A 128,707-nucleotide genomic window follows, 5' to 3' on the forward strand; every position below is an offset into this window, starting at 1 on the left:
TTAAGAACACAAATTTAAAACAATTATATATTATTTAAATTTTTTACAATTATATAATAAGCCATTAAATCTGGTCCATTAGAAAAAAAAAACACTCCGTTCGAAGAAAACAAAGTGTTGTTCAAGTAACACTAAATGCACCGAAGTATTTAATAACACTAGAGATCCTAGATACATATTAAGTTTAATCACCGTCCGAAGGTATAACGGAAAATTATTAGATGACAGTGGACTTAGTGAAAACAAAATTTTAATCTTTGGAATACCTCGAAGTATAGAAAATAGAAATATGTTTCAAAAGTACGATTATGGCAGTGGGATATTTAAATTTTTAATTAGTACTTACTAATTACCATCGGTTTTACATGGAATTCAACGAAATATTTTATTTATTTAACATTGCTTATATAACATTTTAGTTTTATATTACCGATCTTTTATTGACTTATTATAATATAAACGATAGCACTCGTTTGATATTTAATTATAATTTTAGTTTTTATTACTAATTATTGAATTTATTTATTATTATTTTTTTTTTTTTTCCATTTGTCCTAAATCGTGAAATGCCATCATGGTCTATACATCACGATACGTATCGTAAACAGGTGCTCTCCTGCAGTCACTGTATGCGCACAAAGTTTGAGTTGTGCATTTTCCGGTTGATTAATTCGCGAAATCGTATAGGTATACCAAGTAGGTAAGTATATATAATATTATATTAGAACGCGCGTGTTTCACTGGTAACCGACAGACCGAAGAGCAGACCGCTCTCGACCTCGGACGACGAGCTGAGTGATTTGCGGGTAGACGATAAAGGAATCAAACCTAAGGTCATAAATCATTTCGTGATAACAGTGGTCGTAATATACTTATATATAACGTGCACCACCGCCATGTGTATAATATATCCGACGTGGCAACTTATTGCTGGGCACATTCGACGTCCGTTTACGAGTGGTGGATGGCCAGGTCGGGGAAAAGGTGTGCCGTTGGCGTAATTAGAGTGGACAAGTGAGTAAAGTAAGTAGAGGGTGTGAAAGGGGAGGAAAATTGGAAAGGCGGAGAACAAGCGAGCAAATAAAAATATAACGATACATGTTTTTATTATATAATATAACATGTGGGTAGACGTACATATACACAGTGAATATTATATTATTTTATACGCAAGTTGTTAAGGGAATGGGGCGAGTTGGGGGTGGTTTGGATAGACGACAATCTAAACACGTTGGGTTAATTTATTGATTTCGTAAAGACTGATTATGACACATAATCCGTGTCTTGTAAGTTGTATAAGAGTAAATGCGTAGGATTTTATGGTCCCAATCTTTCGCCTCTCGCAGGAATTTTAAGATTTTGTTTACCCGATTAAAACAATTTAATAAACGGCTAAATTGTACGTATAATACATATAGTATATTAATGAACAAATATAATTATATTCGATGTAGGATTAATACTATCCGACAATAATCAATATATATAATTATAAATTATTATTTTATATATATTATTTATATATAATTCTGTTCAAAAAATATAAAAATATGTAATGGCATTAACACGATTTATTTATGATAATTGGTCAAGATCTAGAAATAATTTCTTATAATTCTAAAATAATTTCCGAACGAAAATACAGTTAGAGTAATGAATTTGTTATCTGTATTTGTTTTTTATTTTTTTTTACAAACAAATAAACAATTATTTGTCACGTAAATTTATTTCTATATTTTAAAATTGTACGTTAAATTGTTTATGTGAATTACATCATCCGTGCCGAACTTTATCAAGTTCAGTTATTTTTTCTAATGAATAATATTATTAATGCAATTAATAAATTATAACCAACTGTAGTACGAGGTCGGATTATAAATTAACGCGAGATATACCAGTCGATTATTTTCATTTATCATTGTTTTGTATTGATGATATATTATAATTTATAAGTATTAAGTATCGACAAAAATTATAAAAAAAAAAAAAAAAAACTATTTTTATTTGTTTACCAAAAATATCCATAAAGACTTTTTTTTACATTGCGAACTTTTATTTTTAAACTTGTGTCATAAAATATCCATTCAAACGTATGACAGTTACTGTAAAGTTGACTTTTTAACTACGACCATGATGTCGTCCGCACACTCGTGTGTATAATATAGCTCTTAGCACGAAAGACTGAATATTTTTGCTACAAAGCACCATTATTGTTGTGTGGTGGACGATAGTTGAAACACTAAAATATATTTTAAGAGTGGGAGGATGATGATATACAACGATAAAGTTGAATTGTTGAACAAATATTATACATTTTGCTTTTATGCGGTTTCCGGCGACAATAATATTATCACCGAGTAAAAGCAAAATACTCGTTTTCTTGTATTATTTATCAAATAAACAGGTACACTCAATCATGAAATATGAACTTCACAACGTGATTCACCCATTTTAGGACATACCTACGTAATTTTTTTATTGCTAAACGCATTTAAAAACATTTGTTATATGAGAATTTATACATAAATTATATTATTTGAATTTTAACGAGAATGGACGATAATTTGGATCCTCGCGCGATGTTGTGTCACAGTACATTACATCTTAGTTCTCAAGCACATCATAATATTATAACCGTTGAAAAATGTGTCTGTTGATATTTTTGTGAATAGTACGGCCATTGTCGATTCAATAAAATTATTATTTAATGATATAATAGATTTTGGCCAACACACATGCATAACGTTCAACCGTTATCGTTGTTTTAATGATACAATTTATATACAACAAATATCTCTAAATTCCTCCATAAATCTGTAGAAGACTAGGAATAGATAAAAAAAAATATTAAAAACCCATTTTATGAAATTAATATTGATAATTTATTGTAATAACACATCAAACATCTAAAATATCATATAATTTGAATTATTATATAAAAAAAAGAACATTTTTTTTTTTAATGTTAATATATTAAGTGAACAGTTATCAGTCAATGATACAGATGCAGGTGCTTATAATAATATATTATATAAAAATAAGATAATTAAAGGTGGACGAGTCGGTGACCACTCTGCGATATACAGATAGGTGTCGAGTGTACATCATCATTGATTGGGTCACTGTAATAGATGCGTTAAATTTGCAGAATTCAATGATCATTGAATACGAAAAACGATTCTGAGCGGAGACTGCCAAAACAATTATTTTAATGATAATATAAAAAATGTTAACAAATGTTTGAATTCTATAAATATATATAAAAGCAATCAACAACTATATACATATAGTTATTGATTGCTTTAAAAAGTACTGGGAATCTTTTTTTACTCCCTGCCCCCTTCCCCATTAAATACGAACTAGATTTAATAATCTATCAGAAATCTTCCCGAAGTTGAAAATCAAAGCATTTTTTCTACTAAAAATGTGTCTTCTGACATAAAAATAAAATTAAAAAGCACAAATCATTGTAAAATCAATACATTCCAAGCCCCGCTCAGAATTACCATCGATTATTCACTCGAGTTTTCGACGTATGTTTGTTATTTTGGCAATTTATTATTGATATGATTTAATAAATAATAACATTCACAAATTTCAAATAATTTTTTTTTTATCATGAGGATATTAGCAGTTGAAACAAAAGTATAAAACTAATTATACATTTTATACGTATGATTGGCGCGAATATACCTATACCATTTGATTATATGGTTACACACAACCGAATAGGTTTTACTGTTTAAGTTTGCAACTTTTGAAATAAGTCGTTGAACTCGAAACTAAGAAAAGATAACCAAATTAATAACTATACTATGAGTTTTTCTAATGCAGTTAAAAGTTTGAAGCCATTGACGTAGTTACAATATGAAATTAATTGGTTTATGAAACAATTATCCAATGTCAATAAAGGTCAATAAATAACGTACTTCTGTGGAAAGCGGAGTTCATTCATTTAATTAAAATTAATTATCCTCATTTAGGCAATATATTATTAATATATATATAATATACACGCCACCAAAATTATACAACCCTAATGTTCATTTTAAATATGATGAGGGACGTGTGGCCAGCAAGCTGAACCTACAGTGGCCCCTCAGAACATCATTGGCGTCTGCGAAGCTGAGCGGCGTGTCTGTAAAAAACTCCAAAACAAAAATCAATTAATAAATTGCGTTTCAATAAATAAAAAGTAAAAAAACGTAGTTCCAATCAATATTGTGAATAAAATTCACACGGATGAAACTCGATCCAAAATGTTTATCATCAACCACCAAAATCGCATCAGCTTAAACTATGCACTCCCCGATTGATTGACAAGTTTCACAAACTATATAAACTACAAATGATACTCAAATTCTGATGACGAGGCAATAGATATAGCCGCAATTGGATAAAGTATGCTTAGCCTGCGTAAATTCTATTTCAACCCCAATTTCTCCCACCCTTCTCCATAGAAATATATAATATTACATCGTACCTGTTAGAAAAATCAGGTTTAAATGATAAGAACGATTAATTCTAAAAACGTTTACACAATATATGGTTGATATTATTATTTGACATTATTTTAAGCAATGTAAATTTCTGTGAATTTTGTGAATATAAATTCTAAAATTAATTTACTTTAGTGTTATAATGTTATCGTTTGAAACTTCATAGGATAAATATTTTAACAAATAAACACTGTTTATTAACATTTTCACAGGTATAATCAAAAATAAGACAAATGTCTTGGAACTATTTTCTTAAAATAGAAATAGTGGTCACTTAGACATTTTTTTAAGTGATAATTTTGCGTATTGGGATGAGGCTTTATGAATACTCTTAAAAAACACATGAATAGAATTATAATTCTTGTATATATTACTGTTAAACATTTCAATAACAATACACCTATAAAATTAAGTTATTAATTTACTTATACAGGCTAATTTAGGTCTAATAAAAAATTTACCCAACCTATAATTATTTTTTATGAATGTATTATTATATTATATTATGCTATACCTGATAAATTCGGTAATAACTAATCATTTTTTAATTTTTAATTCCTTGAACGGGATATTGCTGTTTCTTCAAATATACATAACACATTTTGAATGTGCGTACAGTATACGTATAAAATGGTCCTAAATAGTATTTATTTTGAAATACGATATAAATTACGAAATTAAATTAAAAAGGAACCTTATACAACACTATTATAAAAGATTATATTTCAGTCCAGTCATAAACAAAACTCAAGTTCTTCCTATGTCATAAGACTTTGTGCTGAGAAATGAAATACAACAGAAGACTCAGAAACGTACAAATGTAAAAATCGTGAACTCTGTTTACAACTTATGAAGGGAAACAGTGTTTTCAAATTTTAAACGCATCGAATATTACTGCAAAATAACAGTCTTCGTTTTACAAACAACACAGAACTTAGAATACATAGTATATACGACACCGATGGCCGTCTTATAATTTGCAAACCAATTAAGCGACAGTGAAGCACAAAGGGACAAGCGTCTTATGAGAATGAAATATTTTGTACGTTATTATAGTCTGTTGTACCCATATAATATCATTAAATCTGTGTTTTGTACAACAAAGTGGTCTTCTTACAAAATATTTGGCATTTGTAAATGCGCAATAGTAAAATATATAATAACTATTAATATGAATATTGCAATGTTACTACATTGAATTAGAAATAATACATAATCATTTTGATACTCCTCAATGTTGGTATACTTAATAATAATTTTTACTAAAAAGTTAAATAATTCATTATTCGTAATTTATACAGCATTGTTAACTGGTTAAAAGTTTATTTTCGTATTTTTAAAAAAAACATGTTATGTTGAAGAAAATACATTTTATGAGATTGCAAAAACCTAGATACCTAGGTACAAATTAAATGTATTTAGTTTGAACGATATTTCAACAAATTATTATCCGAAAAAAAATAACGTTGAAAGTAAAAGAACACTACTACCAAAGTGTTAATTAAATTGTCAAAAACATCAATATAGGTAGACTCGTGTATACGAAAACTATAAAAGTTTATAAAAACGGTCGTCCCCATAGCTTTCTCCAAGACTTTCTGAGTTTGGGTTAATTTTTTTTTTTTACTTGAGTTTTGAAAATCGCAAAACATTTTATAAGTCTTCCATTTGAATAAGTTTTATTTCGCTCTCCGGGCAAAGTTTTAAGGTCGGTTTTGTATTGCCAGGGCGAGTTAAACAAAAATGAAGACAGCAAAAAATTCTAAATACAGGCTTGATCATAAAATAATCAGTATATGGGAAAACGAGAACGACTTATTGATAATAACTCCGAATACTGACATTAGGTGAGCGATAATTCTATCTCGATCTCGAAAGAGGAGTACCTATAAAAGATTATTATATATAGCTTGTGTATAACTATAAAAAAAAATAATAATACTATAAGTAGAAATATGTCTTGCGCGATTAAATTCAATAGCGTTCGAATTAATCAAAAGATAATAGTATGGTATAGTATCTACATTCTACGATATAAAACAAAATCTACATAAGGTATAGTTATCCTGATATACGGCTATTCTGACCTATGGGCAATAAAGTTGTCAATTTGAAATACTTATCATAATTTATTATTAAATCAAAAGCATTTTAATAAGTGGGGTTCATGCCCTATATATTTAAAGTTAAAAAGCTATTTTTCCTAGCATTTCACGCTTTAATTTATAGATGTTTAAATCATCATAAAGACAATGGTCGAGTACCTACCTATTATTGTATCGATTTAAGAATATTTTAGTATAAATTAACCTACCTAACACTTTTCGTTTTAATTAAATAAACAATAATAATTGCATCAGTTACTCTATTAGTGCACAAAAGAGTATCAATAGATACTATGTTTGTGTCAGTGACACAAATATAATATATAATGCAATAATATGCCAAACCTATACTTTTGGATCATCGTAATTATTTTGTTTTAAATACTATACACATTTGTTATTACCTACGTGTTTATCCTACTTAACAATCGGTTTTATTAAAATACCTTAAGTTTTTAGAACATAATTTTCAAGGATTTTCGGCTCTTACACTCTGATTTATTAAAAGGTACTCTAAAAGACAGCTAACAATAATAGTAATATATTGTGCATCTTTTATTCTATCAGCCTGAAATTCGATCGCGGTACAGCGAATTAAATCATTAAATACACCACTTCAATTTAACCACTTCGATATCGTGCGGGGCACGTATACCACCCATCTATTATGCATTATTACGGTTTTACAGTGTTGTTTTCATTTCCAATTCGATTGTGACAGCCACGTGTGTGCCTATATTATTCTTTAATTATATTCATAATCCTCAATATATCCCTGACTGAAAGACGTGGGTGGCCGACATCCAAATAACATTATTGTGAAAACATACGAATCATATTGAACAGAATAGACTGCGAGTGGTGTGACTTAAGTTATCATTGTCGTCTAACCACATTAAATTCTATTCTTGGCGGTCGTTAACGAGTCAACTATCGAATAAACTATTTCAATTACCTACCTATCGATATCGCTATGATACATTAAACTTTGGTTTTGCGTTATATTTACTACGTAATAGTAGGTACTTATAGGGCATTGGACATCACACCGACTATGATTTACTAATCATAAATAATTAATACAATTTGATAAATATAGACGATTAAACGAACAAACACTGTAAAACCGTTTATTAAAATATACATTTTTATTGTAACAGTTAATAGTAAATATTTAAGTGCTATTGTAAAATATACTTATTGTTCTATCTGATAAAATAAATAGACACCTACCTATAACAGTGGTTAGGTATTTGAGTAAATTAATTTCCGATAATTATAATTTTTGTTATTGGTAAATATTTAATACACATTTTTATTTAATAATAATAATTTTGGTAACCATAATTTTTGGTTAAAATTTAACATATTATATTATGTTAATGTGTAATTCATGATGTTAAAATAACAACTTGTAATTCCATATAATTATTAGTTATATTATAAATACAAATAAATATCTAATATTATAAATACTGTATATTGTCAACTATCAATGTTAAATAAATTAGATAGAATTTATTATCCAGTAGAATTACGGGTGAATATTTCGACAAAAATATATAATAAGTGCAACAAGTTAAATTCCATTTTTTTTTTCACTCTTAACAGGTACATTTCAAAAAGATTCTTATTTATAGAACATAGATTGACCAAAATAATATTCACAACACCGTGTAATTTAAATATATTTTACAACCTGTATATCTAGATACTATGTATATTATGTCTATACTGTCTACACGATTACACGAGTCACACTAACTTAGTATTACACTGAAAGTAATCTTTTTAATGCTATTACTTATGTCTTATCAAATTTAACTCATACGAATATCCTGTATCATTTAAATTGTATTAAAAATCAAAATTGTTTTCTATACTCTATAATCTACAAGATAGGACAGGTATTATTGTACACTTTTAGTATGTTTTACAATGTTATGACATATGAAAGCCTTAACTAAAGTGATTGAACTACACATCTCAAGTATATATAATTTGTTTATATTTCGTAAAACTTTAGGTATAGCCGCGCTATATACCTTTCTTAAAGTTATTCTAAAATTGTATTTAATAATACATTTTAAACTATGGCCAACTCTAGGTAAGCTACCCGTGTATGCCTGGGTGTAATATTAAAACTCACTCAATAACCTATTCTAGCAAATGTAGTTACAATTGAGTAAATTGTGCGCTAAATTAATTTCAACCACTTAATAACTAATTCCATAGAACTGTAAAATATTATCAAAATGAAGTGCGTTGCATTTCATAACGATATTTAAAAAATGAATTTAGGTACTATAAAAGTCCATAATTTTTATATTTCTTTGAGTAGATGCTATAATAATATAGGCGTAAAATGTTAAAGTAACAATAAACATAAATTTTGTGTTTACGTACCATACAGGTACTATGAAAATTAACGCTTAGTACTAGACAGTGCAGGAGATATCAATATACGAATAATTATCAATTAAACACATAAATGTAAATGGATAGTTAAGCACAAATGTGCACAGTAGCTACATTGTTATTAATACCTACCTACTTAATATCGAATAGAATAATTATATATTTTTATTTCCTTTTAATCCATATACGTTTTTCAAATAATCATACATACGTCCTGTGTTTATTATTTTTTATGTTGTGATTTAACCTATAATTATTTAAATATATTACCCATTTAATTTGGTGTTTATAAAATAGCATATAGCTTTCATTTGAGTGATATACAATAATGCAAGTTTAATATATTTTATTACGCGAGTAAGCTACCTATTTATTGTGTACTTATTAATAGTTCTCATTTGGATATTCAATAATATAATTTACAATTCAACTCCAATAAGTTCGATAACGTCTGTACAGTCTTTATAATATACATTATAATACGTGTACGGTACACATTCTGTTATTATTATTACCAAATATTGTCATTCTAAACATTTTTTCATCAAACATTTTTATAAACCTTTATTCATTTAAAAAAACTTATACAATTTCAGACCAAAAATTCAACAACAGGTATTTTATAATTGATTACATATATTACAAAATATCATTGTATAATAATAAGGGAATTATTATCAGTATTATATTATTATAATCAACCATTGGTCTTAAATAAACATTACGTAATCGAAAACAAATACTTTTCATCAAACACTTTTAGGCAAATTGATTTCACAAACTTTTAAGTATTTACAGCGTCTCTTATTATAATATATGTTACTTATACCAGTTATACCATTGACAAAATTAATTCTATTTATACATTTTTTTTCTTTTTATAAAAACCTAATTTATATAACAATAATGGATAAATACGACTTTTTACAGCGTAGGTAGGTACGTGTATTATGTTATATAATATTAAAAGCACTCAATTAAATGTAAATGTGACATATTATGTCTAATAAACTATGCACCAATTCGAATTGCACACTACAATTAACAAGCTTCATTCATAATAATATTATTGAAAAAAATACACATACACATATACTACACACATTTAACAAGTGTCTTTAATACCTAATATTGTGAAACATTCAATAATATATATATTACTAGAAGTCAGTTAATGTCACCATATAATATCAATTATCAACAAACGTTAGTCAAAATAATAATAATAATATAGTATATTGTTAAAACCACAGTGTATTCATAGCCCGATTGAAAGATTACCTACAGTTTTATAAAAAATAATGACTATGTGATAGACAATAGGTTAATAGAAAACATATCCAAAAAATGCATTTTTAAAAGATTTGTTCCTATTTATGAAATAATTTCAAAAATGAGCAACGAGTACCGATACAGAACAGGTAAGTATATTTTACATATTTACATTATAATTTTAATATATTTTCACATTAAATATGGATAAATTAACAAAATACTCATAACTAACTGATGTGTCGCGTAAGTGCATTAGTAATACGGTACATACATCAAAAGTGATACGGTTTTGCTTACACTAAGAACTTAAAAGTATATCATACGCGTAATATAAATTATAAATATTTTCAATATTCTACATTAAAATAATTAAACTAACAATGATTTTATTCTATCAAGACTTCAGATTTTTCTCTTGTATATAGTAATTATATATTATACGTATTTGTGTGTGTTATTAGGGTAAAATTATAAAGTGTAATACCTAATACTATTTTTATGTGTTTTATTTAAATTTAGCAATACCATGATAACAATTTTCATCTACCGTTGTAATTTTATGGCTGTTTCGATAACGATAAGTTTTCTGAAAACTTATTATTAGTAAGGACAATAATACCAATAGACTGCTCAAACGACACATATTCTGAAGCGTTTGTTTGTTTTCACTTCAAAACACAAAAAATATACACACACGAGGCAGTACAATATTTATTATAACACGACGATAAAAGTTAACAAAACAATAAATTCTAAAAGCTTGGCATAACTTTGTCAATATTGTATTATACTATGAGGCGTATAGTATACCGTCTACCTATTATTATTATGTGCAATTCCGGCCCACTACTTTTCCGGGCGAAAACGTGCGTTGAATACGGTAATTTCTGTAATCAACCCATCTCCGTATAAAGCACGCGGATTAAAAATAAATAAATAGATAAATACCAACGGTATAATTATCGACAACCATCCCCCGCAGGTTTAAAATAAAACGCTCGGTACGGTGATTTAATTCGACTCCGCGATGATCTCAACGAGCGTGCCTAATGTGTTTCCGCCTCTGAACGAATGCCTACATAATATTATAATGGCAGCACTAATATATTATACATATTTAATACATGCACACGGCTAGCAGCTGTAATATATCTATATAGTAGGCACCTATATACTCGACGACGGCGTGGGGTACCATATCGGACCGACTTGTGAACGGCAATTATTAAATGCCTATTCAAGCACAACATTAACATAACATTATATTATTCGAGCGCTCGTTTGATATCTTTCTATAACAATAATTTTACGATCCTGCCGTTAAGGACCGAACCAGCAGGATAATAAGTAATAACGCTTACCTATACACTCCACCCCGCCTACAGGTATGTATATACAATCGTTTAAACGCCATAGTGCAGTTATTTATCATTTTACGTGAAATTTATAAGATACTCAATTTGTTCAGTTGTTCGTAAAATTGAAATACCCATTTCTGTGAAATACCATAATAGACGGATCATTATTTCCATAATATAAAAATATTTATCTATAATTTGCATACACCCGATTATCCAAGACGATCAATATTTTCCATTAAAAACACAATAATATTGATTAAGACAAAACTATCGTTCTATTGTTTGTACATTTATAATTGACTCATTATAATACCTACCTACATAATTATAACTGACCACCAATGAACCTATCTATTTTTATGATCATATGCAATTAATGTTAATTTAGTTTATTAATAAATGTTACGATAATATTTAACTTAAACGGTTTTTTTTGCATATTACAGTACGAATAATGAACGGTTTCAATTTTACTCTAAAAATTCCTCTTTTATACCCTATTATACACTTCAATTATTTTAAGTATGTGCATACACCATTCCTTATGCTAAATTACATAATACTTATACCTATATGAGACTTATAAATTCGATCACAGTTTTCTAAAAATAATATTTTTATACATCCCTAAAAAAGTGATTTGTATTTTTTACGTAAAATACTTTACATGGCTAGAAATTACATTTTGTAAAACAAGTAAAAAAATAAAAAATTAGATTAAATATTTTTCATTATTGTTAAGTTCTTTAATTATGTATAACGTAACTTGGCGATTACAATTTTTACTTTATGCTATATATGTTTGAAAAAGCAATTGTAAAATCAAATATAAAATTACTATAGTGTAGTACTCCTACCTATACCTACCTACCTTTTTGTAGTTTTTAATTGTTTACACAAATATACAGATGATACCACCTATTTGACAATAAGATAGCTTATCTAAAATTAAAACATGAAAACGACCTTATAAATAGTGTGACCAATTTTTATAAAGTAATATATTCAAATAACAATTTGTCAGACTTTTTTTTCATTTAGTACGGCCTAATACATACGACATAGTGGATAAACCAAATTACATACAAACTAATTTGAATAATATTATCATATCGGTGAAGCGATTCGTCGAATCTGTATTACACTATTACACGAATGTCAATGTCGAATAATATCAAAATATTGCCAACAGTCTAACGCACCTTCAATGGTTCTATTTGAACCATATCGATCAAACGCAAATCGTGTGCAGGTAATGGCGGGGCGAGTGGATAGGATGGACTTTAAACTTGTTAAAACGCAAGAACGACAGATTGATTGACGGGATGGGCGGCAGCGAGTGTTTTTGAAAATAAACGATTATCTATCAATCGGTGGCGTTACGTTTCTAACTTAGGAATATTATCCTCTGCGTATATACAATGAACAACAACAAAGTAAATTTAAACTTTTTCGGCCACAGTTCTATTAAAAGTTTCATCCTCTTTTTTCCTTTCTATTTTTTCAAATCAGTTTATATTTAATTTTCGAGGAGGCGAGAGAAAACCCATTCGACTGCATCAGCTATACGCTGCTATTATACGCTCACGCATTATTGACGGTATACCTATATATACGTATATATATATTATTATACTTTATTCGTAAACTAATGTTTTTTCGGTGACAGTGAATTACCGTACACGTAAATTCTAAAACCTTTTAAATATAGTATTATCATCTTATTAATCCACGATCTCCGAATTGTTAACTATTTAATTTATATTGTAAGTTGACACGTCTAAGACCGATACTACAAAAAAATAATAACACACGTCGTACTATAATACAGTCGCCTATAAGAAAATAAATAAATATGATTTACACCGCATAAACTAATATAATACATATATATATACATATGTACGTATACTACACGACGTGTACATAGGACATAATAGTTTTCACTCGAACTGTATACTTCTATAATGTACGCGATGTACCTTTGGCAATAACGTATTCATATATACGACCGTATTCGAGACGTTTTGGGAATATTAGAGTTTAGTGTTTATCTATATAATATATTATTATTATTGCGCATATGTACGAGACCTGCAAGCTTTCGCTATACGTTTTGATGAACGACGAATATTATTATTAAATTCCGTTGTCGGGTACGAGGAAGCACCCGAGTCGACATTACGCATCATATATAATATAATATAATACGTACGTCTGTATATTATGTGTGTGTGTATAGACGTACGGGCGGCGCGTTCTGGAAAACAACCACCGCAGTATATAAACTGTAAGAGCGCTGAAATCACGGGATTTGCACGTCAAAAGTTTCAAAATTAATCCGTATAACTATAACCTACACGCTGCCGCCGCCGCCGCCACACGTGTTTATGCGCTCGCGATACCGTGCGAGGCGCGTGTGTATTGAATAAATCATTTATTGTATAAATATAATATGAGTATAGTAGTGGAGTGCTACACCTACCCCTACCGCCATAGGTACAATATCGAACACGCGCGTACAATAATAATAATTAGGTATTATTAGTGTTATTATAATGCATAAAATACGACTAAAACTACTGTGTAATGTACGCCCGTTGAACTTTCATTACGTCTCACCGCACGTATAGGTACATTACCAGTTATTATAATACACTTCGTGATATTATTATTATTATTATAACATCAACTGCGTCACACAATTCATTACCCCGTGATCGGAGCGCGTGCAATGAGCCCTGCGCTGTACGCGTTAAGTGCCTACCTACCTACCTACGACGAGGATATTGTCATCGGATTCGTAATACTCCGATAAATTCGTCTTTACGCGTCCCGCGTTTTCTCGGCGGTATTATAAATTGCCTAAAAAAATGATTGAATATAAATGCGCGGGGTCTTAAAAACTCCTAATGCGGTACGTTCCTAAACGTATATATACTCAACGTGACTTCATAGAATAATATAACTCGTAAACCGTTCTGTCGCGGTACATTTTAGCTTACATTTAATTTGTTTCCATAAATGCATTAAAATAATATGCAGTAAATAATGTATAAAAATGATGGGATGGTATGCGTAAAAGATAAAAAAAAAAAACAATATAACTGCACCTAACGTATACGTGTAATAATTTAATTTATTATACTTTTATCTATATATGTTATTATTAAACTATAAACGCAAATGATGTAAGAAATAAAAAAATTTACGCACATTGGTGAATTACAAAAAGATAAATAAATAGAAATGATATTATAATAATGAAATAGTGGAAAGAAAGGAGAAAGATAATAAAGATAAAATAGTAATAAAAAAATAAATAACAATAATAACAATAATATGGATGCAACGTTAAAAACATTTTTATGGATCTACAAATATCAGAATATTATTTTCATGATGTTGTTTCAACGCAGAAAAATGAACTAGGAATATAATACTTCTGTACACACTAAAATGTTTCTTTAATAGTGTTACCATACATTTCACGTACATATAAATAAATAATTTCGAGAAAATATACACATTTTCAATAGTTTTCATACAAACAAAATCATAATTTTAAAACCCAAAGAAATAAATAGAAGTAAAAATCCAAATAAATGTTACGAAACTCAATATAATGGAAACCTACCAAACAACATTTAATAGTAGGTAAATATTGTAAAATAGACCATATAAATAAATCAAAAAGCAAATATTTTAATAAACTATCATAAATATTACAAACAATGACGTGCATAATGTACATCAACCTTAATATGCTTCTATAGAGAAGTGCAATAACACCATATAGATGTATTGTATATTTTTTAAAACCTTTGGAGGTCGTACGATACATTTCAATTACATTTTTGTTCTTAAATTAAATACGATAAGACTGAACACGTGACAACCGTTATTTTACATTCATATATTATATCTCAACCATAAATAATAATATCAAATTAACACTAAAATACACAATGTAAAAACTTTCTCTCAGTAAGCTTACATATTGGTAAGAAAACAATAATATAAACATAAAAAGTAGAATATAAGGTTTTTTTTATGTGATCTATAATATTACCGTTTATTTTTTATTCAATTCTTAAAATATATTTATTTTAATCGAAACTATAAAGTAACGCAAGTTTAAACTATGGTTTCAATCTTAATTATATTTACTTTCTGATTTTTCATTTACAATTTAAAACTAAAGATTAATCATAAACATGACGTTTATTTTTAAATTCACAATATCTTATTTTTGAACATTATTCTATGTCAGTATCTATACCGTTTATTAAGCCAATATAAATATATGTTTAAAAATAACTACAGTTTAACACAAATTAACAGGTTATATCGAAATTGAAAAAATAAAAATGTATTATTTGTCGCAACTGTTACGAGTGTAACTCATTAAACATAATAATTAAATTCGTCTTAACTCTATTTATGTGGATAACTTTTTTATTTGAATGCCGTTTAATCTCTTAGTTTTACTGCCACAGACTATATTAAATACAAAAGTACACCTAACACATGACATAGGCTAAATAACAACAACACATGAAAATAAATTAGCTCTACAATAAGATGTACCTAAAATGTATCTACTTGACATGGACAAGATTACAAGTCGTGTAATAATGTTTTAAGAAACATTTATTATTTTATTTTAAACAATAAATCTTATTTATAATATGTAAGTACCAATCTCATATAATACACCAAATACTAACAAAACGCATGCTTATATCATGATATTAGTTCGCGACAATTTGCACGTTTACCAATAACCATATACGGGCATAATACGGCATAAATTATTTTTTAAATTTAAGCAAATTAATCAAAATTAAATTTCAGACACACTCGACCGGAATGCACTTCAAACCCAATATATTATTTTATGTTAATTAATCTGGTATATACATCATAATATACATTATACACGTTGTGTACATTTTTAAAATAATACTTGTTTGTCGTCCGAATCTCGCTGTAATTTATACATTTTCAAACTGATTGCATTAAAAGTATACCGTCAGGTACCAAACAAAGTGCAAACGCGCAAAGGTAAACATGCAAATTTGTCGTATAAATATTAATTGTTATCAAAAACAGTTTAAAAAAGTTTTTGCCCTTACATTACACACCAAACCATTGTACTCTCATCGATCGAAAAACAAACAATTGTGGTCAAACTTTTCGACCCTTGGGAATTTTTTCTCCTCGCCAATTGCTGTGAACTTTTAGATTAATCACATAACATAATGTATAGAACATAACAAAATCATATTTTAAATTTGTATTTATTTATTTTTTAATAAATTTAAATCAAACAACATCACTTGAACGCGACCTGTACAATGTCAAATAGGTAATTTCAGCGTATTCGAAACACATACATCCAGAAGCATGTCACCAATAAAAGCCGAGTAAAACTGTACCTCTACACAATATAAAGTGTATATAAGATGACACATTCGTGATTATTCATCCACGAACATTCTCCGCTTTGGCTTCTCTACTTCTAAGGTTTTGCTGAGAGTCAATTTAACGTATACGTATATACTAAAAGCAATATATGTTTCTAGCATCAATTCTGACGAGGTCTGCAGGAAACGTTTAATTACGTGCGCAATCCTATAAAAACAAGTGAATTGGGACATTTTTTTTGTCTATTTTTATACAAATATATTATATATACTTTCTATAAGTATATATATATATATATATTACTATCATCAATATTATTATTACAAAAATATATAAATATATATATATATATAATTTAGTATAATAAACCTCACGGAGCGTATGATTTATTTAGTCACAGAGAACTTGATAAACTGCGTCAATTTTCTAACTTTTAGACACATTGGTGGTTTATCGGATCAAACTAATGAGTATTCCGCATGTTATTTTTTGTGTCAAAATCATAATTATTTGTCCGCTTATCATGATTATAGACTTTCATAGAACATTTATTTTACCCCAGTTGTGATAAACATTGATGAGAATATATCTAAAACAAATTTAAAAAAAACAAACATTTATAATCATTTATCGTCACTTGAATGATAATCAGTGGCACCGAACTTTGAACCTATACGATTTAAAAATATTACATTTTGAATCTCTTCTACAATAAATAATAGTTTAAATAACAAGACTATTGAAATTAGTTTAATGTAATGAACAGTAGTAATAATACTTGTTTTCTATTCACCGTGTGTATCATTTATCGTTTTACACGGGCTCTTCACAAACCCGTAATAAGTTTGTTTAAAAATTAAGTTGTTACAGTCTATCCTATACAATTATTGGTACTTTTATAAGATTGATTAATAATGTGGGCCTTTTTGATTCACAATAACCATTATTATAATAAGTTCCAAGTATCCAATAAATTATTGAAAGTAATTTCATTTTAAAGCTAAGGCAGAGTTCGGCTCCACTGAAAATTATTATTTTACTAATAATATAATACACGATATAAAACATTTTCTAGTTATATAATAAAAACTAAACAATGCATGCCGGATGTATTATATGAGTTGGTTATACAATTGATTGAGTTTATAAGTAATAGTTAATATTTCAATAAATGGCGTATTTCAACATCCATTTTATTATTTTTATCAAATAAGTACTTTTATGAAAAAAAAACACTAATTACCTACACCTTATTTAATAGCTGATTCTTTTCATGTCTAAGATACAATACATTTAAATAGGTTCAATAACAGTGTACTATGATGTATTCTTATAACTTAACTAAAATAATTATAAGTAAATCAATAGTATTAGATTCAATTTATGCTTAATACAAAAATAAAAGAATACATTTATATATATTTATTACGCATTTTTACAAGATAAGACATAATATTAATCCTGGTATATAAATCCTATTTTATATTGTCGATACGTACATTAACCATAATACATGTGACAAAACACAAACATGTGTTTGGTGAAATTTTTTTAAATGTTTTAATTTAATGACTAGAATATATTTTTAGTGTACAACATGACTTAGGTGACAATTTTATTTTACATCACAAATAAAATTACAGAAGTGTAGTGAAATAAAAACATAACTTGTTTTGTAGTTATTTCCTCATAAATCACGACGATCAGTGTCTCCATTTTTATATCATTGTAATATTGACATCGTTTTTCAGTAAACTTAAGATATAATATAATATAAGTAAATTCTGAATAGTAAAAATACCTTCCTATTTTTTGTTTATCAGTGTAATAAAACAAATTCCCTTCGACATTAAAAATATAGCTTTTTTTGACCAAAAATAAAACATAGGGTTCCATTAAACTTAAAAACTTAAATTATTAAATTTAAACCTGTTATTTTTAGTATACATTTTTTTTTCATTTATATTTATGAAAATAAAATATTTAAAACTGACTATTTAGATAAAATTTACATTTTTTTTTCTCTTTTGTTCGCTTTAATATAAAATACTGTTACACAACTTGTTTTTGTATTTAATTTTTGAAAAAAACAATTTGAACATAGAATAATAATAATAATATTTAGTTCTAAAGAATAGTTCTTATATTATATTAATTAAGTCTTACATTATTAATTGAATTTCTATAGATCATAAATTAATTTTTCTACATATTATCATATAAGTAAAATGTTAATAGCAGAAATAAACAATAAATTCCATTTATACTTCAGTACGACTTACAGAAATCGTTTTATTAATAATTACATACTTCCTTACATTATTTTGATTTATTTGAGAAAAAGAAAATCCTCGTCAAATCAAAAATTGAAAATCATTACACCTAAATATTCGTTTTATTTTTTCAAGTTAAATTAATTAAAATATTGTACCTACCTACCTATTTTACCAGTTTTAGTTAAAAATATTATAAATTTATTTTAGTTGTAATTATAGTAACAGAAGAAACTCTAAATAGACTCTATATAGATCATAATTTCAATTAAAAATAGACTATTTAATATATGTTTTTTTTTTTTTTTGGTTACATGAGCAAAATTAGTCTTAGGTTATAACATTGTCTTTTGATTAAATAGACAATTTAAATATTTTTTAGATGCTGTCTATTTTTAAGATTAAAGCAGATATCGTTTTTATTCATAAAATACATTTTAATATAAGCATGTGTAGATTTGTTTTCTAAAATTATATTTCATTTATTAGTTTTGTTTTTTTATTTATTTATTAAAAAAAATTCATAAATTATATTTTTAATAAATTTGATCATAACATAGCTTATAATAATGAACCTACTACAAGAAATTGTTATTACTTCTTTTACATGGTATGTATTATTTCTTAAAATAATCTTAGACTATATTATTAATATTATAATCTATAATACTATCTATATTAATATTTAATACTAATAATATACATAATGTTTTTTCGATAATAATCATTATTAACACGGAAATATCTTATAATTAAAAGAAGCATCGTCTATTTAAGTTATAGTTAAGTTTATTTTCTACAAAACAATTATTTATTTAAACTCCTTCTTTTATTTTGAATTTGTACATTTTTATCATCAACACAAAAAGTATGTACGGTTTTTATTAAGTAAATCAGATTATAATATTATATAATATATATAATATATACGTGTACCTATATAAATATTATGTGGCCCATAGTAAATACAATAGTAAAACATTGATAACGAAGGATCATTTTCATATTTTTAGACATTTAATTTAGGCAAATAAAATAAATTTAAAAAAAATTGTTTGAATTTGATATACGAAAAAAGGTGATAAGTGTCAAAAAACTGATAATATATTATTAATATTATTCATTTTAACAGTACATATAACAAATAATATACTTAAAATGTAAGCTAATTTATTATCGTTAGGGCAAAAATCTATATATTTATAATTCACTATTTTTAATTTCACTAAATATTTAACACTTTTTACTATCACCTACTATACTATACCTTAATGTAATTTTATAATTAATAATTGTTGTTGTGTTTAACCATTTAAGGATATTAACTATATCATAATATCATACATATCTATAACACGGAACTACATCTTTACTAGTACAAGAGTGATTTTTATAAACGTTAACTCTAAACTTATAAATGTATAAAAGTATTACTTAGCTATCTGCAGTGATATTTTGTAAGATTGTTGTAAGATTGATATAAGATCGACCTATCCTTCTATAGAAAAAACCAAAATAATTATTATTATACTTGTATGAGTATACTCTGACCTTAATATTCAACTCATATCACGTTAATTTTTTTTTTATGTAATGTTTACATTTAAAATATATTTAAGTTGTATTAATTATACCACATCATCGAGTTTGTTCAGTATTTTTCATAAAAAATATCCATTTTGTAATTAAATAATAAAAATAATTTTTTTTTAAATTCAAGTTCAAATCGAGCACAACTTCATGATCTTATCAGATAACTAATTATAACCCTACTATTTTGAAAAATAATAAAATCAATTTTAATGTGTTGATTCTGTCATCCATAATTGTATAAAATGTATCCTACCAAATACTAGAAAATATTATTATCTTAAACAATTTAAATCGCATTAAAAATGGCATGTATTCAAATAAAAATACTAGTAAATTAAATAAACAATAAAATAAATTAACTAGTTTAAATTTATGAATTATAATTAATAAATGATTCGATTTCTATTTTTATATTTTTTCTATGTCATAGCAAATTTAAAAATCTTATGATAGAATTAACTTCAAACTCAAATCTATAAAGTTAAATCGCCGAGAGTCAAAAAGTAAAACGACAATACAGTACAATTATATTAGAACTTTTAGTATAAAATCCATGATAACCAAAACAATTGAATATAATTAAAAATATATAAATTATTTGAAAATTACACATTAGATACCTCTTTGGGCTACCTATACTTTCTATAAAAATTATGTAAGAAAAAATAAATTAAAAACATAAAATATCATAAAAATCTTAAAATTAAAGCTTATATTATGAAAAACTTTATAATAAACTATTTTATTATATTTCATATTTCTGCGTACTATTAAAATTAATTTTATAGAAGATTTTTTAATTAAATAATAATTATAATTGGCAGATTGTCAAAAATAACTTGCCAAGTTAATTAATATCATACATCATTATATTTTACAAGTTACGTATAAAACACATAATAATTAAATACACATAGTTATAGTACAGGGTATCGTATCCCTAGCAAAAAGCTACCTACATAAATAAAGGCCTTTTCAAATAACTATACTTGACAAAGTTTTCTCATTATACCACGTCTATTTTCCGGGTTAGCGATGTTTTTGTATTTGTTTAATGTTTGATATTTTAACTAATATGGCAATAATAAGCTTTATAAATATATCTTTTATCAAACAGTCTGGTATTAAAGACAAAAACACGTCATATTAATATTTTGTTTAACATACACATTTTATGACAATTAAATAAATTGCAAAAACAATTCTATCTGCTTTGATTTAATTTAAGACAGATAAATTACAAATACGAGTACTTATATATATAATCGGTCACTCATAATAATTGTGAAAATTATTTTCATCATTAATCAATTATACTTATATACACAATGTAAACAATATACATAAAAGAAGTCATATACCTATTTATTTTAACATATTATAATTAGATTAATATCTATTTTCTATGAGTTTTACCTTATTAACTTTTCTATATTATGCAACAATACAAAGTATCTAATATATTGTTATTTTTTATTGTATACGAATAATTAATTACATAAAAAAATACAAATAATAATATTAATAATTACTAGTGTTACCCACGTATTATAGTATTACCTTATGTTAACAGTTTTATTGACAGGCTATACATCGTTTATAGGTATATAATGTACTTACAATTATCTCGGTATACATAAATAGAGTAAGTATAAATTCTTCTCATACATCACAACTTTTAAAATGTTATCAAGTAACTACCTATTATGCAAAATTATTAAGTTATCTTAAACACGCTACAGTTTAAAAGGTATAATAATAATTACAGAGTAATAAATAGTTGAGAATAACTTATATAGGTACGAATTAAAAAACTATCCTTATTCATTATTAAGCAATACGAATAATATCTGACAAGACAAGTAATAACCTTCCTATACCACAAAACTTTAACTAGAAATAAATGTACACCTAAATTATTTATGAAATAATACATTGTAGTGCGTTGTATATAATTTGTATATTATTTACACACAAGCTTAAATTTAAATTATATTATTTTACTTTTTTTTACTATTATTATTATTATTATTTCTATCGATTTCATTTTTTTTCGGCAACATACCAAGTAATTTTCAGAAAAATTATCATTAAGTATAATACAATTTATCATATGCAACAAAACATAAACTAAACAACTATTTAACAAATATAATATAGCACATCGAGACGATCATTTACCAGTGAAATTATTTAAGCGGAAAAATACGAGTACATCGATAAGTTTGCTTTTTTAGAATCGATTTCAATAATGATTATTTTATGTATTTTTTTTTCTTTCTTAAAATGCAATTACTCGGCTAAGTAGGCGTAATGTGGTCGTCATTCGACGGTCACAAGACAAACGGCGGTCCATTAAAAGGAAAGCGACAATTATTATTTAATAATGACTGCGGCTGCTTAATTTATGGTTATTGTTTTACAGAGTCTTATCTCAGGTCACACGCGGTGAATAAAATAATAATTTTTGGTGGTTTTTAGATTCGATTTGGTTTAAGCAATACATGCGTGGTAATGCCATCATTTCAGGTGTTTAATTTATTAGACAAGATATGGTGAAACGCAACTGTCATGTGGTACACACGTTTAAAGTGCACAAAGATAAGAATACTAACACTACCAATACAGGCACAGATATATCAACTCGTGAATAAGTAACTCAAAACAATATTATTTTTTGTTAATACTTATTATTGGTATTAATTTTAAATCTTTTAACACGAATTTTATTTATTTTAACCGTTTATCCTCAATTATGTAAAAAATGATAAAATTATTAAATCCTTATTATTGCACCTATTAAAAATCATACAACATGAAATTGTAAATAAATATTACTTTACACTGTAGACTATTATTATACGACCGAGCTAAACTATAGTTATCCTTTAATCTTAAATATTACTATTTAAATCATATAAATATGTGCCATTAGTTTTTTAAAATTTTAAAGTCCTGTCAATTATATTTTACTATACCTACTCATTTTTTCTTTTATTAGCAATTATTAACTATCAATGGGAGAAGTAAAAGCCATCTATAAATTATTATTATTACTTAATTTTTGTTCCTGTTTTCCTATTTATTAGTGTTTAAATTGTTTTGAAAATATATATATATAATAAAACTTAAGTGTACCTTGTACATACTGCCAACAAATTGCACCAGATCGACATTGTTAAATATTTTGATAAAGTGTTACATAATTCATACTAATTCGTATAATGAAATATATATTTTCGTTAATTGACTTGATCCAGACAATATAAATATATTAGTACCCAATCAATACACATGGAACGTTAACCGATAAATATTATATTAAAAAAAAAAGTGAACGGTTATACTAAAGGTAAATGAATAACTAAAATAAGTTTATTTCTGTTAAAAGTCACTATAAACGCTTTGCTTACGTCATGATGACACACCGAAGAGGTGTTGAATAAATGTAAAAATATATTTCTACCCAAGATTTATCTTCCTTGAATGTTTCTTAATTTCGTTTAATTTAAATTCTCTCCAGATACGAGTATCTGTCAGGGTCACTATGTATGTGACGTTTTGGCGTAATAAAATACAGTTAATGTTAGAAAATACCTACCAGCATCTCATTACAACTACATGCAGCACTGACGAACAGTAAGCAGAGCATCGCATGTTAATATATATATTTTTTTTTTGTAATCCGTAAAAAGTTCAACAAAAAGTATTCGAAATCGTTACCCAAGTAATACTCATCCACTGCTAAACGCCAATATACAAGTGAGCAAAACCTCTTTAGCTACGTAATTCAAAGTTTTAAATCAAATTTGACCAACAACTAACGTTATATTGCTAAAATAGTTATATCAAAACCTCACAAATGACTCATAATAAAGTGTTAAAAAAACATAAATATAGTTTAATGTGGATAAAATAATGTAATTTATAGTATAGATTTATGAATGTAGACCAAAAATTATCGTCTGATAATATATTTTGATAAAACTGACTGCTTATTATTTTGCTGATATCAGGTTTATTTGTAACAACAAAAATCACAATATAGACGGATAGATACGACAGAGTTCACACAAATTAATAATCTCGGGTATATTTTTAATTAAGTCACAACCCATAACCCGAAAGACGACAGGAATTTTTAGAATTGAAAAATACCTAACCCCTAGAATTTTATCGTATACCTATATGAAACAAAATATCCATAAATAAAATAAGCTATAATAGGCTAAACATAAAAAAAATAATTTTAAAATAATAGTTTCAATGTCTTTGGGCTATTATAATTACCAGAATACGTTTCACCATCAAAATTAGTGTCAAAAAAATTTTAAAACTAACAAAAATAATAATAAAACATAACGCACCCTCTCTCATAGGTGTTCATAATTTACTGATATTATTTAAAAAAAAAACTACTCTGACTGAGCCAAATGAGTGAAGTAAATGTTTAACTCGTTACTTACAACATTTATCATCGTGTGTGATATTAAAATGAGCAACTACGCTGAATTAAATAAAAATTATTGAAATTTAATGAAAAAATTACTGAATAATAATATCTATTGCTAGATGTATTTCTAAAAACATGGTTTTCATTGAGTATCTTAACGCATGTAACTAATAAAAGCACTGGTGACTGTATATAGAAAGGAGTTTCTCTAAACTAAAACTAATTAAAACATTTATGTCGTCAATTATGTACAGAACTGTTCGACATACAGTTAAATATAATATATTCCACTATATCTATGGACAACGATCGATGAGAGTATGTTAATGCATCGACTGATTTCTCAACAGTTAAAAGACGCGTTTTTTTTTAAAAAAATAAAAGCGAAAGAATGTCTTAAAAAGTCTAAACACAAACTAAAAGAAAATTTAAAACTGCAACTTACATTTGCAGAGTAATTTAACATTTTAACATTCCGTGGGATGATTTAAATATACTGTTGAACACGATTAATGAGTAACGACGCAGTAAAAAGGTCGTACCAACCAACGATAATAATATACTATACGAATTGTAATAATTTGGATAACGCGTTAATCCTTAATGGAAAAACCCGATGAGACTGTGTTGTATGTATGGAAATGGAAGTAAAATCGCTTAAACAAATACAGTCTCATGACTGTCTTTATAAACACATCAAGTACGTATAACTTTTAACGTATCCTCAATACTAGGAAAGTACTATTTCAGAAACGAAATCCATAAACAACACACTAAAATTAATCCACGAATCCGACGTGTTTGAGCTTTTGTAAAAAGTAAAATTCTCAAATTCTATAAAATGTCAACTGTTTCCCTACATAAATATTACTTATATTAAATTATTATTATTATTGTTTAATATATTATGCCCAATCAAAACTTGAAACGTAATTATAACAACAGTGTAATTAATTTTCTTACAATATTACATCGTGTACGCGATTATACTTTAGATGATGTGTTTAGGTACGTATTATATTATTGTTTTGTTTTTTGTTTACGTGAAAAATAACCTCTTGTCGTAACATTATTGTAATATTATATTTTAAAAGACGTAAAATCTAAAAATTTGAAATATTGGCAGTCACATTTACACGTCACTCTATACACCTAGCAAGCACGCCAGTAACTCGGTTTCGTACAAGAAAAAACATACATTTTCTGAAAAATAAGCAACATACTATTAAAAATAGCGTTCACTTTAATAAGTTATAATGTAAGGGAAATATTCCAAATATTCTATTTGTGTCAGTCAAAAGTTTCAAAAACCAATTAACAATAAAACGACAACCTTAACATAATACCGGGTGGTCGTCACACGTCACGGTTTTAGCTTAAACTAATAAAATGATTCCATTGTAATATACCTACGACCTACCAACCAACGTTACACGCACGTTGCATGTACATTGGTCGTAAGCGGCAAATAAGTTACACAAATTAATCTTGGTGGAGTTTTAAGGTAATCGAATTGAACAAATAGCACGGATGTCGGTTGGCTAACCACTATTGGACCGTCTCCGGTTGTCTAAAACTAACCAAAACGACCCGTGCGAAGTCGACGTACCTACATAAACTGCGAGGCGAATTTCTCGGTAAATATACGCTATGCACATTGTACTGTGGTAAAAACTACCGATTATAACCTTAACTATCGTACGAGAATATTATTACGAAACTTTATATCAGTTATGACTTATGACACCCAAGCAAACTATAAATATTGTAATTTTTGTGGTGTATATAACAAAATATTGTACTTTATAATTACCTATACATAACATTTTTATACATACCACTAACTCCAATACTATCTAATTAAACACGAATTACACTTCTTCAAAAGAATTATTACAAACAATGAAACAACTACCATACAGCTGTAAACAAGAAGCATAATTTAGTACCTATAATACATTTTTATTTTATTTCACGTAATAATTCAATTTTAAACATAGATAGTACCTACCTATGCATACTTATTAAGTTCAAATATCTTATAATATTGTACGATTTTAAACATTCTCTTAAAATACTATATAGACACAAAATTATCAATCAATGAATACACACACACATATATATATAATAAACAATGAAGCATATAAGTTGGCATAATACAATTTTAGCATTGATTGCATAAAATACTTTAATCGATAACAGTACCACAAATTGAATAAATTTAAAGATTAAATTATCAAATAGGTAGATACTCAGGTGGGTACCTAGTTAATAGACACACTATAGTCATTATTAGGTATGTCTAAAATGTGTAACAGAATTATACCGAGACAATAAACAAAACCTATTAGTTTAATATGAAATAATACAATTAGTAAATAGTGCTAGTAATTAATAATGTCTTGCTTTCTTCAAGAAATTTGAATTGTTATAAAAAAAAATTACCAACATCAACAGACATGTTAATCACATTATACAAACAGTACCACTGGTGAGTTTACAAATATTAAGCCCATTCTATTTTTAGAGTCAATATTATTATTAAAATCAAAGGCGGAAACAGACATGATTAAGTAGGTATAAGTATTATTACTAATAGTATCTATATTTCAAAAAACTATTTAAGATCATCACTTCATTCATTTTTAGTGGTTCCTAGTTTCTTATTTAAATAATATTTTTCTCTTTCCCGCTTATTATTATACAAACATCGGATGTAATATGTTTCGAGATCCATAGAAAATATCCAACGCGCAATATTGTATTGTCTTAATTTATTTTAAAGATAAATATATAACATACAACAAAAACCTAGTATTATAATAATACTTATAAACATAATAACAACAATAACCTAACTCTTACAAGAGTTTACAGTTAAAATTCTTAACTATCAGAACATTTTAATTGAGCAAAATATTTAAATTAGTTAAATGCATTATTAATTAACAGTATATTGACTACAATTATTGATGTAGTAGAATCTTACCATTAAAATTATATTTGCCCATTTTTTCAATATTGATGATAATTTATTCATGAACTACATTTCCTAAATATAATGACATATTTTTTTACCAATTTACTAAACTATTAATTTACTATAATTTAATTAAAACTCAAATAGCTTGTCGTAATAATGTGCACCCAACAACAACGGTGTACAATATAATATAGTTAAGACTTATAACCACATTGGTTTAACTTTTTATTTTTCGTATACATACTACAAACTACCTACAAATGAATATTTTAGCATTAATCATTGTTCGCGTATAGTATTATGTGAGTTTGCAGGTACTTAATACGACAATAAACCTTACGTATATCTGATTAAATGCAAAACACGAATGTTGGTGAAATAGGTATTATACTATTACATTACGTACACATAATATTATTATAATCGTTCACATACCAGTATTAATAAATATATTATATATTAATGTATTTAAAGACTGTCATGCATAAACGCAATGCTAAGTGTAGATTAAACCCAATCGAGCAGATAATTTACTATATCAATATCACAATATTGTAAACAAATTAATGACAGGACGATGTCGCATACAATTAGTAACAATAACTATATTACAATAATTATTATGAACACTAAATTTACCGACAGGCGACAAAAGATTTTTATGAAAACCACAATTAGGTAAATACCTATTAATACTTTTCGATAGGCAAAAAAGACGAATTTAAATTAGTTGCATAACACGCAAATATAAATCGACTATAAAGTAACAATAATGTCAAACAATTCATGTGATTAAGTAAAATGTTTCCCGGATTAGGGAGGAAAACAAATTATTTTTACTTTATTGCTTTTTATTCACTCGATTTGGTAAAATTGTTAAAAATTGTTGATTCGGTGATAGTTTTTCAATATTTCATAAAGCTAGACAAACATGGTTCACCCGAATATAAAATATATAAAACGATACAAGCAACAAAACAGCGATTAGTTATATTTATAAAAGTACTCAACATCTTTTTTTTATAATTTTTTATTCACCAAATAAATATACTGTTTGACAGACAAATTTTCAGAGCAAATAACACTAAAATTCCAAAAAGTTACATTATTTTTTAAACAAAATTAATTAACCAAATTAAAACCTAGAACAAAACATATAAATACATCTTAGTACTACACATCAACATACCTACATATACATAAATAAATACAATAAATTTCCAAAAAGTGAGTAAAGGATGACTCGATTAAAATTGTATGCGATCTAATCATGACTTTAAACAATTTAAACTGATACAACCAGGCAGCTACGTTAACAATAATTCCCACATTGAAAATCATTAGCACAATAACATTATTGCAGTATTATTGAGGAAATTAACATCATATTATATTTTGATGGAACCGTTCTTCTGGTTTATGGTAAATTCTATATTCACCTGCTACATTATTGCCGTGTTTGGCTTAGGAAAACATTAATTTGCATTCGAATGGAAAGCAAGTAACTTGTTTCATCGGGTGTTATATAACAAAACATAGATTTTCATTTACGAAATGCATATTATATACCTACATAAATGAAGGGGAGTATGACTAATAAATATTGAATAACCCAGCCTATAAATCGCAAAATTACGAATCATTTGAAATCTAAATATTACATTATATTTATTTTAATTAATTAAAAAGACATTCTTTTAGTTATTCATTATTATTGAAATATTGCTGTCGATTTAAAAATGCAAAATTATTGATGCGTATAATATAAAATTTAACTATATAATCTTTATAAAAATTAAACAGATATAGATGATAAAGAAATTCAGTTTATTAAAAATCCATATATTTCGTTCTTATATTAATATCGTTAAGAAAATCTTAAAAGTTATAAATCTAAAAACATAATTATGAAAAGGATGAAATATACAGCGTATTACTGATTGAATATTTTTGTAGACAAAAATAAATTTGTTATTTCTTAATATATTTAGGTATATAGACTTTTTTATGATAATATTAAGTCACTCAATAGTATAAGAATATAAAAAAAAATAAAATATATTGATCACTGAATAATAATTTCAACATAAAAATTGTTTTAATACAAAAATGTGGTTGAATTTCAGAATAACAAAACTAATGAAAATAATAATGCGTTTTATTAATAAGTACGTTTATGTACACTATAGGTTAATTATCAATAATTGACAACATTTCTAAAAGTTGTAAGGAATTAATAAATATAAAACTATATTAAAACTTTGATGGTTTAAATAAAACGCAGTCTAATGTAATATTTACAAAGGAATTCGTTGAAGGAAAAATGCACATGACCCAATGTATTATTGTTATGATTCAGTATGTGATATTATATATTTGTAGGTACCTACTAAATAAATTTAAATAAAACGATAAAAAATAATAAGAACTTGTTTTTGCTGTATAATATGTTTTGAGAATACCTGGCCATTGAATAGACAGTCTACGGAACTAAGAAAATTCTGATATTTATATAAATATTTTATAACATGCACTATCCATGTGGAATAGTTTACAAGCCAATACTGAAATTCCGAAGAATGATATATAATATATATGAATAAATGTAGCTTTGTTATATGTTTTAATAATTTAACTATGTTTATAGAATAATTATACACGCGTAAATAATAGCAAAGTACTTACGACTTATATTTTTCAATTACAAAAATAAAGTTAAAATCATAAAAAGAGAACTCTTAATTTTGAATTATTATATATATATATATTTTTAATAAACAATCTATACAAAAATGTATAATAAGCTTTTATACTAAGAATAGTTATAGACATGAAAGGGGTTGGATAAGGAGATGCCCATTATAGTGACACTTAACTTGATTAGTTTTTTTTATTATCATTTCTTTTAAATTTGTTTTGTTATTATTATTACTTTGAACCTATTTAAATATAGAATTAAATATTATTATACTTATAACAAGTATCGCTACCTTTTTAACCTGCACCAAAAATTTTCAAAATTTCACGGTAGTGCTATGATAGAAATATGGTAGAAATTTGGTTTTAGACTGATACTATTATTTTTACATAAAAGAAAGTTAAGTATACGGACATTAAGTCTTTTAATTCAAATATGATTTTTCGTTTCAGTCATTTATATAGGTTAAACTTGGTTCTATTTGACGTAGAAATCGGGACATTATTTAATGTAAGAGCTGGACAAACACCTTGTTTGAATGTAAACGTTAAGTGAATTGATTTTCTTTGATTTATTGTAATTTACCATTTGATATACAACTCGGATATGAGATAGAAATACATTTTTTGGTTAGATAAAGCAATTAAAGAATTTTCACTAATTGACATGACGAATTTTTCGTCGATGTAATGTGCTACAATAGTTTGCTACATAGTGGGCTAGTCGGCAGAAAATATGTTGAAAAGCATAAAAAATATGGAAGATAAGAGACTATTTTGTGAGACACCATTTTTCATTTTATAAGTTACTGAAGTTGAAGAAAATGAACTCTTAAGTGTCGGTCAGTTATATAAAGTTTGATTAAGAGGAATAAAGGTAAAGGAAGACATTTTTTATGTTTGTTAAGTTGAAAAAGTAATCCTTCGTGCCAAATCCAGTCGAAGGCTTGAGGGACTTAAGTGCAGTAAAGTTTCTTTCAAATGACATAAAAATAGCTACGACAATTATTCTACTTATGATGTATTTCTTATTTAAATATCCAATTTTATCAACATTTTAACTTCACACTTCTGGAAAAATAATGTGCGTAAGTATTTTTAACTGAAAAAATAACATCAACATTTGAACTTCATATAAAAAAATAAATAATTTTTAATATCGAAATTACAAAATAAAAATCAAAAAAACTAGAAGAGAAGAACCTTGTATTAAATTTACAAACTTTATGAAGAAAAATCGTTATTTTATGAATACCTAATTAATCTAAATTTCGGTTTCAAACGATTTAAAAAAAAAAAAATTGTCGTACTTTCAATATTTTTTTTAAAAAAAAAAACCTTAGAAATTAAAATAGAAAATATTATGTGTTTTTAACTGAAAAAATAACATCAATACTTGAACTTCATGTAAAGAAAATAATATTTTTAATAAAAAAAATTACAAGATAAAAATCTAAAGAAAAAACCTTTTGTGTACTTGACAGCTGGCAGGTAATGTATGTGTGTATAAACGTAAGGTAAAACAACAACTACGTAAGGTGTGTATGTGTTCAAACACTTAGCAGAATAGTCAAAGACATCAAGTTGGTATACACGAAATATGCTCACAAGAAATTATAAGCTCTTAAGTTAATCAGTATAATTATTGTGTTCATTACGCGCCGAGTGGCATCAAGCACAAATGCACAATGCGTCAATAGAAATACATTATACATATAAAGACTTGTAAATAGCGTTTAGACTTCACGAAAAATGTAAAATTATTATATTTTATTACTTATTATTAAATACTGGAAGATATATTTTCCTCCTAATTTCGATCGGTATAGTCGGTTAGAGTTATTAGATTAAGCACCTACCTCGTATATTTTAAAATAGACCAAAGTAATGTATCCAATAATATGACGAACTTCAATAACAAGTTATATACATTTTTTTCCATCTAGACATCTAAAGATAAAATCCTAACGATGATAGATTATAATTTATTGGCGTGTAGGTAATAGGTATACTTAATTTCTAATTCTGTGTTTTCTATACTCAAATAATTTTCTTAACTTATATGCTTATATTTTTAAGCTACCAATTGCATATTATATTATTATCAATAACTCATGTGCATTTATACGATTTTGATAAGTTTTCACTCGATTAATATTTACAATACTACACATTATTTTATTTTAACGTAATAAATAAAATAAATAATAATAATAATACCTAACTATTAAAAAACTATACATATATGATTTAGTTTAAAATTAAATATTAGTTTATTTAATAAAAATATAATATGACCATATACCTACTTATATTTTTGTAGGAAATAAGTTTTTATAAATAACTATAAAACTATTTTTATAATGATTTTCCAATACATTTATGATTTAAGATCAATTCTTTACTTTGTAATATTACCTATTTAACAAAATAATACAAACTCATACTTTGATTTTTTTTATTTTTGGTACAGTAATATTAACGGGTATTCTAAATTAAAATTCTTCTTATCGTTAACAGTGTTTGAAGAACATTTAAAAATAAATAACTATTATCACTAGTATAATGTAGTCGAATGTCGATTATATGTCACTAAGTTTAACATGTTAACTTCATACAAGTATTATAACAATAACTTAACTATGATTATACTATGTATGTATCACTCAATCTAATATAATCTATACTCGAAATATTTTTTAAATAAAATAAATTCTTAAACTGCAAGTGTATCAATTTTAAAAAGCATTTTATAAAAATATTTATAACTATGTACTTATTTATTATTAACATTATTAGTATTTATTATTATTAAAATTATATGACTTATTGTAGTATAGTCCATTGTCAGTCATGTTTCTAAGTATAAATGGAACTAATTATTATTATTTTTTTATAATACAACAATATATACCTGTAATCCACACTAAGTAATAGACCTGATTTAGGTAGGTACACTAAATTAAAACAAAATCAGTAAGTATGCCAACACTAACGAAGAGGTGATTAATAAATTATAAAAAAAATAAAAATGCATAAATTAAGTATTGATTGGATATAGCTCACTTAAAATTGACTACTGCCAATATTACATACTAATTAGTGATGGGGCCCAGTATACTCATATAATATGTATGTATGAAATTAAAATAAATAAAAAAATAAATTAGTAATTACAATGATAACAATTAGTACTGATATCAAGATGAAACTAGATTATAATATATTAGTAGATTATGTAATAAATACATGGAATATTCAATATATGATACATGTGTGTGTTTTTAATAGTATAGAAATCAGCAATGCTTAAGTTTAACATAGATACGATACAAATCAAAGAAACACACTAATAATTATAATTTTATCACAAATCAATTAAAAAAATACATCAAATTATTAACAAATAACAATATTTTACCTATTAATTTAGTTTTAAGTAAGAAAAAATGTTAATTAAATTAAATTATTAACGTACCTAAAGCCAAAATTGCAGTCAATGGTACATTAAAAACCAAATGGTAAATTAATTTCCCTATTTCGGATTTTTAAAATATAATATTAGCAAATAGTTTAATAACCTTAATGCACTTAAATGTACACAACTTAAATAATAATGGCATTTATTTTTATTTTAAACTAAATATTACATGGTTTGTTATCCACACGATGAATGTAACATGACTAAGAAAAATAACAGAAAAAAATAGACACTTAGACTAATATGCATAGACACAACAAGGGAAACTTTACGAACACACACATTACAGTATTACTTAGGTATGCTGTTATTATTTTTAAATATAAAATATATTATATTCTATGAACTCGTTTACCTCTATCTTGGTTATGTAAGTTTTAGGTGTACCTAATATGTTTTAAACCAATACAAACTTAAAGAAGTTAAATTAAATAAATTTACATTACATTTAATAAAACATTAATGCAATTAATTTTTGTGTTAAAATTCATATCAACATCAAATACCTACACACTTTACAACTGAATGCAATTTATAAATACTATTTATTTTAATGATACTTTACACATCTATTTATTATATACTGAATGCAATAAGTGTTATTAAAACCTCAAATTGATTTTTTTTCTATATTAGACTAAAAAAATATTACGAATTCATCATATAATAGAGTATAAAACTATAATGATAATAAAGATTAAAAACTAAAACCAAGTTGTCATTAATTCATCATTACATTTATAACAATGCGACGAATACCAAACATATAGCTGTTTCTGTATATTTTAATTATTAACATTTAATCGAAACAGATAATCAAATTCAAAGATAAACTTAAAATCCTAAATTCGAAATAATAAAATTACTATTATAATTGTACATAGTTATCAAAACCATGATTTGTTTTGAATTTTCAAACATGAGTTCGGTAGATCAGTGAAAGTCATATAATTTATTGCTTTCGTTATAGATAAATTATATGATTTACTTTTTTCATTAATATTCAATATTCATATGTTATTTTAACATTCAATTTATACTACTCAAATACAAAATATCTAATGTTTATTACCACTACATCATAGGTACTTGTATGTACTGTTTACAAAGGTATGGGAGTGAATGAAGCCATAATCAAATGCATTATTTATGGATTCAATGTTTTGAGTTTGCGTTCTTTTGTTTTCCATCTTAAAATATACTCAGATATTTATTTTTCTTGTATCAATCAATTTTAAATTACATAAAATATAATTTTTAAATTATATTACAATTAAAATACATTTAAAGAATATTAACTTAAATTTATTCATTTAAAATTTGTTTATTATTTGTATTGAATTAATTTCCAATCGCGTACAAATATATTATCTTTATTCATACCTATAATGACTATATTGAGTGTTTAATGACTATTAATTTTTACCAACAATAAAAAGTTATATTAAATACTACCACATTGTATCTATTACATATACGATCTGTGACAAAGTCCTTGAAATAATAAATATATTACTGCAATCACTCATAATTGAATTAATCACTAACCGAATATTAAAAACAGTCCTAACAAATACATATTACACAAACATGACAAATAAGTCTTTTTATCCAAAATATTACACTTTTCTAACGAATAGATGAAAAATTTTATTAATGCACGTGAAAAAAACTCTGTAAGTTCTATTTATTAATTCAAATAAAAAATTACTGTTTTTCTGCCTCGATATTTTCGATATTTTTTTTTTAATAATTTAATAATACTCTATAGTATGGACTTTAACCATATTAACCTACCATTTTAATACGCTTTATACCTACTGATTTTACAATACCAAATAATGCATAGTTTTTAATAAATCATTCATTATTGAAAAAAGTTATCTTTTAATTAACTATAAATAACGTGAAAAAAACCTTACCACTTTTAAAACTATAACCTAAACCTTTATTATATTTCAAAGATAAATATTTTTAAACAAAACGCCATTTTTATAGAAAAATATAAATAACGTTGTTATTCAATTCAGTTACATAATATTGCTCGACGTAAAATATATGTATTTACTTTTAAACCTTAAACTCAACATACTTAACATAATTACTGATAGACAAACATACAATTAAACAGAACTTACAACAAAATAAATTAATCACCTAAATACAAGTTGCCCAATATAATTTTCAGAATAACCAATATTAATATTCACAATAAAATTGATTTCATTATGACCTAATATATCTATTGTAAATATTACCTATGCCTAAATATTAAATTAACAATATTATTCGTAATCTACGTTACCTAGACATAAAACCACAAATAAATCGTATTTCACATTTTATTGATAACAATTCAGAACCCAGATTTATAAATGTACGGATAAAAATATAATAAAAACATCAAAATTACAATTAATCAAATGTTATTAAATATCTATGTGTATACTATACATATAGAAAACTCGCTTAAGCTAATAAAATCAGACCAAATAATTCCTATCGACCATACGACTCGATTAGGTAAAGAGTAGCAGCGTTTTTCGTATTAATTAATGTCACGGTAAGTGAAAATAACCTAATAATAGATATAAATATTTTGACAAATAAATATCTTAAATCGTATCATAAGTCGATACCTAACCTAACCTAATCGACTCGGTATAATACTTATCGTGATAAACCGTCGAGTAACACCAATCTCAAGATAATATGATACATTTCTAAAATAATTAAAAAAACTGAGGAAAAAACCATATTAAAATATTAAATTTACTAAATACCTACGTTATGGTCAGTCAATATTTTCATTCACCAGCTAGTGTTATACCCTTTTTATATATTTTTTTGTGTTTAGTGGTACTTATATGGTTAGTGAAAAATACACTTTGCGCCAATAAATTATGAAGTACCTATACTGAGCCTAAATAGGATGATATATACTTATGACATATACTTAACTACCTAAGTGTATAGAGGATAAGCTAAACAAGTTAAAGTTATATTGCAAACTACAGGATTAAAAAAAATAATACATAAAACACAAACCGATACGTCAATTTAATACATTAATTTATTATAAACTAAATAAAACGCCTAATAATACTTCCATTTTTTGTTAATAATACTAATATGATTTAGATGACAGTTGAAAAACGTTTGATTTGATATATACAACCCATTTCTCTATCGGACAAAGGACAGAATAAATGTTCTGAATTAAAAACCAAAAAGTGCCTTCGCTAATATTACTCTTGAAGCTATTATAATATACTCGAAATTTTGTTTTCATTACCTCATTGTCAAAAAAGAAAAATTATCTGTGGATTGAAAAAAAATGTAATTTCAAAGCTTATTATTTTATAATGTAATACTCTGAATTGAAATCACACTCACAGATAAAATTGATCCATATGTAATCAATGTTAATGTTTCAGTTATTAACATTTTATTTAACTATCAAGATCATTTGACAAATTCGTTATATTAAGACCATTGAAAACCAAAATTAAAAATAATATAATATTCGCCTTACTTGAAATGTACATATTCGATATACGTCACCAATTCGCCATATTAATAATTTTTCAATAATGGTTGTAAATTTTTTAATTATATTATAAGAAAACTGTCACATGAAGTGATATAACAATACAACACGGGAAACCTAAATACAGACAAAGCCAAGGGTTGGTAAAACAAATCGATACGTAAAAAAACATGCGAGAACTTGGATATCTCAAAATAAGTCTTGATTTATTATCTGGTTTAATTCAATTTCAAAACAATAGATCACTTTATTCGCGTATATTTTATACCACTATCCCAAAACAATAAAAATAATTGTTATTTTTTAAATATAGTATGTATTTTTCTAATATTTTTTGTAAGTGCCTATTAATACATATTAAAGTATGTTTGGTTATAAAGTTGCAAGAGTTGGATTATCGACCGTAGAGGTTCCTCACAATGGACCTTCTAATTTTAATCAATTTTAATTTATATCCAGTTAATTTTCAAACAACCAAATAAACTTGAACTAGCAAGTAACTAATGCACAAAATCTAATTTAATTTAATATCATTAAATGTTATAATATGTAGATGTTTCTACTCGAAATTATGTTAAGTATTTTATACAACTAAACTTAAATAATGAAGACGAGTATTTTATACCAAGACACTCGTTAAGTACAACATTGGGTAATCAAACGAAAAGAGTCAAATAAATATCTTAAAATACACGAAAAAAAAATAAAAATTCGATTCAAATATTTGAGCACCTCCTGTGCAATAGAAATAACAGTCAGGACGTCTACTTCTGGTGTTGAGAAAGCTAGAAGATCTCTAGACAATTTATTAACAGTAATTAATGCAGTTGATGATGTACAAACTACTTATGTAGTATACAGTAAATAACATACTAAACACAAGTATATAGGAGGGACACAAATATTTCCATGCCAAGAGAAATTTGTTCCTTTGGAAAACTGTAATGCAACTAAGGATATTACATTTAAGAAGTTAGCAAAATGGTATAATTTCAACGCATTAATATAAAAATAATTATGTGCATATCTGTCAAATGAGAAATTATGCAACTCTAAATTCCCGATTCCGTAGTATATAACCTGACAAAATAAATAACCAACAATAATAAAGGCAAATTAATAATTTTAATAATAAATGTAGTTTAAAATTCAAGTTACATTGTTAACAATGTGAATAATATAAATCACCCTTCTCCTATTAATACCTGTGTGGTCGACTGAATAATTATTATTTACTTAAAATAATCATAACAACTTTTGTATAGCCACTTCTATCCCGACAGAACAATATATAAAGGCCCGTTGAAGTATCTCACCAAAAATGAACATTTACAAATATCTCAGATTGTGCTTCATCTATGGGAATAGCCCCAGACACTTTGAAGACAGGTCGACAAATCTTAAATATAATTTGTGGGTTGGTCATAATACGCTCAAAAATCTTAAACTATTTTAACTTTTAAAGGTCTATAAATCGTACAATTCTTTTTTTAAGTTTAATAAATAAATATGAATATTTACTATAAGATAGATTATTACTTACATATAAACCTGAATTATTTGAAAACTCATATTATTATAAATTATTATCTACCTAACATATGCATAAAAATCAATCTCTAAATTTTGAAATGTTTACACTTTTAATTATATCTATTGGTGATAAAAAACATTAAAAATAATTTAATGAATAGTTCGAGTACCTCTACATAAATGTATAATATTATACAATTATTATTACCTATTAATTATTATAATTAAAATATTTCAAAATAAGATTACCATAAATTATAATAATGGAATAAATTCATAGAATTCATGAACTTAATTGTAGCTGCAATATATTTGTATTATTAAAACTACCTAATAGAAACTTTAAAATAAATTAAGAACAGATTTATAGTCATATAAATTCGAAATAGAACCTAATATTATGCTAGAAAAATTTAAAAAGATATTATAATATATCCACTAACCTTGGTATTCATGTTAAATACAATAACTTGTTACCTAAATAACTTATATCATTAAATTATTTTTTATTTTTTTATTAAAAATAATAAACTTTAAGCCACATAAAGGTAAATTGAATGTAAAAATAATGTACCTACATGTTTAAAGTCTCTATAACAATATAAATAAATAACTACAAAAATATGATAACAAAATTATAGATACACTTAAATGCCGACAAAATAACCTAGTGATATTAAACTATCAACTACCAAGAATTAATATATATAAATCATAATTCAGAATACTATAAAATGGCTACAATAGAAAGATAACTGGACTACAAACGAAATTGCGGTCACTAGTTGACCACGAAAACTTGAACTTTCTTGAGTGACTAGCTTATTAAGTAAACAACATTATAACTAAATAAAATCCCTATAACCTATACACCAGCTCTATTTTTGTTTTTTTTATTCTACTTTATTTATTCATACAATGTAAATTGAATCCTTTATCAATATGTATAAGATGTATTTTACGTGTTTAATTTATATTTTACGCCTAATTTATTCGGTATTAATCTTAATATTAACTCGATGCCAAAATTGACAAGAGTACTGCTAAAAAAAACTATTTACTAAGTCAAATACTCTTTACTAGTATTATGTATTTTAAATAGGTACACTTGATATTTTTTTAAATATAATGTTTACTCAGGCATGGATTAACGTATAGGCAAAGTAGCCATTTGCCTAGCGCGCCGAAATTTTAGGGGCGCTCGAGACGAGCAATAATATAGGATGACATATTTATGGATAACATAGAAACTAACTTCACACACACAAAAAAATATGTAATTGAAAAATATTACAATATTATGAAATTACGTAGACATAATATTATTAATAAAATATATTAGTTATAGAAATACGTAATTCACTTCCAATTATTTAAAAATAAATGAGAAGATGTGGCCTGTGTAGCTATTTTGAGGCAGCAGTATGTTGTTTAACAGGATGGAGCTCACTAGACACATGTATAATGATTTGCACATGGAAATATAATATATTTATAATATAAATTTTATAAATAATATGTATATTCATATAAATATATATGTATATTCATTTAAAAATATATTGTAATATTTGTAACATTACTTTTGTGTATACATATTTATAAGTTGTATTAAAGAAATAAATACATAATATAAAATATGAGTAATGAGTATGAATAACGCCATAAAACTATTGAGATATCAAAGACCTGCTAACCTATGAATTATGAAGTGAAACAAATAACAATAAATTAGATATCTATAGTATTAAAAATAAAAAAATAAATTAAGAGTAACATGAATCTTTTAAGGGCGCCTAAATTGTTTTGCCTAGTGTATAATTTTAGCTTAATCCGGCCCTGTGTATACTTCTATAAATATTAGTTTATTTCTATCGTTTTACACTATTGTACAGAGTTTAGATATATCATCTGGTTTAAAAAAATAGATTAGTTGGTTTACACGTATTCATTGTTTGCTTTACAATTTTTATTTTTATAAACACTTATTAAATCAACTTTAAATCATACAGCTTATTAACATATTACGTCTATAAATCATAACGAAATTTTGATTATAATAGATATAAAAAAAAACCTGACTATACTATATCCTAATAGGCTAATACAAACCTAACAAAGCCTAACTAACTAACCAAGCATTTACAGCAAAATTACTCAAAATAATAAATTGAAATACCGATGGACAAAAAATATATTCTTTTAAATGGCAACCTTATTTATACGTGTTTCGTAGGCCTAGAAAATATAAATCAATAAAATAAATGACGAGTCATTTTTCAAAAGAAATACTTAAATCGAAGTATGTTGTATTAGCGTCATAAAATTGATATTAAGCTGAAAGACTACAAATATTTTGACCATAACGTCAAAATAAATATAATACTAATACTAATCTGCACTATTTAGAAAAACATTAAGGTTTATAGATGGGAATCCGATTGGTGCAATCTCTTGACACGTAATGCATTACAGTTTTTGGCATAGACCAGATTAATTTATAAATTACTTTGACAAACTTTAATAAATACTATTTCTAAGGTTTGAAAACTCAAAGTTTAACTGAATAGACTGTCAATTGCATGTGCTAAATAAGCGTTTCCCGACGTTCTAAGACGACAGTTACTTGAGTAAAGTACATCAAACTAGTACACACGCACGTATTACACAATCAAAACACCACCGTGGCACCATCTCGCAGACCGGGATTTAGGTTTTATAATAATATTATAATATAAAGTATAGACGTTAACTCACTACTATTGCGATTAAAAACATATTCGACGAATATTTTATCAGTTACATCGTTTTCTTGTGTAATCCCAAATGGATCCTGTAGATGAATATTTACATATAACCTGCATAGTACATAATATGACATTTATGAATACGATTTTTATTGCTGTAACTTTTAAAAACAAAGTGTAATACTTATACAATAAAAATAGACGACTACGCACTATCAGTTTGTAGAAAGTTATTAAGTAAAAAAAAGTATAAATCCACGACAAAAAGTTAAATTTATATATTCATTACATAGGTTTTACACAAACCAGAAGTGGAGTCATCCCATTTATAAAATTACAATTTTCATTTTTCAAATCATGTTCAAAATAATTTACCAAGATAGGTAGATATTACATATGACGATATACCAGAAGCGCATAAGACCAAATAATATTACCTATGTAGTGTTGTACGTGAGTACTTATTTATAATTTGTTCTTCGATATATGCGCTAGAAAATACGCAATTTTCTAAACTACAGCTACACTACATTATCAATAAAAAACGACGAAAAACAGTTGTTACAACATAATAGCACCTACTTATAACCCTATGACCTATCACAAGAATACCTACTTTTCAAAAATCTATGATTTTTTTTATATAGACAATAGGTACCAATATTAATATAACATTTACAATTATTGTTATTCACTTAAATTATAAACTAATAATATAAGCTCAGCTTTCACCATTAAAGCGAACAATAGTTCTGGTTACATATTATTATATTTTGAACCAATGTGAAATCTCGATGTACATTACCTAACCGAACTTCTTTAAGGTGCATATTAAAATTAAATTTATTTTAAGCCTAAAACTACGCCTAACCAATAGCGTAATAAAGATACTAAGCACAAGCATAATAAATATACTTCCAGAACAAATTTTTATATCTTGTATACCTAATAAAAATATTGATTTGATGAGGTAAAACAAAATAAAATATTAAAATGTTTCAAAAATCTTAAAATTAAGATTTTTAATATCTATAATTGGATTATATAGGCATAATATACATTATATTTTTATTAATATTAAATCAATAAATATATTTAAATATAATCCAAAATTATATAAGAGATGCATAAGAGCCAATTTGCCAATTTATAGTACTTTTGTTATAAAAAGATAAATTCAACGTGAATTTATTTTATTATGGTTCGTCAAGAATAACACAAAAATAAGATATACAATATTAAATATTTCATAAATTACTACAGCTTTCATATAAACTACATCCATTAACGTTTTCATTATTACAGATCAGTTAGGTACGTAAAATGTAAAAGTTTTTTATTTGTTAAACACTTATTTCTATATTCTATTTCATTCGACTACAGTGGCGGCGTGATACCTATTTTTTAGATCAAGTGTTCCATCTATAAATTGAATGTGTATGTAATATGTATGTGGGACATGGACCAAGGGTGGGTAAGTATACAAAAAAAGTTATGAAATATATTCTATGTTTACTTCAAGTCTTAAAGTCTAGTTAAAACGTATTATATTAAAATATGCTTATTGCTAACCATTTATTATATATTATAGATCATTTACATATGCGTAGTGCACCTTACAGTCGTGTAATCATATTTTAAGACCGCGAAGTTATCGATAGATATTTTCTCGTAGTCTGTGGACCACCCTACTATATAATATTATATAAACAGTTATAACTTGTCAGTATTTCTATTCTTGATATATAACATTCAACAAGTAGAAATTAGCTACATATTACTAAATTGGTATTTTGTATTATCTATTAAAACTGAAATAGTATTAATAATATAGTATTATCCATTAGGTAACTTATACATAGTCATAATGATTTAGAAGTTTATATGTTGTTTCTTTAAAATGATGGTTTGGTACTAAAACATAGTGATTCGTGAGATCAGAATGGTATTTTAACCTTAAACTTTGCATAATCAATAATATTAATTGTCCGTATAATTTTATAAAATGTCCAAAAATAAACCTCTGCGCCGCCAAATAGAGTTCTACTTATAAATATTCTTTTAATAATTCTTTTTAATTTCAGAAATATATCCTTTACATTAAATCAAATTTCCGTTTGTTTTGCCATTATAAAATGTATTTCATCTGCATGAGTTTATACACTCCACTATTCCAGCAATATTATGTCTATATTATGTTTATTAACATTTATATTTTAAAACATTTTAAATATTATACTAGTAGGTACATGTACGTATTTTATTTACATAGGTAGTAATAAATAATTGATTTTTTTTTTTTTTAATTTACAGTGCAAAAACTGAATTAATTAAGGAACAGACTCCTAACACACTTGACATAGATAAATTAGTGTTAAGTTACTATTTTTTCTAAGTATGAATATTTATGTGTATAACTATAATTGTATACATAAATAATGCTCCTCATTAATAATATGTTTTCCATTTCCCCTTTTTAACGTTCAACGTTATAAGTTAACTGTTTTCTAAACTATTTATACATTATATTTATGATCTACAATCAACAATGATCATAATATAATTTGATTATATAGATTTAAACTTATATCCTAATGATCCAGAAGTTATTACAAATGTAATGATCACTCATTTAATGCGGTATGAACCATGCCAGCCAACCTTAAAATATTGCCACAGTGTACTTAGAAAGTTCCATAAATCAAATTATTATAACATATTACTAATTGGGTCCTTAAAAAGTACTTAGTTGTCTTACTCAATATCAACGAACAAAGTATACTGTAATCTAAACAACCGTGCTCGCACCACCAAACATCTACAAGCAGCTGAGATAAACCGTGAGTTATTTTCCTAAATTATTAGAGTTGATTAAAAACTGCACCATTCTAAACAACAATAAATATCAAAAAACTGAAAAGTTCTTCGAGCTATTATTAAAATTTGGTATTTTCAGCTAAGCAAAATATTGCATTAAGAGGTTATGGACGAGGCATTTATGTCCCAAAATCAGGGTGATATTACGGTCAAAAACTTAAGTTTTAATTCTGAAATAACATAATGTGTCAATTGTTGAATTTTTAACTGGTAAAAATAATATTTTCAAGTTATTTTATAAAGACGTTAAAACTTGTTGAAGAATATTATATAAGAAAATTACGAGAAACCAAGTTCGAATATCAATAATTAAATAATTTAAAGAAAGTAGATTGTTTGCTGTTATAATTGATACCACTACTCAAAATTCTAATACATAGAGAAATTTACTTTTGTAGTGAGATATATTCATGAAGGTATCAAAAAATATGATTCCTTAAATTTTCACAGGAATAAACATAGGTATTTTATTTTTAAGGTAAACCATTTGAATGGTTATTGTGCTTAGAAACAGGTACTGATGAGTCTGAAAAAGGAATGTTTAATACTTTTTGTCGTATTACGGAGAACTACCAAATTTATTGGGAATGAGATCTTTGTGCGCAGTCATATGATAGAGCTGCTTCAAATCAGGGGGTGTTTTGTTTTGAAAAATGTATCTAAATATTAAAATCCAAGAGTCAGGATGTCTGGTGCTTTGCACAAATAACAAACTAGGTAATAGTTGACACTTAAGATTATACTATTGAAACTATCTAGTGAACAAGATAAGTAAATAGACATTGAAGATACAATTAATACTTTTGGAAATTCATCAAATCTTCTTAAAAAATTTCAAATATATTCTTAAATATTTCTTTTCGATAGACTTTAATTATAATATGTTACTTCTACCATTTTATGAGCATTTAGCTAATTTTCTTTGAATATTTATGTAATACTAATTATATAATACGTCCATTCCGATTTTTCTTATAAATAAAAATCTAACTCCTTCCAAATTATAACTGTACCTAGACCTAAAGATGTTTTGGGATGAAACTTCAAATGTGTTATTTTAATAAAACTTAATGGGTGGGTATAGGTCACAAGAACATGTTGCTGTCCTATTAATAAAAATATTTTGTTTCGCTACTGTTCGGTGACAAAAGGTTAATTTAAATTTTTAAACCTTTTTAATACATTAAAATATCAAAATAATTAAAAACGACTTTTAATTTTGTGATTTTAATGTTAATTTAATTTAATAATATAAATAAATCATTATAATTTAAAGTTTATGAAACAAAAGGTTAACAATATAACTTTAGTCAATAATATATAAAAAATAACTTCTATCGTACTTATATTATATACTACAAAAATAATTATAAATAAGGATATGCCATATTGTACTATAATTATATGATATTATTTATCTCGGATAACTTAAAACTATTATAATATATTTTAAGTACCTACATAAAAATGTTCAAAATAAGCGAATCAATTATTTGCATTTTTCACTAATGCCCGGATTTCAATGCAAATGCATAGTTTTGTATACTCAACCTAAACTAATTCTGATTAGAAACTTCGTCAACTCATAACGCGTAAATTCTTGTATTGAAAATGTATTTTGCATATTTTTGCACATATTTGAGTGAAAAATCATATTAATTACAAAAAGTTGCATATTTTTGACATATTGAATGAAATAGTTGAAATGTAATTAAAAGTTATTGTGTGATAGTGTATAACAACAATCACTTGATCCTAAATACGACTGCCTACTTAATACCATATAATGTTAATTATCTAAAAAATAAAATTATAATAAAAACGTAGGTATACCTAGGCATTTATAAAATACGAATGTATAGGTACCATTTTTAACAAGTCATAAATTTCGATTTGATAACACACAAACAAGTAAGTACTCTGTTCTAGTTATAAATTGTTGTTTTATGTTTTTTTTAAATATCTAACTATACTTGAACTTGTCACATATTTTTTTATACCACTCATTTTTTTTTTTAATGAAATTGTATTATTACCATTATATGTTAGGTGATGATTAATAAACAAATAAAACTACATTACATAATGATACCTTATTAAAGCATATTATTATAAAGTTTATATTTTCCAAAAATAGATGTCAGTACAAAATAAGAATTATATTAGAATAAATCCATTTCATTGCCAACATTCTCATAATCCCACCCCGTCCAAATATTATATAAAAATAATATGGATATATTAGTTTACTCTACCACCAAACACTGGTCGCCAATTTATCAAACATCATTTATATTCAACATCCTATGCATACACTTTTGCAGCGGGCAACGTGTAAATATCCTTAAAATATACGGCCTGAGATAAGATATTATATGTATAAAAATATAAAGATGCAAATACCTACAACAAATACATATAGGTACCTACGAACGTACACAGAACCCGCGTATTTATGAATCGGTTACGAACGCACACATACAATTATTATCAAAAAAAAAACAGTAATTATTTAATATTATTACGTATATCGTGTACTCTCACTGCGCTACGGTGAATTGAATGCACGCTCGTACGAGACGTCGTGGGCTATAAAACGTACCTATAAGCCCGATGCAAACCTGGCTCGAGCCGCTAACCTATTATACACGCAGCTGTATACCCATTATACCATCAAAGGATAGAAGTTGGCGGCAGGCCACCCCACGGCCTTTTGTCGCTTTTAATTAATCGATGGCGATAGATTGATGGATCGATCGATTAAACAGCATTATTATATTACATCAAAGAAAAACTATAATACGCACCGTCGCCGTTTGTACAAACATAATTAATTACGCATCCCAGACGCGCGCTCGTTGGCTGACAGGAAATCAAGAAACTTATATAAAAAAAAACTATAACACTTAGACCAAACCTTTAGACGATGAATTCCTATTCACCTGCTGCTTATTCATTTAACACGCCATGTCGCTATGTTATAAACTCTTATAGTGTTGTATTACGGTAAGTTAATATGCTAATTTTATCTGCGTTACCCCCTACACTCGTATAGCTATTTGGCAACTATAAATTACAAATCAAAGTCGACAGATAGGTATATGTATCCTAAGGAACAGGGGTGATGAAAATAATCATTGTTATTACAAGTCATCGCCATTAATTGTTATAAATATTTAAATACCATTATATGTATATTATATATTAATTGATCCTACCAGCGCTCTGCTCGCGAACTTTCGACATAGCATAACTATCATTTTTATAAATAGTAATTACATTTTTTTCGGTTGTTATAATATTTATCTTTACCCAAAAATGACAATGTTACAATACATGCTTTTTAATATAATAATATAAATATGATGTACTTATTATAAAAACTATTATTTTTAAATACCACATATTATTTTTTAAGCAGAAATTATTATTATTTTCTTACTAAATCAATGGTTTTATGATCATGATGATATAAGTTATACTATAACGTTCATCGTGTTAAGCCCGTTTTAAAATATATTTATAATCTAAATAACTGTATAGATAGATACATTTAATCTTATAAACTACAAATATCTTATTTTACATAAGTATTTAAAAAAAAAAATAGCGTACCTAAATATGAGTAGATTATAACCGTGAGTTGTGAAGACTAAATAAATTATAAAATATAATAACCTATATTATTATATTGACATTTTAAATATAAACAAAGTAATATAATATATTACATTATACCTATAGCTATTACCCATTTTATATAACTACTATTATGTGTCTCATGTAATCATATGTTAAAACTTAAATTAACCTGTCAATATAGTGATTACCTCAAAAAATATGTTTATTAATTATTTTATATACTAAGTAAAGTAAATAGTATATTTATTATTTAACAATGAATTGATCCATATTCACAGCCAAACCTATTTTTTTCTAATTATTATAAACCAATCCAAAAAACTGTTTCAAACTTACAAGTTTTTTAATATACATTCAAAATAGAAATAACGAATAAAATACACAAATTCGAAAATATGTTTTTATAGATTACCGGCCATATTCATTAATAAAAATAAGGTAGGTAATAAAAAATCAGATAAGTTTAAAAAGAGATACCAAAAACAAATACAGAAAAATTATTATACAAACATACGCTGATATAATACAATTACAATTAAATAATATACCTGCCTACAAAATAGGAAAAATTGTAACAAAAATCTTGAAAAAAAACTATTTGAAATTAAAATAACTACTTACAATATTGCATTATAAATGTTAATAAAAAATGTGAATTTTCAAATAAAATATTTGAAAATTAGCCATAGAAAGCTAGCACTTGATAAAGTACTAAGAAAACAATACCCAATATAACCTACTAACTAATCCTGGGACCACAAATTGAAACAAAATCAACTTTAAAAATTAATTTATATAAATTAATCTATACATAAGGAATAACTATTGACAACAAATATAAATTAATATATTAATTATAGCTAGTGTCATAACCACTGAAATTATGTGTAGAAGTTCAAACATAATAAATAAGTAGATCGTTAATAAATGTAATTAATAAATTAAAAACATTAAACTAATGGTTCTGGTGATCGAAACAAAAAAAAATCGGTTGTAGTTTAAGAACAGGATCGGTGTTGTACCTATGTTGTATAATATAGTATTATAGCATAAACTGTGAATTACAATAAATTATTACTAATAAATAATAATAATATGATATATTATACATTTAAATGTTTAATCAATAACCATATACCTATCATTGAATCGTTTTGATTGGAAAATATCATACAACCCTCAACACTTTCAAAAAGTATCACAAATAACAGAATAATATTATATATTTAACGATAAATTGTATTTGTTTAGTAAACATAAAATATGATTTAACTTTAAATTATTGTTGTATTAACTTATGTATATAATATTATGTTACGCTGGCAAGTTGAACGGAAATCAAAATGTATCGATTACCAGAAGTTTTTATGTCAAACGAATTTGTATCGATAACCTTTAGAATCTTAAATTTGAATGCCTTTATATTTTGGAATTTTAAAATGAAGAAAACATGGTCTCAAAAGCCATGAAAATACTACGCGTCTTTCACAAAAATGTAATGAATCAAATTATACAAAGAGATAAATATATAGGTACTATACCTTTCAAAAATCGTGATTTTATTTTCCATTATGAAAAATAAACACTAATATTTTCCCACTTATTTTGGGATAAATACATAAAAATCATAATAAAGTATCTTTGTTGACTCTTCGATATTAGCAAGAAGTAAGGGAAATATTTTTAAGGCAAGCATTTTTCGTTTCTTTTTAGAAAAGCGTACGTACTTCAAGTCAAATTCTATTTGTTACATATACACACACTATTTATATGTTAAAAACGAACCTCGGGCTTTTCCAACCACTTGAACAGACACAACACTATTTAGTATTTACATTACCACTTCGTTATACACGACCCATCAATTCAACTTGGTGTTTTCTTAATAAAAAGCTATAAATGAAATATCTTTATACTTCTTTATAAAAGTGGATGGAATTTTCGGTCCCTGAAATAACAATTTTATCGGTCGTTCAAGTTCACATATAAATTGAATTGTAGACGGAACTCGAAAAATAACTTTTTGTGTACAGTCGTCAGTGTATTTTACGCACACTAAATGCTTACAAAATAATATATCGATTCTGAACGAAATTTAGATTGTCATGAAAATGTAGAAAATGTATGGAAACTATATAAACAAAGTCACGTCGAACCTTATTCCAAATATTGCAGCCACAACACATGTTTCGGATGAGTGGTGATGATATCCACGGTAAGCGTGTATAATAATTATATTTATTCTTTTTTTCCAATTTGATACTTAGTATGATTTTGTATAGAGCGTAATTTATATAACAATTAATAGGAAACGTAAGAGTACCTATACACAATACAATATCTATAATTACCCATCAATATTACTTATTATTTTGACTGGGATTTCAGTGTGCTTTGCATTATTTTCTTAAACTAGTTAGGTATCCTATTCTCGTTTTATAGTATATATTATGTTTAATTTATTTTTGTTTCAAAATATTAAGTTTTTTATTTTTCATTTATGCACACTTTTGTATTTTTTGTAAATTTTCATTTTTAAGGTCATTTTTTCATTTTTTTAGTGAGAATTTTAGTTTTAGAGCAACTGACACTAAAATCAGGATTTTTTTATATTTTTATTCTAAAATTTTGACATAAATTCGAAAAATTGTTTACGATATAAATAATCGAGATCACAAGTGGCGATAGCGATAGAAAATTAAATAAAAATAATTATTTCTTCATATTAAAAGTCTACGTATAAGGATTGAAATTGTACAGTTTTACAAAACTTTTTTCAAATTTAATGCTCATAAAAATATTTATTGATTTAATGATGTTTTTAAATTTAAAAAAATGTAAGAGCATTTTATGGGTGCATAATTTTGAATTTTTAAGGTATTTCATATTCATTCCTTATAGCCCTACCTATTATCTAAATACGCAAATCCACCAATACTATAGGTTAGTCCAAGCGTTTAGTACTTGCCAATATGGCTACTTAATACTCAATATATCAATATATATGGAATCATAATGCGAAATCGCCAATAGTTAACGATAATTTTCAGTTAAATTTATTAAGCTAATTTTTATTTATTTAATTATTTTTTATTTATTCTTTTTTCTACCTAATGGACTTAAACATACCAAAACCATCTAATCGAAGGTCTACATTTTAAGTTTTACCGTAAATATTAAATAATATACCTATCCAATCTGATTTTCCTAACTAATTAATAAATATATAAAGATATTAATTGAGGAACTGTTCACTGACGTTAGAAAAAAAATAAAAACTGTTGGTGTTATGCACCGTCCTTAAAAATGTTATCATTTCATAACATAACTTGGGATAAACTTCAACGCTTCGTATGGAACTAGTAGGTATATAGGCAAAACGGATTCAACTAATGTAAAACTTAATCAAAACAAAATAGTATTATAAGTTTTTAGTACTATAAAATCTCCATATTATATACCTACAAGCAAGCTTTGTCTTAAACTGTTGTTGACCGATCCGAACTAAAACTCAATTAAAACCGCAACACAACCAATAGCTTCTGAAAACTAGTCAAACCAAAATGTCGGTATAATAGTTCTAAAAAGTTCAAATTAAGACTGAATCATCGAGTAGGATCCAGCATATTCGTTTTATAAGGACCAAAGGACCAACCCCAAATAGACAAAACCAGACCGAACTATTATTAAGTAAATTTAACAAAGATCATTTAAAACTGAAGAATAAGACAGAATGAACAATTTAATGTGTATTAGTTGGTAATGTGTATTAAACATGTATTTATTATTCCTAACAATAAAATATTTCTAGATATTCCTCTCAATAATTACTAACTTATATTATAATAATTTTAAAATACGAATCCGAGAGCTATAGAAATAATCGGTAAAGGTTTAATTAAAACCACATTGTATGGCAATTAAAATACTATGTGATAAAAATCAACACATTAATAACTACATATGCTATAAATATGAAATAAGTAGGAGACATACAATCGTTATACCTACCCGATTTTATACAAAAAACTGAGTATAGCTAGTTTTTTTTACATTTAAATTCAACTCGAGCTTTACTTTGAAAATTACGTTTACGATACCAAACAAATGTATCTGTATCATAAAACAGCCAACCAATAATTATTCAAGAAGATAAAAGGGGAAAACATTTGTTGACTGTGGATAATTCACTTTTTAGATAAAATGTAAAAATATTTATTTTAATTATTTTTTAAATAACCATCACATACAATTTAATCCTTTTTGCCTTAACATAAATTGACATGATCAACAATAGTGTGAATAGTTTTTAAAAAATTAAATAATTAGCACAGATATAAAACAATATATGTATTATCTTATTTATTATTATGTATGCATAATAGTAGTCACTTCAAACATTATTACAAAATATGGCAATTATTATTCGATAAAACTAATATGATTAACTATTAAAATAATTAATTTTAGGAAAAAATATAAAATAAAATTCTTATGGTGCTCTCAATAGACTTATTTAGCGGTAGTTTCAATACTACACCAATACGACAGAACAAGGAAAAAATTAATAAAACGATTGTTTCATTGTGATACCACTATGGCCGAAAGAGTAAAGGTTCAATATTATAATATTTTATGAACATAATAACATAATACTATTTTGATTAACTTTATATGAATACCTGTACCTACTCATCACCATTACAGATAACATAATATTGTATTTGTTTGCATACTTATAAGCAAGTACCTAAATAATTCAAATAACGGAGTAATACATTATCCTATGTACAAAACAGAAGATGTACTAGCAAGGTTTGAAGTGTTTCAGACCATGGAATATTATCATTGTGCTACACCTTTGCACCATTCGATACCTTTAAATTATTTTAATATTTTCTACATAAAACGATACGCACAACATAACAGTTCATCATTCAACTAGTCATTCAATGTCAAGATTTAAATAATTCTTAATTTTTTATTAACTTACACGTATTACCTACCTACTTATGTTAGTATTTCAAACAAAATAATATATCGATACTCATTAAGTATCGAATATCGATCATCCTACATGAGTAAAATTTCAAAAAATCTCTTTGTAAATAAATTATAACTGCGTATGATTTCGAACGTACCTAGTGGTTTTTTATACAGATACTTTTTAAAATCTCGCAGCCAACGATGTTTTGGTTATGCTGCAGCTTAACTTTAACGAAATAAACACATCAACACTTGGTTATGTCACTCGACACTTTTTTTATAACCTTAAACTCTACAATTAAAACAAAAAAATACTTAAATAAAAATCTATTGTTTAGATTTTAAACACCTAATCAAAATAAACTGAACTTAAAATAACTATTGTTATTTCGAATTCACAAATCTGAAACTCTATTAACACTTATTGACTCAATATTTAAATAAGCCATACCTAACTATTATACAATAACTTGTAATTAATTTCGTTAAGTAGCTACATATTATATAATATAATATACATATACATTTATCCATAAACATCGTAATATTTCAACCTAAGTTTACGATTTTTATTTTATTTAAAACGATTACTAAACTGTGGAGGAAGTTAATAAACGAACTGCGGAAAGTATTTGCATATTCATGAATTAGATATAGTCAAGCAAATACTAGAAACTCACTAAAGCACAGCATTTTTTACAAAATATAATTAATATTTTTATTCTTTTAACTATTTATAATATAGTACTAAATTCACCATGATAATTATCCCACTATGGCATTATGTTGCAACAAATTTATAAAATACTAGTTAGGTACCCCGTTTTAATATTTTCATTGATATACATTTTATCAAGTATTAGAAATATGTAATATTATTTTATACTAGATATTTTCTATTAATAAACAACTGATTGGGATAACTAGTAAGTATACATACCTAATTGAAACAAGACGTTTTTCAATAAGAAAAAAACTTATCAGAACCTGGTTAGGTATAAATTCTGTTTAGAAATTAAACCATTTTATTTAATAAATATTATCCAATAAAGAAAGATATAGTATCTTATTATATTAATGTATTCGTATAAACTTTAAAAATTGAGTATTGGTATTTGGCTCATAAAACTACTAAACAAACACAAATATATATATAATCTTAATTCCAATTTCAGACTGACCTTTCACGCATTTCCATATGTTTCCAAGTTAGTTGCAGCAAGCATAGTGTAATTTATACAGTCTAGATATACAATCCATTTTAAAGCATTAAGTAAAAACATTGAAAATAATTTATTTATGCTTGCTAACGCTTATAATAAGTGCATACGTATTACCTACGTGTATAAAAACAACAATATTCTTAATGTTATCGAAAAACACAAACACATGATTCTCCAAACTCCAAAATACCAAGTTGATAACAAATGTGAATATATTATTGTGATTTAATTAAATTGAAACCATGCAATATATTGTTATTTATTAACAGTAGTAACACACATTTTAATGATAACAATTAAATATTTCGTGTTGTTTACATAATTCAAAATTTCAAAATAATATAAATTCGATTTAAGTGCATTAACTATATAAAAAATTATACCTACCTACTTAATATATAAGATCTAATATAAAGTATTTTTAAACTTATTGCAGTACCCTATTTTAATGTTTACATACCTAATATAATATGCAAATACCTAATGCCTAGTATTATGAGAAAACAAAAAAATACAAGCATATATGATGCCAGCCTAATCTATATTTTAATAATATGTATTAAATACCATATAGGTAATCTGGTAATTTATAAGATTGGTTAAATGTATATTATTTTTAATAATAATGTAATAAATGTAATATTCCACGTTAACCTTATATTCACAATATAAGCCGTTACACACTAAGTGTGAATAGTCTTAACATTCGAAGAAATACATTTGATTTAAAATTCTTGTAAAAATTAGTCAATACTCAATGGTTACATAGACTGGTCAGAATTACTTAATTTTATAAATTTGTATATCCCTCAACGCCAAATTAGGTCTATTTATACTTTTTAATATTCAATTGCACAAAACCAATTATACCTTAAATGTAGGTACCTTTCATTAGAATCATGAGATTAAATAATAATATTAAATTGATACATTTAATTTTGACTCTATTAAAACTTTTTGTAATTATATTATTAGATACCTACCTATTATGTTTGAATTATGTTTATTATTATATTCATTAATATTTTTTTTTTATATGTTTTATCTTACTCTACTTCTCCTTATTATTACTAAATGTATGTTTTATAATTTATTGGGTATTAGCTCGTTTAAATTAACAAATGATATATTTAAGCTATGTTATCAACAAAGAACAGAATTAATATTGTATCTCAAAAATTAAAATCATACATAATATATGATGAACTAACATAAATATACCTAACCAAATAATTTTGTTTTTATATTATTATTTTTATTATTATTGTTATTAAAAATAAATTACAATGAATATGGGTTTATGTACAATAAATGATTTTTGTAATAAATGAAAGATGATTAAGCACCAAGATATGACCACATAGTGCCACCTGACAACTAAACGTTTAAATTGGAAATTAACAAAAACAAATAATTAATGTTTCTAATTTCAGATACCTATTTAACTTTTAAAAACTGTTTAACATTTCAAAATGTTTTATATACTAAATACTCAAAAGCACTAGTGATGTACAATAAATCAATAGATTGAGCGATAATGATAATATTAAAATATTTTTATAAAACATAATATGGAATATAAATATAGATAAACCAAAATATAACTGAGTATTAATATACTTAAATTTTATTATTGTTTGATAGAATACATATAACTACCTTTATAAACCATGTTATTTTAATGAAGAGTTGATATTTACATAACTTTAAACTAACTAATTCATTCTAAGTTTTCAGATCCTTTCTGTCATTATAAACAGTTTAAAAACTAATAATTGTATTACTAAATATGAAACAACTAATCCCTTTTTTGTCAAATAAATATAAAGTAAATACAAGACAACTCTAGGCTTCTGTTAAAATATTATATTATTTTAGTGAGTTTATTAAATTTAAATGCATCTCCTTAAACAAATATCTTTGTAAGCGTTTTATCTTTATGTGCATATTTCCTTGCCATTAAGTGCTAACCATTAAACGTCAAAGACATGTGAAAAGTTGAATAGTTATTAAAATATAATATTTAATATTATGAATGTATAAGCTATTACAAGTGTATTAGGGACTCGCAAAGTTTTGTAGATATACTAGGTTGGCTAATTCATAACAAAATTGTGCAATTAAATGATTATATTTTAAAATGTGTAACACCAGTTTATATTATATTACATTTTATACAACAAACTAGGTATATTTCTAACACAGCAAGCCACATCAGATGTGAAAATTAAAATAAGAATTAATAAAGAAAGTAGAAGCATTCCCATCTATATATAATACAAATACTCATTAAAGTCAGTAAATTCAAATCAAACCTTATGAGTTATGACGAAGATGATATTTTAGAGTAAACCACATACATGGAATATAATTACTAAGAATATTATTCAAATTGCATTATTATTTTAATATGTTTATAATCAATATGAATTTCAAACTTGAATTTAATGTCTATTGTACCTATATAATTTTAATGATATCTTATATTATTAAAATAAAAGTTATATTTATAAAAAGAGTACCAGCAATTTTAGTCACTAAGTATATGTTTTTAATTTTATAAATTGTTTATATTTTAATTTTTGTGGAATGAAAATTAAAATAAAATAATTTAATATTTTACAATAGCATGAAAAATAAATTAAATTGTCTTTTAATCTAATTGTCAATTTAAACAAGTCATATATATTGCTTAGCACAACAGGACAATTCAGTATTATACTATTATATACTATGCCTAACTTATATTTTAAACAACCATTCAACATATAAATATGTACAATAGCTTCAAATAAAATCAGAGAAGTTAAAACATTTCAATTAAATCATTCATAATACTAAAATTAATAAATTACATAAGTTTCTGATAACTTTATTAAGTTTTTTTAAATTAATTTTATTTAATAACTTCATACATAGCTATGAAAATGTTTATCAGATCTTTAATACCTATATAAAATTTTAGGAATATTACCAATTTGTCGTCAATAAATTAATATTAATTAATCAAATTTTATAAATTTACATTTTTTATAATAATCCATAAAAATACTAAAATAACACTGATAGTAATTTATTAGAAATGTGTTAATGAAGATAATTAATTAGTTAAGGCTTATATCAATATAACACATTTTGTTTCTTGCAAGTTATACCCAAAAATCAATTCCAAAAAGGAAAAATACAAATACACCAAATTAGAAAAAAATTTAAATTATTAATTTTTCAAATAATTTTAATTCTTTCTATGTCAATTTCTAAGATGAATATATCCCAAAATACTGAAAACCACCAGTCATGCAAAGACAAAAAAAACAATGAGTCTATATTTAAAATATTTGAATGATTTAGTATTATAAAATATTATAATAAGTGCATTTATCTGAAAATGTAAAACAATGCAAAACAAACGTTTAAACATTTTAACTGTCTTATGAATCAGACTTTATAATCAATAAGGTTCAACCCACAACAAGGGAGAAAAATACATTTTTTACACATATATAGTCTTAATATAGGTTTCTAAATTGTATGTTAGGGTGGGCCTTAAAATCTTATAACGACTCAAAAGTATTTTTCACCTAGTGACCAGAACACATACAAGCAATTGGTAATATTAGTATTTTTAAAAAAAAGTGGCATATTGTGGAACATAATATGTGTGTTAGTTTGATTATTAGTCTTATGTTAAATAAAGTAATATGGTATAATATGTACTAAAGTATGCTATGTTTAAAAACTGATAATTAACTTCTAAACCAGCTTTATTTTTTATTCACGTGATAAAATAAATTATAAATATACCTAAATATCATTTAAATATTTTACTAAACCTGATTAAGACTTAACCAAACAATAAAACAAAAATTGTAGAAAATAAAATAATTATTTAATCTTTTAACTGTATCAAGTTACAATAGTAATATAGTATACCTAGCATCCTAGCAACCTAACAAATAAATTATTTTGTTTCTAATCATTTTACTGTAATCCTGTATGTATAGAACTATTTATTTTAAAATAATAATTAATAATTAATTTTATGATGCAAGTACTAGTTATTATAACAATATATATTTTACCCTTTAAATATGTATTAAAAATAATATGCTCATCGCTTATATTTATTTATTATGATTTGTAAATGTTTGTTTCTAAGAAACCAAAAAGTAATGAGTTAATTATGTAAAAATAAAGTTCCTTAAATTAATAACTTAACACTAAAAATTTTGTGTTTACTAAATATAATTTAGATTAATAATTATGAATAAGTAACATTTATTGGTAACTAACAACTGCCCTTTTATATTATACAAAAATACTTCATACGAGCATAATATATAATGTATACTTTATAAATTATAATATTCAGTATATTAATCATTCATACGAGCAAAATTAGTACAGAAAATCAATGTACCTAAAAATATTCTTAACTGCCTAACATTTCTAAACAAACTGTTTTATGCAAACTACTAAAATTTGTGTCGTGCCGACTACCTACCTACAAGAATGAGGAATGACTAGATTATTATGCGAGTACAAGGTATATACTATACTATATACTATATTATATAAATAAATAGTTGTATCTTAAGAACTCAAAATAACCAAAGACTGAATGATAAAACACTTTATTGTAAGAGAAAACAAATAGCTTATTCAATACAACATTTAGTGTTACTATAACAGTATAGTTTAACCATGGTCAATTTTATATTTGTTTATTTTCTGTACAGCTTTTGGTGAGTAAAAGTAAAAATTTTGTGATTTAAATTAACAATGGTATTCCACATAGCAAATAATTTCAAAATATTCAAACACTTCAAATTAAAAGTTTATGAGAATTGAAGAATATTACACTCAGCTTCTATGCAAATGTTGTATACAAATTACATTATACTAATTATATACTCCATCCTACATTAATTTTTTTCAATTTCTCTTGAAACTGTTTAAATCAAACATGAATTAGTACTATCTGATTCAAGGAAATAACTTTAATCCTTTAATTTTGTCTTAGATGATTTTACTGTACAAAGAAACTATTTAAATAAAAAAAAATTATTTTATATTATTTTAATATAGCTGTGGTTTTATGAATTTATCCTTTTTATAAAATAACCTTTAATAATAACTGATTCACCATTAAAAAGTTAATTACCTTTCTGCAACAGACAAGACTATACAAGTAGATAACTAAATAAGAATATATTATAATAACTTGTGATGTATTTTTTTTTTTTTACAAAATATTTTACTAACATCACAAGAGAAGATAACAAAAATGTTAATACCATAAAAGCAATTCTCTCCTTAAAAATATGCATTTAGAATTTAAATTGAAATAATAATTTACTTAAACACTAAATACCATTCCCTAGCATAATTCAAAATTCAAACAGATAAGGATATAAAGTAGGCTGCATGTTATTTATACATTTTTAATTTTTATTTTGTGAAATATGTTGATGCCAGACAGTAGCAACTTTTGCGGTAAAGTTACTAAACAAACATAATAATCTACAAAACCAAATAAAGAATATATAATGCTATATAAGTATACCTACAAATTTAATTTTTAACTTATAAGTACTATTTAGTACTATTATTAACTATTTAGTTGGAAGTAACAAAATGATGGTTCAGGGAAATTATTCAACTATTTAATTAATTAAATCACTTCACCAAAGGTTCTCATGCTATTTATCATATCAAATGATGCCAATTATCATAAAATACTACTATACTAGATAGTAGATATTATATTAAAAAATTTCTCCTTTTTATGTTTTCTTTATAATTCAAACAGTTAAAATTCACATATTTTGTCCAAAACTTTTATACATTTTTTCAATCCATGTCCCTCAATATTTTTCAGATTAAAGTCCTACATTTTATTTATATAACCTCTTATGGGATTAAAGCATTCTCAATAAATAGAATATTTTCTAAATGTAATAAACCAACTTCATTTGTTTTTGTTAAACCAAATAAACCATCAATCTTAAAAAATAATATTCTATGATATTTACTTAAATTATTTATTATTACTTTTATCTTAAGTCTATATTTATTCTATATTGTATGTTATTTAAGTTAATTAGTTAATAAATAGGTATATATTTTATATTTTACTATAAACTACAAAGTTTACTTATATTCAAAAATAATGTGTTAATTCGCTATTCTCTTCAACAATAAAAAAAAATTCTACAATTTCAGTTTGAAGATTGTATAAAGAAAAGCAATTAATGGGTCTGATAAGATTATATCAGCCCCGAATGCTTACCACAAATCATTTAATTTCTTATAAGAAAAAAACTAGATACATACATTTAATACAAATAGTTATGTTGGTTAATGGTTATTAAAATTTTAATTTTTTTAAAAGTACTGTTTATTTAAAACCTTTTTATTGTCTATTTTTCTTAGTATAACCAAGTAAAATAGCATAAGAAAACCTAACTACCCATATATTCAAAACTTCAGATTAAAAAAAAAGTTTTGTAATGAACTTTAATTATTTATTTGAAGGCAACAATTTACATATATAACAATATGATTTCTTTATAAAACATAATTAGTTAATATTAATTCATCCAACAATTGTCTTTATTATAAATTATAATATACATATGTGCTTAACTCTAGGCCACTCGAGGTTATAATGACAGGTACCTAGTCTGGTAGTCTACCTACATAACATTTAATGCATGTGAGAAAATATAATTTTATTACCTAATTAATAAGCCTCAGTATACAAAACTAAGTGTAGGTATTTTAAAATTTAAAAATAGAATTTTATTGGAGTAAGTATACTAACATGACAAAAATAATTTAGTAATCAAAACAAAATAAAAAATGTAGTCTAAACATAAAGATTGTATTTGATCTGTTGTAAACCAATTAATACTTCTGAATTTTAATTAAGTTAAATAATGGAATTAAATAAGTAGCAATTAATATTTAATCAAATCAATTTTAATTAAATAAAAACCTACCATACTTTTAAGGTAATTCTAGTAAAATTTAGAAAATTATTTATTAATTATAAAAATATTTGAACATTTAATTGTTGGTAGTATCTATTTCTTTTATGAAATTCATACTATACAAACCATTTAATTTTATTTGAATACATAAATGTATTGATTTATATTTTATAGTTATATAACACCATTAAGGAAAATGTGTAGAACAAAAACCTATACTTAATGACAATTTACAATAGCGGCTGATTAAAGGAGGCGAGATGTCTACACCGAAAAGTTGGGTAGAAGCAATGAAGCAATTATTTTTAATCGTCTGATATTCATATGTTTATTGTGAATTGTAATATTTTTGGAATGTAGTACAATTTACTTTCAAAACGCAATAGACATATGATGGTATTATCAATCACTATTATATTTTGAATTTATTTTGTCATTAGAAGTAGCAATTGAAATACTGTTAATAACTTTACCTATAATCGATATCATATCATTTAAATGATCCTGGTTTTATAAACTTAACTAAATGTATTTATATGTTAAAATTATAAAAATTGTATTTTAGTTTGATTTTAAAAATAACAAAGGAAATTCTAATTTACTAAAAATATGTAAATGACAAGTTTACCTATCAGATATTTTAACCACACCAAGCACAAAAGAATGCTTAATACAATAACTAACACTGATCAACTTAAAAGCTCAATCTAAGGAGAATATTCCAGGATACGTATCTTTATAAACATCAAATTTTACAGAAACAAAACAAATTGAGAAGTAAATTAATTTATTATTATATATTATGTATTTATACAAATAAAATAATTTGAGACTCGATAGTCAATACTATACAATATTTCATTATTAGCGCTAAAATTATACAGTAGCAATTGTGCATTGTGCTATTGTGGCTATGGAATCATTTAGACACCAAAGATGAATATTTCCCAAACATATTTCAATTATATTACTAATTTTACCAAATAATTAGCAATATATAAAAGAAGATTTTATATTATCAAATTAAAATAATATTCATATTATTGAATCAAAATTATTATGACAGCAAGTGGCTATAACCCTCTATTAGATTTAATTTTAACGTATAAAACATCACGTCTAAGCGACTACACATTTTCTTAGTAAGAAATAGCTAATATGAAAATTAAGATTAATATAAAATAACCATTTTCATTCTATATATTGATGATTTTATAAGTAAACTAAAATAACGGTTTATTAATCAAAAATGAGTTTTTGAAGGTATTCGTAATATTATAAAAATCTATTAGATAGCTAAAAACTTCATGAAATGTTTTTACCAAGATTAAACAGTTTAATAGATAATTTTGATTTTGGATTTATATGCCTTTATAGTTCAGAAACTTATAAACTTTTTCCTGGAGAAACCGATTATAAAAACATAAGTTTATTGGCATAACTTATAAGCTTATTGAATTTTACACATCAAGATTGACAATAATGTGACATTGACAAAGTTAGAAAAGTGGAAAAATAAATCAAGTAATAATTTTTATTTGAAGACTATGCTAGACGATTTTAGTTTTTGTGCAACAAAAATATATTTCCAAATACATTATATTTCCTTTTGAAGATATTGTATACACTATTTCTCTCGGCCACTTCAGAAAAAAATATTTTCCTGTTTATAACATATTAAAACTTATTTGTCCAATAATATGTCAGATGCTATAAATCAAAAATAATTTATTACAAATTCACAAGTTTTGTATTTTATTTCTTTCACAAGTTAAACTACTGAATTGTTAGCCATGTCAATAAATAGGCACATGAAAGTAGAAGAAATTATTTACACTCACAAAAACTAAGGAAACTAGAAAATACTATTATAAAACAGGGAGGAAGTAGATAATCACTCTGCTATATAATAGATAATAGGTATAAACTGTAAAATTAACTTTGTCATTGAAGAATAAGTCATTGTAATGTACATGTTGGATTTTAATTCAATGATACAATAATTGCATACAAAAAGATGGTCTTTCAGTCTTTATTAAAAAGATATTTATCTTAAGTGATTAGTTTTATAAATATTTATGAGTGTATTTCATGATACATTTATATTGTTATTAAAATAATTTATTTTATTATTAATAATACAGTAAATTATTTTTGTTGATAACATTGCATTTAAAAATGTCATTGTGTATATAAAATATAATAATATACATTGAAAGTTTCAAGTAGTCTCAAATAAACTTAAAACGTTCATCTCAATTTAAGCAACAAAAATGAAACTGTATCCAGTGTATCCCAGAATAAAATTAAATGGCTATTATACAGAACTAATTTAACTAGAATTATGTTATACAAATACTTGTATGGCCAAAGACTTTTTTAAGATACATTTAGAAAAAAAGAATTTTAGAAATTCCATTGACAAAAAAAAACTATACCACTACCAACAAGAAAAATTAAAGACCTGAAATCACTATTGCCATACCATACATTCTTCCTAACAGTAGTCAATACTCAATACTATAAAAGTCTTATAAATAATTTGGTTGGTGGAAATCCAGAAAACTTACACCAAGACTATATACTATTTTATTAATAATTTTTTATATAAATATGATGAATTCTATACTTTTTACTTTTAATTCGTACACTATGATAAATAAGTTTTTATTTTTACTAAACTTAAAAGGTTAAACTAAAGACTATAAATTGATTTACTGTTTTATCTTTAATGTAAGCAAGACTAAAAAATTTTAAAATTAATTTTTTTTAAAAAATTTTACTAAATATGAAACTTATTATTAAAAGAGTTTTTAAATATTATTGATTTCTAATATTTTATTTTGTTATTTACAACTTTAACAAAAGAACTAAAATTGATATTCTTTATTTAAATATCTAATTGTCTTAAAATAAAAATATCTTTGTCTAAAATTAAAATTAAAATATTTAAAAAAATCTGTGTTTATATTATATTTTTAAAATTTGTCGATGTATCTATGTATCTTTAATATTTTAATACCTATAAAAACAACTTATGAGAAAGAGAAACTTTGTATTAACATAAATAAACTAAAAAAATTAGAAATTTCAAATGTCAACAAATAGCTAAAAAAAAAAGCTTACAAAATACCATTTGTAAGAAATGCCCGTTAAAATATATGATAGAATTTTAAGCACCTGTGACAGTAATTTATTTTAGAATTACAACATATCGAAAACTCTATAAAGAAAATTGTATAGGTGAATATCAATGTTATCAAGAATTTGAACTTTAAAATTTAAATGCTCATAAATAATGTCTCATCAATTAAATTTTTACTTTAAAAAAAAGCTTATGAAGAATCTTGTACTAAATTTTCAAATCTCAGATATAAAAAGATTTAATTTCTTTTATTTTCTAATTACAAAATAATTTAGACAAAATTCTAACTTTTAAATGCATATACAAAAAAAAAATGTCATCAATCATTTTAATCGATACTAATAAGAAAAAAAAACAACAAATATTTCAACATTTCAAATGTCTACAAAAATAACTCAAAAGAAGGAAATATTTTGAAAATCACATGTATATAAAATTATAAATACACTTATCATGAAATGAATCAAATGAAACCTTTCCCAGAAGTTTGGAAAAATTCTAATATTATCCCTATTTTTAAAAATGGTAAAAATGACTCATAAACAATTATTGATTATTTTTAAAATATCTTTTCTAAAATTATAAGTACAAAGTTATCATCATATTTCTCCATTTTTATCCAATACATACTCAGCATGGATTTAGAATAGGTCATTCTACTATCACAAATGTATTATCATTCAAAAAAATTTACTTTACATTAATTTATATCCAAATCCAAAACGGATGTAATCTACGCAGAATTTGAAAGAAACATTTGATATTAAGGTAAACCATGATTTGTTAGTTGATAAACTTAAAAAAATACTATATACTATTATATTGATTATTAATCTAAATGAAATCATGATAAGAAACCATACAGAAACCAAATAGTTAACAACTATCAGAACCTTAAACAAAACCTAAGAGTCAAACAAATAAGAGCATTATAACAAATGTAATCAACTTCAGAATTCCACAAGGTAAATTACTTCTACTATTTATCTTTCTTCAATTCAGTAATAAACTAAATAAAAATATTACTCATCACTAACAACAATCTTAAATCATTAAAAAAATAATCAATGTAAATTGTGCCTCACAGAAATAAATATAAAAAATATTTTTAAACAGTGCATAAAATGGTATAAATTTAAACTTAAATAAACATAATACTAAAGTTGTATGTTCAATGAAATCTTTGTCTCTATTGTAAAAACCAGTACATAATACTCAATAACATTTTCTTCTTATTATCATAAAAATAGAATAAGATATTCTGATTTAAAGAAGATTATTAATTTTAATACTTTTATTTAAATTATTAAATAACATGATTATAATAATATTAATAAAACTAAATATTATTAAATATTGTAAAATATAAATTTCAAAAGAAAATTCTATTCAAACTAAAGAAAAAATCTATTTTATAAAAATCCAATTATATGTTACAATTGAGTCTTAAGTACCTATACTAATTCTGAATTTAAATGATATTGATTTCTTTAATAATATTATCATATTTTTAAATCAAAATTATAAACATATTTACATTACTATACCTATGTAATTTAAGTAATAATTGCTATTTGCTTGCCTATCAATTAAAAAATTAGTATTTTATGAGTAAAAACTTATTTAATTAAATAAAATTACAATATTATATTTATTTCATTGTCAATGTTAGATATATTTTTTTCAAATAGTAACCTAACTTGATTTTCTAACCTGTTGATAATCATATTTATTGTAATTGGACTATTAAGATAAAAATACTAATTGTGTAAATAAATAATTAAATACATATAATAAAAATATATTTTAGTACCTGTTTTTTTATTAGGATTTAACTTTCTTATTGAAATTTTATTGATATTTAATATGCAATGCCATCATAATAGCATACAAATTTGATTAATTATGTGTTACCTATAATAATGAAGAAAAATAAAGAATGTTTATAATGTTTGTATATGACGTGTGTGAACTCTAAATCGGAAACCACAACATCATTAAATTGTTGCAACTTTTTTGTTTTTAATAAGACATATTAAGCTAAATTCATACTTTTAGTAACCATTTATAATATAAAAACATTTTTTACCAAAACTAAACAGAAAAAGAAGATTCTAATGTTAATAAATGCCGAATGGTATCATACAAAAATTAAAAAATAATTGTTGTGTTGAAAATGTTAAGCATTTCAATTAAAATTTATAAATAAATTTAATAAATAGACGCCTACCATTGGAATCAGGTTGGTATTTATTGTATTTGTATACATTAATACACACTATTTATTTTTTGTTTAAAAGAAACGAGTTGATCCGATTTAAAGACTATTGTACCCAATAGTCTCTTCTAAAACTGGAGACTATAACTAATTAATGAAATGGTTTGGTTAAAATTGTTGTGATTGCTGTTTATTAGGTAATGAAGAGTTTAGGAACCTAATCAATTCTTAAATAAATCATATGGATATAAGCCAATTAACATTGTCAATTATAAAAAACTTTTCATAGTTTTCACAGTTTGAATTAGGTACCTATTACTTATATATTATTATTAATTTAATAATATTGATATGTTTTCTTTATAATATGTAAACAATATAATTATAATTTTTATATTTACGAATATTTAAAATATTTTCTTCAATCTGGCATATTATTATTTATTAACAGTGAATACATTTTTCGTAATTACTTTTATATACCTAAGTAATAAAATTGCATATTACCTACGTTAATTTCATAGAACATATTAATAACTAATAAGGTAATAATTTATAACTGAATATATATATATATATATATATATAGTATATACATAAATTATAATAAAACGAAAGTAAAGTTATTATCTAATATTTATACCTATTTATTTACCTAACCATAGTACCTAATATATAAGATAATACATACCTTATTTTAATACAATTTATATTTGTAAACAGTGTAAAATTATAGATAAATATTTTATTAAATAAGATTCAAAATTATTTAAATGCTAATAAGCAAATTAGAGTTTTAAATAGTACTTATATAATTTATATCATAATCAAAACACACATCATGGTCATTTAAACTTTAAAATACGTATAGTACCTACGTCAATTATAAGCCCTACCGCCCACGATGTACGCTAGCAATAAAGCCCTGCTTCTATAGTTCTATTGCCAACAGGCCACAATGAAAACACCTAATATGTATTTACGTATTAATATCTACCGAATTAACTGTGGTAGGGGGAGGATACGAGTTCACCACGGGGTCAAATAATTATTTTTACATACACACACTTACACGCATGTCGTAGGTACTGCAACTCCTTTTGTTCATCTTACGAGCCCTTTCCCCTTTCTATCGTCACAAAAGACTATTGTAGTATTGTAAAATAAACATCTAACATAGGTACAATACACAACCGCGGCTATTAAATTTCTTAAGAGATTGGATACGGTCCCGACCCCGTGAAAATCTGCCCGTGAGAATTAGCCTTCGGGGACACTTGTCTCGGTTTATAAAGAGTTCCACAACCAACCATATGCCATGAAAACGTGACGATTGAAAAAAAATTAAACAAATTTTGTATCTAACCAGATACATTTGAAACGCTAGATGGGTGTTTTAGACATTTAGTATTTAAGACATATACCTACTTATATAATAAGAAATAAAGCACTTCAGCGTGTTACACAAAGAACGTCAAACACCTACCCACCATATATATTTATAGATGCGTAAAATCGTTAGCAATAATAAAATATTTTGTAAATCAAATAAAAAAATAGCTTATCAAACAAATAGACCTATATATAATATATTATATATTATATATTAGTTCAGTAAAATATAAGCAATGTCAATATGTTAAATAACTTAAATCATGCTATCATACAAAATATTCACGAACTAGATAACTCCTGGAGTTAAACTCTGTTACAATTTATTTTAAATTCCTAACTAATTCTTAAAAACTATCAACAGAAAGTACCCGTTTGTCAGAAAAATTAAAAATTTTAAATCATATTTTAATGATTTTTTTTTTTGTTAAATAATATACCAATATGTTTAACACATTATTTACATGTAGAAATATGATTGAACATTGTAATATACAAACTGTAGTAGATAACTACTCATATCAACTTTTACAATACAGACTTCACATTACCTATGTATTCTTTTAAATTTATATATGAATATAGAAAACCTTACTATAGAAATTAAATTTAGGAACTATATATTTTATAAGACCGCTGTAGCACTGTATACCTATAAATAAGTAATACCATCGAATATAATATTCTAATCAATTTGGATAATCAGAATATCTATTACCTACATATTTACTTAAATTTAGTACACCAATAAATTCTACAAATCTCTAATATAATAAAATAACTAGGTATATATTTTTTTTATAGGTATTATAGTTTTTAAATATTTTATAATTCTGATATCTATATTCTATACCTATGATTTGTATTCTTCTAAAATATAACAAATATAATGTAATACAAGGATCTGATAAATCTAAATTGTATAAATGTATTTATATAATAATAGTTGATAAGTATACATTCAAATTTAAAGCTACTTATATGTTGCCTTTGCGTTAATGTCTAATGACTGGCCACAAAGCATAGTCATATTTAATTTTTATTATACTGTGAAATGTATAGATAAACTAGATATTCCAATAATCTAATTAAATTTAAAAACACAGTAAACAAATTATTAAGTATGTTTAATATATTTTACCTAGGTCTTTTATTTTTATAAAAAATAATGTATTAGATAAAGTGAATATTAATTCAAAACAATAGAGAGCAAAATTAATAATATACATTAATTATTGTTTAAAAATTTTAAATTAGTATTACATATCAAAAAATAAAAATATATTCCCTACATTTTATAATAGTAGATCCCTATGTCTAGTGACTAAGATGTTGTAAGTTGTAAAACTAAAATGGAATAAATGTTAATTAATTTTATAGGTTAATTAATAAATTATTTATTTAAATAGTAGTAAGACTAATGTAAATTGTATTTCAAGACCCTAATATGAAAAATATAAATAATTATCCTATGTGGCCTACCCAAGAATAATCTTGCATAAATTTAAAAAATATCTAATTGACATAAAAATAGATTCTAATAAACTACAAATAAAGCAATAAATGGTATACAGTATTTGTATAGTTCACTTTTTGCGACTCATTTCAATCATTCAAAAAAAAAAAAATGAAATAAACAACCCTTAACAATAAATAGGGATAAAATAAAACTTGTTTCTCAATTTCTCTTTTTGTCTAGAACAATGTACCAATTTTTCAAAACTATCTATTTTTAAACAACCTATGTATCCAGAAAATAAAAAGTAATGTTTTATAACTTTTCTGAATTTATACTTGTGATCCTACTTTAATGGAGGTCAAAACAATTCACACCCTTAAATAATATAATAACAACCAGATATAAATTAGAAAAAACTTTTAAGTTATATAAAACTATAATAATACACACTACACGTGGCCAAAAAGTTCTATTTCATAACAGAAAACACAATTTTAATCTTCATTAGTTTTATAAAACATTTTACTTATTTAAAAAAAAAATGATCTGCTATATACTACAATACTTCATTAGTTCTATCAAAGAATTTCTAAGTGAAAGCTAATAAATAGATATATTATTAGGTACTTTATATTCATATTCTGATAAAATAATAATTATTTAACAATTATTAAGAAAGTTCCAACTTAATAATATTTTGAAACGGTTAAACCTTAAACAGACTAATCCATAACTTTATTCTATTTTAGAATATTATTTATTTAAAGCAAACAATATAAACATCAGAGTAAAATTAATAAATTAACTAACTAAAATTGACTACCTATTAATCTAACTGAGACGGATTTATTAAAACTGGTTTAAACCTCACTTTTATTTTTATGTAAATGTATGAAATAACTATAAATTAAGATAATAGATACTTGATTTTTGAGTGATATATTTTTTTTATTTTATTATATTCCTAAACTCTTACATTGTTTGTAATTAATATTTAATTTTATATGCTTATTTTTCATGATTATGCTATCCTTTTTACAAGCCTAATACATCAAAAATGAATCACTAATTAATAAGCAATATAAAAAACATATTTTTTATTATATTTAAATACAATTGAATAAATACAATAATTGTACAATTATCCATACATAATAACAACATAAATATTTCAGTTTTTCCCCTAATTTGATTTAATTCTTTTTCAATCATTGTGATGACTAAAAATTTTACACCTAAATACCAACTGAATCCAATTTTCTACCAGAAACCACGCTCAAAGATAGAGATTAATTAATTTTTCCTACTCCAAAATTTGCTGAGTGATTACAACAATAAATAAATAAATAAAACACAACATGTAAAACCGATACATTCATTTCATGATCATAGTATAAAAATCAACACTTCTTAAGCGTAACAGTTTTAAACAAACTTATTTCTAAAAAATTCTTCAATGTCCATAACATTTTATGTTCATCTAGTTAATTAATAGTTATTTAATACAAGACCTGAGTATTCCAAATAATATCTACTAGTTATAAGTACCTTCCTTTTTTCAATTGTTAACAGATTTATACATTAAAATATTTTTTGAGTTGCATAATATTTTCAAAAAAAATAAATATAACTTCTAATAAAATACAAAGAATCATATATCACACATAATAATAATTATAATGAGTATTTATTTAGCAGTTTTGAAATTATTTACACAATATTAATACTTTATAGTTACATTGAAATGTCTATCACTAAAGATGTTTCCTAAACAGACATGAATCATAACTTATTTCTTTTTACTATATTTAATATCCCTTAAAATCATATATTAATTTTCACAATAATTATATACCAGTGAACTAAAAAAATGGACTGAAAAATTAGAATCAGTAAAATATAAATCAACAAAATAGTAGAGAAAATGCATTATGATAAATTTAATGGATAATGGATATCACATTTTATTTAAGTAGGTACAATTAATTATTTATTATTATTAATTTAGAAGTTTTTCCATAAATTTAATTTATTTACCTTACAACATCGTAAAATACAATTCAAAAACAAAATTTGTCTATAATAATACTTTATTTTTAATAAATTATAAATGCTACCATTATATTTACCACTCCAATAATACCACAGTTTATCATCGACTATACATAGAAATCACATATAAAATTTCAACAAATTTTTAGTTACCTAGGTATTTTGTAATAAATGTATTTTATTAAAAAAAAAAAGTAAAAAAATATATCTAATTAGTTTTTTAGAGAAATATATTAATATATTTTATAATCAAGAGTACAAATTATAATAAAATAAAATGGCATGTAAGCAATTTATTATACGCAATGTGCATATTATTGAAACAATCCATTGCAATCACAACAATCAAACAGTCCATTACAACTCAGAAACATCAAATAAAATCTATTTTATTATACAAGTATTATTATTTTTATTAATTTAATGTTTAATAAATTTAACTTAATGGTTGAATTAATAAAACTTTAGTGACATAATCTCATTGATATTCATTAACTAATTAAAGATGCAACATAAATATCATTTGAAAATTTGATAGGTACATAAAAATTTTTAATTGTCAAATTAATTAAATATAACATAATATACATATTGCATGTTTCAAATTTAAAAACAAAATATTAAATATATAACATTTAAAATGTAAAAATTCTATATTTAATAAATGAAAATCTTTTCCAGGTAGATACTCAACATTTTAGATTTGAATACAGAATAGGTAGGTATTACAAAAATAAATAAAATCGATTGTTAGAAATCCCATAAAAACCACTGTAATATGTATTTAATAACTTTAAATAACGAGATTTAAAAAAAAATTTGGCTTTATGAATTGTTTAAATGAATTAAATTAGTGAAAAATGATTTGTATATTTTTACAATTTTTCATCAAAAATACATTACATTAAGGAATGATTAGGTTAACCAACAATAATTTTTTATTTTGTTTGAGTGTTGTATAAAGTATAAACATTTTTATATTAATAAAAAAACTTATATTTGCTATAAAAATATATAAGTACCTATTTTTAGTTCTTTTAATATGTATTTCATAACAGAAGTATTACAACTTAAATCAAGATATTACTTAGTTTTTTGTATTAATTTATACTTATTTATAGCAAATCTTTGAATAATTAAATTTCAGCATAATTTTATTGAACTATAATATATTATATTTTATTATTAAACAAGAATTTAAATAGATGTATAATTTTTACAGTTAGAAAAAAGGTCATTATTTTTTTTTAAGTACTTATTATTATTAAAAACATAGAAGATCTTAAATCAAAAAAAAAAACCCTAATAAAAATAACAGATGAAAATCACCAAGCACTAACAAATTCCATAACAATAGGATATCACAAAATTTCTTTTCTAGCCCTAAATAAGTTATTTATTTTTCTTATCTATCTCAGAACAAAAGTTTAGATTATTTATTATAGTTTTTTACTTGGTATTTATTTTGTTTTTGTTACAGACATTATTTTTACTCAGCGCCTAAAGTTAAAAGTTACAAGATTTTTTCACACTCCTTACAAAGGTTTAATGGAACCAACTTCTGTACTTAATCTTATTTTTTTAGGATTCTAAATGTAGATAATAAAAGTTTATGATATATCTAAAGGTTTCTATCATAAATATAATTTTTCCTTTTATTATAACATAAGGTATTTCCTAAATTATATAAATTATAAATGATTAACATCAATGTTTAAATACATTTACAGAATAATTGATATTCATAAGATCATTGGGGAAAACTACAAGTATTTAAAAAAAAAATCAAAATTAAATTCTAAATAAAAGGAAGTTAAAAATATATTGGATCCCATTAAAATAAATTGAAATATGTTATTTATTTATTTTAAAATTCCATGTTAAAAAATAAAATTTGATGAATCTTAGCAGGGCTATACTCAGAGCTGGACAAGAAGGCATGGGCCAGAGGCACAAATCTTAGAGGAACACAAATTTTAATCTAGTTATGTAATAATTTTTTCATGTAATACTTGAAAAATGTAAATTTAATTTAACAACTTATTTCAGTAAAGTATTGCTCTATTTATATTGTACAAAAATTATTTATGTGAAGTGTTGGAGGCGTTGGAGCACAACATTTAAAATATTGACAATTCATTATGCATGTTTATTTTCATAAAATAGGAAGGTATGTAAGTATTTATAGCATAACTGCACCTATACGAAATGAATGTGGGTTGTCAAATGCAAATTTCCCATTTGGGGAAGGGTGCGCAAATGTAGTGGTTTGCCAGGGGCGCCACCACCAAGCCTCACAATACGATCCTAAGATTTCACTTTTAAATCACAATTATTTTTCAATAGAACATAAAAAGAAGTCAATAATAGAGTTTAAAATAGATACTTTATTGTAAAGTATCACTTATAAAATAATTACCAATGATAAGTCAAAATTTAAGTAGATGAATACTATACTATTATAATCAATTAGGTACCATAATTGTTAAATGTTTACAACTATGTATACGAGGTAGGTTCTAAGGCTAGTAGCTACAATATTGACTAATATTTAAATCTTAACTTAAACCATATATGATTTAAGTTCCGTTTTTCCTGCCTAAAAAAAAAGTCAATAAAAATAAGAGTGTTATAATTCTTTGTTTTGCAACATACTAATCAGTTTTCACTAGATTAGAATGTGTAAAACAATATACTTGCTACCTCATCAAAATAATATATTTGTACTAAACTATTAAGATGTAAAATGTATGTCATCTGTATATAAATAAGGACTTATCTTAGATTATCAAAAGGAACTCTCTACAAATTAACATATCTATTTTAAACTCAATAATCAACCTACATTAATTATTTACTGATAATGCTTTATGTAAAAAAAAACATAACGACAATTTATAAACGTGAAAATTAATCAAAATAGTAACCCTTGCGTAAGTTCTCATAATTTAAATTTAAAATAGAACATAAGTTATTATAGCATAGCCTTTAGTAGTCAAGTTAATAATGTGTGTTAGGTTATTTAAAGTTTGTCATGTATTGTTAATTATTTCTTTCATATATTAGACACCAGAGTAAATATTTACAATTCAAACAAATTTGATTAATAAGAGCTGCACTTGATCTACCGTAATCAACAACATTATTTCAATATACAATATAAACATAAGAAAACATCTACTATTCAAAAGACAAGACAAGACTAAAAGATCAATTTTATACCTTTAATAATAAACAACCTATTATAATCCTTTATTAAAATAAATTTATGTAATCGCTATATGACCAATAATTAGCTATCATAATCACTATACCTAAAAATTTGTATTATTTATACATATCGTCAATGGTAAATATTTTATAATTAATACCTAAATTTAATAACAAATGTTTATTTATATATTATCTTTCATTTTTAATTATATATTTATAAAAAAGAAACTTTAAAGATTTACAATTGAGATTTAGATGTAACTATTAAAATGTTAAAAAGAAAACACTTACTAATGATAATATATAAGTCAATATTAATAACTGTTCACTGTTTTAAAATACCTAGTACCTACTAAAACAAAAAAACATTAAATTACAAACCTAACGTCAAAACAGACAACTATAAAATATAATATATTTATCAAGATTAATTATTGCTCTCAAACCATCTCTTCACTATAGTTATTAATTGGCAATAAACTTTATATGCTCCCAAAATATTAATAATTAAAAATAGTTATAAATTAACTAAACAAATTGAACAAACATCTAAGCTATACAAGCATATGTTTTACAATAAACATGCATAATTTTCAAAATTCTTACTTATATACTTTAATAACTGAACATTTTATAGGGTAAGTTTTCTATTTCATTTATGAACACATATCTTAAAATGAGAGTTTATTTCATAACCAAATGTAATAACTCATGGTTATGTTAAATATACACTTTTCATACTTATAAATTACTGCCTTTGATAAAAATGTGTATTTTAATACAAGAAAAAATGTATTTTTATCTACTTATAATATAAAGTAGATGCCTTGGATAGCATGCTGCTAGTTAGTAGGTACATGGGATCCTAATTATCACCAATTAAATATGTTAAAATAAAAATACTTGATTTGTATGCATATAAAAGCATATTTATACATGTTAGATATTTTTAGTAGAATACAGTTTTTATTGTAAACCAAATCCTTCTCAAACATAAAATGAAATTTAATTGACACAAATATTATTTTTTAAATTGAGTATGTATGAATGATAATTTATAACCAATCCATAAATTAAAATTAAATATATTAGTACAAAAAAAATACCTGACATTAGTTTTAATTACCTGATAAAAATAGATTCAACTATTTTAATACTAGGCGATAATTGCTTTTTCTGTTCAGGCTAAACAATCAAACTTTAAATACAAATACTATTCAATAAATAGCATAGCTTTAAAGATTATATTACTCGTGGTTTTCTAAAATAATAAGGAAATAATTTTAAAGTATGAATTTTGAATAAGAAACATTTAATGTTAAAAATATATAGACAACTGTTTGTTTTTACCTTAAGTTTAAAAAAATATTAAAATATATTCAACCTATAAATAATTTAAACTTAAATTTATATAAAACAATTTATTATGTTTATGTAAAAAAAAATAAAGATGTAGGTATTAACATATGTATATAAAATACAAAGTTTACAATACAACTCCTCATATCAATAACTTCTAACTTCTATTAATACATCTATTTCAACAATGTAAATATATCATGGTATATATTATTATTTTAGAATTGAAGTCAGGTAGATAACAGAACTAAGGCATCATATTAATTATTCCTTTAGACAACATTATAGATATATTGATACATAAGATAGTATAAAGTCAAATAGTTGTATGTTTATTGATTACTTTCAAGTTATGTTAGTTTACAAATTATTTTCTATTATTTTCAAAATAAATACATTTTTGGGTTTGAAAAGAATACGGAGGCACTTGTGTTAAATAAACACTATGCAAACAGATTTAAAATTGTGTTGAAAATAAAATGTTACATAAAAAAAAAATTGACAACTTCAAGCCCATAGAGCTCTAGACTAAAGAGCCAAAATAATTTGTATGTAGTATAATTTGTTTTGCACTAGTTAACTTCATGTCTGAGTCTACAACAGCAACTTAGATGGGGTTGATTAGGGATTGATCACCAGTCACTCCACCAACCTCTTTGCTAATACAAAGTAATAGATACAAAAATATCCAGTCGTGTCTAAATGTTTATAACACATTTCCAATTTTAAACACTTCATCTTAAGGACCATCCATTAGATATATTAACTCCAACTTCTAATATATGAGGTTTGGAAAATCTAAAACACATTAGATGCACATAGAACTAAAAATAAAATTATTTTATAATGTTGCTTCAATAAAACAAAGTTGTTCGTTGATAAGAATACCTTAGAAATTGTTGACAAGCGAAGATTTAGTCAATATATAATTAGTTAAGCGTTGAAGTAGTATAATCTTCAACACTGGTCATGGCTAATAATTATAGCGATGAATAAACAATAACCTTCTAATAAACCCTAGAATTAACAACCTAACTCAGGGTTTAACTGTGGAGAAAGTTTTCCAACCTGTGTGTAATGATGGTTGAATAATAATAATGACGTGATGTTGGATTCACAATACTTATATACCAATCCAATTGGTAAAATAATTGTGTAATGAAAACCCACTCCTCTATCCTTACTGAAAATAGTGTATCTTATAAAATCCAAATTTTGTATAAAAATAAAGTAATGGTAGTACTTACCTTGAATTAAGCATAAAATCCTTACTTACAGCATGGCCATATTAAAGATTGTACCCACATAATCAAACTCTACCTGTGCAAAAAAATAATCTTAAATTAAAAAAATGAGGTTTACTTTTAACCAACAAAAAAAAATTAAATATGTAAATCAAAATAATAATAAATAACAATGAATAGTGAACATTTAACATATGTAATTAATGTAAATAAATGAATAAAGATCAAATCATTAAAAAAACCTTTAATTCATAATTTATTGTCCTTTCCTTAGAAAAAATCAATTTAATTGTGTCATACATAGTTTTATCAGCCGAAAATAACCACTACCTATTATTTGATAATGATACTTAATATTAGAAATCAATTTATGCAGAATTTCAAGAATATTAGTCGCTAATAAATGGCTGCTTAAACCATTCTTTAAATACATTTAATGAACGCTTTTACCCATTTAATCTTTCTATTGAATCATTTGGACTACACAAAGAGTTTAATAAAAAAGTATTAGTTTTAACATGATAACAATTAAATTTATGGTGAAGTTTTAAACTTATTACAAGACAAGTGATGACTACTCTTCAGCTGTTTTAATTTGAATATCAGTAAAAGTGCAGAGTGACAACGTGGTAACAAGTTTAATGAATGACTAAAATTTAGTGAGCTGAAATTAGATTATATGTTTAATTAATTGGTAACCAATAATTTAATGACTCATTAATGCTATTGAACATTTAGTGGATGAATAACTTTTTATTCATTCAACGATGTGGTATTAATTCCTAAAATATTTAATGAATAACCATACAACATGCCATATGCCTTACAAATATTGGCCCAAACACAACGTTTAAGATAACTTGTTATAATTTACGTATTTCACTTCGTTTAATTTTTGTACAACTAAAATATTTTACACATCTACATATAATAAAATGAATATTAATTAAGTTTTTTGTAAGATCTTTCATTAATTTAAAATAAATTAGAATTAATTTTTATTAACTTTCTTAAGTTGGTTTTTGTGGTTAAAACTTGATAAAATGATACTATGAAAATAAATATAAAAAATTACAAGTATATTATATCATTTTATTTTTCAAAAATATTACCTTGAGATGCATGTATTGTCTCTGACAACATTTTATATGGTCAAATGTTCAACATTATAGATCTCCAATCATTGTTGTAAGTTATGATATTAATATCTGTGGTTTCAATACCATTTGAAATTTCATACTGAAAGTAGAGGATAACTTAATTATATTGAGTATGTATTTATTTTATAATAGTAATAATAATTTAATGTCAACCCCCAATATCAAAATATTGATATGATATAAATCTACAATAGTAGCCATTCTCTAATTAAACTAACACATTCAAATTTTATGTAGTCTTTTATTAAATTTAATTTAATTGAAAATGTTAACTAAACGCATGTTGAATGTTTGTAAGTGTTTGGTTGAATTTATCTCCCTTACACTAGGGCATTTATTCATTTAATCAATTTTATAATAATTTTAAACTATATAATAATATTTTATTCTTTAAATAGTTTGAACATAAATAATAAATTTATTCAATTTCAGAGAACATTATACCCACATGTGATGTCTCCGTCTTACTAACGTACATCATAGCAAATTTGTGTTCAGCAGAACACATTTTGTGATGTTAGCTTTAATACTAGAGTAAATTTACCTATTATCAAATTTAAAGGTAAGAATATTGTCTAGAAAATTTCATATGCTTTTATTGATATTTTAATTTTAAAGCTAGTATTAGCTATGTAAAATATTACAACATTAAAATGTTCATAACTCATTTTAAAATGATAATAGCAATAAAAGCATAAGACATTTCTTAGATAATATCCTTACCTTTAAATTTGATACTAAGTAAATTTACTCCAATATTAATAATAACATCATAAAATGTGTTCTGCTAAACGCAAATTTGCTATAATGTACATTACTAAGACAGAGACAACACATGCAGGTATTACGTCCTCTTAACATTTAATTAATTTTATAAGGGAGTAATCAAAACTCGTCAACTTTTAGGCTAATATAATATTATATTATTATTATAGGGACATTACTACATTAGCTATGTTCACAAAAACAAATATTGTAACATTAAAAAAATTAATGAGAACAATTAAAAGTTGAGGGAGATAAATCAACATCAAATAAATTAAATATCAGTTAAATTTATGGTACCTATCGCAAATTTATAAATATTTTAAGAAGTAAAGAATTTTTTTTTTTAATAAATACAAAATTTTAGGCCATTTAAATGAATTATCCTATAGAGGAAATTGGTATACCTAACCCATGTAGTTATAAAAATACAATTAAATATTGTCTCTTGTAGAGATTAACACCAAAAACAACTAGAGAAGTATAATTTAATGTGAAAAACAGCCTATAGGTTGACAAAACAATAAGAACCTACCTAAATTAATTTAAATACAGTTTGAAGGTAATATAATTTTTACTTAACGCGAGGAGAAAGTTATAATGGGTTATTTTATGTTTATTTCAAATTAAAAAAATATTTAAAAACTTTATTATTTTGAAATCAATTTAGTAAATTCTAGAATCTAAAGAAAAAAGTTTAAAAAATTATAATATATTTTTTAAATAATAAAATGCATAACTAGATCTTAAAGTAGAAGACATAGTACATGATAATGCAAATTAGGTTATTATGTTGGACCCCATTGTAATTATTTAATAATTTTTTGTTTAAGTTTTGAAGAAACATAATTTTCTTATGCATGCTCAAATTAATATTTATTCATACGATCATCGCCTAATGATGGGTACTAATCTGAGGAGCAAGGGAATTAACATTAGCTCAAGAAACAAGCTGAAAATAAGAAATTAGTGCAGTTCCATGCATTCTTTTGGTAATTGATAGTTATTTAATAGTATTATATGTGCTTAACATACATAATAGATAATAGTAAGTAGATTTAATAAAAAAATTATATAATATACTTCCAAAATTTCTTAGACTTTTAGTTATTGTATAGCAACAATAAATCTAAAGCAAATACTAAATAGGTAATTAAACAATAATCAAAATATTCTGACTAGATAATAAAAATTGTTCATCAGACAATATTATTATATTTAATTTTTGTTCATTATTAACAACTAACACCTATTAAGTTGATTTTATGTTGGCAAATAAAATGAAACAAAATACAAGGTCGACTAAAAATAAACAATGGTTTAGAATGGTGTTTTTATTTCGTTATGAGTCATGGCCTTGTTTTTTTTTATAGATTGTCTCGAGACCTTGTAAAATAATATTAAAAATCTTTATATAAAAAAAACTTAACTTAAAAGCGTGATATTGTGGTCGAAATAATGTGCGAGTGTACAACAATTATGTTCTAAAAAAGCATTAGGCGTGACTGATTTCACCATGTACATAGTGTATCGTGAAAATCGAACGTATTCAAATGTAAAAAAATATTGCCACTGTATTGACACCCTGTATTGACGCAAAAAAAAATCGGGTACCACGTAGTCATATTTCTGCAATGGCTGCTAGGCAACGGGTGGAGAGGAAGAGGGGAAATCGATTTCGAGTCAGCGTACAACGTTGCCACTTTAGACAAGAGGTAGAGGTGGGGCGGTAGGGCGGGGCAGATCCTTTGTGTGCGGCACAGCGGCTCAAGCGCAAACAACTCGAAAACACGAAATTCAGAGTAATCAATACTTATGAAAACCACCTCATTCAAGTAGGGATAGAACACGATGAATTATTAAATTGAAACAACAATATTATTATTACGTATGTAGGTACCGCCCATAATAATTGTACGTACTGAATTATATTATAATAGACTTATTATAATAAATTAGTAGTTTTTATAATAAAATACAATCAATTATACTTACGAGTGACGAAAATCAAGTCCGTTGGTCAGCTGCCGGGCGTGGAAAAGCAAAGGCTCCGACGCCAATGGCTTGCACCAGATGGTGGCTTGGCGGATGTCTTTTTCGGCTTTTGGGCGGCAATTTCTGTAAAAAAACTCTCTGTAAGATGTGTGCATAGTACGAATAATAAAACGTGTAAAATATATCGTTAAAATATCAATTGTGTAATAATATAATATTATAACACGATCGTAATGTAATATTATGTAAATTACGCTTACCGTCCGCCATTTTGTTCTCGGAGCACCGGCAGGAAAATCGTCGAACAGGGAACCGTCTGCTTGAGAGAGCGGAGCGCAAATGAAGTATAGAGTGACGGCTGACGGGTATGAGCAATAAGCGGTCCGTCGGAGGGGCGGCAGCATTCGTGAGTGTGCGCGAAGTGGAAAGGCCGCCGCCGTGTTTTATAGAATGTTCTAGAAGAACGTAGAACAATGACGTCAATAAAAAAACATCTTTTGTTGCTATGGTTCGCAACACTCGCGTATTATAATATTAATGTGTTTCAGCAGCTGCGCACGAAATAGTTTTTGCTCGTTAATTTCCAAACATGACGTGTACGGTGAAATAGTGCGCACTGCGCAAAACCGCCACCGCGAATCCATACCTCGACACGTCATTGTTATACCATACCTACCTTTAAGGCTATGTATTAATTTAATTCCCGTTATACAATGCCTTAACGTATAAACGTATAATTTATATATAAAAAAATAAATATAGATAATCATGGACTCGAATAGTCGACATTTTTTTGGAGACCGAAGTCTCCCATATTTGAAAAAATTAAAAAAACGTGAGACTATATCTGTTTTCATCAAAACAAAAACTAAAAAATATCTTATAGACTTATAATTCCTGAATATAATTTTATTTAATAAGCTACACCACAAGTTTTATATAACAAAATACAACAATTCGCAATTAATGACTAGGTATAGATATTATCATTTATCGTAACGCTGTTAATGCTATAATAGTCTTAACAGCTAATTTTTGCCACTTGGCACTTACTACTGTTCAGAACTGTTTTTGCTTGTTTTTGTACTGGAGAATAAAAACTAAAATTTCTATTAATTTAACACCAATATCATTGCTTGTATCAATAGGTACTAGGTAGGTAAGTAATAATTGATTCAAATATTTAAATATGCACGTCATAGCTAAACTTAACTATGACGTACTTAGATATTCTATAAATATTCTTATTTTTTATTATACAATTTTACTGTTAGTCTATTCTATTTCATTGATTAACACATTTAAATGATTTTTTCATGTTAAATAGATACCTAAGTAATACCTACTATGATCATTAATTTATTATTATTTCCAAGGCTCATGAGCATTGAGCAAGTTAACTAATTATTTTAACTCTTTAAGTTAAGTTAATACGGAAAAATGTATAAGTTAATTTTAAAAAAAATTAACTTAGTTAACAAAAGTTACTTTTCTTACTTTTTCTAACTTGGTTAAGAGTAAGAGTAACTTAAATTTAACTTTTTAACTCGTTATTCGTTAATACCCAGCTTTGATTATTGCTATTGCTATCTATAAAAGTATAAAACTATTATTATTCGATAATATACGTTATTTTGAATAAACTGTTAATTTCCATGTAGTAATTATAATTATTGGAATTAAAGGGTTAAAAAATAATAGATACTTAAGTTCATCCTTATAGAAATTTATATAAATGCCTATCCTATCAATAAATATTATAATTATGGATAATTTTATAACTGCAATTTTTATTAAGTTATGCTTTTGCATTACCTGTAGAATTGTTGGTTATTAACAAATGTATTTTCAAAATATCTGAGTTGCCGGTTAAAATGTTCATCGAAGTCATAAAAATTGATATAAATAATAAATTGCTAATATAGAAGCTATTGGAAATGTAAATATGTAATCATGCAGTACATGAATTTAAATCTACTTAATTATAGTTGAACTAGTTGAAGTATGAAAAACTTCATATATTAAATTTTACTAATCTCTGTAGTGGATGTTTTTGCTATCATCGCATGATTAATGAAGCGTTCCCTACAATCTACAATGTAGATTCTACGTGGCACATAAATTTTCCCCAGATCCCCACTTTGGGACGTCTCTGTATGACGTATGCTCTATTTAGCCTATAAAAAGGTTAGGTTTATGATGTATATATAATATATTATATAGTAATATAGTATCACAAAAATAAAATTTAAAAAATAATGTTGATTTTAAAAACTATATTACCACCAATTGTCTTATTTTTGGATAACAGGATTACAAAAATGTAATAAATCCTATATCTGGATACTATATTAGGTACCAAAAGTCTTCTTGATGAAAAATTACGTATATACCCATCCCATATAGGCGCCGCCAGGAATTTTGTAAGAGAGGTGCATCGTGCATAGTATAAACGCTGATTTCTAAATAATGCTTAAATTATTTAAGTTAAATAGGTAGAAATATTTTTTCAAATTATATAACGATAAAAAGTAATTTTATTTTTTTTCAATGGCTACAAATTAATGCAGGCTAGCGTGGCTATGATTAGAAAAATATATAAAATAAGTATTATACCTATAAATTATAATAGATATAATATAGATAATTATACAAAATTAAATATTTTCTATACCATTCAATTTTTTTTTTTTTTGAAAGGCCAGGGGGGTGCAAGTGCATTCCCTTGCCCCCTTGCGGCGTCCATGCGTATACCTGATTTACCTAAGTATACCTACCTAAATATATATTATAATATCATATTATATCTATCAAAATGACAATATAGATTAGATTGTAGGTGTGTATAATATTTACTTTAATACCCATAATATTATTGTAAAATATTTTTGCGCAGTGTCATACATGACTTGCGTAAAACAATATAAATATTGCCTAATATTAGTACATTTTATTATTGTCTGTTGTCTATTGTTGACGCACGTGTTTTAATTATCGACCTATACTGATTATTTATGTTATTTGTAAGTAGTAAGAATAATATTGATTTTGATGATTTACTATTAACTGTTTGAAATATTATAATAACCATGGTTATTAGGTATTTATTTTGAAACATATAATTCTTCAAAATTTCGCATTACAATACCTACATATAGTCACATAAATCACATTAAAGATACAAAAGATATTAAATGTACCTATATGTATGAATAAAGAAATTGGTATGGCTATCATTTTCATATTTGAATCATTGAATCACCCGAATCTGGCCTTCTAATACTTAGGAACTAAGATACATTATTATACCTACACGTTATTACATGATACATTATGTTATATATCTACCACCATCAGACGTTTTAAAAAATATAATTTTATGAAACTTAATTTATCATTGTAATAGATGGTGGGGTGTACTTACCTATTAATGAAAATAGATATGCCGTATTATGCACTGTGACTGTATAATATTATGCATAATAATATGCATATAGGTACATAATATAGGTAAGGTACAATTTATTATATACCTTAACTACCTATATAAAATATACCTGTATAATATAGGCTATATTATATGTCATATAAATACTGGCTATAGGTATTAACTATAATTATAGCAGTATATAATTGTATAATATAGGAATATAATTCAGTGGTGGTGCAAAATCACTCCGATCAAAAAATCTAGAACATAAATATGTATATATACGTGTGATGTATATACATAGTATATACTTAATATTTTTGATCAATAATATTTTCAAGTTCAGGTCACTTATATTTTTGTATGAAATTTAACAATATTTAAAGAGACAACATGATGATACAACTTTTTTTCAAATGAAAACTAACTTTTTTACTACAGATAATTATTTTTTTTTTTTTAATTAATTGAATTAATTACTTTTATCATTTACATCATTACTAATATTAAAAAATTAATCCCTACTACTTTGTCGTATCTCGGTATATGATGGAGGTATTACGTTAATGCTGTTCGGTTGGTTGGTTCGATAAGAGGACGCTATACCCGCATGTGTTGTTCTTGTCTCTGTCTTATACACGCGTAACATGGTTAAAAACTGTTTTTCGCGGTCAATTTTACTCCCTTGATATTTATATCAAAATTTTAAATCGCATTGAGAAGAACTTTACCTGTGTCGTAGCGTTTTAATTTTTTTGATAGTGGTAAACTGGTAACCAATAATTTTTAATAATTAAATGAAAAAACCTAAAGTTCTCAAACCGGTAACTTTAATTGCATTCATATTATCAAAAAAAATTAAAACGCTACGACACAGTCAAGTTCTTCTCAATGCGATTTAGAATTTTTAATAATTTTGATATAAATATCAGGGGAGTAAAATTGTCCTGCGCAAAATAGTTTTTAACTATGTTACGCGTGTATAAGACAGAGACAACACATGCGGGTATAGCGTACTCTTAAGTATCTATAAGTATCATATAATATACATATGAATTGAAATTTGAGCCAGCAGTTTTGAATTATTTAGCGTCACCTATGTCCACGGAGTATATTGTATATGTTAATAGGTTATTAAGTTTGTCAATTTTGAAGTTGTAGGTTAAGATGATATAGATAAGTATATAAGTACATTAAATATTAACCTATAGGTACTAAATTTTAATATAGTATGTATGACTAAATACTGACTATATTTGCATTTAACATATTACAATTATTACATATACCTAAGTAATATTATTACAAACGAAAAAATAATAATTCATAATAATTAAAAAATATATAACTAACATATTTGATTACAGATAATTATTATTTAGTTCGAAATATTGGATGGTAATTAAGTTCTTGTAGTTCAATATTATTATTATCAATTTTTATTGCTTTCCGCTGATTAGTTGTTTCGAAATGCACTTGTATAGTTTCATGCTTTTTCCAATTATTAGCATTACGGAAATGTCGCGAAAACGATCTAAACATCTGAAAGAAATGTAAAAAGAATTATAGTTGTGTCTTTGTACTATAATATATATCTGTGTCCTTCATTTTGAACACATTATTGTCTAATAATTAATATTAATAAGAATGAGAATCGATGTATTAAGTATATTTTTAGTACCTACCTATATTATTATATGAATTTCATTATTGAATAGTAATTAACATATAATGACTTAATTTAATTACAAATATAAATTGAAAAAAAACATGGTACCTACATTATAATTTATAATCATAAACTAATTACGAATACACTAATTAAGTAAGTAACTAAGTACTAAAGCCGTTTTTTTCAACCGCGGTGTGCCTCGGCACATTGGTGTGCCGTGAGCACCACTCTTGAAGAGTGCCTCGAAAAATTTATTAATAGTTGTATTATTATGTATTTGTATATGTATATATAGGTATATATATATCAAATATGCTTCACATATTATATGGATTGGTGTGCTGCGAAAATTTTGTAGGAGATGAAGTGTGCCGCATGGTTAAAAAAGTTGAAAACTACTGTACTAAAGCGTATTACCAACTATACTAATAAAGGCTGTACTAGGAAAAAAAATTTTGTTGGGGAGGAGATAATGAAATATTATTAAATAAAAACTGATTTTAAATTAATATTAAATTACATAATTTGATTCAAGGATTTTAACCCTTAACCCACATCCCCATTAGTTACCAACTTGCCGACTAGTGAAGTGTGTAATAATAACATTGTTATTATAAATTTGAAAGCATAATAAAATAAATAATCAACTCTTATATTGCACTTTAAAAAATAATTCGCTGTATGTATGCTATATACACCCATGAATCACTATAATAGTTATAACTCTTTATTAACTATTATATCCAACATAAAAATTCAAATTCTTATTTCAATTGTATATCTATCTGACTATGTGTATCTAAATGTATAATAAATAATATTAATAATAAGAAAAGAATATAATAGGCAATTTATATTAATAAAAATAGGTTTTAAAAATCGTTGTTTTTAGTACGATCTATTTTAAAAATATTTCATAGATTTTTGTAGTTTTATAAAAAAAAAAAAATTAAAAAAATACTTTTCATAAACTATTAACCATGTTAAATTATTATCTATAAAAACCTTTACTTTTTTCAAAATTTCAAAAATCAATTAATTTAGGTACCTACTAATATATATTTCAAATTAAATATGTAGTAGCTCGTATTTACTATCGTTACAAAAATTAAGTTATGTAGATATTAAAATTATATTAATCCTACTACTTACGCATAACTAATTTTTCATATATGTTTTCAGAAAATCATAAAGTTTATTTTGGATTAAATTTTAAACCATATTATCATGATATTATAATATTATTACTTATTAGTATTAAATACTTAGTAATACAATAATGTATTTATCATGACAAAAATATTAGTTAGATAAAATTTAGACCTAATCAACAATAGAATAATAATATCATTATAAATAATTATACCAAATTATCCTTCAATGATTAATGACATTTCCAACTGACTGCATGTTAGCTGTATGTACCTTTGAACAACAACCAAATGTTGCAAAGCATAAAATCATGATGTGTGGAAAAGCTAACATCATCCAATAAATAAAAAAATTTATCGGTCGTGAAAAATCGCCAAATATGTATTTAAATAAATTGCTAACTGGAAGCAAAAGTATTATAATGGCCAACCCTTGAAAAAGTAAAAATGTAAAACCAATCCATGTTACTTTTTCACAGTGTTCCAGTATTTCCTAAAATAACAATTATTATAATTAATATTTACCTAACTTTTGTTTTGTTTTTAATGATATTTAAATTTAATACCTTTTAATTAAACCTTTCAAAAAATTTATATAAACTTCTATAGGTAGGTATTAATAGTTCACTACATAATAGCTATAATATAGTTATAAGAATTTTTTAAGTGTCTATGCCTATTATATTTGATAGTTTCTACTTTTTTAGACTCAAACTAAGTCTTAACTTATTAAAAAAAAAGATATATTAAAATATGTACCTTTTAAACATAGGATATATTTTTTAAAATCAAAAAATTCAAAAAATAGTAATAATATTATATTATGCTCCCTATAGTGACTATTTAGTATTAAGTAATAATTTAGCAATTGTTTTTTAATGTTATTATAAAACTCTTACAGTCTCACACTTAAAAATCAATTAATCTACAAAAAGTAATAAATATCTACATATCAGCAAGTTACCAGATTTTCAACATTATATCTATTTTACATAATCAAGGTGATATATTTTACGTAAGACCCTTATGATAAGTGTTTCACATTAAATGGATCACTCTGTATACATATATTTTATAAGTTGTTAATCTATAACCTATAACCTTATTTACAATAAAATAATCTTAAACAAATATTTTTTTTTTTTTTTGAAAAATTGTTATAACTATCTCTATAGGTATTAAATACATTACCTACATTTTATAAAAATGCGCTCATAAAATATTTACTATATAAAAAATAAAATAAAAAATAATTCAAACTGTAAAATAATGTTATTTTGATAATTTATATTATATTAAATTATTATCTTGACACGACAAATATTATGTTTAATACCTAAATTATAATTTGAATGCATAAATAAATTTTGCACACTTACCACTTGCACGTACAAACATTTAATGATTGTAATAATCATAATAACGGGGAGCGTAGAAATTACTTCCACTATCCAAGCACACGTGAAATACCATGGGTCTAAGAAACTGTCACCCAAAATGACGATACACACAAAATATTGAAATGTTCCAAGTAACAGCCAACCAAGTGGTATTCCAATTAAATACGACAAAGGCATAGTGAATTGTTTGCTATACCACACGCTAAATTGCTATACAGTAGAAATCCATGTAATAGTATAATTATTTATTTTTCAGTAATATTATACATATAGTAAGATAAGATTATATGAAAATATTAATATAATCAGTAAGCTGTATTAAATAAACTATTATATATATATGTAGATGTTACGGCGAGCAAATTGGGAATTTCGGGCATTATTTACAATATTCAATTAATTTGGCAAAAATAAAAATGATAATTATTTTATTGACATTATTTTTTACAATGTTTGGAATATATGGAAGTATGCGGAGTATATGCCCAGAATCATGTGGACAATGCAAATTGAATATTCGAATCAATTTATATATTTTTTATAAAAATCTCCTAATATTATGGAAATTTTCCAATTTGCATGGCCAATGACAGCTGCACGTATATGATTTGACTATGTGTGTAAAACAAGGAAGTGTATTTGAAAAAATTATGTGATTAATAATAACGATTAGGTATAAGAATAAATAAAAATAAATAATTAATGGTTATTTTGTCTATTAGGTAGGTATAAGTATTGTATGTGTAATCAAATTTAATATTTTAAGTTCATTGCTTATTTTAATAGTCATAAGCATAATGCATATTATATAACACTAAGAGTGATACATATAAAAATAAAACTAGGCATGCTAATAATAATATTTTTAATTTGTTTTATGTATTGCCATAAAATACTGTTCTATTTTATTTATGTTTTTGAAATTTCGTTAAAATAATTTAAATATCTTCATTTTATCTATTCTTGTCATTTTTATTATGATATTTTGTATTATTTTTGGTCGATGTAGACTTTTTACTATAGGTACGTATGAACACTAAATTCGGGCGTAGTACACAGTTGTTCAAGTTTTCTAGAAACATAATTTATAGGTATACCATGTATGAGTAATATTATATTATTACCTATTCAATTATTGAATACTGATTTCTCCTCAAACGATTTTTTTCGATATTTTATTGTAATTCAAAAACAAATAACCGTGAATACTTGAACATTTCATATTTATTTTTTCTATACATCATGATAAAATTTTCAAAATATTTTTACTCTTTTTAACTTATTAATATTTAATAGGCATACGCATAAGCAATACTTAATTTTTTCAATTATATTTTCAATAAAATATAATAAATGCAATATACTTTCCGTAAAAATGTAATCAACCTAAAATAGTCGAATAAATTACTTTTTAATAGCTGCAATATCAAAAAACATAATTTGGTGATATATTAGACTGAAGATCTATATCTCCGCCCAGAATCGATTTTCGTTTACAATGATAGGCATAGGTACCTACATTGAATTCAAATATAATACGTCCATAGCAATGATCTATTCACATCATGTACTGTTCAGCAGAGCAGTACTTACATTTCCAGCTAACCTAACCATTTTTTTTTTAGTTTTTGTTCTATAAAAGTTAATAAAAACAATTATGCTTAATCAAAATCCTGAAAAATGTAATACAAAATTATTTTGTATTTAAAAATGTATAAAATTATTAGTACTCAAACTTCAAGTTTGAAAATTTAATACGAGGTTTCATATTTAAGTTTTCATTATAAAAATTGTAACTTATAAATATATTGTTATAGCATAAATATTGTTTATAAGCATCTGTAATTTAAATTTCGACAAACTAGCTATATTCATATGTAAAATAACGATTATTTTCAAACGGTTTTAGATTTTTTAATGTAATTTAAAGAGTATCAACTATCAATACTAGAAAATTGAAATAAACCGCTATAACTTAAATTATTAAATCCAGTGAAGTTTTAAAAATATTTAGACTTAATTTAAATTATTTATATTTTTTTAGGCATTTACGAGTTTTGATTAAAAAATTTTTTTATAAGATATTGATAAAAAATTCTAGGTTTGGCTAAAAACTTGAAAATGTGTTACAAAATCCCACATAAGTGAAAATAAAAGAATACTTAATACTTTTAGACTTTATTTTAATTCAAGAATATATTTATAAAAATATTAAAATCATTTTTATATAAATGTTAGAACTTCAAATTCATTAAAATCACAACAATTTGCAAATTATTTTATACTTGAAAATATAAAAAATATTCAATATTTATAACTTAGATTTGATAAGATTTATTACAAGAATTCTTTAGGTGGTTTATACTGAAACCAAAAAATCTTAAAAATATATAAATACACTTAATACAGTTTTTTTTATTTTTATAAACTGGATTATTAAACTACTATACTACCAGTAGTCAGTACTACCTAATAGTAAAATGAATCACAATGAATGATTATACATTTATAATATTATAATTAATAATAATTTATCTTTTAATTCTAATTTAACATATTTATATAGCTATTAGCCAATTCAGTAATTTACTTAATACTCATCATTACTCAATATTCATTCAATAAGTCAACTTCAATTATATAGGCGAACAGAAGTTTGGTTCCCTTCTATTAATCCAAATTTTTTTACTCAAATAATATCCATTCTTTTGTATGATTGTATTAAAAAATCCCAACATAATAAATAATAACTAAAAAATAAAATAAAATAATAATTTACACATTAATATTTACTAGTTATTTATTTTATTAATTTAAAAGCTATATTGCTTTAAAATCTAAACTATACAATTAAAATTATAAGTTATCTAGAAACATTTAAATTAAATTAGTTTTAATATTTATTTTATACACAAATATACTTTAACTTTTAAGTAATTATAATCATCACAATAATTCAGTACAAATTTAGTATTGAAGTATATATCATTAAAAATGTAAATACGATTTATGGTTTGTGTGAATACTCTATTATAATAATTATGGTAGGTATTATATGTTTTTAGTACTTAACTTAATGTTGAGTGTATAAGTAATAAGTATACATAATGTAGGTACCTTAATTTTTAAAACGCTTTTATTTATTAGATACATCAGTTAAAAACCTTGGCATGGTATTTATTTTATTACTTTGCAAATTTTTACATAATCATATTTTTGTATTAGTATTTATTTTAGTAACCATTATCCATTAACTAGAAAAATATATCTGCAATATTACGATATCACTTACGTATATCATTCCTCGATTGGCCGTCATGCTTCTCAATAAAACATTTTCTTCTATTCGTAGAGGAACTGATGGACATTCACTCATTTCCACATCTGTAGCTACGGGGTCACCCTCTCTATATGTCGTGGTACTACGACATCGGTTAACATTTATTGTCGATGGTTTTGGTTTACCGGTCGTCGACAAATCATCTTTTAAGTGATTTTTGATTACTGACATTTTAAATTGAACACATTTTTGGAAACAAATGATTGATAGTTGCCAATACCTATAAATACATAATATTATATGTATTTATATTAATATTTAAATACATTATACCAATTATTATATAATATATTTTGTTTAATGCATTTATTTTTGCAATATTTTGTATTTTTATTATACGATATATATTATAAAAATATTTACCACGTCTTAAATTTTTAATTTACACATATACCTACAAAATATTATTTGTTACATTTTTTTTAGGTATACCTATAATAATAACTATATGTCTATATTATTTTGTTTTCACAAGTAAAATGAAAATACGCATTTTACTTGAATAAAAATGAATTATAGAAATAGTTAAAGATGATTCTTGTTTGTTTAACCATGATGCCATGATAGTATATATTCTTTTTACGATTTAATCACGAGTACAATTTAAAACAAAATGTCTAAATACATTTAATAAGTAAGTATAATATTTAGGTATATTTTAAATACTTATATAATATATAATATACAAACATTATTAAATTAAACTAATTATGAAATTATAATCTATTAACAAACAAAATTTCATTCATCAGTACGAATTGATCATTATACCTACTAAAGTTTTAGCTGTTCAGTAATTACCTGAGTATAATTTGAAACTGCTATTGTACGGATTGAGGTTTGTGTACAAAACAGATTACAGACCATTGAAAATATATAATAGTGTGACTGGACCAACAATTGACATCTACATCAACTGCAATATATCTACATAGTGACAGCATATTGTCCATTAAGCTGTATAATACGTGACACCAAAATATCAAAATACCTATATTATTATTATGACATTTTGAATAATCTATTTATTGTTTTTATACATTAAGCAATCTGATTAAAACTTGCTTATATAATTATAAATTTTTGTATCTAAAATAAACAATACGAGAACTATAATAGGTAATAATATACTAATGTTTTACTAGTAGATGTCAACTTTATCTAACTATTATACAATAGCACTTATACACAATACAAAGGTCCCTTATAAATTATTATATGATACTTAAATAATGCATTCATTAATTTTAACTTACTATTACCTATATCAAACTCTATTATGTGTTTATATATATTATATGTACCTATATATTTTATTTTTTTTAACGTTCATTATCGCATTATCAATAGCGCAAATCGCAAAGATGCTAAAGGTGAAGTCACAAAAAAAAATATAAATATTTCATATTATATAAACGAGAAAAAAAATATATTAAGTAGGAGGGGTTTTAGTATCCAAACTCCCTCCAACTTGGCTATATACACAACTTAAAATATTAGTAATATTCATAAATTATTCTAAGGTCTAAGATTATTATAGGACAGTCAACATTACAATATTATATAGTATATTACATTATATTATGATCTGATATATTATATTCTTTTAATATCGTGAATACTATAACATTTTTGAGTATTTTCTTTTTGAAAAATTTAAGTCACTACATAGTTACGTCTACGTAAATATTTTATTATATTACTTCATCATATTACTATCATTATTTAGATTATTGATTTTATAATAAAATGGTTTCTCTTATTCGTTTTAAATTTTATTATTTTAGTGTCAACTATCAGTCATTGTTTTTTGAATCTGTAAAAATGTATTTCGATGTTCATAACTTCAAGGATGGTCTCTGGAAGCAAATAATATCTAGTTAATATTTTTGGTATTAGTGGGTATCTATAGGCGGAAGAAAAAAATAATTTTGTAATATATGTGTAAATTTGAATAATTTTGAATTTTTTTAGTTTAATTCATAGAAATTTAAGATATTCCAGTATTTTTTTATTTTTATTTAGAATCAAGAACAAAATATCTTATAGTATAATAGGTACTTACAAGGTTTTCGTATAAATTATTTAATATTAATCTATAATAGAGGTATTTAATTAATATAATATAATATATTTTAAGTTTGTTCGTGTGGTGCAGTTTTGCCCTGCAAGTTTTGCTTGTTACATACATATATAAATATATAATAGCAAATAGAAAATTAATCACCTTTATATTATATATTTATATTTATAGACGATTTGTAATAATGAGAATTCTTAATTAAAATTATTTAAAAATAATTCTTAGTTATTTTGGAGTGTATGTTAAAATGTAAAAAAATTGAAATTTCAATCAAAAATAATAATAGCCCAATCTTCGGTTGTTTTTTCACTTCGACATTTTATACACGCATATTCTACCTGGTTATTTTCATTTTTCACTGGTGGCGTCTGGTGCAAGATATTTCTCACGATCATGATGCTTTCAGATAGATATGAAAATAATCATATCTGTTACGACTTTGTATCTATATACAGATTGATTAGTGCCGCAACTATTAACTCTGAGGCCCGTGTGCAAAATTTATTTGGAGGCCCCAAATTAATATTATTGTTTTTATATTATTACGGCAATTAATCAGTACTTTTTTAGTATTTTAACTTGTATGGAATAATTTCTGTTATTATACGTACATTATACTTATTAGACAAGAAGTTTACCCTACATTATATAATTTGATTATATTACTATATTATTAATTTGAAACTTTTTTTGAACCAGAACCAATTTAAATAATGTTATGTCTAGATTAAGCACATGCACGATATTTTGTAGACTTTATAATATATAGTATTTATAATTAATAATTAAACAAAATAAATTAACTAATAATATAAAAAAAACATTCCTATTTAATTTTCATTTAGTCATTTTAGCAAAATATAATAGGTAATTAATAAATCACAAGTAGTTTCATAAAATATAAGTTAGTAGTTAAAAATTAAAACATTATAAACAAAAGTAGTTATTAGATTATATTAAATTTAAATTATTTCAAAATTTTTTTTTTCTGGCTTTTACGTTTGAAAAGTCTGTTATTATTTTATCAATATTGAGTTCGGCGTTCCGTTTACTTTCAATATTCAAAACACTTATATTTTTTAGTCGATCTTAACTAGAAGAATTTCGAAGATAATTTTTTATTAATTTTGGCTTTGAAAAGCTGCGTTCTGCAGACGCGAATGTTATTGGTAGAGTTAAAAATATAAGACATGCTGATAATATTATATCTGGATAACTTAAAGACAAATCCATTTCAATAATAAATACACATAGATCTTTAATAGTTTTTAGATTTTGAGATAGAATTCTTGTTTTTATGCACACAATTTGCCGCGTGAAATCTGAATTTATATCATCTTTATAAAATTGAATGAAATCATAAGAAGATTTAATTAGGGAAGACTTATCATTGTAAAAAATTGATTTTGGGCTTAAAAATGTAAAACGATCAGAAACACATTTCATTCCATTAAACGGTTCTTTGAATTTAAATATTATACAATATTATACCAGCATTTTCACTTTGATTTATAATATGAGGTATTTGTCCTTGTATTGATCCACAATTTTCAGATTTCAGAAACATCACAACCTAAAATAAGTTCTTAAAATTCTAAACTGTGATTTATCTTGTGAATTAAAACCCATATTATTTTTTTAAAATTCAATCAAATAATATACATGTTTACGCATATAATATACTAATATCTAGGGCTGGGATAGTGGGATTTATATGTAATAAAAAATCAAGAATTTGTACATATATATACAGTTAAAATTGCCAAAATATGTAATAAGAAAAATTAAAAATTATATTAACGTGTACAATTAAAATAAAATTCTAAATAATTTTTAAAATATATAATAAATTATTTTTATTTCTAATCAATTTAGTTTTAAAAATATAAAATATAAAGATATTTTCATAACCACGCAAACGCAAGTATACTGACACTGTTGAAAATTCGTAAATATATTTTGTCATTAATGTATAGTTATCGAACAGAAACAAATAAGATAAACTATAATCAAGTTATTAATATTTAACTAATACTTTCATATAGTTATTTCACATATTCATTATACACTTTACGGACTTATTAAAAAATGCATGATCTCTCATTAAATGATTTTCTTTTTTTTTGTAACCAAACTGAATAACAGTAGACACTTAAAATTTCACCAAATGTTTATATTATCATTTCTTACAATGTGCTATATTTTTTTTTTTTAAATATTTTGACTCTACCAACTTTTTTTAGTTATATCTAATCTATATAATATACAAATGTGAAAATGGAAATCTTAGTCAATTATCTGCGTTTTCTAAAAACTACTCATCCGATATCTTGATTTTTTTTTTTTTTGATAAATAAAGAGAACAATAGAACATTATGGAGCTAGTTTCAAGCCTATTTCTAATTTAATAAGTGAATAAAAAATCGAGTTATTAATTATTTAAATAATCGACAAATACGCACATAAAGATATTTTTTCCATCCTTATTACTAATTATTAGAAATTAGTTTTTTTAGTGAATAGTTGATGTACCTACCTAGTATTATACTAGTAGTATAATAGTACAAAACTTTTTTGTTGTTTCGGGTTCACACTATTGAAACTTTTTAAGTCGTTGGTTTTTAGTCCAGAATAAAAAAGAAATCAAATTTGTGTCGTTTAACAAAAAATAAATAAAATAAAAATAATTTTAAAAAAATGATGCTGTTAAATGGTCAAAAATACCAAATCAGAAAACTAAAAATATTATTTATCCACACGCGTTACGCTAAATGTTAACATTAGGTTACCAAATTTAACACGAATGCATTTTGTACGGCCGTACGGGCAACATACAAAGTCAAAGTGTATAGCCGTATAGTTACAGCATAGACTTATAATATAGTTGAATATGAAATACCGGCCCTATGAGGTACAGCCGTACAGGGATAGCTAGTTTTTCTATAAATGTCGATAAGACGATAACACATTTTTCACCAGGTCAAAAAGCTTGAGTATTTAATACAAGGTTACTCATAACTTCATAAGTCATAAGTTGTTATTATATATAACTATTTAAAAGTATTTAAGACGCATCGGCAAGATTTTTTTTCTATATAACCATTTTAAGTTTATTTGTTCACAAAACATTATCAAAACATTCAAAACCACGAAAATTTGCAAATTATTTAAAAAGTATAGATATTAGATAGTAAAAAAATTATAAATTGTTCGATTCTTATTATAGTCGCCACTAAATTTGCTTCTTTAGATAACTGATACAACAAATAGGTAACTTATCTGTGTATTATACTATTATGAAATAATTGAAATATAAAGGCTGGAAAAATTTCAAAATATCACTTCAACTTGTTTTTGGTATTGGACATTTTCGATTTTTATAATATTAGGTGGCTACTTATATTAATATATTTTCAAAAATAAAATTTTAAAATAATATTGCTTATACTAAAAATTATGGATCTTGTGAAAATATAAATATTTGCCTGCTAAAAATCAATTATAATCACGATTTGAAGACAAATATTGAAATATGTAACAGATACCTACCTATTATACGAACACGACCTTTGACACAGTGGTGTTAACCATAATAAAACCTCTGATACAAAATTACTTATATAGTTAAGTATATTATATTATCATATATTCATTTTTTACTCTAAGGTGAATATATATATCCAACTTGTTTTACTCCGATCTATTGAACTTAATATAGAGTTTAATGCTCCGATCTCGCTATCACGACCGGCTGATAGTGTTATCATTTTATTCGCAAAAGATAAAAACAGTTTGAAAAATATATATAAGATTTAAGAACAACTGAGTCTGACAAGCAACAAGCAAGCAACAATCGCCACTGAATTGTTGTTTGTAGGTAAAGGCAATAGTATAAGCTACACACTACCTCGATCAATTGTCGATTCATTATGTGTGGAAAGTGGTCCATTCAGCTCCTCTAAAACATCACTATGTGTACCTTCAGTAGCATTACATTTATACTTTTTTTTGCCATTCTCAAATTTGATGGATTACACTCCACCGACACAACAATTTGGGGACCTGGTCTCAATCCATTAATTGTTTTGCCAGCTCGTTACTTTTACGTTCAGTATGATCAGGAAATGTAAGTCATATTGCACAAAATCTTATTTAAGTTTAATACCAACCTACATCTAGTCATAACACAACAAATTAAATATTTATCAAATTCTGTAATTATATTGGCTGTACAATGCAAAAGGGAAATAATTAACAAAAATTGGATTAGGTACTTTAGAGGAATGGTTTCCTCACAAAACTATACTAATTTATCTCAAATTATATTTTTATCATATACATATCATATCTATAATTTTGTCTAAAACTTAAATAGTAAGCTCAAAACATATATGAATCTGTTTAATATTATGAATTAATTTGCAGAAAAAGTATCCCTTGTTTTATTAAATTAAATATATAATATTATGATTTAAAATATAACGATTTTTGATTTTGAATTATTTTTTTCTCTCAATATTATTGAGATTATCATCAACATTTAAGCTATATATGCCTTTGAGGTAGATTTTAATCAAATTAAATTTTTAGTATTGAAATATTTGATTGTAGTTTCGAGAGCAACTATACTAAGGATATGTTCATTCATTATATAATTTCAAATAATATTTCATGCTTAAAATATAGTATATACCTATATAATATAATATTATTGCTATTAAAAATGTTTCAGATTTAATATTGCAGACTTTAATGTTTTAATAAGTGGTAAAACAAAAAATGGTAATAATTGTCGCATTTGGACAAATATCTTAGATAGAAAAGACGCATCATTTATAGTCCGATATAAATTGTATGAAGTTTGCTATGAATTCAGAATATTAGTGGAAAATAAAAAAACATTAAAAAAGTACTGGAATCATTTTGAACAAGGTAATTTAAATTTAATATTGTATACCGATATCTAACTTGAGTTTTTTTATATCAAATATTGATGTGTATCTACTGGTTTATTAGTTAGGTTATATACAGTGACTGATTTAAGGGTTCAAATAAAGTCGGGGAAGCCATAACAAGGGCCTTATAAAAAAATAATCAGTAATAAAATTACACTCATTTTACAAAATCGCTTGCTTCAATCACGAGAAATAATGAATAACCAATATTCATTTAAAAAACAGTCATATAAAAAATTTATAAAATTAAGTTATTTTATTATTACAGATTACGGATTACATTCAAATCAGTCAAAAAAATGTCATAAAATTATTTTATTATAAATATTAAATTATGTTTGGCAATACACTTTTTGTACATCACTTAAAATGTTTAATAAAATTGTATCTTGCCTGTTAATAGATCGGTACCATGTCTCAATTAAATGACGTGGCGACATTTCAGTTGATGTTCCATGCATTTTTCATAGGATTTTAGTTATTAATACTCCCCATGAATATGTGATACATCGTATAGTGCAGATTTCTCGAATTTCACCTGTAGCCAATCTTTTTTTCCTAATGTAAACATCTTTGTTTCACCATGACATTTGTGGCACAAATTTGCAGTGGTGTATATAGAAATTAATTTTAGGGGGGATTAAAAAAAAATTTCCATTCTTAAATTCCAATTAATCATACTATCAAAATCAATGCCCGTCTATATATTCCAGGGGGGGGGGGGTTGAACCCCTAAAATCTCCTTATATACGCCACTGTAAATTAGTTTCGTTATTTTGTGGTTATAGTTTTGGTAGGTCACATACTAAACGAATACCAAAAATTATAGTTGAGAACCTCTACGAGCTTAAGCCTTGGAAAACATGTTAATGAGATCGTTCATATCAATGTGTTATGCTGCTTCAAACAACATTGAAAGTAAGGCTAATTTTTTAATCTTCTTAGTACACTCATAGCTCTTTCAGTACTCACACTTTCAATAGGTAATGTTGATAATATTTTTAAAGAGTTTCCATTAGGGGCAACACATTAGACAATAAATGTTAAATAACTCAATAGAATATCTGTACTTTCTGATTCTTTTGAATCTAAGAGATTAGTACACTGTAGCGTTGATTATATTATAATTATTATAAATAATATTGTTTGATCAATCGTAGTGGGTAGAATATATAATAACTGTGATTTACATATATAAGTTATTACTTTATTAGTTCAATTTTTTCTACTTTTGAAGAATTCCTATATATTTAAATTATTTTATTATTAAAACAATGGAAAATTAAATTCTTGTTTGCAATATACATTTTCAGTCAAAATTTAAAATCAACTTTATAATTTAGGTGGGCCTCAGTACACAATTTAGGAGGGGGCCCAGTCAGCATTTTCCGATTAAATAACTGTTAAATCCACCACTAGTTAGCTAATTATTGGCAAGTACCTTTATGAATAAAGTAAATTATAAAATGTAATACAACTTATTTTCTTGGAATTTAAGAATTCAAAAAATTATAAGTATAATTTAAAAATCATTATTATACAGGTAAACGAAAATTTATAAAGATGTCACTGGACTTTTATCATGACACAATTTTTATTTTAATCCCACAAGGCCACAACAAACCCATTTTTTTTAATTTTAAAAATTGTAAATTTTCTTTTTAATAAAAATGATTTATTTATTTAAAATATATTTTAATTAAATACTGTAATGTTCAAACGTATAGTATCTTAAATTTTGAAAACATAAATACTTCTAATAATATTGTGATATAATGCAGGACCAATTTATCCAGACGAATGTGACTGCTCAAAAGTATCAATTGATACATGGCTATCAAATACTAAATGCAGAACTAATATTGAACAAATTAATAATGATCTCAATCAATTTAAGAATGTAAATTTTAAAACTGTATTTGGGAAAATGGCTAAATTTTATAGTCAACACCCACATAGCACAAGTGTTTGTCATTATGTTGTCAAGAATAATTTAGTAAGTATTTTTTAGAATGTAGAATTAATGAAATTAAATTATAAGATAAAATAAAATAAATGTATTAGGTGCCTATTTATACCTTTATAAATTTAATTTTCAGATATTCCGAAAATGCTATGGAGAATATACAGGATTTAAGATGTTCATGGATAATTTATTACTGTCATTAAATCGAAAGGTAAAATTATTTTCTTTATTTAAATAAATGTGTTTTATAATTTCAAATAAATATTAATCATGGTAATAAACTTATTCTTAATTAATTTAAAGCATATTATAATGTATACATTTGTCGTTTAGCTACATATAGCAAGTAATAGTATTACATTATTTTTATAACTCAAAAGTAACTATTTAATATGATTATACTTTTAAAATTTTTAAATATACAAAACTATAAATAACATTAAATTACAACATTTAAAACAGATAAATTATACATATAAACATTTTTGTTTGTCATACATAGTAATTTGTGTTCAAAATTGTCATTTATTCATTGGTGCGAATATCCTCACTCATATTAAAAGGTATTGTAATAAAGCACTTAAAAGAAGCTCTGTATTAAATTTTAGAAACATTAGTTTTATCATTGGTAAACTATTTAATCATTTTAAACTGCCTTATTAAAGATTATCGTAAAAATGCTAAATGTCAGTTTATTTATGCATTGTCTACAAGGCTACAATCATTGTGGACAATTTAATTAAAAATGATTTTTTGTTTACAGAATTGATAGAAATGTAATTTGTATTTGTTTAACTATGTTTTTTTATAAAATAATTAACATAGTTACTTTTGTGTTTTTTCAATAAATAAATAACAAAGTTACCTTGATATCACTTGAAAAAGTAATCATATTACTACCCAACACTGTATTCAAGATAACTTAGTACTATTATATATAGATGCTTTCAAATTTTCCCCAAAATAAATAATAATTTAAATATTTTATAGTTGCCTTTCTAGTTGAAATTAATTATCTTTTGAAATAAATTATTTATAGGTATTTTTACCAGATCTGGAGTTTTTTGTGAATTTGGGAGACTGGCCTTTATCATCACCTAAAGAACTATTTCCTTTATTTTCTTGGTGTGGATCAAATTATTCTGTTGATATTGTGATGCCTACATATGATATTACAGAATCAGCACTTGAAAATATGGGAAGGTAACCTTGTTTTTAATCTTTCTTTTTTTTTTTACATTTTTTTATTAATTTATTTGTTAACACTTAAATGTATGTTTTGTTCTTTCTAGGGTAACCTTAGATATGTTGTCAGTACAAGGCAACATCGAAAAACCATGGTCACAAAAAATTGAAAAAGGTTTTTGGATGGGCCGTGATTCTAGCAAACATCGGTTGAATCTCATTGAACTCAGTAAAAGCAATCCAGACATTCTCAATGCTTCGATAACAAACTTTTTCTTTTACAAAGAATTGAAAGAAAAATATGGTCCAGGAAAGAAGCCTATTTCTTTCTTTAAATTCTTCGATGTATTATTACAATTACTTATATTATATTTAACTATTTAAAAATTCTAATTATATCATTGATTTATTTTATTTTTTTTTAGTACAAATACCTATTAAATATTGATGGTACTGTAGCTGCTTATCGGTTTCCATATCTATTAGTGGGTGATTCATTGGTTTTCAAACAAGAATCTGAGTACTATGAACATTTTTATAGTGAACTGATACCATGGGTTCATTATGTGCCAATAAAAAGACATTTAGATGATTTGCTAGGTCTGATAGATATTATGATGAGCGATGATAAGACTGCAAGAAAAATATCATTAAACGGCCAAAAATATGCAAGAGAACACTTAGCACCTCATAACATATTGGGATATTACTTACTATTATTTCAAGTAAGTTTAAAATAACATGTTATCAAACATGACTAACAAATTGACATTCAGCAAAACCAATGATGTATGTATTTAGTTTAAATATTAGAGTGAATTGATTTATTATCAAACTCTAGGGTAAGAAAAAAAGACACGTAAACACAGATAATGTTCATACCTTTAATTTTAGTTATAAACCAACACACAATACATCATTAGTTCCGCTAGTAAATTACTGTCATATGGTTGTAAAAAAAAAACATCTTTTAAGGGTCTAATGTCTTCTTTTACATTTGGAATAATAATTTTGAGTGAGTATACTTTCTAATCCTTGTCAATGTTAATCCAACAGTACAATGGTCCCTTAAGTGTTGTATTAACAAGACTACTTTATTTGGTATATTATGGCAACATAGTAATCACACAAATTATACTGAACATTGTGATAGTGTAATATTAATCAAGAAATATATCAACATAACTATCTAAGAATTTTACATTGCATTATATTTTGTTATTTAAGTTTAAATTGAACATTATTTTAGTTAATTATGAAATAATTATATTAATAATTTTTTTGATTAGAAATAATATTATTATTTTATCAATTATAATTATATTTTGCATGGATTTTAGTTATAAATATATTCTTTTTTACTTTCTAGAATTATAGCAAATTTTTGACCTCAGTAGAAGTTCGCCCCAATATGGATGAAGTGATAAGTACTCCCAACAGTCATAACCAAATACCCTGTCAATGTGAACCTGAACCTTCCATGATAAATATTAAGACAGAACTTTAATAACCATAATTGACGATTAATTCCTTTACAGTAAAAAATAATTAATGTTTAAATATTTAATTTTATTTTAAAATAACATTTGGAAATAAATTTAATTTTCCTTAACATATTACTAAATCTATACCAGATAACCATATAAGTAATTTAAATGTTTGTTAATACTTAATTGATACTGAGTGTATGTAATACAATTTATAATTTTAATATTTATCTCAATTTATTAATAACCAGACTCCTATTTTTTATTGTATTGAATCTCATTAAGTGTTTTTTTTATTCTTGCCTACTTGTTGAGTCAGTTTATTATAGTTTATAAGGAATTATTAAAGATTTATTATTTTTTTATTTTTATTTTATATTGTGTATTATATTATACTAAACTATACAGCATTAAGTATTATGTTTTTTGTTAATTTATGAACCTATACTTATTTAAAAACTACAATTTTAATTTCATTGTTTACAATTAATGATTTAATTTTATATTCTTGCCAACTTCATTAGTTAATTTATAAAAAAAATGATGGTACTTTACTTTTATTAATTCTATACATGACTATTTTTTACCATATTATACTATATTATTATTGTATTACCAAGACTGGGCATTAAAGAGTTAAAAAATTAGTTGAGTTATTTTTAATTAGATTGCCTAATGAGTTACCATTTCTGTTTTAATTAATAACAACCTTTTGAGTTAATTTTTTCTTAAAAAGTTAATAATTAATTAAAAAATTGTATAGCTATGTCAAGTTATTTTTTTCTCAAAATATACCTATATATTTTGTTTTATAAAAAGGAATATTATATTATTTATTTAATGTAAATAAAAATGTTTAGTGTTAAATGTGAATATAAATATAATGTCATACTATTAACTTCCATAGAAAATAACAGTATCTCACACGACACATATTAATTAATGTGTTATTAATTTTAAATTTTTTATCAATTGTATAACTAGATAACCCAGTTTGACTTTATATTATTTATATGAAAATAAACAGCCTTAAATTTAAATGTACCAATTGGCAATACTGATTCTATGTGTATTATGTGTTGACCCGTATTATGATCTTATGCCTGTGCTGCCTATCCAAAGGTTATTTCCCAGTGACTACGGTGAACTAATGTGGCACTAGGTGTACTTGACCTGATTTTGGTTAAAACTCTATAGTTTTCAATTTATATTTTGGAAATAGGTACACACTACATATTTTACGAACAATTAATTGTACATAGCTAAATAATAAATCGAAACATTTTTGATATTATCAATTGATTATAACTATCCTGACTAAATTTGAATTAAACCATTAGCCATCAACATCAGCATATCAGACAATAAAAAAACCGCATAATAATAAATAAATAAATTAAATGCATACCAGTAGACACACAACACACATAATATTAAGTAAAGAGTTAATAATATGGAAGTCGAAAATACATAAAAGTGTAAAAAAATAAATTAATTCTATTTAATTCTAAAAGTGTTTATAATTTAACTAGCAGCCTGTGTAACTCGCTCTAAGTGAGTACCCTAGGTTAAAGATATAACTATTAACTTGGGAGACACTCTAGTAAAAAATCTAGTAATCTCAAGTTTAATTTTGTGATAAGTTGGGTGATGACAATGTTTGCGACGTTGGTATCACTGATTTGGTGCCTTAATACCTTAGTGGTATTGTTTTGAATATGTAAAATTTCTATGAAAGCCTAGTTTTTACAAGCTTATATAAAGTTTAAATTTTAAATTTTGAAAATTATTTTGTAGTTAAATTCATAAAAAAAATCCTTTTTATATCCAAAATTTAAAAATGTAATACAAGATTCTACATGTATAAATGTTTTATTATCTACAATAAAAAAAAAAATATTCCGGAAATTTTTAATGAACATTTTAAGTTTAAGTTTTTCATCATTGGATATTTACTCGTAAATTAATTATTTCTCATCAAACAATTGTTGATATTTTGTTAAAATTCAAACAAAAAATAATAATAAATGACTTGACTTTATGCAAAATATTTATATATCATTTTCTATACACAGTAAAATTTTAAAAGTATTTCAAGAATAATTCTTAAAAAAGAAAAAGTACACAAACGCATACAATCAATCAATAAAAAAAAATATTAAATTTATTTTGTAGTTTACATTGTGATTGACAATTTAGATTATTTTGAATAATAACTAAAGTTGTTAACAATATAAGTTTAAAAACAATATTTATAAAATAAAAAATAAATAATGAATATTAAACTAATAGTCAAAGCTTTCAATAATTATTATAATTGCGCAAACAACAATTTTGCATGAAATCCTCTACTTAATATTTATATTTTGTATGCTTATAAGTTTAAAACTATTTATTTATTTATATATATATTAATGTGCTTGGTGTCCCATAAAACAGCTAATAGTTTATGTATCAAAATAAGAATTGATTTAAAAAATGTTGTATGATGTATTATTATTTTTTTTTTTTGAATCACAAAACTTAACTAATAAAATTTGTGAATTTAAATAAGAATTTGACATGAATAATTTTATTATAGGACAAAGTAAAATATTTAAAACAGAATTTAGTAAATTTTCTAACACATTATATTACTACTCCAAGTAGGGAAGACATATTTCACTGATCAATGTGTCATCAATCAAACAAGTAGTCTTAATTCTTGTCAATGAATAGATTTCCATCATCAATTTAGTATAATTGTAACATACGTTTCATCAAATTAATCAAGTATATACAATAAAAATATGGTAAGAATTTAATGTTATATCAGCATTGAAATTGTATTATAATATTAGTTAATCTTCTATTAAACTTGTGATTAAAAACAAACATTAAAAAAAAACCATACATTTTAAATTAGTTTAACAAATATTCAATGAATGAATTAGTTGTAGCTGACATACTAGCTCGGCCAGAGATATTTTTATCATTGTTAATACCAAACACATTTGATCCAATTATTTCAATATCATGTTTTGGCTTACAAGTGTATTCAAATGGCACATATTCTATATTCCCGTTCGACCAACCCTAAAAATTTATAAATATATTAAGATAATTATAGACTTAAAATATAATATTTTATATTCATACATACAATTGTTAATAAAGACCCTTTTTCGTAAGTTGGTTGGAATGCGATTGTAGAAGGTTCTTCATCAAGCCGCCCTTGAATAATACAACTAAAACATCGATGATCAACGATTTATTCACAATATGTAATAACACCAAAATTAGAGACTTACAATGGAATACAATCTACAACAGCTTCACTTATAGCAGTTTGGAATACAACTAGAGTCCCACTATTTTTAAAAGTTATTGCTAAACGTTGAGCATTCTGATCCCAGCACATGTCAGAAAGTGTTCCACCAATTCTATAGAATAAGCAAACATAGGAAGTAAAGTTATTATTAAGTTACAAGCATATTTTGAACAAAAAGCTAATGTCTCTATTATATATAATTCTTAATTAACAGTATGTCCTACTGATATATATATATATATATATATATATACATAAGCAATAATTTTTATAAAATATTCACTATTTCATATTCAATAAAATAATTGTTATTAAATTAATGACACAACATCTAGCTAATAAATATTTTTTGATTGAATTAAAACAGTAACCTAATGAGCCAAAATCAAACATTGTCAGATAATCGAGTAGGTGACTACTGACTATAATATAGGTGTTAAACTAGATCTCATTACCCAATGATTGATCATTACATAACAAAAACTATTCTGAGCGGAGACCTAACCTTTAAATAGTATAATTTATTTATATTAACATAATTATTAATTTTCTATTATATTCTAAGATATTTTTAACCCGTCAGTAGGCGTGTTAGTTTTTGTAACACGCGCTCACTCCTCTAATTTTTACTATTAAATGTGGTTATTCTAACTGTAAATGAGAATTTCGGTATAATTAGGATCACTATGATTATTTATAATAAAAAATTCATATACATAGGCACATAACAGTTACAGTAATTTATTCCAAATCTGATTTTGCTTCTGAACCCTATTGATGGGATTTACATAATATAGTACATATAGCATGGCACTCACTTTGAGCATTTTAATCGATTGTCATTTCAACACAAGACTTTGGATTGGGTTATATTATTTATAGAAAAATTCACTGGTATGATAACATAAGGTATAAATAGATATCAACAATAAAAGAATTAAATTAAAGCCAATAGTGGCGAAAATAGAAATCGAGTGAGCACAGCACTCATACGCGACTACTGACGGGTTAAAATGTTGTTAGAACAACTTATGAAGAACATTAGATTACATTTTCAAGTTTTATAATTAGAAAAAATTTTACCAGAATAAATCAAAAAATCAAAGAGTAATAAAATTTTAAATGTTTATGAATAGCTTAAAAAGAGGCAAAGTATTATTAAAATGATATTGTGTCTTCTAGAAAATACTAACATCAAAATATGACAATATTCACTAAAGTATGGTTCAAAAACCAATGATAATATTCCTATTCTACCAAATGGTATATTCTTTTTATTAACATGTATATTATATCATACATTATTAAACTTGAACATACTCTATATATATATATTAAATTGCCATTATCAATTGTTTACTCATATTTTTAGAAAAACACTGTTTAGTAAAATAGCATAACAAATTGGAGAATATGGCTATTTTAGATTGATCCCTTTAATAATGTTATAAATAATTTATACTATAATAAAACATAATAAAAACTCTAGTTTTACATGTATTATATTAATTGAAATATTAAACAAATAATTAATTTATTACTCACACTTTATCATTTATACATTCACTTTTGATATCAATTATAGGCCATGCAACTTTTTTGTAATTCCTTGATCCATTGAACACATCTGATTTTCGAAAGTCAATAGCATTTATAATAGAGCATGAATCAGTTGCAAATAATAAAACTGAACTGCAAGGTGACCAACATGCACATTGTACTCTAGATCGGCTATTCAAAGACCACTTATCTGAAGTCCAGTTATCAGTGGACCAAATTCTTTAAAAAAAAATAAAAATTTTAATGGAAAAATTTTAATTAAATTAACCAGCATTACCTAAATGTTTCATTAGTTGAACAGGAAAAAACTTTAGTATTATCAGGCGACCAATGTACAAAGTTTAATGTGTCAGAACTAATTCTACGTAATGGTACACAGGTTTCTAAAGGATAGTTCCAAATATACATTGTCTTAGAAGTCACTGCGCTGGATATTAAAAGATCACCCTAAATAAAAATGTAAAATTATATGTTTTTCCACTACTTTTTTAAAAGAACTATACAAATATGCAATGACTAGAACTATGTAACAAAACTTTTAAATAAATATAAAATTTATTTATTGTTTATCAAAACATTTCGCTAATCTAAAACGCAGATGAATAGTTCCTAATGGTTACATTATGGTATATAATAGTTTATGTAGAAATTACCATTTTATTCCATGATAATCCAGTAATATATCTATGATCATCTCTGATAAATTTGCAAACATTATTTACTGTTGGTCTTACGTGTATGTTGCTAAACTCAATTGTCCAGATGAAAATTCCCTTTTCACATCCAACTGCTAAAGTACCAATACTTAGCGGTCTAAAATAAAAAAAGTCAACAATTAAATGCTAATAAATAAATAAAAAATGTTCATAAATACCTCCAAGCTAATGATAAAATGGCTCTTTGAGATTTACATTTTATTTTTGCTTCAGAACCTTTTCGATTGTATACATAAATAATATCATGGGAAGAAACAATAGCAAGTTTAGTTATCTGTGGGTGCCATGACATACAACGCACTACACTAGATGACCATAATTTTGTTCTACTTATATCTGTTAACACCAAATTTTCAGGGCCCTAAAATAATTATACAGAATTTAAAAATAACTAAATTAATGTTTAAGTTACAAAATAATAAGATTTCACATATTTATTAAAAAAAAAACCTTAATAACAAAGAAATTGTAATTTTATTTATATCTTAAAGTAAAAAAAAAAAATCAGTATTCATTTTGTAATTTTTTTTCTTAGATATTTAATGATAATAGTATCTGAATATTTATATTATATTCTGCGATAATTACAATTATTTTGAAAAATATTTATGCATTTATGTTTATATATTTATTTCAATAAAAGTTTCTATAAAATTAGGGAAGAATTAGGAACTACTTATATTTTATATAATTTATTTAATTGTTGTATTAGTTGTAATAATAATTATAATTATCAAATAAATTTTAAAAATGTGATAAGACTTAAAAGGAAGTTTTTCAGTATTTGTAGAATAAAAGTTTAGTATTTATATAATATGTTACCTTCAAACTTGCACGAGGAGAAAATTTCATAAATAGTCCTAACGGATATAAAAGAACTGATAGATTACTTGAATTTCTTTTAAAATATTTTGTTAGTTCATCACAAGCAGTCCAGAAATTTTCCTCGGCACTACACAAAACAACAAATCAGATATTAAAAATACATCATATTTTCTATTATCAAAAATAGCTAATAAAATACTTGAAAACTTAAAATGTGTTAATAATATTATACTTACAATTTACTTAAAATTTGTTGTAATGTTGTTAGTCCTGAAGTTGGTAAAAATAAAGGTTCAGGATTTTGATCTCCTTTCAATTGCACCACAATATTTGGGTAACCAATTGTCTATAATATAGAAGTTGATTAATGTTTATCAAACGTAAATTGAATAAATAATAACTTATTCAATTTTCCTTTTTTTTTTCAGTACTTTGGCTTTCAACAAGGATGTCATTAGCAGTACAATTCAAGAAAAACAATACCAACTTTCATCAGAAATGGTTAAATTTATAAAACAACTTAAAACTATAAAAAAAAAAAATGAATTAATATACCAACCTCAGGTTTTACTTTTTTAATAACAAATGGCACGGAAGCGTTCTTATCCGTGAGACTGTAATCCCGTAGTTCAGGAAAATCTCTTAGAGAACACATATTAATTGTACCTTTTTACCACGTCAAATTAATTATAAAGATTTTTATATTAAATCCACGGACTAAGATACCGGCTATTAACCGTTAACTAATAACGCGCACTGACAAACTTACAGTATAATATAATATGATTTTCGTTATCAAAATTCAAAACACCGGAAAATTATTTTGTACACCGAACGCTATGAATAACAATAAAAATGCAAATAAAAATTATTTGTAATAGCCAAAAATTTGAGTTAACCACGGCGTTATGTTTTCTATGACTACAGCAGTTGTGGTTAAAACATTTTCTACTGTGCGTCAGTTGTAGTCTATACTGTTTAAACTCGTCAAGTCGTAACGATCATGATATTACAAACGAGGTATGTTAGCGGCTTATCACAAGAATACGAATTGTATCATTTGTGTGCACGTGATAAGATAGTACTATCGTTGCACGATTGTCTCGTTTTAACGCATCGGCGTCAGTGCCCGCGAAACGATAGCTATATTAATAATTAATACATGGGTCATCAAATGGCGGCCCGCGAACACATTTTATCCGGCCCGACCGGCCCGCAGACAAAGAATAAATAGCATAAATTACGATTTACGGCAACATTAAATGTGTTATTGTTGTAAATTATTATTTTTGTATAATATTATTGGCTTTTAAATAATGTAAACTATTAAAAAATGGTGTTAGAATTTTAATGGCCGCGAACAATTTTCAGATTTCTAATATGGCTCTTCAAAAATATTAATTGGTGTGATTTGGTGACCTCTGTTATAATATGTACCTACATAGTACATGGCGCCATTTACCAACCAACAATTTTTTGTGTTTGAGTAGGTACACGATAAATTGTCAATAAAGTGGTTTGAATTTCAACTTCGGTGGTGGTTTTGGAAAGGAAGATATTAAGATTATTAAGATATATAATTTTTACTTTCGAGAAGTCAACATTCCCAGTACTTTTTTTGTAATCCAGTAAAGTAAACAAATGAAGGAAAAACGGTATACATTTTACGCTAAGTCAGATTTTGTCTAAACTATTGTCACTTTATTTTGTTATAAATCAAAAGCAGCTATGGAAATTTGAAATATTTACCAAGTAGGTATTAACATTATATATTATTTTCAAAATATATTGACTTTTTTTTGTTGATATTATTGGGTAAATAAAACCCTGAAAAAATTACGGAAAAACGGGAATTTTTACGCATAAACACTTTTTGACAAAATCGATTTTTTGATTTTGCTGTAACTTAAAAACGAATCATTGTAAACACTTGAAATTTTCACCAAATGTTTATATTAGCGTTATATATTTACGATTAAATTTTCAAAATATTTAGAATTTTTTTAAGCTACTTATAGATAATTGTAATTTTTGACTTTTTTAAGTTTTTTTTCTTAAAATACCGATAAAAAAAATTTGGCTATCCAAATTTAATACAAGGTTTATTATAAGTTGAAAAAAAATCAAAAATCGTTAATCACAATTTTTGTTTATAAGCATTTAAAGTTCAAATGTTTACGAAATATATCAAAATCACGAAAATTTGCAAGGAATTTTGAAGTTGAAAATTCATAAAATTTTTGTGATTAATACTTAAAGTTCAAAAATCCAATACAATTTTATCCATAAGTTTTCCTTCAAGTAACTGTAATAAAAAATTCCCGCGTCAACATAGAAAACATTTTATAAGCGTATGAAATTTAATTTTTTACGAAATCGCGTAAAGTAACGATATTTTACAATTTAAATATAGGTAATAATATAATATATCCAACTAATTATCATTGACTGACAAATCATTTCCGTTCAGAATCGTTTTTCGTATACAATGATACCTGTCATTGCATTCAAATTTAACACATCGATTATGGTGATCAGTGACCTACTCTCCATCTCTACTATACAGCAGAGCGATACCCACTTGCCTACTTTTTTTACTTACATTTCATAAATATAAATTAAAGTAATAGTGTTTAGACGTTTAGACGTTTAGTAATGAACAGCATAGGCGGATATCTAGTCACATCCATGGGGGGGCTTAAAATTTTTTACTATATCCATTAGCGTTAACATATTATTAGACACATCAACCTGCAAGTTAGTGGCTCTCTTACTTTATTCTAGCTGAGGCGCCAAATATGTATAGGTTATATGAACATAAAAAAATAAATATTTAAAGCTATTTAAATTTGTTTTTATTTTAATGTTATTAATCTATTTTTTTTTGCAAATATATCAATAACAGTATCGGTATTAATACATTTAGTTATGTTTTTTTCAATATACAATATTGATGTGTTGTTGAACCGTTCTTGCAACATAGAAGTTCGAAGCCAAGTTTTAATTCAAATTTAATTTAAACTTAATTTACTAATATTTATACTTACTGTTAAAATTGGTCGCACAGGGCCTGTTATTAAAGTTCCTAAGTCAGAAATCACATTATTTTCGTCTACAATATTTTCAATACTTTTTTGTGCAGTTATATCAATTTCTATACCAATATCTAATTGTTCATTTTGAGATTCTTGTGTTGTCGTTGATGAGGAATTAGTAACAATTAATTTCTGTTTTTTGATATTAAAAATGTCAAACACTTTGGCCATTATAAATTAATTCGTGTTGTGTGAAGCAACACGCATAAATCATATAAAATAAAAATGATTAACATGTACAATTACAAAATATAAATAAATTATTTTGAAGTCGGAGTGTAGTCAGAACGTAATAATATCGATTTAATAATAAGTGATGTGGGAATAACGGACGAGGTAGGCCGTATCGCCACAGTGATATTGATTAATGATTAGGATAACATATTAACCATGGCTAAATTCTAAATATAGCCATTATATTAACGTTCATACACAGATAACATGGTTTGCGGGCGGCATTCATAGATAATATATATATACAGGACATAACAGTTTTATCAGCATTCAGTGGTAATGGGGACAGTTTGAAAATAAATTCTTACAAAATAATATTTTTTTTTTTAAATTTTTATTATTTTCTAAAATTGTATCAATATTGTATGTTGTAATTGAAGTAGAGATATTACTGATACTAGAACCTTTCAAGGGGATTTATTACGTTATGGGGGGGCTTAAGCCCCCCCAAGTCCCCCCCAATATCCGCCTATGATGAACAGATGAATTTATTTGACTCTACTTTAATGCAATGATTTGTGATACATTTGTTTGTTTATCTTCATCCGACATCCAGTAATTAGTACTCAATAAAAGTAATAATAAAAAAATAAAAGATTTTTTCGTATTTTCAAATTTCAAAAGATATTTTATTGAAATTGTAGTAATTTTTTTCCTTATTAGACAATACTAGTAGGTTAATCCATAATAAAAAGACCAAAGATGTTATTTGTTCAAACTTCATTAATTCAATTATTATAATTTATTATAAATTTAATTTAATATTTATAATATTCTATGACTTAATTATATCGTACATATTTTTCAATGGGAGGGGGGCTAGAGTCCCACCTTGCACCCTCTTGGCGCAGTGCCTGGCAAGATTCCTAGGTTCATTTACCTGAATTACTGAAAATTTATATTGTCACAATAATTTTTTATATGCATTTAAATTATTTAGAATTTTAACTTAAGTCGTGAATATTTTATAACAGTACAAGTAGAGCAGGCCTGGAGCAAATCGTATTTTTTTATTTTGTTTATTTTCGCTAGAAAAATATAGTACCTATACAATAATGTATAATTTCATGAATACGAGACCCAAAACTTCGTACCAAACTACCAAAGCGCTAGGCCTCTGGTAACCGGCACTGGTCCGTGGTACCTACTATTTATACTTAAATAATACCATAATAGCATAATTAGTGGTCCCATGAATCATGTCTTATCACTTAATACTGGATTGCTTTAATTATTAAAGGCTAACTAAATTTTAATGAACTATATCAGGACATTATGGGCCACACTATGATTGCCACTCAATGACTCAATCAATTTAGTTCACTCCCAGCACGGATGACTCCCAGTAACGGACCACTAGCTCTCTATTGATTCATTATCGTTTATTGATATATAATCCAACATTAGTATCGATTATGGTTCATGGATATGTTAATAGTACGTAGATTTAACTGATTTCAGTCTGTTTTTTTATAATATCAAAATTATAGTAAAAAGTTGTATACATTTAAAATTACGCGGGTTTCAAAGAAACTAGTTAAAATATAACACTGAATACGCGAGTAGCGCTAGTGGTCAGGGTTTGTGATGCGTTTCTAAGGTTCCCCGCGGTCTTAGGTTTTCTTATCAGTCCTATCTCTAGTATCTTATTTGTTATTTTATTTTAATATTGTTTACAAACTTTACTGATATTAAATTATTATTTATTAACTTCAGTTTAAAAAGTGTTTCATCATTTCGGTTTTGTATTTAATTTTAATATTTTATTGACAATAATCAAAATCAGAATCACTCTGTTCAGTATAAATCGGACATGCATGTTTCTAACCGACATTGATCTATTATGATGTAATGATATTTCAATATGAGCTACATTTTTTGAAGTTAGTGTTTAGGTATGTATTTATTTAGATTATAAGTAATTTACTAAAATATTTCATTAATAATTATTAATAAGCCAAATTACCCAAATATATGTCACTCATTGATGAAGTAAAATATATTAATTAACTCTATCAATATATTTTTAATAAATAATATAAAGATTATCAATTATCCATTTCAAAAATATTTTGACATTAATTATAAATTACAATATTCAATAATAGAAAAATATTTTATTATTCTTGTATAAGTGATGAAATATAATTATTAACAGTATAATAAATTAATAGTACACATAGGTATTGACAGACCCGGATCCAGAAAATTTTAACAAGGTGTGCTCGAAAAAAAAACCTTTCTACTTTATACTTAATTTATTAAAGTTAACTTTTTTTTCAAACATCAATATTTATTAAATATTAAATAAAAATATAAAAATTCATTGCAAATAGCGATCTAATAAAAATAATTATCAAATATCGATAAACAACTAACAATAGTTGTTATTGTCGTAAGATAGCAGAAAGCACCGATATTATTATTTTTATTTTAAAAAATAAATAATATAATTTATAGTATAACTTTATTTTATTGGTGGTTTATATCAGGGGTGGCCAACCAGTCGATCGCGATCGACCGGTCGATCGTGACTCCCTTTTGTATTTTCTTGAATTTTTGAATTTTTTCTGTAAATTTGTATATCTTTATATCAACGAATATAAAAATTATACTTAGAAAATGCAATAAATAACTATGAAAAATGAGATTATACACAGATATCGAATAAAAGAAGTGTAACACGCATGTACATATATAATATACATTTTTTTTTTTTTTTATGGTCGATCGCGACAACCTAGAAAATCTCCTAGAAAGTTGGCCACCCCTGGTTTATATGACAGGAGGTGCAAAGCACCCATAGCCCCCCCCCCCCCCCTGAATCCGCGCCTGAGTATTGAGCGGGCATGTTTTTGGAGGTTCAACCACGCTTCCTAAATTTTTTGTGTTTTTGCATCACATTAAGTAAATAGCAACACCGCATTACTGCCAAAATCTGAAATTTAACTAATTTAAAGTGACAAATTATAAACCATATAAAACCATCACTGGATCAGTTTTTTTTCAATTTTAATATAATTATATAACTGATTAAGTATACATAATAGTATAATACTAATGCAATTTTTAGTGTTTTTTATTATTATTATTTTTTTATTTTACTTCAAGTTTTTGAAGTATGATTTGAACCCATATTTTTTATGTTTAACATTGTAAACTTCTTTATTATAATATTCTATAATTCTATTAAAACATAATATATATAAATACTTAATTTTTAAATAAAAATAACTATTTTACTTAATATATTAATTTATGTATATTTATATTTTGTGTTGTTTTACATTGAATATAATTAACTAATAGTATTACATTATATACAATTATAGATGAAGAAGAAGATTATTATTTAATTACAATACAATTAATGTAAATAATGTTAGTGTTTCTTCTACTGTACAGCACACTGTGTATAAGTTTCAATAAAAATTTAGATATTGTATATTTACAATATAAAAATTTTATTTGCTAATACATATATTATATTTTGTTAAAAATTTAAGCTATCAAATTTAAATTATATTATACATTTTAGTTTCTGAGGGGAGCTATGAATATATTGATTTTACAATGATGTGTATTTTTTTATTATTTTGTTCTAGAAACCTTTTTTTATAATATAAAAATTTCAATTTATAACGTCTTATCTTTTCTAATAGGTAACAGGAAATTAAATTTAGTTATTATTTTGAAGGATTAAAACCAAAAAATGTATTGTACTTGTTTTACTTAATAGTTGGAAAATATTAAGGAAAAACCATAATTTTTACATATACCAATTTTCGTTATTTTTTGTTTTGTAAATATTAATAAAAAAATTTTTTCTATTATCAAATACAGTAATATTATACAATTTAATACTGCAAGGTTATTCATAAATATAATGTAATTGAAAAGAAAAGTTGAATGTGAATCAATAATTTTTTTTTTAGGAAATCGATCGCGATGGGTAAAAAAAATTGCAAAAATATTATTCCGGTACCGGGAATCGAACCCGAGCCTCCTGGGTGAAAGCCAGGTATCCTAGCCACTAGACCATACCGGAGTTGTGTTTATTGGTGCTCAACAAAAGCCAAATGAATTAACTATGCGTTCATGAAAATGCCGAGCCCAGTAACATTGATGGTGCCAGGGTTTTATAATCTGTAGAGCCAATATAATATCTATAATAAAATGGCCTGAATCTTAATGATATAATATACAAGCAATGAAAATTCAGCATTTCTTTCAGTTAGAATAATATATAATATAATATGACTTATTGTATTTTAGAATTTTACACTCATACTTAATATATTATGTTTTTTGAATTAGGTACAAGACAATTACTGTATGAGGCAATATTTGAGTGAATAATGAAAATCAGATTTGTTACTTTGAATATACAGACAAGTGTGTTCAAAGAACTCATTAATAAAGATCAAGCATGTCTTTGAAATTTAACATAACTAAGGAGAAAAAATTGACAAATATTTAAATATAATTTATAATCTACAAACATAACAAGGAACTAGGAAGATAAAGAGACAAAAATGTTGAAGAATTTGTTTTGTAATTTGTTTTTGTAATATTTAATAATAGTTTTTATTTGCGTTTATCATAGCTTTTACTAATTACATTTTTATGTTCTAGGATGTACACAATATGTTTTAGTAAAAGCCCAAAAAATTTTAGTTTTCATAATTTACTGAATATAAACAGTAAATACTAGTATTTACTAGTAAAATCAAGCTTTACTTATTAATTGGACTTTTATGGTAATATATACATGTTTATATTTTTAATATTTTAGTATAGAGGGAAAGAGACATTCATATAATTTAATAAACTATAAAATTAAAACCGTAATAAATAAAATATACTGAGACAAAATCAAGTTAATGGTATTCATATTTCTGCTAAATTAAGTGGAATAATTAATTTATGATAATATATTATATTAATATAAAAAAAAATTCATGAGTGCTAAGTAAATAGAATTAAAATAAAAATATTAATCTATATTTTTATATTTTACAGTGAAAGTCAATAACCATCGACTTCAAAATGGTCTTTTTTGGAAGCTTTAGCTCATGATTTCATTATGAAATGTGAAAATTTGGTCAAATTTGGACTAAAAACACCTAACAATGGTATGTTATTTCAAATGGCTTTTTGCCATTATTGTATTATACATTATACTGTGATAATTGATAATATGGTCAAATATTAAGTCGAGATAAAGGTATTAATATAGTTACTGTAACTATGTAGTTTTTGTTATTTCATCAAATTAAATAATATTTTTTAACAATTTTTACTATGAAATAATTTTTCTTGTCAAAAATAATTTCTTACACACACTGTAGTAGTTGAATAATGAATATTTTCTTATATTTGATATTTTAATTTATTTATTGTGTCCTATTTAACAAGTTTGTAGTAATAGGTTAACCACACAATCAGATATCTCTTAAGATATTTTTATTTTTATGTTAAATCTTAGATATGTTTTATTGTTTATGAATTTATTATGATGTACATTATTTTTAAATCATAATTCAAATACTTAAATTTAGTAGTAAGTGAAATTAAGATCTAAATACTAGAGTTTAACTATTCAGTAGTTTTATTTATTTCTAACTTTTAAATGTCACTATTATCATTGATAATTATTAAATAATATTTATCATTCATGTATATGTTACGGCTAAAGTCCGAATTAAGCTAATGTGCACTTATCTGGATAATGTGCATATTATCCAATTTCAGATTTTAGCCGTGAATAAAAACTATTAGGAAATGGATTATGTATACATTACCCGGCTAAAGTAACTTTAGCCATCATGTTATGGCTAATGTAAAATATTATTAATAAATTCATAATATACAATATTTTATTTCAATAAAATTAATTAATATAAGTTAACAATTAAATATTAAACTACATTTGATGCAATATTAACTTTATTTCTATTTATTAGATAACATTATTTTTATTATTTATTTAAACATGGTAAACTTTGATGACATTTAGAATTGCATACAATCAGTGAGTGGCGTCATTTCAATTTTTTTTTTAATATTACGCATGGCATATATATAGCAGGCCATTTAAGTGCAAGCCACTATCAACTATACAGACCAATTAATTTATAATCATGGGCCAAATTACTACAATATTTGATTTTAAATACGCATATGTATACCCTACATGTGCGGTCCAAACAACGCCACTGCATAAAATGCCAGATGTTTTGCATTTGCATTTATTTGTTTTGCAATTTGATTTATATGCACAACGTTGATAACCCTGATCACCTATATATTTTTTGCAATTTCTCTTAACAATTTTTTTGTATTTGACACCTCGTCTACTGTAATAAATGGCTAAGGACAAACATCAAATTGAGACCTAGTGTAATGTTTTTCTATCGTTCCTTCGTTATTACCTAGTTCATAGTATTTATTTTTAGTATTACATTTAGTACTGTTGAAAATATAATTATATAATAATATATTTTTTTGTACATTTTTTCTATCTAGTTACTTCATCCATCAATCAATGCTAATGTACAAAATATCCGGTTAATATACGAAACTATGATTCTAAATGTTAAGTGTTTACTTTATCCATCTAATATGGATTATGTGCTCATTATCCGGATAATGTTCACTTTAGCCATGTTTCGAACTTTAGCCGTAACATATATATGAAGTATGAAGATTCAAGAAAAATATGATAGTCGACTTAATTTTAAACAAAACAAGTAACAAATATATTGTTATTTAATTATATAAAATATCCTGTCGTTATTCAAATTGGGTTATGATCTACTAGTGGTTCCCAAATCATAGTTTAGTAGGTCATGAGAAGTTCATGTTTTTTAACTCTTAACTACACAGACTGGTATATTTTGTACACTAAACTTTTCTTTTACATTGTTTCATTTTGGTTCATAATTGTTTTCAGTTATTATACTAATCTAATTTTTCCTTATGATACGTAATTATATGATATTTATAAATCTATTTTAGTCATCTTTTGATGTTTGTTGTACCATAAACATGCTTGGATAAAATTATTTTTGTATTGATATAAACCATGTGTGTAATACTTTTATCAATTATAACCGGTGCATTCGAATTGCGTCCCTAAACAATATTTTGTCCTAGTTGCGTCCGCGGTTTTGTCACGGCACATCCGAGTTGCGTCCGCGGTTTTCTCACGATATATACTAGACACTAGTTGCGTCCATGGGTTTTTCAGCAACTGAGAATAATGTTAGGTGATAAACTCGTAGATAATCTCGATTATCGATATCTTATCTATAAATACCACCTTACAATTTATTGTTGGAAATTAATTTTGTTCATGTCAGCATTAGTCATACTTTGACATTCCATTTGTTCGACAATTCATCATAGTTTTATGTATTTTTATTTAATTTTGCAATGGAAAATCTCGAAATAATTCTTCGGTCTTTCATTTTTAAAACCCGATGATGTTAATAACTGTTTTTATGAAGACCTAATGGCTATAAAACCTAACGATGAAAGAGTAGATAATTTTTTGAATTATTTTGAAAAAAATTATATTTCCCTTGGAAGTAAATTTCAACCATCAGTATGGGCCGAGTTCTCAAACTCGTTAATACATACCTACCACCAACGGCACCAACCCATGTGAATCGTTTCACTGATGTTTTATTCGTCGTATCCTAACATTTTTCAATTTGTTGAAGTATTGAAAAATATTCAAACTGACGTTTATATTAAAATGCGAAGTTCTAATTTATGAAGCAAACGAAGAAAGGATGTGGAAAAAGAAGAATTTATTAAAAAAACCATGACTGAGTTTGAAAACAAAGATATAACACGTCTTGACTTCGTACAAAAATTGACAAATAAAAATTTACTAATACATAAATGATATATATATAATTACATTTTTTAACCATACAATTTTATAAAATAAACCTTATATATTTAAAATAATTTAGAATATGTAATTACATTATAACATAGGAATTGCATCATTTTTTCTTTTATATTTTGTTATAATTAAACTTAAAACAAAATTAAGTAGTACTTTGTTTTTTTATAAGTAAATAAAGCCATAAAGGCAATTATGAATGCAATACCACAATGATTTTTGAAGTAAATCAAATTGGTGTCTTTCATACACTGTATGTGTGATTATTGATAAATAAAAATAGTGGTTATACTCTATAAACTATAATGTATTATGTATCCCAAAAACCATCATATTATTTCTATTATAAAATTGGTTCAAACACTTCAAACAACGGGTTTGCAATATTATGGTGATATGATGATTAAATATTTTCAACTTTCATTAATTAGTTTTTCCTAGCACACGTGGTTACTCTTATTAAGACAGAATATATATTACATTATTACTTTTACTCATACGCGCAATTTGAGTTTTATATTTGGGGGGGGGCTGTTATAATTTGAATGTATGTATGCTCCCTGAGATATATAAAGGTGGAAGGAGATATATAAAAGCTCCCCCAAGCCCCCTTAAATTGTGCTTATGCTTTTACTTAGATGTATTATTTTTATATTTAAATATTTTAAATGTAAATTTTAATTAAACTTTTATAATATGTCTATTTCCTTGCAGTGACAAGACTATTAGAAATTAAAAAGTGCATAAAATCCAATGTTAGTCAAACCTGTTGCCAAAATTGCAGACTAGATAACAAAAGTTCTACTAATTTTAAGATATTGCAGTTCATAATTTTGTAAGTAATTATTTGTAAAATTTACTCCAAGATCCATTTTCTTACATAACTCAATAATATTTTGTATTATCAGTTAACATATTTTCTAAAATTAAACCCTGTAGACTTATTGGGCTACTATTTCATAGTATACTGTACCCAAATAATAATTTCCTAAAACTTATTTATGTATCAGACATTACTAAACTTAAATATGCATCATGATAACACCATAATAACATTTAGTACATGTAAATAAAAATGCATTTAAAAATATACTGCCATAATTATAATAAATTTCTCAAAACAAACATTAAATGCTGTACATTTTCTTATAAAATTTTTTATTTTTTAATAGGGGGATTTTTTAATTCTGGATAGTTTCACATTGTAAATCATCTTATAGAAGAAACTATTTGTTTGTTGTATCTTACTTAAATTTTGAAAATACTGAATTGATCGTTATGTATAAAAATATTTTTACTAAAACATAACGCTGAAACTTTTTTTTCGTTAGTAAAATGTCCTTGATGTTCCTTAATTATCAATTTATCTACATATTTTGTATTACAATTTATAAACTTTTGATAATGTTTAATTGTTTTGTTTGAAATTAATTTTGAATAGTACAATAAAAAGTTGACACATACCATAATTTTAGATTAATACAAAAATTACACTGTTAAATAGTATGTTTAAAATACACCCAGAGCGCTAGTAATTCATTATGTTCTTTGGTGGTTTGTCAGTCAGGATAAAGTTTGACAAGTAACGGAATGTGATCCAGTAGCCAGTACTAGTACTCAGTAGTATATTATTAAATTTCAGGGGTTTATACTAAACATATTAATCATATTGACCATATTTTATTAGTATAAAATGTCCATGAGTATATGAAAATCTTTTTATAATTTATTGAGAAAATATTCTTATCTATAAAATACTAAACAATTAAATGTTTTGTTTTTTATATTATTAATATAATTAATATATTTGGTACTTAAACAGTATTGTAAACTTTTATTTGTGCATTTGACATGGACAACTCAAGGTAAGATTTTTAAATATTAATAAATCATAATGGGAATTATTTATCTTATAAGTGTTGCTAAAAATGAAAGCCTGTCAAGTATGTTATTCTATGATATTTATCAAATATAAATAGTATAATCATTTTTAGGTGAACATGTTTTTTGTTAATATTAAAAAACTGCAATACTATAGTGAATTCTACCGCAAATTAAAATCTAAGTCTGTTTTTTTTGCTTAAAATAATCACTAGCATAGGCGTGAGCAGACCTGAATTTCGCGTGGGTGCCTACAATTTAGTTAGATAGTTGGATCTAAAATCTATTTTTAAGATAATTGCAATATATTTTATTTATTATTTTTACTTTTGTAGTCAATAACATCTAGCTGCTATAATCATAATAAATTTTACCACACAAATTTAAAATATTTTAAGTTGTATTATTTTTTTTTATCCCAAAACATAATTTTTTACAACATATTTTAGAAAAAATATAATTTTTATTCTAGTAACATTAGTTAAAATACGGACCAATATAAATGCTATTGGACTTAAATTTCAGGGCCCCAATTACATGTCGTGGGGTGGGGGGGGGGTGCCCAGGCACACCCGGAACCCCACATGCGCACGCTTATGATCACTAGTTGCTTAAAAACACAATTTATTAGAATACTACAAAATGGTTTTTAACATTTTATTTGTAGGCTTTCCATTTTTAATAATGCCATTGTAAAATAATTATTTTTAGATTAAAACTGACTAAAAAAATGCATAAATTCTGTTCATGTTACATTTGTACTAATTGTTATATTTTTTGAATGTGGTTTTAACTATTCTTAACTATCCTGATACAATCTCTAAGATTTTTTTTCAAAATCTGTTGAGTAATTTTTGAGTCTATGAGCAGTATAAGCTACAATTATAAGGATATTGCCTTTTGTTATATATTTTAATAATAAAAAATTATTTTTAAATTAAAAAAACCCCATACCAATCCTTGGGGTTGGTCATATAGTCTATAACTTATAAATTTTTTTATTTCTTAAATCAATAGCAACTCTGTAGATAATTATATAAGCAAAACATTTATTTTTTATGAGCTAAACCAAAATTCACATACATCTGTAGGCTGTAGGCACATGAACCACCCTATAGCAACCTATAAGAGTTGATAAAAGAAGCTAAAAGCACCCATTGAGTCTCAAACTCTCAAACATAACATTTGATATAACTTTTATGAAAATCAGTCAAATAGTTTCTGAGATCGCATAGGTACAAAACTACAAACTTCAGATAACATATGTTATTATTTGAGTAAAGTAATAAAAGTTTTACTGAATATTGTATAATAAATATTATTTTAAATTTAAACGAGTTATGACTAACGTCACTAACGGATATTATTTATTACAGTTAGGTCATCAACCCTAAAAAGTGAAAATTAATGATATGACTATATGAGCAATGAGTAAGCTCTTGTAATCTCGAATTCAACATATTTTTTTGTATCTTGCAAATTCCATACATTAAATAAAATATAAAATATCTAAAAATTAGGTACTTATATTTTATTTAACTAATCAGAAAATTACAAGAAATTCAAGTACATAAATCGAGGAATTCATTTTGCTGTATTATAGACTAAAGTAGATTATTAAACTTGCCATGGAAGTAATGCGAAAGCAGTTCCTACAGAGCCGTCAGTTTCAAACATGAAAAAAAAAAAGATAATTAAACTTAGTTATTGATTTGGTGTAAAATGAATTGATAAACTTGAATTCAATGATAAATCATTGAATAAAATATTCTATGCGGAGATAGTTCATATATTTCTTAGGATATAATTATATATTTATACCTACAATTGTCATCAGTTTTACCATTAGTACCTAATACGGCAAATTGAAGTAATTAGTAACGACAGATAATCTTAATCGCATATATTATAATTTAGTTATTCTTATGTAATTATTATTGTTAATATTTATAAGTCAATACTAACTTATTATAGCAGTATGAATAGATTCGTAGTCGGTAAAAATATAATAGGCATCTTAAAATTAATTTAAATATTTTGAAAATGTTATGACGTAAAGTAAATAATAAGTAAGTATATGGAAAGTAGGTGCTGACGAACAATTCCCTACGAATATTTTTTAAATTACAACATAATATTCGTAACACTAAAGAAAAAAATTGTCTATATAAAAATGTTCGATGTTCTAAGTACTTATACAAATATACTGTTAGAGTAATTAAGAGATTTATTTATGAAAAACCAATTTTCCAAAAATAAAAATTGTTAAACCATTACATTCTTCGTTTCACTTAAATCTAAAATATCGCATACCTATAGCATAATCCATCCGTTGCTTAATAAATTAAAAAAATTGTGTAATCTCGTTGTTTTTAAATAAACAGTTATAAACTGTGTATAAATAATTCTAATATTAATGGGCAGATTCAAAATACATCTTACTCGGTTTGACAATATTATACTGTCTAGTGTATATAATATGTACTGCAAGATCACTATTGCAGTTACATTTATAAAAATACGAGCAGTTTTACGGGAGAGCAATGAACTGAATATGTCTGTAACGAAATGGAAATACATATTATATTTAATTAATATCTATTGTGCACACGATATTAAGTACCTATTTAGTATATTATTCATACGTCTTATTCGTCATTATCATCATCACTGTAATTATTGGATATCGAATATTGTATCGGCGTACAGTGTAAATGTTATTTATATACATTAGTTTTTCCAGGAACTGTAATCGCTAAAACGCGAACCATTCCCAATTACAATTAAATTTATTACATAATTGATATTATCTATATTATAATATTATTATCGTCGTTGCATATTGTGGATACCCGTATTATTTGCGTCGTTCGCGATGAGTAGACACAACATCCTGTTTTGTGAACTCGAGAGTCGAGAGCGTTATTCTGTGCTTGGGAAGATATTATAGAATATTATAGAAACCGTACAAGGGAAGTGCTGATTAGCTGTGCACAGTTTATAAATATAAATCAAATTCAGATAAATTATAAATAAATGTATAGTATGCCTTGGCACAACAAATAGTGGGATCGGGTTTAGCTCGCCCGGTTTTTTGTCCATAAATTGTAAAAATGTGAATGAATACTTTATGTCTGAAATAATTTCACGGCATCCTATGATGCCCTACTTAGAATATAATACTATATAGTATATTCCATTCAAATCATAATATATTTGCGCAGTGCAACACATAAGTAATGTTCTTGCATGTCCACTATTCAGAGTTGTTCAGTAAGACCATTTGAAAATTTATTATCCCATTTACTCCTATAGAAAATAATTAACGAAATTTATGGTTACTCCGAAGATAAGAATCGGATTTGTATAACTATTGTTGTACCTGTATAAAGATATTTCTTTCATAAAACCGTTTCTACGGATAGTCACTTTTGACAAAAAGTGGACAATGGACATACCAGGTTGTTGCACTGGACCCTCCAGTTTTTGTCGGAGACAATGGGACAGTACTCGTCCGCCCCCCCCGCAAAACACTTGCTGGGTAGTGAAGCCACGCCCCCGCACAAGAATTTCAACAGAGTATTGAGTATTTAGTGTTTCTATTATTTATCTGAATTCTAAAAGAAATTAGTTCTTATAAAAAAATAAAAAAATTGTAATAGGTATTAGGTAAATTTTAAAATCTATCATCAATAATTACGCAACACCTCAAATATCTGAGTAATAAAATACATAATTATTAATAACGTTTGGTATCATTATCATAGGTACCATAGGTGGTAGAGACTAGAGACTACTTTTATAATTTTTAAGTTCAATTTAAATGTGTTGAACATATGTATTCTAAGAGGTACGGTTGTAAAGGGTATTATATTTTGACAATTTTCACATTTTATTATTTTCTAGTAGGTAACATTATTGGTAGCCACTAGCCGGTAAGTAGGTATTCGTATTTTATTATATTCGATAGGTAAACTGTATCGATATTGTATTACTATTATAGTATTATACCGGTATGATCAGTATATATATATATATATGGGTTTTATAAACTTAAGTGATATTACGGTACATATGTCAGAGATTACTTACACACTTTGCATAGGTAACTTATCTTCTGCATTGTAAATCAAACAGTTTTTATAATTCAATTATTATTAAAATTATTTGTCGTCCTCATTTTACAAAGCATAATAAAACTTTTTAAAATTTTTACAGAACAATTACAATTGGTAAAAAAAAAAATGGTCATAGAAGTAATGTTATGCAAGTAGATAAAATATTAGGAGTGTTACAGACAGCAAATGGCGGACTCCAGTACTTAATTAAATGGAAAACAGATAACACGGAACCAAACGATTTTATTGATTCAT

General features: G+C 24.8%; 3 protein-coding genes, 1 long non-coding RNA gene and 1 other non-coding gene across 10 annotated transcripts; 1 reads left to right on the plus strand and 4 right to left on the minus strand.

Moving 5' to 3' along the window:
- Window positions 1-2,858: 2,858 nt before the first annotated feature.
- On the minus strand, window positions 2,859-83,956 carry LOC132927856 (uncharacterized). Of its 5 annotated transcripts, none has more exons than XR_009661865.1 (7): window positions 83,942-83,956; window positions 82,387-82,581; window positions 82,127-82,249; window positions 79,319-79,445; window positions 78,210-78,282; window positions 76,730-78,145; window positions 2,859-17,677 (listed from the first exon to the last, which is right to left on the minus strand). It is a non-coding gene; the product is annotated as an uncharacterized LOC132927856 (long non-coding RNA). The 5 variants fall into 5 exon arrangements; XR_009661866.1 differs by lacking the exon at window positions 83,942-83,956 and having other exon boundaries at window positions 2,859-17,295; window positions 17,458-17,677; window positions 82,387-82,607; XR_009661867.1 differs by lacking the exon at window positions 83,942-83,956 and having other exon boundaries at window positions 76,730-77,786; window positions 77,851-78,145; window positions 82,387-82,595.
- Window positions 83,957-86,788: 2,832 nt separating this feature from the next.
- LOC132927702 (uncharacterized) lies at window positions 86,789-94,322 on the minus strand. Of its 2 annotated transcripts, XM_060992293.1 has the most exons (5): window positions 93,921-94,307; window positions 93,072-93,339; window positions 89,759-89,989; window positions 88,595-88,872; window positions 86,789-87,098 (listed from the first exon to the last, which is right to left on the minus strand). In XM_060992293.1, exons 2-4 carry the CDS (start codon window positions 93,288-93,290, stop codon window positions 88,606-88,608), a joined length of 717 nt encoding a protein of 238 aa, XP_060848276.1. In that variant the 5' UTR covers window positions 93,291-93,339; window positions 93,921-94,307; the 3' UTR covers window positions 86,789-87,098; window positions 88,595-88,605. The 2 variants fall into 2 exon arrangements, with proteins under 2 accessions (XP_060848276.1, XP_060848277.1); XM_060992294.1 differs by lacking the exon at window positions 88,595-88,872 and having other exon boundaries at window positions 93,921-94,322.
- Window positions 94,323-98,975: 4,653 nt separating this feature from the next.
- LOC132927217 (protein O-glucosyltransferase 2-like) lies at window positions 98,976-105,442 on the plus strand. The gene is made up of 8 exons (XM_060991706.1): window positions 98,976-99,328; window positions 99,935-100,134; window positions 101,939-102,153; window positions 102,257-102,334; window positions 103,163-103,326; window positions 103,416-103,653; window positions 103,734-104,033; window positions 104,678-105,442. The coding sequence occupies exons 1-8, from the start codon at window positions 99,174-99,176 to the stop codon at window positions 104,813-104,815; spliced, it is 1,488 nt and encodes a 495-aa protein (XP_060847689.1). The 5' UTR covers window positions 98,976-99,173; the 3' UTR covers window positions 104,816-105,442.
- A 1,897-nt stretch (window positions 105,443-107,339) lies between these two features.
- LOC132927312 (aladin-like) lies at window positions 107,340-112,232 on the minus strand. Its single transcript, XM_060991823.1, has 10 exons — window positions 111,766-112,232; window positions 111,443-111,552; window positions 111,204-111,333; window positions 110,540-110,742; window positions 110,319-110,478; window positions 109,943-110,112; window positions 109,651-109,884; window positions 108,086-108,217; window positions 107,938-108,022; window positions 107,340-107,870 (listed from the first exon to the last, which is right to left on the minus strand). Exons 1-10 carry the CDS (start codon window positions 111,859-111,861, stop codon window positions 107,697-107,699), a joined length of 1,494 nt encoding a protein of 497 aa, XP_060847806.1. The 5' UTR covers window positions 111,862-112,232; the 3' UTR covers window positions 107,340-107,696.
- A 6,279-nt stretch (window positions 112,233-118,511) lies between these two features.
- On the minus strand, window positions 118,512-118,583 carry Trnae-uuc (transfer RNA glutamic acid (anticodon UUC)). The gene has a single exon. It is a non-coding gene; the product is annotated as a tRNA-Glu (tRNA).
- Between the last annotated feature and the right edge of the window lie 10,124 nt (window positions 118,584-128,707).

This window comes from Rhopalosiphum padi, chromosome 3 (genome assembly GCF_020882245.1).
Source record: "Rhopalosiphum padi isolate XX-2018 chromosome 3, ASM2088224v1, whole genome shotgun sequence".
Classification (NCBI taxonomy): Eukaryota; Metazoa; Arthropoda; class Insecta; order Hemiptera; family Aphididae; genus Rhopalosiphum; species Rhopalosiphum padi.

Bases quoted from the DNA above. Each gene is read 5' to 3' on its own strand.
- LOC132927702 (XM_060992293.1), bottom strand. From the start codon at position 93,290: ATGTCAGTAATCAAAAATCACTTAAAAGATGATTTGTCGACGACCGGT. The intron at 89,990-93,071 runs GTAAGTGATATC...TCTACTGTATAG, and splicing joins CCAATCGAGGAATGATATAC to CAATTTAGCGTGTGGTATAG. The intron at 88,873-89,758 runs GTAAGTGTGCAA...TTGTTATTTTAG, and splicing joins AATGTTTGTACGTGCAAGTG to GAAATACTGGAACACTGTGA.
- LOC132927217 (XM_060991706.1), top strand. From the start codon at position 99,174: ATGTGTACCTTCAGTAGCATTACATTTATACTTTTTTTTGCCATTCTC. The intron at 100,135-101,938 runs GTAATTTAAATT...GATATAATGCAG, and splicing joins CTGGAATCATTTTGAACAAG to GACCAATTTATCCAGACGAA. The intron at 102,154-102,256 runs GTAAGTATTTTT...TTTAATTTTCAG, and splicing joins ATGTTGTCAAGAATAATTTA to ATATTCCGAAAATGCTATGG.
- LOC132927312 (XM_060991823.1), bottom strand. From the start codon at position 111,861: ATGTGTTCTCTAAGAGATTTTCCTGAACTACGGGATTACAGTCTCACG. The intron at 110,113-110,318 runs GTAATTTCTACA...ATTTTTATTTAG, and splicing joins GATTATCATGGAATAAAATG to GGTGATCTTTTAATATCCAG. The intron at 108,218-109,650 runs GTGAGTAATAAA...CTTATTCTATAG, and splicing joins GAATGTATAAATGATAAAGT to AATTGGTGGAACACTTTCTG.